Raw genomic sequence first — 121,896 nt, 5'->3', positions numbered from 1 at the left:
AGGACAGAAATTTGACGAACTGACTTGTTGGAAAGGTGACATCCTATTACAGTGCCACTTTGAAAGTCACTGAGCTCTTCAGTACGACCCATTCTCCTGCCAATGTTTGTATATGGAGATTGCATGGCTGTATGCTTGATTTTATGCACCTGTTAGCAATAGGTGTGGCTGAAATAACCGAAACTACTAATTATAAGTTTATATTAGTTTATAAATATTTAATGTGACATTTATATAAACTAAAAAATATCGGGCTCCAAGTTGTGCCATGTGGAACTTTTATTCCAGTTGTAAAACTATCAGACAAATCGTTGTTTATTTTCATTTTATTTTCCCTGTTTTTAATTACATTTACTTGTACATCTTACAAATTAATATGGAAGGTTAAAATCATAAATTAATTTACGTAATAATCTATTATATCGTATTTTATTAAAAGTTTTTCAATATCTAACACTAGATCTTCTGTAATTAAAACCATCTTACATTTATAGACTTAGTAAGCCTAAGTGATCTGTTGTTTGGTGATTTTTTCCTAGAACTTATTATTTTGTCCCCCCAGTGGTTCAGCGGTATGTCTGCGAACTTCCAACGCTAAAATCCGGATTTCGATACCCGTCGTGGGCAGAACACAGGTAGCCCATTGTGTAGTTTTGTGCTTAATTCAAAACAACAACAACTTATTATTTTTTTAAATGTTTTAAACATACAACTTGTCAGACGTAAGGGTCTGTAGCTATGAGAAAAACTTCCACTTTTATTAGGTTTTATTATCGTTGTAACAACACTTGATTTCCATAGTTTGTTTATATAACCAGACTTATAAGTTGAGGATTAGCCATTTTATTATAAATTTCTTTATTTACAGTTTTTTAAACATTGTATCTTGCATGTTGTCACATCCTGGAATAGTGTTATTTTTCGTATTTTTAACAATCTTTATTATTTCATCACTTATGGTTTTACAGTTATTAAATTCCATTGGATTATCTTTAAAAATATCTTTTCCGTATCTTTAACATTTATTGGAAAAATCAGTTTTAATCTTTATTATTATTTATTCTTTCATTATCACTTTCAAACCATTTATTATTAATTTCAGGATTTTTTTATCAACAGTAATATCTTGAATTACCTTTTTAAATAAATTATCCTTGTTGTTATTAGTACTAACCATTTCATTACGTTATATAATATCATAATATTTACTTTTATCAGAACCATTATTTACATAATTATGAATTTATTTCCAAAAGCAATTCGAAATTTCTCAAAGTCTCTAATTTTCTGTTTTTAATTAACTCTTTAACATATCTTTGTTGTATAAATGTTTAGAATGTGGATTATGATTCTTCATCATTATCCTTCTTGCTCTACTTCTTCAATTACTTTACTTAATTTTCATTTTATCTATTTAAGATAATATTTAGGCATATTTAAATTAACTACACGTATAAAGCCTTTACAAATAATCTCATTAACTTCTTGTAATTCGTTCTTACTATTCGCAGCCTCAAGTTTATATTTTTACATAGGATTTTGTTAAACTTTACCCAGTTACCTTTCTCCAAGTTGTATTTTTTCCAACTCTTAGATTACTTCTTCTCTTACTTGTTTTACCAATATAAATAGTTATAGGAAGATGGTCGTCGTAAGCATAATATCCAACATCAAAATCACGTGTGTGTGGATAAAATTTAGTAGTCGTCAAAATGAAATCTAAAATATTTGTTTTTTCCCATGGTATGTTGTACATCATCAAAAATAATTAAGTTCAGTAAGTTTATAATATCAAACATATGTCCTTCATTTTTTCATGTGCAAAGGCACTGTGTTTGCTGTTCAAAATCACCCATAATTATTAAGTTTTTTATTATAATTTTTCAATTTTACAAAAACATTTTGGCCAAGGTGAATTTGGGATAAAACATAAATCTTAGCAATTGTAATTTTAATATTATAAATCCATACATCAATAAATAAAACATCATTAACACTGGAATATATCTCTCTCATTATTTCTCATTTTATACAATATTTGACTAAAACTGCTAACCCTAATGAATGGTTACAAAGATCTCTGTCCTTCCTATGAATATTAAATCTTTTAGGATACAATTTTTTATTATTATTAAGCAATCTGGTTTAAGGTATACCTATAATATAAATACAATTAGAGCACAAGTAATAAGACAGTTCTTCTCCCTTATCCTGTAAATCAACAGTTATACAACTATATTCTTAAGTTCAACTCCCTTCAGATAAAGGGTCAAAACTTATACTTAAAAATGATACTACGTTTTGATAAATAGTTTTTGGATCCAGGTTTAAATCAATATATGTATTTGACACTTTATATAAGTGCTTAAATATATCACTGCTATTATTTTTAGAGTATTTTTATCTTATCAAAGTTTTAGTCATAATCACAGCAATTAAACGTAATATCTCATTTCTATAGACTTTAACTATTCCATCTATGTTATTTCCAGGTAATGTAGAACTCGAATATTTTAAAAGTCTATCATACGTTTTTTCACCTTTATTTCTAGGGGTAATATATACTTCTATTTTTTTTTCCTCTTTATATACCTTAAAATGTTTAGAATTGTCGTGATGGCTACCATCACATTTTGTTAATTGTCTTCTCACCATAAAATTCTTAACCTCGTGTCCTCTTGCACGTCTTACACATTTAATTATATTGAAACAAGGTTCAGCCATTCACCTAAATTTTTGATAAAACTTCTTTTATGTTCCGCTACTTTAAAAAATAGATACTCAATTTTAAGCTCGTTTCAACTAGTTTTCTACAATCATCTTTATTTAATAAAATCACTTTAACATAAGTAGTAAATTTATTAGTTTATCTTCTGACAGCTTTTATTTATTCAACTCTTTCATTATATCATCAGGACTCTCAGAATAATTAACACCATTGATAACAGCAGCGTTTCTGGTTTTGCATGACGTAAGGTAATCTAACCAATGTCTTAGTACTATTAAACATGTTATCAGACCAATTCTCTAAAAGTTTTCCGTAGGTAAAATCATCTTCCCTTCAAAAAACACGTCTTAACTTTAGTCTTTTGATGTTAGACATTTTCACACGTAGAAAATTTTCTTTTATTTCTTTCCAACTTTTAACATCATTGTACTCATCTAGAATACTCCTAGCAATTTTAAATGGGAGATCCTTCTTTTATTCTATGTTATTATCATCTTTTTTATTGGGGTTCCTACTCCTATTTACATCTTGTTTTACATTCGTCATAGGCGACCTTTGTATCTTTGGATTCTGTCCAAAAATTTTCCAATTTCCAATTCCGTTGAAATATTTGAAACTACTTCTAACATCGTATTCGCATTATCTTTCTGGTCCGGCATGGCCAGGTGGTTATGGTACTCGACTCGTAATCTGAGGGTCGCGACTACGAATACCTATCACACTAAGCATGCTTGGGGGCGTTAAAATGTGATGGTCAATCCTACTATTTGTTGATAAAAGAGGAGCCCAAGAGTTGGCGGTGGGTGGTGATGACTAGCTGCATTTCCTCTAGTCTTACACTGCTAAATTAGGGACAACTAACGCAGATAGCACTCGTATAGCTTTGCGCGAAATTCAAACCAAACCAATATGTTAACATAATGCGAAACTTTCATTTACGGCCGGGTGATGAGCACTAGTCTATTGTAACACGATAAGAGTAACCAAGAGTTCAAAGGATACCATGGAAGTGCGAAATTCTCTGATAAGTCTGAGATAATAATAAAATAATATTTTAAAATATTACATTTTCTCTGTCTCTGTCCTGGTCCCGGAGTTTTGTTTTTGACTTAAACCTATGTCGCAGGATCGAATTCCGTCACCGTATATGCTTGTCCTTTCATCCGGGTGGGAATTCCAACGTTGCAATTAGTCTCAGTGTTCGTTGATAAAGAGTAGTCCAAGAGATGGCGCTGGGTGAAGTTGACTATCCGCCCTACTTCTGTTCTATCACTTCAAAATTAAAGGCTAAGCAAAATTCAACAAACAAATTCTATACTTCGTAGACAGCTGGTGACTAACATTGATGTCACGTAAGTAGGATGACGATAAGTGCTGTCTGCCTTACTAGTGTACTAGTGTGAACAGGTTTGCTACATAGCTTGTTTTTAAAACTACGTGTAGTTTCTCCGCAGAAAGTTAAAACGTAAATACTTCGTATTGAATTTATCTCCACAAGTATTGAATTATAATATAAAAATTATTATAATATATAAAGCCGATTTCTTTAAATGAAAAGTTGCTTTTACGTTACTTTGCTTTAGGGAAACGTACCCAGCGGCTCAGATATAAACCTGAAGGTTTATAACATTAAAACTTGTAAGGAAACTTTAAAATAACTTCAAACTTTGATCTATATATATTTTCACTTACAAAAAACTTATTTAATTGTAGAAATAAAGTGTCAAAAATATGATTAATTATTGATTCAAATTTCAGAGTTTCAAAACATCATAATAAATGTCAGCGATGTCGAGAAAACCCACTTGTAGAGAAACATATATGCAAAAACGGCTAGTATGGGTTCAGAAAATGTTTTATGTAGAGGACCGAAGAAGATCGAAACGTTGTTCGCTCTTCTATGTAAAATATTTTCTCAACCCAAACGAGCCGTTTTTGCATATATATCATAATAAATGTGTTTATTACACACATATGTTTTCCATTTCAGTTACGTTATCATTAAATTCGATCTAGTCTAACGCATAATATAACGTATGTGAAATTAACTTTATACGGAGGTTCAAACTTTACTAGATGCATTTACAGTGTGTTTCCTAATTTCTGATGGGCAATTGAGTTTTGAATAACGTATTTACTGTTGTTTTCTTAGTCGAAATTATGTCTAATGTTACAATTCTACAGTAAATATTTAAAAGAAAAAAACAACCTTCAGATATGGTAGATGCAGTTAATTCAAAGTCGTTTAAGTGAAAGTTTGGTGAATATTTTAGTGCTAAAGACTGGCTATTAATTTTTTAAGTTTCCTTTGGTTTAATTTAATGGATGGGCCTAAATGGACCAATTTGTTGTGCTTAAATTTGTGTTATTTTAGTACTGTAGATAGTATAATGGATTTACTGGTATACATTGATTTTAATATCTTTGTTTGTTCTAGTTTAATATATATATATATTTAGAAATGCGTGTAACATATATAGTTAAATATGCATTGCGAAAGTCTTGCCCGGTCTCTAAATTTGTAGAAGATTCTCGAGCATAAGATTTTATTTTTCTTATAGCAAAGCCACATCTGCTCAGCCCACCGCGGGGAATCGAACCCCTAATTTTAGCGTTGTAAATCCGGAGACATACCGCTGTACTAGCGATTGGCTCGAGCATAAGAATGAAAAATGTACGTGAAATATGTAAAATACTAATATTTTTGGATCAACTGAACTTTCGAGGACTTCACCTAAAGTTTGTAAATAGACACACCAAAAAACTGTTTGTTTTTTGAATTTCGCGCAAAGCTACACGAGGATTATTTGTCCTAACTGTCCGTAATTTAGCAGTGTAAGACTAGAGGGAAGGCAGCTTATTCATCACCATCCACCGCCAACTCTTGGGCTGCTCTTTTAACAACGAGTAATGGGATTGACCACCAAGAGAAGGTATACTGTTGGTCTGCTATAGTATAGTATAAGCCTCGGAAGCTGTAACTGTGACAAACGCTTGTTAGCCGGAAAACTACAGATACTTGACCAGGAACGTTTATAGGTTTCGAACGTTACAAAATATTCAACCTCAGACCATTAACTTCGAACATTAGTGTTTATATGCAGACATCGAATAATTTTAGTGGAAAAACTCACGAGTGAGCATCGAGAGATAACTTACCCGTTCAGTGAACTGTACCGATAACAACATTAGATTAGTCGTTCCTAGTGAACCGTCGATAAAATATTCAGTTCCAGACCAGAAAGAAAACTCGGTATTGTTTGTAAGTTTGTGAAACTTTTGTATATACATAAACCATTATTTGTAATAACCGTTATTATAAATTGTATTGTTATTTGTTTATTAATATATATTTGCATTATAAACAAAACTAGTTTATCGACCTTGTTATCAAATATCACAGATTTCATACCTTTCGACATTTGTTTAACTTCTAAATTAAAACTGAAATTACCGGTTATTTGAAATCGTAATAAATCGGAGACTCGTCTGAGATAAGCAATAAATAAATAAATCGTAACATAATAAACTGGGGGTTTGCCCGGGATCTAATTAAGAGACAAAATTCGATATAGATTAACATTTAAATCATAAATTAATTTATATTTATCAGTATCAACAAAATAAGATCAACTCTGATCATCAAGGTTTTCTTGAATTACCTTTCCTCGAACAACTAGAAAAAATATAACAAAAGTTAATTGCTCGAAATTGCCAAAATCTTAGAATTAGAGGTCAAAAAATAATAATTGGTTTGTTTATCTTTTAGAAACTCACCAACGTTCCGTAGAAAAGGGCTTTTTCAGGATGGCTACTGTTGAATTTAAATTTATAGCCTAGGATAAATTAACAGCCCTCACCGCCAACTTCTCTAGAACATAGCTAATTAAAGTTTAGTTTCTCAGTACACAAAGCCAAGCTTTTTTGTGTTCCTAAGCTGAAAAAACAATTAATTTTGGTGAATAATGTTGCAGCTTTCCTTTTCAATCTTACCTTTGACGAAAAAGAAAATAAACTTTCAACACACATATATAATAATTAAACAGCTGATGAATTAAACAGGATTCAAAACCCCGTAAATATTTTACATCCCTCACTATTATAAGAGAAATAACTGTATTTATTTCGTTTTCTGATTCAAACTGTTTTGGTGAGCCTTGAATAGGAAAATCTGCAGCCCACAGCAGAGGGTACGGCCAATCACCAAATGCATATGGAGTCTACGTCACAACTTCTATTTTATATTTTATCTTTAGTGAGAAAAAGAAAAGAAATCTGTAACACATATATATATATTCGTTAATTTTGAAAGTTTTAACTGTTTTTAAATGTGTATTATTGCTTATATCTTTTAATAAGAATACTTAAAATTCTGCGGTAGAACGAGCAGGAAGGTTGACTGACGTTTTGGCCAATTGACAAAAACTTCACTGAAATGTTAACAATATCTTAAAAACAGAGAGAGTGCCAATCTATTCCTGGTAAAAGGGCTGAGTTGGGGTCCATAAAAGGGACACTTCAAGGTGAATCTTAGACCAAACATTTTGACCAAATCTGCACTGCATGTGAAAGTTCATTACCAAGACAATGTGTAAGTAGATGAAAGGCACAAAAGTCCAGTGGATCAGCATGACAACTGGACAAGCATGCGATAGAACAGAATTGATCTAATTTCAGTTTCCTTGGCTGTATCATATTAAATTGCTCAAAGAAATTAAAGGAACATGTACGTTTTCTTATATAATTGATCTCAGTGTTCCAAATGTGATAATATTTTTATTTTTTAGGTCATTTGCCTCATTTCAGTTCCATCTGTATCCATTTTTTAATGTGTGATGAATGGTAAAATATGAAGAAATAATTTTTTTTAAATGACCAATATCATCAAAACTGATATCCCATATGAAACAATACTTTAAACAGTTTACATGCGTTTATTCAAGAAATGTTTGAAACATTTAATATCTGGTGTGACCTCCACGGGCTTTGACACACTCCTGACACCGATCTGGCACACTTAGAATCAGTTGATGTTATCTTGGAGTGTGGCAGCCTACTCGTCTACCAGGGCTTGTCGAAGTTCCTGTACATTCTGAGGAAGGTGCTGGTGTTCACTAACACGCCTCGACAGCATATCCAAACAATGTTTAATCGGATTAAAATCTGGAGATCTGGCGGGCCACTCAAAAATCTCTATTCCAAGGAAGTACATACACAGTCTGGCGACGTGAGCTCGCGCGTTAACCTGCATGAGAATGAGCCCATCGCCGACAGCAGCAGCAAAAGGCCTCACAATGGGTTTCAAAATTTTGTCTCTGTGTCGTCGTGCGTTCAGAGCACCCCTGTCGAGTATGAGTAAGTCCGTGCGGCCACTCAAGCATATGCCTGCCCAGACCATTACAGAACCTCCTCCATAAGCGTCGAGTTGCACAATGTTACAGGCGGAAAATCGTTCTCCTCGGCATCTTCACACTCTCGCATGTCCATCATCACGAGACACAGTGAACCTACTCTCGTCTGTCCACAGCACGATGGCCCATTGAAGAAGTTCCCAGTCCAGGTGCTAACGAGCAAACCCCAACCTGGCTACACGGTGTCGCGCTGTCAGAATAACGTCTCTTGCAGGCCGTCTGGCCCTAAGGCGTCCTTCGTGCAGACGATTGCGAACTGTTTGGGTCGACACATGGGTTCCAGTGGAATGCTGAAGGTCATTTCGCAGTGACCGAGCCATGGCTAACCTGTACCGCAGAGCCATTAGAGTTCGTCTCCTAGTAGCATCGCCAACGTCCATTGATGACGCTTGGTGACAAACCAATGTGTTGTGCCACCCTCCTTTGGGTCTGACCATCTTCAAGCATCTGGACAGCTCTGGCCACTTCGTTCTCTGTCAGATGATGCCTGACTGCTTGGATACACAAGATGAAGGTGCACACTGACAAAACGAGCCGCAAAAGATCCATGTCGGTGTTTGTTTCGAGAATTAATGAGGAATGGATAGTTTCATGTAACAGCCTTATATAGGGTACCTTGAGTTGTATTCTCCTTGAGTGAGGTGAGTTTCATTTGAGTTGCTTCAAACTTCTCTCGCAAGCTTAAAAAATACACTTGCAGACGAACGGATATGTTTTCCATACATAAATTTAGTTATGACAAAAATATACTGAAATGTGTACTTGTTTCTTTAATTTTCTTGAACAGTATATAATACAACTCCTGCTTACATGATACTGGAAAACTTTTTTAGTATGCGATATGAAATCCCCAACTTGGCAAAATTTCTATCCTGTGTACATGTGGATTTGCAATAGGAGTCACATTTTCTCATTTCTCCTCCATTTCCCGCCAAGGAGAACTTAATTTTTCTCTATTCTCAGGGTGCAGATATGACGTCATGAATACGTCTCATGCTGATCTAATTCACTGTTGCCATCTATATAAATACAATAGTACTGTCTGTTCTATGTGTATGTAAATACTTCGCAGGAGGTAGATATGTGAATGTTTTTGCGGTTTTTTTGGGTTTTTTTACCACTACTTCGCCCCTGTTGATGAATCTTCACCAAATTTGGCATGAAGATTTCTTGGGTCCATGAGGAGATATATATATAAATATATAAAGGAAATAACTTTTCATATCCTAAGATAACCTTTCATAAATCATGAATTTATGTAACTTCCGCACAGGGTACCGGTACCCCCACTAGTCTATATAAATATAATAATACTGTCTGTCGTATGTCCATGCAACTACTTCGCAAAGTGTTAATGAATCTTCACCAAATTTGGTATGAAGGTTCACAAGATCCATTCGGGATACATCAAATGTTTCAGTTTTGAATTTTGCTGTTTCTTGGTCGTTTTTGCGTTTTAGCTTTTTTAATCATTAATTTGTCCCCTGCAGATAGATCTTCACCACATTTGGTATGAAGGTTCATTGTGATCATGGAAAGATACATCTTCAGTTTTGCAGTTTTTATGGACGTTCTATTTTACCACTGCTTTGGCCCCTGTAAGGATCTTCAACAAATTTGGCACGAAGGTTCGTTGATTCCTTGCGGAAATACATGGAAACTTACGGCTTCACATTTTGAGTTTTACAGTTTTTATGAGCGTTTTTGCGTTTTTTTTACAATAACGTATAAGGGAGAAACTTTTCTTGTCCTGAAGTAACCTTTTATTAAACATAGAATTTACATAGCTTCCGTCCAAGGAATGGGTACTCCAGTTAGTTTCTTATTAAAACAGTTGTTGATGTCGAAATGTTTCTGGAATATTGAGAGCTTTTGTGAATATTCGTCCTTGTGTATTATAATTACCAGTTATACACAAATGGCGTTTTAGGTTGGAGGGTTTTATCTTTAATATCCATAGTCTTCACTTTGCGGAAGAGGGCGTTTGCTCTGGATTGGCTTTCGTAGGACGTTTCTATAGTAAACGTTCTGCTTTGCGGTGTTTCCTAATTTCATGATGATTATTGACGGTTGTATTATTCCAGATATCTGATCCGAAATATGTTAACTGTTTCGATGTATGATTTTTTTTATCAGAAAAGGTATTTATATATCTCTCCAGTCATAACCTATCTGTGACAACGTTCTTCTGTGGAATATATTCATAAAATGTTGTGAACTTAATATAGAAACAATGTTGATTAGCATGTTATTCATAGAATCAGAGTCGTTTATCTGTAATAACATCTGAACCACTGAACTAACATGTATAAAACGTTCAGCAGTGTTGATGCTGTTACTTTATGTAGTTATTTTACAATAGTGTAACTATATTAAAATTCAGTGTTACTTTTTAAACACGTCGTAAGTTCAAATGAACCGGGTCAAGACATATACTATTAGTATTGTTTTTATTTTTAGTTTATCTATTCTCTTTGATTTAGTCATATTTGAGAATGTTATTAAAAAAGAACAGACACAGAAAATGTTAACGATGTGTGTTAGCATCTCCGAAAAACATGGGTAACAAAAAAAACACAAAAAGACAGATGAAAATATCTAGAATTAGTATAAAAATTTAATAAAAATAGGGATATATTGTATCAGTAAAAGTGACAGAACGCAAAACAGGTTAGAAATCAATTATTTTAGAAAATGAAAGACGTTACTGCTATTATTTTATTTTTTATCACTTCACAGTTTATGATGGTATGTGACAGTGTTGAATTTTGGTCTTTAGTTCAAATGCGGAATGGATTTTAAAAAAAATAACTGATTGTAAGATGGAGTAGAAAAGATGAGTGTTTGGTTTGGGAATTAAGATGTAGAATAAATTAATCCTTTGGAAGTATCTTGAATAATGTGGCTAAACTGGGAGAAAAAGAGACGTTACAGATGGTCAAAGGAGATATTTGGAGAAGACAAATATAGATATTAAGTTGGGGGAAAATGTTTATTTCGGATTTTCACGCAAAACTACACAAATGCTATCCATTCCCAGTTTTGAAATGATAAACCAGAAAGAAGACAGTTGGTCTAGAAAGAAGACAGGTAGCTTAGAAAGAAGACAATTAGTGTAGAAAAAAGACAGTAAATCTAAAAAGAAGACAGTAAATCTTGAAAGAACACAGTAAGTCTGCAAAGAAGACAGACAACTTAGAAAGAACACAGTAAGTCTACAAAGAAGACAGATTTTCAGCAGTAACTACTATCAACTCTTGGTCCACTCCAATTGAACAGTGGGATCTATCTACCATTTTACATCGAGACTTTTCGAACCTACGAGTTCTTCTAACTATCATACTAATAACATATTCATGGTCTCACAGTGCATGCCGAGAGCAATATTGCAACATCAAGATGGAATCCATAATTATCCAAATTCACAGTCCCGCACGCTAACTACTAGGCCTCGCCCGCCAAAGAAAAATATGGTGATACGCTAATACAGGCACAAAAAATAAAAAAGTGGCTTAGAAAAAGCAGCCCAAAATAGGTGAGAAGACATGAAATGTGTATACAGATTTCAAAAAAAGCAAAATAAAAAAAGATGACTAGACACATAATGATTATAAAACGATTAATTAAAATAGACACAAAGAAAATTTAAACTAATTATTTGCATTAAGCAAGGGGAATTGGTGGACTCACTGAACTTTCTTAACACTCCTACGAAAAGACGTTTCTAGTCCTGATTTCTCCAAGCCCGTTCCCCTGGATGTGGTTTCGCTAGATAGTAGATAGGGACAGTGGGAATCTCGTTAATCCATTTATTAATGGATTTAAATGACAATTTCATTTAAGTACAAAATTATTAGCCTAATATTAATAACCTTTCAAGTTGCTCTGGGGCCTATTAGGCCCCACTTTTCGTAGGAGTGTTAAGTTGTCAGTATACGGAGAGGTAATCCTCGCTCCCTTCCCCCCAAAAATAGAGTTAGATTTTACACTCTATGGTAGCATATTTTCCCAAAGTTTTGTAAGCGAATTACGTGGTGTGACACTATTATGCACCTTCACAGTTTATTGAATCTCGAGATTCTTTTGTGTTAGGCTTGGCATGGCCAGGTGGTTAAGGCACCTGACTCGTAATCCGAGGGTTGCGGGTTCAAATCCCCATCACACCAAACACGTTCATCTTTTCAGCCGTGGGGACTTTATAAGGTGACGGTCAATCCCACTATTCATTGGTAAAAGAGTAGCCCAAGAGTTGGCGGTGGGTAGTGATAACTAGTTGCCTCGCCTCTAGTCTTACACTGCTAAATTATGGACGGCTAGCGCAGATAGCCTTCGTGGAGCTTTTCGCGAAATTGAAAAACAAACAAACAAACAAGAACACTACATTTCAGATGAATACAAGAGATGTCCGAAATTAGCCCGATTTTCGTAGCGGTTAAAATCGCTGCTTTAAAACATTAATATCTTTCATTTGTTAGAGAATAGTCTTCTAAACTATGATAATACTGGGCTTGATACGGTTTACTACAAATGAGAAACTAATTTATAATTATATACCTATGTTTTAAGCACCTTGTGAATCCAACCTTTTGAGACAATCAAGGACGGACTACATGGATCCTATCGACCCCATAGCTCCAATATTTTGAGCCATTCAATGGAACGAATTACACGGACAACAATTCCAAGCAAGTGTTTTATAAAACTGCTGAGCACAGTTGATTCATTATATCACACGCAAATTTCAACAAACGCATGTGATGAAATCCATAGAACAATACTGGAAATACGTCTACTAAACAAAGTAAGAAGCGATGTCTACTTGCCCACATTCGCGACACCATTAGTAAACATATGTCGATGGTTAACACGAAGGGTATAAAATGACGTGTTTTTTGTGTGTTTTTTCACATACCACATTGATTGCATACTTCCTACCGAATAACCACCGAATTCACTGAATTATTTAATTTTTTATTACTTGTAGATATATATAGATCCACGTATGTGCTTCTACGTGTATGTGTGAAAGACAAGAAAGTTGTACGTTCTATGAAAATGTGAGTGGCTGACATTTCTTGAGACGCCTTCACCAATACCAGATTACGCGAACAACATTAAAGGTTGAACATGACGAAACTTACTGCCTCTATATATAGATATATATACATCCACGTGATCATATCAGAATTTCGCCTGATGCAACTAAGTATGTAGTACTACGGTGACGTAACCCCGACGGCGCCAAGGTTGTTTATGGTTGCACTATCAAGATTTTCGCTTTCAAACTTGAGCTCACAAAGTCCATCGTTGTTGATTTTTGTTTATAGCTGGAAAAGCTTTGCAGTAAGAGATGATATAAATATACGAGTGTAATATTTCATATTTACCCACCTCTTATTTGTTAGTTTGTTTGTTTGTTTTTTGAATTCCGCGCAAACCTACACGAGAACTGTCTGCGCTAGCCGTACCTACTTTAGCAGTGAAATACGAGATGAAAGGCAGTTACTCATCACTACCTATCGCCAAATCTTAGGCTACTCTTTTACCAACTAATAACGTGATTGACCGTCACATTATAATGCCTCCACGGCTTAAAGGGAGAGCATATTTGGTGTGACCCTTGAATTGCAAGTCGAGCGCTCTAACCACTGGGCCTTCCCACACTTTTGAGTATGAATATGTTGTAAGATGGTCAGAAAATCTCTTAACGGGGGCTGTAGATAAGAGGATGGTGTTAACTGGTACCTTCTCTCTTGTCAGTAGTTCAAAATCAAGTAATGGCGACAGACAGCAGTACTAACTTTGCGGTAAATACAAAATATAAGTGCATGCCATTTGACATACATTTCTACAGGGTGTTCGGAAAGTCACTGTGTTTTGTAATCATATGTTATTCAGTTTATTTCAAGCTAGCAACTGATAGCGGTGTTTAGAAACAAAATAAGAAGGATCCAGGCCTGTATTGATGCCAACGGGGGTCACTTTCAACATTGTTTATAATTGTCATTCATATTTACCTCCTGTATTCTATATTGAAACATGTCTGTTAATAAATATATAAGTGCACAGTGACTTTCCAAACACCCTGTATAAGACTTTATTGTAATATTATTTTCCCGTCAATTTTTAATTAATGACATGTTGTAAAATGGATTCAGAAGCGTTTGTCTTACCTTATAAGTTAAATTGTATGTACAGAGTAATTTCTATGAATCTAAAAATCTACATTCTTTCAGGAGTTTTGCGAATCTCATTTCAAACCATTACAGTCACACTTGTTTCAACTCCCATTTTGACTGCAATATCAGAATATATGTAAAGGAATACTTGTTAAAACCCTGGAAAACAGAACTTGTTGATGAAGATAACTTAAGCCTAACTCTTGCACACACAAAAATGGTTATGAGACATTAAAAGTATTTTGATTAATTCTGGACACTTTGACGTCATTGAAAGGTTCGATCGCTTATCAAAAACTTGTACGACAGGTCACATAAGTTTATTGGAGCAGTCGAGTGCCTGGACTGTTCTTCGTAGAAAATGGAATAAACACCAGTTCCTTTCTCCAACGGCCCGGCATGGCCAGGTGTTAAGGTACTCGAAAGTAGTCATCACCACCCACCACCAGCTCTTGGGCTATTCTTTTACCAACGAATAGTGGGATAGACCGTCACATTATAACACCTCCACAGCTGAAAGGGCAAGCATGTTGGGTGTGACGAGGATTCGAACCCGCGACCCTCAGATAACGAGTCGAGTGCCTTAACCATCTGGCCATGCTGTGTATATATATTATATATATATATATACACATGCTAGGTACAGATTAAATAAAATCTCCAAGTATGTTTAATTTCTCTGTTAACCTTATATTTTCTGTCTATGTACATTAACTGATATCAACTTCTGAGCCCTGCATGGCCAATTGGTTAAGGCGCTCGATTCATAATCTCTGTTTGTCAAGAAGACCCAGACTCGAATCCTGGCCACTATCAACAGGGAAGTAGCCTTTTTTGGAACTTCACTGAAGATGGTGGCAAATTAGAAGCCGACACGTGGAATAGAAAGCTTGATAGTAATGATTATTATGTGATATTAAAGAAAACATGTCTATTTAATAACTAAACTTAATATAGGCATCAAACCACGCAAAATTCATATTCTATCAACATGACCTAAGACTGAAGCTTGTCGTTCGAAGACTATTGTGAAGATTGTATAGTAGTAAGTCAAGTGGGTTTCTCGTCATTAAAAATAAAGTCAATGGTCGTTCTTTTAACTGGAATAGGAAGTTAGTTCCACTAAACGTCGTATCGTAGAACAGTCGTTTGCTTGGAAGCCCCATTGAATTATTCGGTAAAATAAATTATAACAATAATGCAAACTGCAGTCCACTTATTCACAAGAAACTTGTTTTATTCCTTGAATTTCGAGTTCTAAAAAGCACATGGTTTTAGGACTTAGAGTTAAGCCTAAGATCAAAATTAAATAATGAATCAATAGAAATTACATTTACTAAGTAATTTTCTTGTACGAAGGCACTTCTCTCTTGTATCTCTATTTCTTCATTGAAAACACAAACTAAAAAGCTACAACGCTCAACCAACTGGCTGACTCAATCAATAGTCTCATTGTATCTCGCTTTTGAATTTTGTATCGTTCAAATGATTCCTTACACTGCCATCAAATAATGGAACGTCCTAGCCTAAAAAAAATGTTCTCACCAAAGACAAAAGAAATATACAAATAAAAAAAATCATAGTCTGTGTGGTAACGAACATTCAGTTTCATATCGTAGGATAGTGTTATTAAATAACTAACTCTGTAACTTACATATGATAGGATAGTGTTATTAAATAACTAACTCTGTAACTTACATATGATAGGATAGTGTTATTTAAATAACATATGATAGGATAGTGTTATTAAATAACTCTGTAACTTACATATGATAGAATAGTGTTATTAAATAACTAACTCTGTAACTTACATATGATAGGATAGTGTTATTAAATAACTCTGTAACTTACATATGATAGAATAGTGTTATTAAATAACTGACTCTGTAACTTACATATGATAGGATAGTGTTATTAAATAACTAACTCTGTAACTTACATATGATAGGATAGTGTTATTAAATAACTAACTCTGTAACTTACATATGATAGGATAGTGTTATTAAATAACTCTGTAACTTACATATGATAGAATAGTGTTATTAAATAACTAACTCTGTAATTTACTTAACAACCATACACGTTTTCTAGCAATAATTGACGCCCTTCAATCTGTTTTTGTTTGTCATTAAACACAAAGTCACACAAAGAGCAATTTGTGCTTTGCTCGCCACAGATATCGAAACCCGGTTTTCAGCGTTATAAGTCTACTTTTGATTCAGTGAGTGTTTTCGCGAAGTTTCAATATTCTTCAAGGAAAATTACAGTGTTACAATATAAATGAAAGTAATCCAGAAATAATGTCTCGTTTTTCTACTTATTGAATATAGGTACACACATAATTAAATTATTAATTTTTGAAAATCACTGTATCATAATACCTAGGAAAGATAAAGCGATTCAAGATTTACGTCTTTTGATCTTTCATCTTTTCCTCTTTTAGTAAAACTAAGCCTTCTACTAGCTGAGTGTAGTGAACACGTTGACTTAATTAAGCTATCATAACACCGTAACCTTGAGCAAGGAAGGTCTTTCAGAATACATCTGTGTGCACGAACATGCAAAGTAGTATGTAATAAATTTTAACTATTGGATCTGACTTTCGAACTTTTATCTAAAGATCACTAAGGTCACTTCCAAAACAAAACGTGAGTACTTTTATCACAAAGTGCTTCAGAACGATAACGTCAGCAGTTTCACATAGAGACGGATATAACAAATACACTCGACGAAAAATTAATTATAAAATACGTTTAACACCATGTGAAACATATAATTATATGTTTTAATTCCAGGACATTGGTTCGCGAGTTCTGGGTGAAGCTTTCCGAAGAACCAAACAAAATCTCACAGATTTAAAAATAATTAGCTTATCAAGTGATTTTGCTTCCAACTTCTGTGTGCGTTGAGTTCAAGGTTATAAAACACGTACCCATCTATGTAATCAGGTGCTAGCGAGTGAGGTAATGCTTGAGAAAGTTCCAAATTCTATTACGACATTGTGACTCGTTTCTTCTTTAAAAGAATTGGCTGAATCGATTTTTAACTTTTGTCAAAAGCCGTTGCTGCTTCTCTCCAGTAATCAATTACATGGAAAATGCAACATTAGTAATGGAATACGAAAAACACATTAAACATATAAAATGATATACACTTTGTTCACTACATACCAAGGGAGATTGAAAAATTAGAAACGGTCCAGGATAATTATTTTTCTACCAACCTTCCAAGGAGGCTGGGAGAAAGGAATTCCTAAAAAATCCGAGTGGAGTGCTGCATGGTTAATGTTGCTGTTTTTGTTTTTTTTTTAATTTCGCACAAAGCTAACTCGAGGGCTATCTGTGCTAGCCGTCCATAATTTAGCAGTGGAAGACTAGAGGGAAGACAGCTAGTCATCACCACCCACCGCCAACTCTTGAGTTACTCTTTTTACCAACGAATAGTGGGATTCACCTTCACATTATAACGCCCCCACGGCTAAAAGGGCGAGCATGTTTGGCGCGACGGGGATGCGAACGCGCGACCCTCGGATTACGAGTCGCAAGCCTTAGCCCATCTGGCCATGCCGGATCGATTAATGTTGCATGGCTTGTAATAAGAACTCATTTATATTCGTGCAATTCACAAGTTAAATTTTTTTTTTGCAAAAATATTCATTTATAAGCCAAAGTTTATTATGTTTAGTCTCCGTCTTAGTACCAGCATGACCACAAACTTTACATAAACTGGAATTAACTAAATTGATCCTGAGGGTGTGCACCTGGGTATTATTACTTACACATGTGCGTGCACGCATGCGAGAGCATATCTTTTTCTGAGGCAAGCTAACGAAAAACTACTTAAGAAAAAACAATTATGGAATACATTGGTAACTAACAGTTTACTAATCCACGCTGAAATCCGTTCTGGACATTCGATCAAAACAGCGTTGTTTTTTTATCTTAATTTTCTTCGATGTAACGCAAGTCCGTCGAAAATTTTCCAGAGGTCCCAGCAGCCAAACCGCATTAAAACAATAGCGTCACATCAAACATGCTCACCTTTTCAGCTGTGGGGGCGTTATAATGTGACAATAAATTTCATTATTCGTAAAAAAAGAGTAGCCCAAGAGTTGGCGGTGAGTGGTGATGACTAGCTGCCTTCTCTTTAGTCTTGCACTACCAAATCTTTTTCATTTGTAGAAATGATTATTGAAATTGTGAAATTCATTTTTAACTGACTTGTGAATCAAACACTTAACTACTATACAATTGTAATTATATCATATATTAATTAAGCTTGGAGCTTTGCATGTATGAATGCAAGTACAGCTAATTCCTCCCCCACACACACCCCAAGTGGCTCAGCATTAAGCTTTAGATAACTATGATAGGTACACACAGATAGCCCGTTCTAAAGCTTTGTGCTAAAACATAAACAAAGAGACTCCTCCCACATTGCTGAAGAGGCCTGGAATGGCCAGGTGGTTAAGGAGCTCGACTTGTTATCCGAGGTTCGCGGGTTCAAATCCCCGTCATACCAAACATGCTCGCCCTTTCAGTCGTGGGGGCGTTATAAAGTGATGGTCAATCACACTTTCGTTGGTAAAAGAGTAACCCAAGAGTTGTCGATGGGTGGTGATGACTAGCTGCCTTCCCTCTAGTCTTACACTGCTAAATTAGGGACGGCTAGTGCAGATAGCCCACGAGTAGCTTTGCGTGAAATTCAAAACAAAGCGTTATGATCTGAGTCAATATATTTTTATTACAGAAATTGAAAAGAAATACAGTTTTTATTATTTAAAAAAAATACTATTTTGGGGGATTCTAAAACTCTAACGTAAAAATGTCACATGCTTTCCTTTGCCGTTATGCAGTCATGTTAAAGTAGAAATATAACTCAGTAACTATTTTTAATCACCAAAATTTAACAAAAACAAAACGTTATCGACAGTTGACATCTACAAAAGTTTACCGTCCATTTCTGATATTGTTTAAAATGTTTAACACTCTCGGAACCCCTGCAACATAGTGAAGCAAAGAAACATACTAAACTAAAGGGTAAAATGGAATGATTCACTAAATAACGCCCATCCTATTGTCTGCGGAGTTGCAACACTATAAACCGGGTTTTGATACCCATGGTGGACATAGCACAAACAGCCCATTGTGTTGCTTTGTTTTTAACTTTCAAACAAACAGTCAGTAACTAATTACATCTAGTTATTTCACAGATGTAAAAATACTTGACCATTTTGGATTTTTTTTTTGTCTTCCATCACGACCTAATTCTACTCGATAGATGGATTTTTGTTGTAGTTGTTTTTGTAATTTACCATAAACAATTCACTAAGTCGTATATCTTCTAACTATACCAAGTTATTAGATAACCAATAGTCTGGTGAATTTATTTTCTACTTCAACTAAGTTATTAGATATCCAATGGCCTGAAATGTTCGCATCTAACTCAACCAATGGTTTGAACTGTTTACTTACTACAATTGAATTATTAACTAGCCAGTGGTCTGAATTGTGCGTTGTTTACCTCATCAAAGCGATGAGATAACCAATACTCGAAACCGTACTAGTTATAATAACCCACTATAGCATTTAAAATACATCAAAATATTCTCGAGGGGCGTAACCGAGGAGAGCTTGAGGGTTAGGGAAAATCGAACGACCACCCCAATGTTCTAAATAAATGTGCAGTATCTTGTGGTTTAAAATAATATTTCTTTTTATAATACTATCAATCATACGTAAAATAAAACTATTTAAGGTTTTTATTGTTCTTAAACCATCCTCAGCCCCAGGGGCTCAGCGATATGTCTGTGGACTTACAATGCTAAAAACCGGGTTTCGATACCCGTGGTGGGCAGAACGCAGATAGCCCATTATGTAGCTTTGTGCTTAATTCAAAACAACAACTATTCTCAGACAACAACGAAATCATTGTCCTATAAGGAAATATAAAGATGGTTAGTTTACTCACATTATGTAATCCACAAACTTCCTTTAGTACAAAACATTTTGTTATTGGCCGCACTTCCTGAGATATTAACATCATTGGTTATAATTATATAGACCCCCAGTGGCTCAGCGGTATGTCTGTGGACTTACAACGCTAAAAACCGGGTTTAAATACCTGTGATGGGCAGAGCACAGATTGCCCATTGTGTAGCTTTGTGCCTATTTCGAAACAACAATTATAATTTCACAGTCTTGGAAACGGTGGCAAAAAAGAGCAAATCATTTATATGGAGTATTCTACGCATACTCTTTACTTTGTTAGCTAAAATAACGAATTGTATAGCCCACATAGCCATGGATATACATTGGAGATGACGTAAGAGCAATTCGCTTTAGGAATCCTGTCTTTAAATTTACATTAGTTACATATACTCTATATAATAGGGTTGGCCAAACCGCGGCTGGCGGAAATATGTTGACTGAGCTCCTTTTTGTATCACAAGTAATAGAAAAGATAAATAAAAAAATTTCAAGCTTTATAATTATTTACTGGGTATAAACAGAGATCCCACTGGATTAAAACGTAAGTTTTAATGTTAATGGATAATGTTAATGTTGGATTAAAATGTGGATTAAAACCTAAGTTTTAATGTTAATGGATAATGTTCATGGTGAGTACATATAATTAAGAATTTAAATCCTAATTTTAATGTTAGATTTTGAATCAGGGATTAAAGAAATTTCGGATCAACAAGGATTAGAGAGGAATTGAGCTAGAGAATCAGTAATCGTTCAAGCTGGTGCTGACAATCAGTGGTGACGAGAAAACCCGCTTGTAGAGAAATATATATGTAAAAGCGGCTGGTATGGGTTGAGAAAATTTTTACGTAGAGGAGCGAACATCGTTTCGACCTTCTTCAGTCATCGTCAGGTTCGCGATAAAAATTTGCTCAACCCAAGCCAGCCGTTTTTACATATAAGTGATGCTGACAATGTTAGTTTTAGTGGGCGTAGCTTGCGATCGCGTTATTGTGGCTTGTGTGGCTGTATTGCGGACAGTGAATTTAGCGGAGTGTTAGTGTGATACTGGGCGTTATAGAGTTTGGTTGCGTTGCGCGTGTTGGAGCTTATTGTTTCTTTTCACTTTAATTTTTTAGAGGTGTCTGTGTAAATTATTTTGAAGGAAGATGGCGTCGACAAATTGTAAGAAGCGAAAGTATGAAGATGAAAACAGAAATTTTAAGCCAGATCGGGAGGAAGATTTTGCATTCACCGTTGAAGGAGGTAAACCTTTGTGTCTCATCTGCAATGTGTTACTCGGGTCATTACAAAACCGGTAACTTGAAATGCCACTAAGAAACACATTATTATCCACCTAAATCAAAAATACGGAAAAACAAGTTAACTGTGTTAAAATTATCACTAAATAGCTAGTAGACACTGTTGACAAGGTTCAGTAAGAAAGTTGATACAATGACTGAAGGTAGTTTTGTTATATGATGGAATATTGCTCGTGCTAAATGCACATATTCTGATGGTGAATTTGTTAAGCAGAATATAGCTGAATATGTTGCAGTGTTAGATCCAAATAACACAAAACTTCAGCGACTAATAGTACAAACACTAACTTCACGCCACACTATAGAGAGACGTATCTCCCAGATCAGTGTTGACGTTGCAGGCAAAATGCAAAATTATTTAAAGAAATTCCTTGCATTCAGCTTAACCCTTGATGAATCTATAGACAAAAAAGACAATCCACAACTGACGGTACTTGTTCGTTATGTTTCCTCTGATGTTACTGTGAAAGAAGGGATGTTGGACTTAGTGGCACTAAAATAAACAACTCGTGGTATTGACATTAAAAATGCACTTGACAGAGCCTTAACAAATGCTGATATTTCACTGGATAAACACGTCAGTGTTGCAACAGAGAGAGCACCTGCAATAATAGTGAAAAATGTAGGATTAATTGCATCTATGAAAAGTGATCCCAACTTTCCGGAGTTTCTCCCTATTTACTGCATTATTCATCGTGAACACCTGGCAGCCAGATACTTGATGTATGGATATGTTATGAAGTTTGTTCTTAAAATTGTCAATTTCATGCGCTTGAATGGGAAGACCCGCCGACAGTTCAAAAATTGTATTGAAGAACTGGAGCTTGAAGATAAACCCAGTGATGTCTCTTTCTACTTCATTATGAGGTGGCTGTCAACCAGCAATGTCTTAAATAGGTTTGTGGATCTGTTGGAACATATTATTACTTTTCTTGAAGAAAAGAAAATATTCTATCTTCAACTGGGAAATGATGAATGGATACAAGATTTAATGTTCTTTACTGATATAATGAGTCATCTACAAACTTTCAACTTAGCACTCCAGGAAAAGGATAAGATTGTTTCTCATCTTACTCAGACATTTTTCAGCTTTCAGAATAAAATAAGACTTTTTCAAAGAGACATATTGTCAAGAAACTTCAGTTACTTTTCCAGTCTCAAAAGGAGAGTAAATACATCCCCTGATATTGAAATAAAAGACAACAAACTGGAAGAATACAAAGATAAGTTACAAGAATTGCTCGATAATTTCCCAGATAGGTTTGAGGACTTGCAGAAGCTGAAGATCTGCTTCACCTTTCTTGTAAATCCATTCATGGTTGATGTGATCAATGATGGTTGTCCAATTCTCGAACCTCTGGTTACAGAATCATCTAGTGTGGAAATGTAACTAATTTAACTATAGGAGGACCTGAGTCTGAAGATGATTCATAAATCCCATTCTACAATTGAGTTCTGGAAGCAAGTTCCAGAAATAACATATCCTGAACTGAAGAAAACCAATGTGCTACTCATCTCAATTTTCAGCACAACATACTGCTGGGAATCACTGTACTCTGTAATGAAGTTTTTGAAGTCGAAGCATCGTGCAATCCTTACAAATCAACGACACACAAGACCTCTACTAGCAATGAATAGCCTGATAATTGTATCAATGTCTGTTTGTGTAACAAAAGTATTATGATAAGACTAAAATTTTGTAAGGTGCTATCTGATTAAAATATCTCTAATTTTATTGTTTTACATATATTTCTCCATGTTTTGACCAGATATTTACTAAAACAAATAAATATCATTAAAAATATCTGTTTTTACCCTTTTCACTTTTATTTTTGGCAGTCTCATTTAATGTTAATGAAATGCAAATTTCATTAGTTCATTACCGTATTAAGTGCGCTCAATATAGTTAAAACAATAATCAGCCAGGATTTTGAAAACAGTTGGTCGATATATATATATATATACTCTTCAAAAAAAAAAACACGCAAAAGGCAAAATATGAGACAAATTGTTAACAAGTTTATTCCGGGTAGTTCTGTATGACATGTGTGAAACTTTGCACATTCACTGCTGAACATCCAAAGTCTGCAAAGGCGAAGACCACGCTTACTAGGTGAAGTTTAACGTCACTCAACGTCAATAACGAATATCCCCCCCGTGAGCATCAATAACTGCTTGGCATCTCCTGCCCATGGAAGCGATGAGATGACGAATCACATCCTGTGGAATGGCTGTCCACTCAGCCTGCAAAGCTGCTGCAAGCTGAGGTAGAGTCTGCGGTTGAGGTTGTCGCCGTCGCAGACGTCGGTCCAACTCGTCCCAAAGATGTTCGATGGGGTTTAAATCTGGTGATCTGGAGGGCCAGGGAAGAACGTTGATGTTGTGGTGTCTCAAGAAGACAGTGGTGAGTCGGGCTGTGTGAGGACGGGCGTTGTCATGTTGAAAAACGTCGTTGACGTTCACCATGATGGGTTGCACATGGGACCTAAGAATCTCGTCGACGTATCATTGAGCCGTAACATTCCCTCGAATGTGCAAAAGGTCTGTTCTGGCATTGTAGGCGATGGCAGCCCACATCATGACGCTGCCACCACCAAATATGTCAACATCCTGCACACAGTTTGCTGCAAAACGTTCACCTTGGCGACGGTAAACACGGGTCCTTCCATCCTGCTTACGAAGCATAAAACGTGATTTATCGCTGAACCAAGCATGCCTCCATCGTCGATGAGGCTATACCCGATGTGCCCGAGTCCACTGCAGCCGTACTTGACGATGTTGCTGGGTGAGGATGACGCCTCTGACTGGACGACAAGGTCGGATTCCTGCATCTCGTAGACGGTTGCGTACGGTCTGATCGGAAATCCTACGCAGCCCTGGTATGGTTGAGGCAGTAGACGTCGCAGTGGTGATCCTATCCCGAAGGTGACGTAACCGGATGTAACGATCTTGTGCGGGCGTGGTCACACGAGGTCTGCCAGATCGTGGACGGTCGCGAGTTGATCCATGTTGTTGGTGACGATTCCATAGCCTTGTGATGGTGCTTGGGTGGACATTCACAGCTCTGGCAACATCTGATCGAGATTCGCCTGCTTCCATCGACCAATGGCGTTGTTGCGTTGTGCTTCAGTCAGTCTTGGCGTAACTGTATTGCGTGTCGGTGGCTTAACACTGAGCTATAGAAACCGAGAACCCGTCACTTTTATAGGGAATTTGCACATGTTTCACTTGCAGAACATGCAGATCTCTCAAACAAATTTATTGGACACGAATGCGTTTTGGCGAAAAATCCGATGTTTTCCTCCTTTTTCAAAGTGCACAACTTTTATTGTCATTTTGGTCTGACAATCAGTGCCTTAACATGTGTAACATCACATACTCTGAGCTTGTAACGTTATTACATATATTTCTCTTTAAAATAACAAAAATATCCCTTTTGCGTTTCTCGTTTTAAAGAGTATATATATATGCATACTTTGTGATTATTAAAACTAATACAAATTAACAGTTGAAAAACTACATATATGAATAAATATTATTACATACATGTATTTTTTAATATTTATGTAAAATTTATGTAACAAAATGTACATGTAACAACAAAAACGTGTGTGTAATATTTGTTTATGTTCTCAAACATCTGAAGTTTATCGTACGTGGCTTTTACATTAAGCAAGTTTGGCCATCCCTAATATATAATTATTCGACCATTATTTGTTACCGTTTGCGAGACTGTGACATTAGAATTACTTCTGATAAATTCAGCATATTAGTATGTGTGGCCAATGAAATAATGCTCTGTAATAAAAAAATCTTGTGGACATACGAAGTTTGTATTGAGATGAACGTAAACCAACCAACTTCATGTTAGCTTTTGGAGCTGATTTGATCGTTGTCTTTTATCTTCTGAATTTTTAACGAACGCTTCACTTTTATTCTAGTCCCTTAAATTCTCTGTGTAGAGAAAAAGAAAAAACATCCCATTTTTGAAGACGGGTGGGAAGACCCCACAAATTTACCCTGTTATGCTGATATATGTATAAGAATATCTTCTGTAGCGCCACTACAGAATATCCACTGTTCTTTCTAACTGAATTTTTCAAACAACCGCACAACGTCGTAACTACTTTCAGTTCTCTTCATGTTTTTTTATTCGGAAACAAAAACACACCCAAACTTTCCAGTCATATAGTACTGTTGTTCCTGTGCTAACATATATCTTTTACACTAAAGATGGTAAAAGAAAATGGCGTTAATCCATTTACGGATTTTTCTATGACCTCTTGGTTCATTGATGGTACTGACCATTGTGTATTGCAGGTAATTTTAGTTTATCCAACCAATCAGAATTTTGTAAGACGTTAAAACAACTTTCTCATCACTTGAATAGGTAACTATATTGATATTTAAGCTGACCTTGACTGCCTGTCGGTTTTATTATTGTTTTTTTTAATGAATATTGGTAATTACTTCCTCCAGTAAAACAAGTTTCTGTGTTCTTTCATCATGAAAAACATCAGTAACATCTAGTAACAACATGGAGTAGCGGTCCTGTTAGAAAGCTTTAAGGAAAAAAAAAATAACCTTTCTCAGAATTTTACAGTACTGCTCGGAGAGTGATTTCTGAAATCAAAAATTCAATCAATGTTTTTGCCTCCTATGGAATTCTAGTAGTAACGTTAGAAAGATGTCATATGACTGAAATTTCCATCATATAAATTATGATTTTACGACATGTCTCTCTTATCTTTCTTTGTTGGTTCATTAACTATATCGTAATTGACCAACTACATGTAGATAGTTTTAATTTATACAGTTAATCAGAATTGTATGTTAAACAACGTTCAAATTGCTTGAATCTTATGTATATCAACCACTCTTACTCTGAAATTTCCAACATGAATCTCACAACGCATCCCTAACATGTATACTGAAAGAACTCGGTAGAAGATCCTGTTTGTTATTAATTATAGAACTGTCTTCTGCTCATCGCGGGTATCAAAACCTCATTTTTTTAGTACTATAAGCTTTCAAACTTGCCGCTGAACCACTAGGAGCTACAAAAAGAGATCCTACATAACTTATACTGGACCAAAAATCTTCTTTCTCCACATAGAAGGAGCTCGTTAATCAAATGATTCTATGATTTATTTATTTGTAGTTACACTGAGTGAGTTTATGAAACAATGGAACAGTATTTACTCGAAATTATATATTTTATTTGTATTGTTAGGCTATTGTTGGAGATCAACAATATTTTTCAAAGTAAAAAAAAAAAAAAATTATATGTCTTATAAATACCATGAAAGAACTATCGTTAAAATTATTTAAACCAGCACAGAAGATAATGATTCTTATATTGTTGTACAATATACATTATTATGTTTTTGTTTGTTTGCTTGTTTACTTTGTTTCTAAAAGAAGAGGAAATAAAGTTTTATTGTTTTTATGGTAACAACCGCTATTACTTCAAAATTTCTAATATGAATCTGTACCCCCACAACGCAACTCTAACATGAATTTGTACCCCCACAGAAAAAACAACAACTATGGTATGTGCAACAACTATTTATTTATCATAAACACAATTTTAAATAAAAGCACTCTCCTACGCAACAATAATACAATTTTTATTGGAACTTGTACGTTAGGGTTTGATTGCATCCTTATTGATGTAATTTTTAAATATTGTACTCAGAAACTGGAGTCTTAATTTTTTTTTTACTATAAACGGTGCAACTTTTAATGTAAGAAAGAGTTATAATTTATATAAGTAAAATTTATGACAATTTTGAGCTCTGTACATTGAACCATTTTGACGCAATGAGTTACGTTTCACTATGGAGGACAATTCGAACACTTTTCTCGTACAATACCTACCAAAAAAATTATTTTTAAGAAAATGTTCTCTTTCTCAACATTTTGTTTTCAGTGAGATATGAATGTTATGATTGGCAAATACTAACAGAAAACCTGCACGTGGAGAAGCGTTTCTGCTAGCAGAATTAAGTCGTGCACTTTTAAACATGAAGCCCAGAGATGGGGGGTTAAGTACCCTTGGGATCTAAATCAAAACTCTATGCCTGTTATGGCACTCCTTAGATCAGTTTTACTATCGTAGCCGATTTTTTGTTGATGCTCAAATAAAATCGTGAAATTAAACAGCAGGCAGGCAAAAGAGATAAAATATCGTGCATTATAATAACATCTTTTTTACTATATTACTTTGGCGAAGGAGGCAAAAGTTAACCGGAGCGGGGTGTAAAGAAAGTAGGTGTCGTAAACACGTTAATTCTATGCGGATCATGCGGAAAATATAGTGTTTACAGGGTGGAAAAGGAGCAATCCTTAAAATATACGATAAAATTTAGCCACGTAACTATTGGTAGATTTGAAAAAAACAAAACATGTTTTACGTACAGTTTTCTTACTCTCATCACTATGCTTCTTCTTCGTTTATGGTTTACATTTCTTTGTAAAAGTTACGTCTTTGTAAAGTACCTTGTGCACAGATAATCATTATATGTGCAACGTGTCACTTTCTGAGTAGGAATGTGTGTATGTGTTTTTCTTATAGCAAAGCCATATCGGGCTATATGCTGAGCCCACCGAAGGGAATTGAACCCTGATTTTAGTGTTGTAAGACCGTAGACTTACCGCTGTACTAGCGGGGGTCATTGTGAGTAGGGTGTGAGGACTTCTTAGATGACCAGATAATTTTAGCAATGATGGATTTTATTTAAGAGTTTATATCTCTTTATGTGCATGCTGATCTTTCCTTACTAATATGGTTCACTGTCTTAGAAATAACTACCTTTCAGATTGGTGTTCTGGGCTTTGCATCTATTGCCTGTGTTTATATACGAAAGACAAGGATATACACATTTATCAGTCTATCTAGTAATATCTTTAGGTAGCTGTATTTACTTGCCGAATAATCGGGAATCCACCATGAATCACACAAAGGTACTAAACACGTCCCCGTGTTGTCGAGGGCCTGATTTCTGACTACATGCTTCTAAGTTAATACATGCCAGTATTATGTGACGTCATCAGCATAGCTCTCAACTTAATCCTCAGCTCTAACTACATAGTAGAAACACAGTGTGATAACGTTCTGTCTAATACTGAGAAATAACTGTGGCAACGTTCTGTCAAATCTTCAATTATTGCGAGCTTGACCGTAAAATTCATCATCAAATATCTCCAATCAATCGTTACGGCAGTCTTGTTTTTTACTAAAGAAACAAACACATGGCAGACCCCCAGTGACACAACTGTATATCTACGTACTTACAGTGTTAGAACCCGAGTTTCGATACCCATGGTGGGAAGAGGTAGCCCATTGCGTAGCTTTGTACTTAATTTCAGTCAACCAACCAATCAAAACTGGTGAAAATGTAACAACAAATACCGACATGGTTTTCGAGTGACTTTTTTCTTGTCCAAAAATGAAGTTATTTTAGCGCTTCGTCAAAAAATGGTAAATATTTCCAACATGTTTTTTTTCACTAAAACAATGAATCAGTTAGAGGTGGCAATTGATTACCAGTCCATCTCTGTTAATATTGCTACTATTTTGAGTTTGGATAGAATAGTTTCCCTGAAAGAAGGCCGTTTCAGCCACTTAAATGGCATACGAACTTTTAAAACCAATAAATAAAATAGTTGTTACTTTTAATTTTGGTTTTGTTTACTCTTTAAACAGAAGTTTTGGTGACCCCGCGGAAGTATATTTAATATTAAATATAAGTATTGATACATGAAGTCAACAGAAGGAATAAGAAAAGATCACCTTTCTTAAAAGACTGAACACTGGTGTATTTCGGTATTCAATATACACATGTTGCTCCATAAAGTTCATTGTGATGTTATTTATCATACTGGTAGGTAAGCCACGTTACCTTACTTTGTGACTCACCCACGTAATTACTGATATGCTCTTTATAGCCATTAACAGTGGCTTAAATATCATAGTAGTAACCACAACCTTGCTACGAACACCCAGAAGCAAGGTACAAATTAGTTTATAATGTTATTACTGTCTCTTCTTACCACATCACACATGTATACATATTTAAACCATGGCCTCAAATCTGAATTAAGTGATTGGTCAGAAGTGTCAATAAAAAGCAGTAAACATGGATAAAAGTGCTATTTTCTTGTTATCGGTTACAACTAATAAATATGTAATATTTTCATCAGATCTCGTCGGTGTATAGAGTAATGCTATTCTCATCAGATATCATTGGCATGAAAGCAATGTTATTTCGTTAGGAACCATTGGTGTACAGAGTGGTGCCCTATTCACCATTTACCACCGGTGTATATGTAATGCTACTTCAAACAGTGTGGTTGACATATTATTGTATTCTTCTTGTCTTAAGTTATTATAATTGCCATTTAGCATATATATAACTGTCTTACTATAAATAAATGTGAAATTCAAGTCACGTCTGTGAATAAATAACATTATTCCCCGAGTCTAGACGCATATAAACAAATATGCATGTGCCGTACAAACAGCTCTCTCTTAGAAGCCACGATCAGTTTGTTCTTTGTCAGTATTGTAATTTTCATTGCTTCTTGCAAAGATTGTTTGGTAGAATACTTCATTAATACTCCTGTATCCAAGACATACATCTTGCATATCCACCCAACATTACTTAGTTATAAAAGCCCCTCTTTAATAGTTATTATAAGGCACTGAACGAACAGGTGTTAATGTTATTGATAGAAAAACTAGAGTTACATAATGTAGCAGTAACACAAAGGGTTAAATGTTGTCTTAATTATAGGTAAATGGATCAAGAAACGGTTCGTTTCGAGTATAAGAAATACTATAAAGAAACAATTGTATCGGTTAAAATTTTCAACAGAACACGTTTTACAGTAGTATAAGTTTGCCTATGTATAACGCCTCTTTTACGGGCCATTTTAAATATCACATGTTAAAACTGCGGTTAGCACTTATAACCGTTAAATAAAACTTTAATGTAATTCTATTTCACATGCCTCGTCTTTCCGAGTTATTCGAGTATTCTTGTTTCGTCAACTAATGTGGTTCTTCAATCGCACAAATTATCCTAGTTTTCTAACTAATAAAAGACAAAATAAAAACATCCTTTTTTTAACCCTTGACAAATTTTTATTGAATGTTTACGCAGAGGCGACATGATATTTAAGTACAAGATGGGAAGCGCGAAATCAAAATATGCAACACACGAAAATGAATTTTTTTACCTTATTAACACACTGGCGTTTTTAAGGTAATTATTTTAAAGAGGTGAAATATATATATATCTATACACAAACACTTAGAGAACGTATTTGAAGCTTTACTTTTTAAGAAATTTAACCTCAGAATGAACTGTAATACTGATGAAACATTGAATTAGAGCTAGGGTTCTCTACTGTATAAATTAACTTAAAAACAAAACGATATATTTAAAAAAAATTCTTTCTCGGATTATGTACACGTTATTTACTTTATTTCCGAATACATTTTCGATCTTACTAAACAATAGGTTTATAAACTGATTAAACGATAACGTTGACTTGAATCTTAATGTCCCAGTTCACCTTCAACCATTTGAGATCTTTTTTCTTTTTTTTGCACATTTAGTTATATTTTGTACTTCCGCTGTTTTTCCCCTTATTTGTTTATTATTGTTTCTTCTACTTAATATAATAATTTACAGTGTTATTATATTAATAACGCTAACTATTCCGTATATTTACATTCAAAAATATACACTAACTTATCACAATTCTTTCAATGATAACACTTAGTTCCTTAACATGATTTGGAGGTCTCACTTCATCCAGCACTTCAAACAATGAAAAGCAGGGCTCACCTTTGGCACACTGCCAGATTTCTGTGACAACATACCTTAACTTTAAATTCGTTCACAAAGCTCAAATTTTGAAATTACGAGTGCATTCTCAATACTGTGGATTGCAAAATCGGGGATTTCTTGGACAAATTCAGCGGAGTTTCCATTAACTGCCCAGAGTTAAAAAACACTGCAGGGTCCAGTGTCGTCGGCGTATCGTTACGCGGAATGGGTGAGATGACTAGCGGAGGAGAAACCTCGGGTTCAACGAACATACGATGATTGGAATGCACACATGATGTTACGGGGTACTGATGTGAGGCGGCAACTCCTGTGATAGGTGTCTGGATTAGTGCAGAGGACAAGATGCCAGGCCTGTTTTCTTCTTCTGCTTTATCATTGCTCGATGCAGCTGGTACTGTGGTAAAATAGCCAGGTGAGCAGACTACCATGTTTTTGTCTGAATGAACAAAATTATTGGGTAGAGTAACAGCATGGCTGCTACGGTCGATACCATATGGAAATACCACTTTTACTGCCTGTCGTGAAGAATCAGAGGTGTTATCTGCTAGTGACCAGGTACCAGTTGGTGAGGTCACACTGGTCACCGCTGGAACGTTTTCCGTTCTCATTATGATATTGTGAATTAAATCTGTTCTTTTAACTTGTTGTGGGTCTAGGTACCGTGGGGCTTGTTCCAATGTTTTTACTAACACACTATGGGAGCTAGCAAGTGAGACATTTGGGTGGCCTCCTATTATCCTGGTGGATGGTGGGCTGACTGAACATTCTGATTCTCTTCTCGCGGCTCTGAACTTCTTATGATGTCGATAGGCATCTTCCATCATCATACTAGAGTTGACTAATGGTGGAGCTTGAAGAGCTCTCTTCAGAACAGACATTTCTTCAACCGTTTCATTTTTTTGTTCACATTCAGTGATTTCTTTCATCTTCTCCTCCAAACACCTGGGACTAGAACACACAGAATTACTGGGAGTGTTGTTGGGACAGTGTTCTCTGCCACTCTCGATACCAGAATCAGTTGGGGAGTCAACCCTCTTAATTTTAGCGTATGGCCCCTTTATCTGATTTTCTCCAACGTAGCTGTCGTCTCCTAAGGTACAACACAAATCTCCCTGATGGTCTCGTGGTCTCTTCAAATGCAATTCACCCAAAGTATTGTTGTGATCAGTGGATATTAAACTGTCGTAACTGCGGGTGCTAGAAAAGGATGCAGACCTAACAGGACTTTTAGCTTCTGAAGATGCAGTGTAGCTGACTTCTGAATGTAATTTACTCACAAAATGGCGATCGGGTTCGTTCCATTCACACGTGTTGGGATGATCTCTCTGCTGGCTAGGTAAACCACAATGATTGTTTCCGCCACTGTTTACAGGATATTGTGCCGGTGTAAGTATGGATTCATATCGAGGACAATGGTCACTAGCAGCAGGTGGAGATGATAGAGATGTTGTAATACTTGATGATTCTACGGACTTATTATTCTGGTTTTGAGGTTCCATTTTGTATGCCAAAAGCTTTTCAGAGTGAAGTGTGTTAAGAGTTCGCAAGTCTGGAATCTTTTTCATTAGTTCGCGAAAAATGTGTGGGTTCTCTGGATGACCTGAGGTAACCACTTTCTGTAACAACTCAGTCAATTTGCCCTGGATTTTCTGCACAAGTTCCACATTTCTGAGACCTGGCCGATCTGGAAAAGAACAAAATCGAGAAAGATTAGCAATTAACAAACCTCTTATATAACCATACCGGCAAACAGTTTAAAATTTTATGTACAAGTTATTTAAAGGTTAAATATAAAATATTCAGTGTGTGATGCAAATCTCAGCCACGTACACTGACAGAAGAAAAATAAACATTTATTTATACGGTGCGTAATTCACTCTTCACTAGCACTTCAGGAAAATAATGATAAATTAATCCCTACATATCTAGGTCAACTTATCAACCTTCAAATAATCTAAACAAAAGTAGGTCAGTAAATTCCTTCACGTTTACCTAAAAGTTGCGTCCAGCATTTACCTGATGTTTCTTTATCCGCGTGATCCAACAACGGTTTCTAAGATAATTTATTTTCATTATGTGTGACTTTATTCGCCACACTCTTGCAATTATAAAAGGAAATACCCCCTCACCTGCAGCTATGACTACAACAGCACTAAACAGGCCAAGTTCACAGTCAGACAACCGAAGGGCGTTAAGACGCTCATTAAAATCGAACATAGAGTCTAGGAGAAAGCGGGCGTTGTTGCTGGAGTGCAGAGCTTCTTTATGGACAATCTGGCCGTTCAAACAGATCATGCTGTTGCTCTGAGAGTCAAACATACGAGCTAACCTAACAAGTAGAACTTCAAACACACCAGCCTGGAGTAAAAAAAAAAAAATTGTTACTTAGAAATCTTTCTTTACACACATATAAGATTGGAAAGTGACGTATTCCGATTATATTTAGAATTTAAAATTAATTTTATTTACCAACTAATTGTTTAAATATCTTTGAAAATGTTAATACCTAACACATTAAACTGAAAGTAAAAATTATATTATTATTATGACGATGTGTCGAAATGTGATAGTGTTTTTGCGTACTCAACTGCAGTCTGCCAAAATGTCTATCTTATTAATAAGCATAATAAAGACCACTTCAACAGCTCCAAACGGTGAATTTGATGCATTATAAAAAGGTAAAAAATTCAGGATTCAATCCCTGCTTGTTCTGCACCTTTGCACCAAGAAACTGGAGGTTTTTGTTTGTTGTTTTTTTACATAATAAGATAAACATTAAATATTGGGAAAAAAACAGAAGTAAGAGACTTACTTTGAGCAAGGTCACGTGATCTTCTTGGGTCAGCAGTCTAAAACCTGGGATTCGTTTCGCAAATTCAACTACCCCTCGAATAGCTGGAGAAAACTTTTCTGAAAAATTCTTTACCATCTGGCTATCTCCACACGGTTCCATGGGTGCCGGATTAAGTGGACAGGCCTATGGAAGAAATATATATATATATATATATGTATATCAATTTCTCATGATAAATGTTTCTTAAGTTCACCTCTACTGCAAATATATATATGTAATAATATACATATATAACACAGACAAACACAAATAAAACAGTGGTGATGACGTCATGAAACTTGTAGCAGTTTAACAAAACTGTGCAGATGTTTTCGACTCTTGTGAATAATGAGTTAAAGGTCAAAAGATCGTTTAATATATTGATATAATAAACAGTATGCAGGTGTAACTGAATAATTAGTACACACCCATTATTAGAACCTTTATGCTTTATAACGAATTAACGTAATTTACCGCGGTGAACGTTTCATGTTTCCCATATATGGCTTCGTCAGTTATTTGGATGCCGTTCTTAACTAACAGAAATGGATCAGCTGCAATAAGCCGAACACGTGTTTAACTTCTTCCTTGAGACGACTTTCAATGACACAAACTACGTATGGAGGAGGAAGGGGGTTATTATTCCAAAGTTCTGGCTGAAATAACTTCGCGAGCTCAGCTTATCTCCTCAGTAAATGATGCGCGCGACCTTGACCAATCTACCATGATAGGCATGTTGAAATGTCGATGCCGAGCGGCTGATCCACGTGACCTTGGATCCGCTCTTAAGTTGGATAACTTTCACTGCAGAGCTGACGCAATGGCCAAGGCCAGAAAGTTTTCCTGAAACGTAAGGCCCACAGTGTGGGTTTCCAAGCCACCCACCAATCGCTGGTCAGATTAGATACGACTTTACAAAGTAATCAATCGGGAGTTAACTTAAAGTTATTTATCGTTCTGTGACGTGTAATAATTTATTCTGAAATAGTTGTTCTAAAGATCAGAGAAATAAGGTATTGTTGCTGAGGTCTTACGTATTATTTAAAATTCTGAAAAGTAAACAAAATGAAAGCAACAAAACACCAACTTTAACCTTCACTTTAGTTTGTTATTCAGTTTTCCCCTAAACATTGTCAAGTTTAGATTCAAGGTACGTTAATATATTGGCCTTTTGCCAAGTTTTGTTGCCTTCACGGTGACGCAGTTTTTCCTCACAAGTTCAATTTAAAAAAATATATTGCGAAATAAAAACCAAGGAAACGTTCTATTTTGAATGCATATAATATTTTGATTTTCAACCATAAAGTCTAAGTTTATTATTACTATTAAACTACATCTCAAAAGTATTCCGTTCCAAATACTTTAGTGACCTCTACTATCAACAAAATATTTTTTATTACATTCATATAAAAGACGTATTAAACCTGTCCTACTGTCAACAATCTAGTACACACCATTACGAAAATAAATAATACATTATATTCGTGGATCATTTTTTAGCCACTCGCATCTAACTAGGTGCAGAACATAATACAAATACCAGCACTTTCTGTCCAAATAATTTTTCACAAAAACTTACCAACTGTGGGAAGCTCTGAGTATGATGTGGCTGTGTACGAGCACGTTCCAGCAATGCGGCGACTTTGTCCCTGGTATAATCACAGGTCTCCATGTGAGAAGTCATTATGATGTTCAAGAGTCGACCTTCATCCTCGAGCTCCGAACTCAGAGCCTTTTCATACGAACTGGCATTCACTTTCTGCATAGCGGCCAGGATCTTGGCTTTCTCTCGCTTCGGAACTCGCCCAAATCGAACGGCTGACGAAAAGAAATACTCTTTTATAGCATTGTTTAATAAATAATAAGCTGAACATACGATAACCACCTCGATCTTTGTGAATTAAATGCAAGCAGTCATTTTAAATCCAATAAATTCGATTCCTAGTAAAAATTATTATAAACGCAAGTCAACAATACGCATCACTTATCACATTCGTGATACGATGACATCACAGGAAGGAAGAACTAATAGCGCGAGCGCTTTCGGAAGTGAAACTTTTCATCTTTAAAAATTCGCCCTTGAAGAAGGAAGATTCACTGTAATTTCATTTTATGCCACTACTCAACACTTAAGCAATAACATATTATTCATAAACTTACAGGACTCTTGGGGCGTCAGGAAACCTCGCACTCTACGGTTAATTTGTTCCGTGCACAGGTAATAGTTGGGCGTCCATTTCTTATTTCCGGTCAATACCGCGCTGAGCATGCTCGCAGGCATTATATTTTGGGTTCAGATTGTTTCAATGCGTTTTTTTTAATGTGTCAAAAATTACCTTATAAAAACTTTCTCTAAAAGTAAAAGTAAACCCTACAGGCTGTCGCGATGCTCAAAAGTTAGGTTACACGAATTCTTCAAGCAACGACGAGAGCGGAACGGAAATTGTGAAACACATCTCGACCCTGCCCTCCTGTATCACATGATATTAGAAGCTTGACGCAAGTATTAGTTGCACGCGGTTTGTCATCACTTGCCTCATCCTACCACCACCAGTACTTTTAACGCATGCTCACATCACAGAGATGAAATGGACTAGTGTGGCCTTGAACTTGTTTCACGTATTTGATTTACTTCGTAAACTTTTCTAATCTGACCTTCAGACACTGGTAAGTGCTGCCATCTGGTAATACATAGACGAAAGCGTCTGAAGACGAGAAAAATGTTAACACGCGCCAACAGATGAAAAACAAACAAACCAGGAAGCCAATTGCTTTTCTTCTTTTCATGTTTTCATTATTGTTATTGAATAAGTCAATTCCGGAAGAGAAATTATGAAACTATTTAACCGATGAGAGATAGAAATCTTCAAAATAAGTTATCTTGTAATCGAAACTCATAAACGCAATGAGTCTCGTATAAGATGACTAATTTATTTATTTATGAAATTATGGAGCAAGTGGATGTTGAAATGCTTTAAAAAGATCACAACAGAATGGTAAACACAGTGGTTATGTTATGAAACCTTCGGTTGAACATTTTGATTCTAGTTAATGTTAACATTAAAATAAAAGAATAATAGATATTCTCTGCTTTACGGTGACAAAACTTTAATCGAATAAAATTGAATTCCAGATACAAATTTGGTTTGTCATATTTGCGCTTATTAGAAACTATAGTAGCAATATATAATTACTTTTGGTCTGACTGATGAATTATTTACAACACATAATTTTACTAATTATGTTGTATTGCCACCAACTAGAGTACTGGGTTGGAATTACTTATTGTTTGTTAAATGAAACCTGAATGCACAACAGTGTACATTGAAGCTAGGTTTCATATGATGCTATTTGTTAATACACTTCTGTGTATGCTAAGAAGAATAACATTTTCTTTTATTCGTACACAAAACAACTCGTAATTCATAAGATCTATGACGTGTTTTATTAATAATGTGATATGATTTGACAGAACGTTTACAAAACACTAAAATTCGGTATATAACATACTCGTACATTACGACAGCCTTGAATTAACTTGTAAACATCCAAGTGTTAACACGTGACATATCCGATAGTGCTGTCATCTGTTGTTTTTAAAATAATGTTTGCCCCATTTTTAACGACATGTTTACATTTTTTACACTTTCTCTAAATGCAAAGAGCTTAAAGGATAACAATAAATCTTAAATCCGGTAAATATGCATGATTTTCTTCTTCTTTATCAATGTAAGGTTCAACTCAGGAACATTTAATTTTAACTTAAAACAATTCTCACATTTATTAAGACTTGAAAAAAAGTTGCATATGCAGTTTAAGGAGTTTTATTTCTCCAATAAAGTGGTAACTGTGTGTAACAAATTATCATTTAAAAAGACATATAATACAACATCACAACTGTTTACGAAAGGTACGGATAAATATTTAAAGGATCAGAGCTATGTATATTGATTTGGTTTTTTGTTTATCATCTGGTAATGGGCGATGATGGATATAGTGCGGTTGAAATACATTTTACATAACCTCTTTCTCAGAAAAAAGTTTGTGATCGATCGAATAAAGAATTTAGTTTTTACAAAGAGACAAAAGAAATTAACACTCTTGTCTGATGCAAATATAATTTATTGTAATCACACTTCGCCAGCAAAAGAACATTCTTAATGTTCGTTAATTAACACTTCATGGGAGTGACCAAGTACTTACCATCACGTGACATGCCGACAGCAATGCACTTCTTCAACCGACAGTACTGACACCTATTTCGGTTAATCCGCAGGATGGAGCACTGCTGGTTTTTGGTGCAGGGTCTGTATTGGATCTTCTGTTGAATACTCCTTCTGAAGAAACCCTGTTTGGCAGAAGAACGACGACGAATGAGTTTTAGAGTTCTGCCACTCTTAATCAAAGAATACACGACCGCCATTTTAGAGAGCGATTCTATTTCTTACTGTTAAATGTAAATCAATTACTTTGTTCCAACAGACCAGGATAAGCAAACCACCCCAATCTAAACAGCAACAGCAACTTAAGTTTATTATATTAGGGCTTTTGAGTCTCGTTAATTTTAACAAAAGAAATGTCTTCTACTTCTGTTAGCACTGGTTTTTTGCGTCCTCTCTTGGTAATACTTTCACCTAGAATGAGACCTGAAAGTGATAAACAAGCAGAGAGTAGGCCATAATTGAGGTCACCTCATTTAGCCTGTTTAATACATATTTACCCTATCATTATTAAAGTTTTGCGTAAGAAAGCTCATAGCGCATGCTCATTTCTCTTGTTTACAGCGAAACCCAGTAATGGGTCGATGACCGGTCTCTGTGACACATTTTCAATGAAAGTAAAAGTATTTCCTGACGTAACAAACTGAAAGAAAGCGAAAGTGCATTCAAGTTCACATGCTGACGCATGCGCACTACTTGTGCAAGATATTACTGGTCTAGGAGAGACACGAGGAACACGAACGGCCATTCACCCTTACGTATAGTTTAGGCTACGCGAAAATCGTGGTCCTCAACCATGAATCCATGTTGCAGCTGCTGGCTGCATGTTGCCTTTTCTAGTCAAAAGGGTCAGAAGGAAACAGTCATTAATAGATCAACGTTTAATGTTGACAAAAGCTCTCAAACGAAATAGAAGAACTGAGTACTCTGATATACGGATGAGGGAAATTAGGAACCCATTTTTATAACATTATGCCAAGTCATATTATTAGGTGACATAACGTTGATAATAATTAAACCCCTAACACTAATTTTAGCGTTACTCAAGTTCACTGCTGAGTTATACAGACCGGTCTGCTAACACCAAACCGAAAAGTTTTATGTTAATTTGTATCATAAACGTTGATTTATATTTTAGTGTTTTATTGTCACCGCTCACTTACAAATCGTTTTTACAGTAACTGTAAGATGCTACCCATAGTTTGCCATGTAATTATGTTTACTTTTCACAAAAAAAAGGCCTTTTTTTTATTTGATATGTACTTCATATATCCACAGTTTTTCACTCGCAAACTATGAGCACTAAATTAATGGGTGTAGACAGATTTCGAATGTATTTTTTCAACATATCTATTAAAATTATATTGGGCCCGGCATGACCAGGTGGTAAAGGCGTTCGACTCGTAATCTGAGAGTCACATTTTCGAATCCCCGTCGTACCAAACATGCTTGCTCTTTCAGCCGTGGGGGCGTTATAATGTTACGATCAATCCCACTATTCGTTGGTAAAAGAGTAGCCCAAGAGTTGGCGATGGGTGGTGATGACAAGCTGCCTTCTCTTTAGTCTTACACTACTAAATTAGGGACGGCTAGAGCAGATAGCCCTCGAGTAGCTTTGCGCGAAATCCAAAAACAAACAAGATAAAAGTGATATTTGATATTTTAGGAGAATTAGCTAAAAATTCGAGAACGAAATAAAAAACCGTAAATATTTGGTTTCAAGTACTTTGTTTTGCATAAATACCGTAGTATTTAATGTTTGACAGATTAAAATAAAAGCGAAAGGACTGACATGATAACCAAGCGAATTACAAAGACGAATAAATGAAAGCATATCAGTAGTACAACAAGGTAAATGATATGACTGACATAGCTATGGAAGATACGTGAAAAAATATCTGAATGTACAGACTTGGAACGATTAAGAGTTAACACACACCCTTAAATAATAAAACAAATGAACTCATTCCACCTGACCGAACACCCCCTTATATATATATTACTTTGTATCGCCAAAAGCAAGCCGAACACAAAAATAAAAATAAATTAAAAAACGCTGCAACAATTGAAAGGATCCCAGGGTATGAGCTATAATGTGAGATATAAAATGTAACCTAAGTGTTGGAGGTGGCTAAGGGTCCACATTGCGGTCGGGATACACCGTCTATCAGTCTTATCCTCCATTCGCCAGTCTCACATAAAGAAATAAAATAAAATAGAGGAATAGAAATTGAAATTAAAATAATAGATATAGAAATTGGGAGACCGAGTTGTGGGGGCTCAAGCCCACAATGTCCCACATCTGTATCATACTTTACTGCCTGCAGACAGTTATGGGAAGGTGACTGCTCTCCAAATTAAAGAAGAAAGAAATAATAATAAGGTACTACCATTTGGTGATAACAAATTAATATGATTAATCAGAAGTTTGGGTTTGCTGTTTTTAACGCAGTCCTTACTTTTGATTTTGTTTTAATTCACTTACCTCTATCAGTATTAATATTCTCTAAATATACAGATTTGACCCGTCAAATATATATATTTACCTTTTAAGTCCTACAACTGTATTTTAACGTACAGAAACTACGAGACTAAAAATTGGTGTTTGTTTTATATTGAATACCACAATGTGTTACGTAAATATAGGCTTTCACAAGCAGCTTCGCTCTATAACTAACAATTAATTATTAGAACGTCCATGATTTCAACAAGAGCTCTGCTCGTTGTACCTACTCTTCATGGTCATTATTTTATCGCGTAAAATCTCCAGATAGACGTTGTAGCGGGTAATGACGGGGGAGATTGCACTTGCTAATTCATGTTTATCTTTATAGATACCTAATATCATTAAATAATGGATGATAATTAATCTCCTTCAATAAATATAAGTACGATCATACAAAAATGTGTTATTGGCAGTTGTGCTATCGCAATTTTTTTAAGTTTTTAATTTTCGTTCATACAACAGAAAACAATTCTTAACACTTACCACAAGCTCGTTATACTGAGGTTTTTAGTCAAACAGATTTTCACACAATCCTAACAGATATTGGTTTTACTGAAATGGCGTCTGACTCCTAACCCTTTCTTCCGTATTTGTACGACCAGTTAACACTTGTGTGGTTCAGTCTCCTTAGCTGACCATGACCCACTGCTGTAAGTTTATTCTTCCCAGAACACGAGCTCAAGGGCGGAAGGAAACGACCGGTTATTCACCTCAATTCGCATACCCACCCTGAACTTGAAATTTAAGAGCCAATAACTTTCAAAGACGCCGAGACATTGGCCAATGACAGCAGGTCTTTATTTCATTAATTTTGTTTATGTATCCAGTCGTGGTTTCTTCTTAAAGAACATAAGTGTCCATTAAATAAAGAAATGAAGGTTATGTTCTTTTTTAAGTGAGGAGATAACGCTTACAGGCCAACGAACCCACACTTAAAAGTAACATGTAATGTTTGGAAGGGAAACTGATTAGCTTGTTGCAGGTGCTTGCTGTGCGACCGCTCTGTACAGAGTATGGTCAACGACCTCCTAGCCCAGAGAGAGCGAGTTTCAAGGTTAACAATGACTAACATGCCGCAGCCATGTTACCATGGAAACAAACCATAACACAGCTCAAGGTGCCATTCACCTACGATGGCAGCTGCAGTCTTCTTTGTTTTAGTCTAGCAGTTTTCAAAATAGGTCCATCACATTTTTTTTTTCCGTTTACAAAAGCTAAAGAAATATATGGAACATGACGAACCCCTGATAAAACAAAATATTCTTTCTTCCGAAGTGCATAAACTTAGCTAATGAAATTCTTACAAATCTCTACAATGCGCTAATCTGGACTGTTATTAAAAGAGAACAGTAACAAACCAGCTCATCAGTACAGTTTGTCCTACTGGATTTTGTTTGGTTTTAATTCGTAAATCAGAATGTGACGCATATTTTAGCATCTTCTAAATTTGCATACATACTTGTATGTTATACACCGTATAGTAGGTTATATCGATATTCTAAATGGCATATTAATATTCGTTTAAAAGAAATGCTATTTAATATTTTACACTGTTTGGTCAAGTGGTCAGTAGCCAGTCATTTCAACATCAGATATGTGTCTCAGACAAAGAACTTTCGCATATTTCCTTTGAAGCATGGTGTTTACAAACAGAAGCTTAGCTTTGTTACCTAGTATTTTATTTAGACAAAATAAATATAAGAATCGTTAAATACGCCATTACATCAAGATGATGGAATTCGTGTTCTCTTCGTGTCTATTTCAGTTTTACAATGGTGCCCGAGGTATCATGCGAACAGAAAGGGAAAAGAAAAAAAGAAATCAAATCTGTTTAACTAGAACTAAAGAAAAAACAGTCAAAAGGAGTAAAACAGTCTGTAATCATCATTTAATCAAGAATCATACCAGTTCATTTTCAACAAAAAGTAGTCTTATGCTAGCTAATTCCTTATACACATACAAAAGTAATATTTTAAAACGTTTAATATGTAACAGAATTACCGTAACTCTTAAAACCATATTTATTGTAATTCCAAGTGTTAATAATTTAACAAATTTCTTACCTTGCATCCTTCGCAGGAATGAACGCCATAATGAAAACCACTTGCTTTGTCCCCACAGACACGACAAAGAACAGTTGTACCGTCAAATTCTACAAAAAAAAATGTATTTTTAGAGGACAAGTTGGTCGATCCATATCATACATATATATTTTTTTAAAAGCTGACGTTTCTTATTTCGTCTACAGACGTTTCAAAGACAATTGTAATGTAAATTACACTTGCAGAATCTAAGGACATTACAATTCATCGGGTTCTCTTGGAAGCTTATAAAAGTTTTAAAACATTTAAAATAAACTTTTTGTCTTCATGTTTATTAGATAACACAAAAAGCATTCGTTAGTTATATTTCAATTTAAAGTGAAAGGAAATACGTAAATAGAATGACCAAATCTTAAGGTGTCCATATCTACTGCAACGTCGAATTATATGTTTCATTAATTGTGTGCACCTAAAGTTTATTTCACAAAATACAATAGCCAAGTGAATGGTTGTCAGGACAGATGTATGTACTGAAATTACGATGAACAATCTCGAGCTGAGATTCACAATTACCTTTATTGACTGCCTTGCGATGTGAATATTTTATTTCATCGAAAAAGAAACTCACGAATATTCTTCTACTAGTGGTCACTAACCTTGGATTCAAGATAGAAAACAAAATTAGACTGGGTCGTTGCTCTCTATTCCTATTTTCCGACAACAACAATCAAGATGAACTTTTGAACTAGTAAGGTCAACGCTTTTGCATTCTCGAGAAAACAAAGCGAGAATACGTTATGTTTTCGTGTTTTCTCACTTAGCATGTTATCTACGCAATTTCGTTGTTATCCTCTAGGTAGCGCTCCTTACAAATCGCTTCTGTCTCTTGCAATTTTCGATAACCTCCACGCGCGTGCTCGGTCAATGACCTTGACTTGACTAAACTCAGACGTCTGTCGCGGTCGCTAAATCGACCACTTGACTGCGGTTAAAGATGTGGATGTTAATATTATTCTGTGATATACCGAAATCAACAGATATCATTGAAAACAGCAGATTAACTATGTCTGAGACTAAGGGTTGGAGTATCCTCAATATTATCCTCCTGATGATCATACCTTGTTTCCGAGTCAGTAAATATAATTAGAAATCAGCTAGTTGATTACAGTAAACAAAAAAAACGACTCAAATATGCCCAGTATAAAATAAAATATACTTCTTAAATCGAGCAGTATTATTTTTAGTCTAAAAAACTACACACTAGAGTTAATGTAATTCCTTAGCCAGTTAAAAGATATTTTCAAATTACTCCAATTGAAACTAGAGAAGTTAGCCGTAATACTCAGTTTGACCACTTAAGTTAAACTTAATGTATCTCTTCAGCGAGCCAACAAATATTTTTTTCACAAAGAAGTTAATCCATGTAACACAGATATGTGTAAAATTACATTATGCCTTAGTTTAAATATACTACAAAAGCGACTAAAACGGATTCGAATCCCCATCGCACCAAACATGCTCGCCCTTTCAGCTGTGGGAGCGTTATAACGCTACAGTCAGTCCCACTATTCGTTGATTAAAAAGTAGCCCAAGAGTTGGTGGTGGGTGGTGATGACTAGCTGCTTTCTCTATAGTCTTACACTGTGAAATTAGGGACGGCTAACGCAGATAGCCTTCTTGTAGCTTTGCGCGAAAATTAAAAAACAAACAAACAAAGAGAGTGGATAAATAACTTACTAATGTCTGACATCAACGATCTTCGTCAGTGGCTAGTAGTACTTACATAAATAACTTTGAATAAACCCAAATCCCCTGAATTCGGTTTAACTACCAAAATATTGTCCAGCTGCATCTATTAAGTGCACATACTAAGAAAGCTAAATGTGATATGTAATATAACACATCATCTAATTTCAATCTTAAGGAACAAATAGAATATCAATACAATTCACTGAACAAAGTGTGTACTTGTAACAAACATCTCTTTATATTCTAAGTAAGTTTTTAAAAGCAAAATAGTTAAGAAGCGTTTGTCACCTATTTTCAAGTCGATTCCAGGATCTTTTTTGTCAGTCTGATGATCAGGGGCGGGAAGGGTTCTCAGGAGTTGCAAGTCTTTCTCACTGATTATCATAGTTGCCCTTGTTACTTCTACTAATTAGAAGAATATAAAGTGAACAAACCGTCCGCCAACAGTGTTAAGGACTATTCAGTATTATATATCACATTAGAGTTAGCACGGTCACACACCCAAGTACAATGTAGTAAGGTCTAGTGGAGCTAAGTTCCCGCTTGTGTTTCAAGGTTCCGAATGCTAGTGAAAGTGGTCCAACACGAAGTTAAGAGGACGTCGCTAACCACGCAGCCAGAGGCGGAGAGCCGTGTTACGCTTTACAGAAAGAAACTGGTACTGCTGGTTGCAATGCACGTGAATGATAAGTTATGGGAGAAAGCTGAGCGCTTGCATCGAACTGAAGTACAAGTTCAACATTAATACTTAGATGTTTTTTGGGTTTTTTTTTTCTAATTGTGACTGAAGGCTGAAGGGCCAGTCACATTTGCCTGAGTAGCACAATGCCCTTTGTAAGGTCTTTGCTCATTGGCTGTTTGCCAAATAAACTCCGCCCCATTTGCGTTTCCAGACTTAGACCTAGGAGTTCAGTGACCGATAAACCAGAGGGCGCAGAAGTTGCTATACTTAAAATATGTGCACTAAACACTCTAATAAACCTCTGGTGGCTGGTTCGCATGTCAAGGAGAGTACATGGAATCTTATGGCAACATACTTGAACAAACTATTGATTGAGATACGTCTGGTGTGTTACAGTTCAACGTACTGTCTTCTAACATAACACACGTATTCGCATCCAATCCGAAACGCTCTAGCTTTGTCACGTCGCTCAAGCAAGTAATTTATTGTTTCTCTGCCACCTGCATCAAAAATAAGCAGTTTAATCACTGCACTCGTATAACTGTACGCTTGTTTAAAACCGATTATTTGTCACAGATGCATTTTGATACTGGTGTCGTGAAAGACGACCTTGGTATTAACGTGTGCGAGTCGGGCTTGCCTCAAACTAACTACCCTATTTCAACAATGTATCCTTTATAGTTCCACTCTTCCAAGGTCAAGGCAATCAGGTCGTTGCGCCGTGTCCTGCATCTTAACACGAATCCTTTCTCTTTTTAAGTACTTAACTGCATCAACAGCAGGGCGTCAGGAATGGGGGTACACGCTCGTTTATCTCCGAATCTCAGGAAATTCTCCAGACAAACATCTAACGAATGCTAGACCTATTTCTCCCCGTAAATGTAACAACGTACTTACGTTTTTTAGTGTTAAGAGGTCTCGCGAAGGAATCAACTTTGGTCGACTCGTGCAGAGTATGTAATATAGGGTGCAACATAAATATTTGCTCTTACGATAACACAAAAGCCATACTGAATCACGAGAAATTTGTTTGACTTCCATAAGACCTATCTATCAGAAGGGTTTATTCACACCTTCTACAGTTTCACACAAACAAGGACGGTTAGAATACCCTACTTAAGAATGATGAGTCAGTTCTATGCTTTCCAAGGTTGGAGAAGTCAGAGAGCTTTTACATAAGAAGATTACAACATCTATGACCCTGAGACATCGTGATAAGAAACGTAGTCACCTTATAGTCACCTTCACATGTTTAGTCACTCTTAAGGTTTGTCAAAACAGGTCCTTCAATCATTAACAGTTAGACCTCCGTTGCTTTCGAAAATTAAAGCAGATAGCTTTAAAAGATATTATCAAAATATTCCTTTAAAACAGAGAACCAATAAATTTTTAGTTTTTTTTTTTTTTGTTTTGCAAATATTGTATAGGTAATTAACATTAATCTGTTCACAAATATTTCCAAAAGAAAGGAAAATATATAATTAGATAGTTTTTATTTTGTTATAAACGTCGCAACAAGCCGTTCGTCTTTATTAAACTGTTTTTCATATTTATATGATATTTAGGGTGTTTTATAGAAATGCCACATCAGGCTATCTGCTGTGAGGGGGATCGAACTCGTGATTTTAGTGTTGTAAATTCATAAACTTGCCCTTGTCCCAGCGGGGTACAGATATTTTGGGAAAACTACTGTCAACTAACCTGTAATTGTCAGATATTAAGGAACTTATGACACCATATACACGTTTATTATTGTCATTTGTTTTTCAATTTTAAAACTTTACAAAACTTTGCTGTTTTGGTACCCGTAGGAATTTCTCTGCGTTAGAGTGTCTGCTCCCGCTCCACACAAATCTGCTCCTCACCCTCAGAGAATCAGCAATAAGTTTATGGACTTACAACACTAAAATCCAGGGTTAAATTCTTCGTATAACTTAACTTTGGGCTACAACAATATCTATACATAGTTGTTCCTACGCCACTGACGATTCTGGTGGTGACTTATTTTTTTAGATTTGCTTTGTCACATCATATGGGGGGAGCAAGGGGAAAACTGCATTCGAAATTTTGGGAGTGTCCCTCAAATATAATTTATAGTTCTAGATGCCTTTCAAACTTAAAACAACCTCAACAGTTATGGTAAAAAAACGATCATTCTCTTTCCTTGACCTAGATTTCCAATCAGCCAAGTTAGCACAACGTTATCATGGCCTGAGGCATTCTAAAGACAATTAACAGAAAGCCTTAGAAAGTGAGTTTCGAGCTCTCAACTATTTATTCTAAACAAAATATTCTTAATCTCAGATGATTACAGATCTTTGGAAAATGGCAAATAATGTAAAACTTAGACATATTTAAATAACTGTTTTGTTTTGTTGGTTTTTACCTGATATGCCTTCGTTTTGCTAGTGGGGCGATATTTGCTATTTTCAAACCTAAACATCACCTTATGTAACATGTACGATATAGACCAATTCAGAACTACTGACAGAGCAACTAGTCAGAAGCACCCGCCGCCTAAGTGACAACTTTTTAACCAAATTGCGGAACTGTCACGATTATAACGACCTCACATCCGAAAGTGTAGTTGATTGCATCTCGAACCGTGGACCCTCCTATTCAAAACCCTAAACGACACATTCGATGCACCTTTTAACTTAATGCTTTGTTCTATAAATTATTTTCTATCAAACTTCTTTCTACAAGCCCCCCGCTAGTACAGCGGTAAGTCTACGGATTTACAATGCTAAAATCAGGGTGTTCGATTCCCCTCGGTGGGCTCAGCAGATGTGACTTTGCTATAAGAAAACACACACTCTTTCCACATATCCGTTATGTAGTTTCTTATTCCATTAATTACTTTCTACGACATTTCATACGACGTATTTATTATTCAGCATATCAGTACAATAAATATTCATTAAACCCTTTATTCTTATGTTTTTCAATGTAAACTTCATTCCATTAGTAGCCTATTACAGCTTTAAAAAATCATTACTTTGAATGTTGCTTCTACAGTAAATTACGTTTTTTAAAGCCAGACTTCATTGGTATAAAGCTGTGAAAAGTCAAACGAACGTTCACACTGTACATAGATCTTTGTTTTTGTTGCCATAGTAACATAGCTTGTTGCTGATTCTAGCGATCTGAGAAGCAGGGCATTGCACTATAAGCAGGAATGATAAACAGTTGCGATCAAATTGCACCACAATCTAATCTAAAGGTTGATATATACATACACACACATATAAAAGATATATATGTATCGTGATATTATCCGTTCTTGCTGAATGTTGTGTTTTTGTGGACATCTTTATTTACTGTTTGCTATGATAACCCACAATGGTTTTATCAAGAGTTCAATTAACTTAAGAATCATTAATGGAGGTGGTGATCAACCGATTTTTTTATAGAAGTTTTTTTTCTTAACTATTAACACATCAAGTTTATTACGACTCTGCGTTGTTGTTTTTTGTTATGTAAGTCACAAAATAATTGAAATAAAAACACCATCAGTATTACAATTAATCCTACTAATTATGGCCCGGCATGGCCAAGCGTGTTAAGGCGTTCGACTCGTTGTCTGAGGGTCGCGAGTTTCAATCCCCGTCACGTCAAACATGCTCGTCCTTTCAGCCGTGGGGGCGTTATAATGTGTCATTCAATCCCACTATTCATTTGTAAAAGAATAGCCCAAGAGTTGGCGGTGGGTGGTGATGACTAGCTGCCTTCCCTCTGGTCTTACACTGCTAAATTAGGGACGGTTAACGCAGATAGCCCTCGAGTAGCTTTGCGCAAAATTCAAAATAACAATAACCTACTAATTATTGCTGGAGGGTTCTTCTACATATATATATATATAATTTTTCCACATAGAATTAACAATTTAATTCATTATTTTGGCCAGTTTTTGACTTTGCCTGTTTTAACACACACACAAGTGCTCTTAACACACAAAAGTGATTTCCAGCGGCATGTCTAATGGCTTATAACGCTAAAAATTGGGTTCCAGTGGCCGTGTTGAGCAAAGCAAAGATAACCTATTGTGTAGATTCGCGCTTAACAACAAAGAAACAGAGATTAGTCTAAAAGTATTCAACGTGATTCAGGCAATTTGAGAGAAAGACAATAATTCAGCACTTTCTGAAAAAACTGGTTCTAAAGAAACCGACGACAGAAAGCACTCTCTTAAGTTATTTGAATGATAAGGGAACGAAATTCTATGTTCGGCAAAATACTGTATTTTGTTTTAGGCTCAGAACTTGTTAATAACCTTCTCCAAAAGTTTTTTTTTTTTTGTAGAGATTTGAAAGTTATACTTCAACTGAAGTGTCTTGGTTTATAAGTAAAATTGTATTTAAGAATGACTTTCCTTCAGACCATCACTTCCCTAATGAAAAACAAAGAAAATATTCATGGAAAATGAAAGAGTTACGTAGTTACACTTACAGGTTTCTATTCGACTTCTGCCAAAAGCAAATGCTTGGTAACTAGTTGACGTACCAGCTCATTTTGTAGGAAAAATATAGGGTTCCCAATGGTGACATGGAGAAGGAGGAATTCAGATCCTAATGCTGACTCTTCATTCATTCCTTGAAAGCCCTAAGGGTATATGTTAGGTTTGCTGGCAATCGGTTTAGCGGTTCTCCTGTTTAAAGCACAGGAAAAACATAGGGTCTCGAGGAGTGAATGACATAAGAGTCAGACCCAAACGTTGATCCCAGCCGAGACATTGGGTTTATATATCCCTGCCAACCCGTGACCCTGGTTATGAGCCGTTAGTCTTTGTCGAAATACAGGATGTTAACTTCGATCTCCGATTTGTCATCTCTGCCTTTACCAATACTCCCTGAAAATTTTCACTTTAGACTGATGTCCAGAATTAATAATCCCAATCCACTAACTATTAATAGGAAGCTCCCCCTTGTTAATACTGTTACCTTTACGAGAGGAGTTGTGGAGGATACTAATATCCCTGAACACCCCAGTTGAACAAAGTTTCTTTCCTTTAAAATTAAGCATCTGCCATATATATAAAGAAAGGAGAACCTTTAATTCGTTGTCTGGTAGCCATAAAGGTACGTGTCAGGTTTGGCAACAATTTTACTGGCTACTCGTAGGTTATGAGCAGACAAACACACAGAGACTTTGCCAAATAATAGTTTACAAATTTAATTCTGAACAAAATTTCATTCGTACTAATATCACAGATACAGATAGACTAACAAAAATGAGAGTAAACCTCTATCATAATCTCGTTTCTGACATTTGAGTAAAACACAACTTGTTCTTCGCTCTCCCTCTCTCTTTATTTTGTAATTTATGTACATCTTACTCTAGATACACTATAGCAAATTCTTAGGAATAGAAATTTAAACGTTAACGAAAACTTAATCGTATTTTTTTCTCGAGTGCACGGAGAGAGAACTGGACTAGTTCTCCTGTTCAGCTTGACGAGGACTTGAAGAATGATTCATGGAAAATGAAAGAGTTAGAATTTCACAAGCACGTGTGTATTATTTTCTTTTGAAAATATTATTTATCTGCTTTAGTTAACTGTAGTTGTCATGTATTAAACGAATTAGCTCTAGCCAATACTTCTACCATAACCTCTTGTCTGACCTTCAGTGACCCAGTGATGTACAAATTATTATTCTCGCTTCTGTTTTTTTTTTCTTCTTTTTCGTTTCGCGTTCTTCCAAGAAGCCCTCGTGTGAACTCTATGGGTACCGCGAAATTTCTAAATAAAAGCAATAACATCCTGCATGTGGCATTCGATAAACTTTACGAGAAGGTAGGAGTTGAAACATAAACCAATACTTATACATGCATAGCAGTGTTATAACTTATAACCGTTCTGCAAGCAACTTTCGTAACTCTGTTAAAATTACGACGAACAACAACGAAGTCACACAAAAGACCAATGTGGTACTGAGCTTGCAGAACGTTTCTATATTTTTCTCCATGCACGTGCTGACATACAAACATTCATACTTTTATTAACTGTATACGTTTATTTCTTCCATGATACATTATATACTTGTCCTGTGAACATATGCCCTAAAGGAAAATACAAGTATCTTTATGTGGAAGTTTGTATCGAATAGGTTTCTATTGTGTTAATGAGTATTTTCATCAACTGTCTTTCTATCGTTTGGACACTTGTTTTTCAACAATTATCGCTCATCGGATGAATGTTTGTCCAAAGTTATCATTTAATATCTTGGCATTTGCTCTAAAACAGTTTTATTTTTATTGTGTGAGCATTTCTAATACACTAACTTTCATTTGTGTGAGCATTTCTAATACACTAACTTTCATTTATGTGAGCATTTCTAATACACTAACTTTCATTTGTGTGAGCATTTTTAATACACTAACTTTCATTTGTGTGAGCATTTCTAATACACTAACTTTCATGTGTGTGAGCATTTCTAATACACTAACTTTCATTTGTGTGAGCATTTCTAATACACTAACTTTCATTTATGTGAGCATTTCTAATACACTAACTTTCATTTGTGTGAGCATTTTTAATACACTAACTTTCATTTGTGTGAGCATTTCTAATACACTAACTTTCATTTGTGTGAGCACTTCTTATACACTAACTTTCATTTGTGTGAGCATTTCTAATACACTAACTTTCATTTGTGTCAGCATTTCTAATACACTAACTTTCATTTGTGTGAGCATTTTTCTTCAAACAGTTATTCTGCTATACTGTTAAACTTTGTCGTAAGATACTTATCTCTCTATTGCGAGTGTTTGTTTTTTATACGACTATCTTTCTATTCTGTGGACATTTTTCCTAAACTTTCTTTCGTGAAAGCTTGCTCTAAATCAATTATATTTTTATTGTGTGGACTTGTATTCTTACTCGACTAAATAATTATAAACGTATTTGTTATTTTATCGGATGCTTATTTTGTTGTATGGACTTTTGTTCTTACCCAATTGTACCAGTCTATTTGTATTTTTGGTCGGTTTTTATCCTTATAAATTTACAGTATTTTGTATGCAATATTTTGTCGGGTAATTCTCATTTTGTTGTGTCTATCATTGTTCTTACACAATTGTACTAAGCTGTGTATAATATTTTCTCGTATAACATATTTTTATTGTGTGAACTTTTACTTGTACCTAACTATATTATTCTGTGTGCATTTTTTCTCTTAAAATTAGGTTTTTAGTGTGTTTCTAAGATCCTTCTTTTGTGTGAATGGTTGTCCTAGACAACTCAGCATGGTATGGAGACTGTGTTAAAATGGTTATTTTTCTTCTGTGTGAGACGTTTGTTTTAAAGCATAAAATAACACAAAATCGTGTGTAGAAAAACGAAAGACAAAGAAAACGTGAAAATGAAAACGGTGAAATGTTATTAAATAACATATTTTCAAAAATCTGACATAATTTTTGAGAACAATATAGAAAGAGGTTGTTAATTGCAAAGTAACAAGCCTTCAACTTCGTTCCTCTTATAATAATATCTATAAAGATGCTCAGCTGAATGTATATATTTGTTATTGGACGACTGGTTCGTGTGTTCGTGGATAATCGTCCTTAAACAGGGCCTCTTCGTCTGTTGCAGTTAAATACAAGACACATACATTTCAGTGTTAATTGTCTCTAGTTTTACAGGGCGTGTTCCAACCTTCTTATATCACTTCAAAAAAAGGGTTAATAAAATTATTCTGACATTAACTTTCCAAGCGCAGCTCCAATGATCTTGCTAATTTTTTTTCGATGGTGTTTAAAATCTGACTTATGGTTAATTACAAGTTTAATATGACAGTAGCATACACATCGAGAATTATGGCCGAAAATTTCTCTGAGATCAAGTGTAGTGAACTGAGGAAGCAATGCATTATTATAACCATTACTAGTGAGAACGGTATATTACATTTACTATGTTAATTACTGGGTTCATTTGTGGTTCTGGTCTCTGAAGGTATATTGTTTATATCAGAAGTGAATGTTAATCGCATATATGTCATTCAAAATATAATACAAATATATATAAGTGATACTTACGTTAACAGAACAATTACCTTCTTTTATGTACACACATATAAGAGAAAATATTTACATGTATGCTTTAAAAGGTGTGACCATACTATCACAGACATTGAGCTACTTTTGTATATGATGTGGAATATTTCTCACTTAGCTACAAGTCTGTATGAAAGTTATAATATATCAACAATTACAGTATTGAAATTATTTTGTATATACCACAAAAACTGATTTAAACGGTGCGACATCTATAATTCTGTTGTAACACTTGGTACTTAGGATCGTTAAACCGTAAACGCTAGAAACTTTAGCACAAAGTTTTGTGGCATGCTACCGATTTCGGGATGTCAACGAACGGACAGACCTCTTCTGTTCAACGACAGTGAAAGTGTTACAGCTAACTAACCAGGTTTTTAAAGCTCTGACCGCTAGGCCATCGCTCTCGTAGCTACGCAGGCAAGCTTCCTTCGGTCTCACGAAATAATTTCATGCGAAACACTTGGGAGTAAAAAGAAACTGAAATTCATGTTAATATATGACATTCAATATTAAATTGATGTGTTTTGTATTTTTCAGTTTGTAATAGTAAACATTTAATATCTGACATTCAATATTAAATAATTTGTTTTTTTATTTTTCAGCTTATAATAGTAAATAGTTAATATTTCACATCTCTGCCTACGTGTCTTTCTGATCTCTATATTTAAGTTTCCCCAGACATCTATTATTTGCAGAAATAAATGCATTTCATCAATTTGTCGTATATAGAGGCTCCCTGGAACAGAAATATTCGATTGGAGATAGTTATCGATCATAGAATATAAAAAAAGTAGTAAATTGATTCTTGTACGTAGATTGAAAATATTTAAACTAATTTCCATGTCATCGCATCTAAAACATATTATCTTCCATTTTTAATATGATGTACCTGCGTAAAATGCTCGTAATCATGTTCAATCTAATTTTATACTTTGAGTATCATTATATACTTAGTTTTACCATTTCAACGGTAGAGGACTGCTTTGAAGACATGAAGTTTCATGTTTTTTATTTCTGCCCACTTGACAAATTTGTTTGCAAATTATAACCAATTACGTGATTATTACTGGTATAGAAATTATCTTTCAAAATAGAAGAATTGTATAATATACTCCTGAAAGAAAATTGGAGGGTTATTAACAAATAGCTAATCTTTTACGAAGGATTACATTGCCTCTTATAATGAGGGTAACAGTAAATAAAACATGCTGAACTCATGAGACAGGAAATCAAAACGGCGGAACTTATACTTTTAACCTCTTTCTCAGTAATGAAGAAAGAAAGTGTTGTGTGATAATTTAGCTCTAGTAACACTAGTGTAAAACCAAATATTTATTTGTTTGTTTTAATATTTCTTGCAAAGCAAGGCCTAGCCGTTTCTAATTTTAAACTGATAGACCACAGGTGAGAAAGCTAATCGACATCACGTATTCTTGAATTAATTTTGTCTGTCAGATAGAAGGATTTGACAGTCGCTCATATTGTGCAGTCACGGTGCTAAGAATGGGGTGCGTTTTAGACAACGGTTCGTGAACTTGGAATCTTCGAACTCACAGTCCTGGCCCACTAACCACTACGTCAGGAATGTTTCCATTTAGAATTCATGGAATTCACTAAAATAATACTGCCATTTTCTTCTGATGAACTTAATACAGAAAGAGTATGTGTTAAACACAATGAAATATTTACTGGCTAACAACCCTCTAGACATCTCAACGGAAAGTCTGGGAGTAATAACGCTAAAAGTTCCAGTTTCGATACTCGTGGTGAGTAGAGCACAAATATTTTTTGTGTAACTTTGCACTTAATAAGAAACAATCCTTACAATGCTGATACTGAGATATTTATGCTCTTACAATAGAGAAAGAGAAATGTGACGATGTTATTCTAATGTATGAAAAATTGGTAGACGCAAATGGATGCAGAGATATATACAGAAATAGTGAAAAACAAGGCCATGGACAGATATATATATATATATATATATATTAGTTTGTTATAACCAAAAACAAGCCGAAACAAAAATAAACGCTGCACTAATTGAAGAGTTTGGTTTGGATTTCGCGCAAAGCCACACGAGGGCTATCTGCGCTAGCCGTCCTTAATTTAGCAGTGTAAGACTAGAGAGAAGGCAGCTAGTCATCACCACCCACCGCCAACTCTCGAGCTACTCTTTTACCAACGAATAGTGGGATTTATCGTCACATTATAGCAATCCCACGGCTGAAAGCCGGAGCATGTTTAGTGTGACGGGGGTTCAAACCCGCGACCCTCAGATTACGAGTCGATTGCCTTAACCACCGGCCATGTCGGTCCTGTAATTGAAAATGATTCAGACTAATATAATTAGTCAGAGGTTTGGATGTGTTGTTATTAACGAGGTATTTCCTTTCGATTTTGTTTACTTAACTTTATCAGTGTTAATTTTCTCTAAATATATATACATATAAATAGAGAGAGAGATAAGGAAAGATAAAAACATATATTACCAAGTCGTGCGCAGACTCGATGTTAGTTATGTGATGCGCAAATACGCAGAATGTTGGCTTTCCTGTCAGATACTGTTGCAGTAACAGAAGTTCACTCACCTCGCGGGCGACGAAGAGATTCACGATCACGGTGTCAAGTAGAAAAAAAAAAATCCGAGAGAAACGACCTTTTAAATCGATACACCTTGTTTTGTGTATGACGACAGGTTGAGCGAAACGCGAGATGGAGTGAGATTTCAGCGGCGATCAATAATTTGCACGCTTCAGATAATTTTTGTCGTGATTATTGGTACAAACATATGCCGCTAGGTTTACGACTTGAATGTCCGTAGGTCTAATGACATTGTATGTTTTGATTAGGTTTCGTAACACCTACAATGTGATCAAGATATGAAAAGGTTAACTAAAAAGGAAAAGGAAGCCGAAAAGAAACATCTCATTCACCTGATCTAACTTATACTCTGATACGTATAAATACTGAAAAAATGACGTATTCGTGGAAATATCAGTGCATTTTTAGTTTATCTTAATGATTTTTATAACACATATTTGGATACAAGTTTGTAATACGAGCATACTTTGGAGTGGGTTTAAAATTTCCTGCAATCCAAATTAGTTCTCATATAAACAACAACAAAATTTGTTTGATAGATGAATGAGCAGGATAGTTAATTACAACAGCACATCATATATATACAACTGTACATCATATATATATATACACAACAGTACATCATATATATATATACACACACAACAGTACATCATATACATAACAGCACATCATATATAGATATATATATATATACACAACAGCACATCACATATATATATATATATATATATACATAATAGAACAGCACATCATATATATATACGAGGGCTGTTCAAAAAATACGCGGACTGACGTCATAAAACAAAATGTACTTTATTTAGAAGTTACAGGTCTGGGACCCCTTCAAAGTACTCTCCTCCCCAACGCACACACTTATCCCAACGGTGTTTCCACTTGTTGAAACAGTCCTGGTACGCTTCTTTTGTAATGTTCTCCAGCTCATTCGTCGCATTTGCCTTAATCTCGGGAATCGTCTCAAATCTTCTTCCTTTCAAGGGTCTTTTGAGTTTGGGGAACAAAAAAAAATCGCAAGGAGCAAGGTCAGGTGAGTAGGGGGGTGGGGAAGAACAGTGATCGAGTGTTTGGCCAAAAACTCACGAGTTCTGAGGGCTGAATAGGCACAAATTTCGCATCAACGCGGTGCATCTTCAATTTTTCGGTCAAAATCTCGTAACAAGATCCAACTGATATCCCACACTCTTTAGTAAGCTCCCTGACAGTCAGACGTCGATTTGCCCGCACCAGGGTGTTGATTTTGTCGACGTGTGGGTCGTCAGATGACGTGGAAGGACGTCCAGGACGCTCATCATCTTCAATGGACTGTCGACCATCCTTAAAACGTTCATGCCACTTGAAACATGCCGTACGATCCATAGCAACATCACCGTAAGCCGTGTTAAGCATAGCAAAAGTTTCAGTCGCAGATTTTCCAAATTTAACACAAAGTTTCACAGCAAGTCCTTCAGGTCATTCATTCTGAAATCCGCCAAACGAAAAAATCGCACTTCACTTAAAACCACGTAGCTAATACACAAGTGAAGATATCTGCAATCGGGAAATGGCGTCGTAATCAGCTGATCTGTGCGAACCTAGCGACACCAAGCGGATTCCCCTGGAACCAACTGGAGCCGCGCAATTCAAACAGTCCGCGTATTTTTGAACAGACCTCGTATAACAGCACATCATCATCATATGCATCATTGTTCAAACTCTTGTAGTTAACTTAAAACAATTAAAAAGAAAAGTACAGTAGTTGACTATCTCGTTATTAAAGACAGGCGTATCAACGGCTCTGCACTTTCTACTTTAACTTTTCTAGGGTTATTGCCACACTTTCATTCTAATATAGGAGTATCAAGGTTATTGCACCAGCACGAGCCAACGTGGCATTGGGTCGCACGGTTCCAGCGTTCAGCCGGTTTCACTGCTTGTTTAATATACATGAATTCATGGGTAATCTCGAACTCAACGTGGAGGTCAACAAGTGAAAGCTTCCATTAATACCAGATCCACATTAATGTCAGTTACGTTACACCCGGATGCAAACGTTATATAACCTGAAGTTAGGTCAGGTGGTAAATTGAGAAAATCGTGAACTTCAAGTGTTTTATAAAAGTTGCCAGGCCTCATTCATATACGATTGGTTTTGGTTTGTTTGAATTTCTCACAAAGCTACACGAAGACTATCACCACTAGCCGTCCCTAATTTAGTAGTAATGAACTAGAAGGAAGGAAATTAGTCATCACCACCCACCCCAACTCTTGCGCTATTCTTTTACTAATAGTGAGAAGGACTGACCGTCCTGTAATAACGCCAATACGGCTGAAGGGCGAGAACGTTTCGTGGGACGGGTATTCGAACTCACGACCCTAAGACTGTGAGTCGAGCGCTCTAACTACCTGGCTATACCGAACCTCTTATACAACCAAGTGTGGTGGGTCAGCGATAACTTCACAGACTTTAACCACACTGGACAAATCACAGATAGCGCATGCGTAGCTTTACGTTAATCAACCAAATTAAAGCGATGATTCTTATACAGAACTGAAGAAAAAATAATAACTACAGGTGAATTACCTTCATACTCTAAATGTTGAACTGAAGACCTTATTATTTAAAAACAAAAAACACTTTAATGGTCGTCGTAAGGATTGATATATTGAAAATGTGTGGAGAATTGGCACTTATTTAAATTAAAGTTTTATCAAAAATTAACGTGACAGCTCTTAAAGAGAACAAATGCTCCAAAAAACATAAATAAAACCTATGCTTTTCTGGCATTATGTTGGTTTTTATACGAGCACAGGTTTCATTACTGCTCACACTGAGGGTTGACAAATAGGGAAGAAGTAATAAAAAATCATACTGTAAATGTAAAGTGATGTAGGGATGACAGTGCTTAAATATATGGATAATACAGCTATACATTTTTCATATGCTCTTAATCTGCGTATTTCTGTATTTTTGGTGTTTTCGTTCCTACATTAGACTTGATTAAAAATTACTCGTTTCCTCTCTTTTTCTTTACAACATTTTAATTAAAACAGGTTGAAAACTGAACATTGTTTTATTTTTACAATTCAACAGTAATATACGTTGTTCGTATCATCAGTTTTCTCATGTTCTACATTGTACTTATACAATAACCTTAGATATTGGTATTATATCATAAAACTGGCTACAATAGATTTTTAGTCACTAGCTGAAACACCGGTCCGTTGAATGAGAAATAAAGACTTGTTTACTGCAAAGGATAGGAGACTGTGCTTCTATTTTGTTTCGTAACATAATACGAATTAAAAATATAATAAAAATACATAAAGCTACCAATACTGAAAAGAAATACTGTACATACTGTTTTCAATAATTCTATCAATATAAAATTAGATAGGGGTCCACTCCACCTCTTCATAACCTTTCTGATGTCGTTCTGTGTCACTAGTTTAAGTTGTGGTGTTTTGGTAGTTTTTCGGAGTTTAGATACGTCTTATCACACCTTCATGACCATCCTCATGTCATCATGTATCGCTGTGTCAAGTTTGGTACTGATTGATCAAGAAATGTGCAAACGTATATGAAACATACACACACACATACACAGATTGACGTTTATTTATATAGATTAATAGTCATAATCGTGACTTCTTGAGACTCAGTGTTGAGGAACCACAGTAAGAAAATAACATTTAGTACTGTGCAAAATTGTTAGGACAAGAGAATATTTTATCTTTCTTTCTATTTTATGAGGCTGATTGTTCCTTTCCATTACAGAATGTAAATTTTAACATTATGGTAATGTTTCACTGATCCCTGTTGACAACTGAATGAGCCAGAGTGAGAATATTTATCATTCTTTAGAATTCCCATATACTTGTACCAAGGGCATGTCATAAGAATTCTTCTTGAATGAACATACTGATCAAATTTAGGGTTTGAAAAAACTGTGTTGGTACACCATGCAGTGTTTTAACTATATAAATAGAAGCTAGCAAGAAGCTAACATATGGTACTGGTATACACTAGAAGAAATCTATTTAATAGTGCTCTATAAATAAGCCTTGATAAAAACAGTGTTTAACACAATATATTGTTTTCTATTTATGCCATGGCCCCATAAACGTGGGGAGTTGTTAGTAGAGCAGAGAGGTCGCATAAAAGATTTATGTGATACTAGTTGGACTCTTCAACAAACTGTTGCAGACTTGAAATGCTTCTCAAACACTATCATGTACATCTTAAGTAGTGAGATCGAAACAGGTAAATGTTAAAAAAGGAAACAAAGAGACAGAAAACATAAACTCAATGATATTAATACGAAATATCTTGTACAGCCAGAAGAAAGACTGCCACTGATCTCAAGCATAAGATAAAGACCATGTACCAAATAACAGAAAAGTGTCCAGATCTAGAGTATTGAGTAGATTAAATGAAAATGGAATATTTGGTTATTTGATGTACAAATATTGTCAAGAGAATGAGATTTGCTAAGAAGAACAAAATCTGGACAGTTGATGATTGGGAAATGGTCTTATGGACAGATGAGTTCAAGTTTGAAATATTTGATTCAAAATGTAGATTATACATCTGGCAGAAGAAAGGTGAAAGATACCTCAATGCACAGCACCTACCATGAAGAATGGAGAAGATAGTGTAATGGTTTGGAGATGGGTTTTTTTTCTGCTGAGACGACAGGAATACTTGCAAAATAATGGAATAATGAATCAGCGCAAGAACCATCAGATACTTATCCGTCATGGGTAAACCAAGTGTTTTGCGTATTATTACTAAAGAATTCTATTACCAAGAAGATAATGACTCCAAACAATCATCCAACCTGTAAAGAAATTATTTAGCTAAGAAAGAAGTTGCTGGAGTCATTCAAATGATACAATAGGGTCCTTACAGAACCCTAATCTCAGCTCAGTTGAGCTGATCTGGGATTTCATACATCAAAAACTTGAAAAATCAAAAGTTAGTTTAAAAAAAAACTTTATGAGAGTGTATTAGAGACATTTAAAGAAGAATACCAAAGCATACTTTGATTAAATATGTTACAATAAGGCCTGAAATAGTGTCTGCACTTATTAAAGAAAAAGGGGATACACATTATATTAACTGTTTGCTGAACTCAAGCGCTTCCATTGAGTTTCTGATGTATTAAAGATGAAGGTTAATAAACTGTGATGTTTCACCTGTGATTTACCTTCCATTGTTCTTTAAAAGTAGCCTGAAATATAATTTTGATTTTTTCCTCATAGTACTATACGATTGGCCCGGCATGGCCAGGTGGGTTAAGGTGTTCGACTCGTAATCTGAGAGTCGCGGGTTCAAATCCCCATCACACCAAACATGATCGCCCCTTCAACCGTAGGGGTGTTATAAAGTGACGGTCAATCCCACAATTCGTTGATAAAAGAGCAGCCCAAGAGTTGGCGGAGGGTGGTGGTGATTAGCTGCCTTCCCTCTAGTTTTACTTATACTACTAAATTATGGACGACTAGTGCAAATAGCCCTCGTGTAGATGTGCATGAAAATCAAAAAACAAACAAACAAGTACTGTATGAAAAACGTATGGATGTATCCTTCCTGACTCGTAATCTGAGGGTCGCGGGTTCGCATCCCCTTCGCGCCAAACATGCTCGCCCTTTCAGTCGTGGGGGTGTTATAATGTGACAGTCAATCTCACTATTCGTTGGTAAAAGAGTAGCCCAAGAGTTGGCGGTGGGTGGTGATGACTAGCTGCCTTCCCTCTAGTCTTACACTGCTAAATTAGGGACGGCTAGCACAGATAGCCCTCGAGTAGCTTTGTGCGAAATTCAAAAATACAAAAAATACAAATACGTATCCTTCCTATATACAAGTTTGCATTCTTTGTGGCACTGCCATCCCTACATCATTTTACGTTTACAAAATTTTCTTATTACTTGTTTTGTAACGTTTTTCCCCTGACTGAAAGTATGTGTGTAATAAAATTTAATATATAATATTAAATAATAAAATTTACTTCTTCACTCCATGCATAATACAGACATTGGCTCCCTAAAGATATTGGTTGTACAGTGTACAAAGCATTGAGCACTCTACACGTTATAGTCCTTCTAATGTTCATCTACTATTAGTTGGTAATTCCTGTTTCACACTGTTCTTATGTTTTTAAAGGAATACCAGGCTTTTGTAAGAAAGTTCACTTCAAGGTTTAATGATAATGGAATGAATGCAGCAGCCATTTTTCGGCCCACCTCTAAATAAGAAGCACTTGGTGATGAGTAATTTTACCGTTGAAAAAACTGAAAGGCAATCCAAGTGACTTTAATGGTGAAGAAACTGGAAGTGAAGAAATAATAAAGGTGCTAAATATATGGCTTCAATACTGGCAAACGTGACGAGTAATTACAACAATGAATATCTTTAGCAGATGACTAAACATTGGTGTACACAACTATTAATCTAATGTCTTCAACAGCGCACAATTATTTGTCGATGTTGCCAATGAATAGTTAACCTCAGTAATAAAGACGGTGAGTGTGTAGCTTCAATGGTTAAAATGCTCAGTGTGTCGCCTAAACAATTGAGGAAATAAGCATGAAATCTTAATAATAAATATTCAGAATTAGTTACCCAATCAATAAAAAATGATGAAAGTGTAGCATTTACAATTGAGGTAACTATTTAATAATCAAAATACTGAGATACGAAGTGAGCAACGTCAATAATAGAAGGGAACTAAAGTCACGGACCTTAACAGTTAAGTCACTTGAACTTTACAATATAGTTTACGAAAGAGAAAATTTAATTGTAAAATTACTGAATGGATTATTTTAACAATCAAAATACTGACTAGGTAAACTGAAACATGGGTTACCAAGTGGTAGAATTTAGCAGTGTTCCTATTAACTAGTGATCTAATTAATGAAACTACTTAGAGACTGACTAACTCAATGGTGAAAATATTAGTTGGTTCTTTTAACAAATAAGTACTATGTGGTGGCATTAACAGTAAAGATGATTAGTGATTGACTTGAACAGTGAAGATAGTGAGACCTTTACAGGGAAATTACTTAGCGGTTTTAACAATGAAGGTACTAAGCGGAGACCTTAACAGTAAAAATGCTTAAAGGAAGTATTTAATGGTGGACATAATACATGGTGTGTAGAAATAGTACTGTGTAATTATGTATGTACTGGAGAAATAAATACGAAAGTTGGTTAAGTTAGGATAGGAAACTGTCAGATATTTATTATCATCATATGTATTATAGTTTGTTTTTGAATTTTGCACAAAGCTACACGAGAGCTACCTGCGCTAGCTGTCCCTAATTTAGTAGTGTAAGACTAAAGGAAGGCAGCTAGTCATCACCACTCACCGCCAAATGTTGGGTTACTCTTTTACCAATGCACTGATCGTCACATTATAACGCCCCCACGGCTGAAAAGGCGAACACATTTGGTGTGACTGGGATTCGAACTTACGACCCTCGGATTGCGAATCTAGTGCCTTATCCACCTGACCATTAGTTAGAATTAACTAATTATATCGAATAAATCTCTTTAATCATAATACGTGTGTGCTATTAAGCCTGACGGATGCTTTCTCAGAATATTTGAGAAGAAACGACGGTGCAATCGTAGAAGGAACTAGTCCGGACATATAGGAGGGAGAGGACTGTAATTAATTTGGACTTAAATCATAGCTTACATTTGAATTTCAAGACCACTAAATTTCAAAAACCGGCTTACTAACCCACGAACGTTTTCATTAACTCCTCTCTTGGGAAAACAGGCAAAAACCATCAAGGTGCATGATGACATGTTGATGAATTACGAAATTTTCTCAACCCAGCCCATACCACACACTCCTTGTTTGTCGTCTTATTGTCAGGTACCTTATTTGTCACTCACTTCCTGAATGCTTGCCTTGTACTGCGGCTTAGCTGAAATTGGTTCTAACTGTTGGTATTCCCCACCACTTTCTCAAAATAACACGACAAAACACCAATTACTCTGCTATAAAAATTAAGGACGGTACTTTTTTTAAATCAAAATAGATGATCTGTGATACCAGGTGTTGTAACTTACAAACAAATAAGGAAGTAAGTTGTTTACACTTGTTTTTTTTTCTCTTTGGAGGGTGGACGTTAATGTAAAAAATAATACTAAAAGAAAACTATGCGCTTTTGTAGCTGTGAAACAGACTATGCAAATTACTAGGCCTAACGCTTATATATATATCTTTGTAAAATACTGTAAAACTATTATATGCTTACATGTGTATATATACAATAGACTATAAAACTACCAGACCTGGCGCTGATATATACTATAAAACTGCTAGGCCTAACGTTTGTATATTTGTAAAACATACTATAAAACTACTAGGCTTAAGGCTTGTGTGTATGTGGGAAATACTATAAAACTAATAGACCTAATAGTGTTATCAAAACCTTTTTATTATGCATTTAAATTGAAAATGAAGCGATGAGAGCGACAACACAAAATTAGCTCAAAGAATGGCAAAAATACGACCTTCATGTCAGCTCTATACCACTAAGTGATGTTAAAAACAGGAATGAACAGAAACACTAATATCAACAAAATACTGTCAACTTTAACTATCAGCTAATTTTCAGCGTTTTTATGAATAATGGTCAGTGACTAAAAACACAAAATGATTAACTAGTAAAATGCAAACAACAGAAACTGGTTAGTTTTATACTCTGTATAAAGGTAGACAACTCAACTGGATGAAGTAGTTAATTGTAAGTAGCTTAGTTTTATAGGTAATACGAAGGTAAGTAACATCTCCTGGTTAACTGTAAGCCATACAGGAAAGTCAGCTACTAGTCAATGTAAACATAAAAAAATAAAAATGTTAAAAATAGTTGACTGACTAACCAATTTACCAATAAAACTGAAAAAAAACCCATTAAGAATAATAGAGAGCTGGCCGTATGTAAATAACAGTAAATGTTAAAGCCAGCAACACAAGTCGCTTACACCAGATGATCTCAAATGAAATGTAAAATGTAAGCCGAATGGCTATTTGCTATTTTCGCGAAACTAGATTAAAGTTGATACACGCATACAATATTTCAAATTTCCTAGTTTATTTTTATCCATAGCACTTAGAAAGTTTATGCATAAAATACGCTGTCTATTTAACATCTCTTATTTGAATGTCAGTGACTGAAAAACAGATTTATATTTTAGACGTTCAACAGTTTAATAATTGGTGAACAAAACTTCCAACAATGCATCAGTAAAAGCTCAATCACTCCCTCCCAAATTATATTCTAAGGATTCATGGTTGGAAATCCACGTAGTACACTTTAACACTAAATATTAAAAGAGAGAGTTTGGCTTGGGGAAAAAAAATGTGTATCGCGAATTTGAAATTCAAATTCACAAATTAAAATAGAGCGTGTTTTAAGTAGTGAAGTTTGTTTGTCATGAATTTCGCGCAAGACTACATGAGGGCTATCTGCACTAGTCGTTCCTAATTTAGCAGTGTAAGACTAGAAGAAAGGCACTTAGCCATCACTTTCTACCGCCAACCTTTAGGCTACTATTTTACCAACGAAGAGTGGGATTGATTGAAAATTATAACACCACTACAGCTTAAAAGCCGAGATTGTTTGGTGGGATAGAGATTCGATCTCACGACCCTCAGATTGCAAGTCAAGCGCCCTAACCACCTGATCATGCCGAACCAAAGTGATGAAGAATTTACAGTTTCAGTCCAATGACTGGGTACTATAAGAATATCAAAACAAGACAAGAAATTCATTGGATATAACAAGAGCCTGGTGGTTAGGACACTCGAACTCTCAATCTGTGAGTTGCTGGTTCAGATTCTTACCCCTTTCAGCTGTGTGAGCGTTATAATGTCAAGGCCAATCTTACTATTCCTTAGTAAAAAGAGTAGCACAAGGTTTGGCGGTAGGTGATATTGACTAGCTGCCATTCTTCTAGTCTATTATTGCTACATTAGGGACGACTAGCGAAGATGATCCTCGTGTAATTTTGCACGAAACTCAAACACAAACAATTTATATAACATAAATAAGGAACAGGTAAACAGATATATTTGAGTGTAGCTTTTTTGAAAATTCTAGTTTAACATGTAACCATATAATGCCAATAGTGATGATTCAAATAGATAAATAATGTAAGGTAAAGAATAACCACATGTAACGATTATTCTACTGGAATCGATAAATCTGTAAAGTTATGGGGAAAAAAGTAATTTTAGTGGAAAAAAATAAGAGAAATTCATTACTAATGGGACTTCTTTACACTATATAATTCGAGATTGTGGACGGCGAGGCCAGAATCCTTAACGAGCATGGGTTCGAAATACCCACATGACTGACTCTTTCTTCAAGCTATACTACCCGTTTATTAATGACATCTTGCTAATGCCACTGCTCTTGTCTCTACCCAGGAATGAAGAGTCTGTAGACTGTACCAGTCATTTTTTTTTTACTATAACATCATCGTGAGAATCATTTTTATGACCAAAGTAACGTGCCCTTGAATCCGCGATTCCCTCTAAACGGCATGAGCTAAATCCACGCACACGCGCATAGTCACACATACCGGCCACGCATGAGAACTTAGAACTGTTACTCGTCTATCTGGTTTTTCAGGTTAAAACGCCAATTCGCTAGTTTTGTCCCCTAGGAACATTTTCTCCACCCTCCTGTGACGAAGGTCAACTCAGGCTGATGACATTGTAGATTATATGAACAGCATACGATAGTTAAATAGCAGTAATCTTTTTGGTTAATAGCTCGTAATGTATTTCATTAGGGTTTTCTCAATCATCTGTCTCTTTCCGTTTTCAGTCATCTACAAGTAACAATATTTTATTTACGTGAGTAATCAATATCGATTGATGAAGAAAGTGATTATTTTATCACCAAATCCTAGAATAAAGTGTAGAAAAAACACGCAAAGTTAAAAAGTAATTGATGTAAAATTGAATATCTTTAAAAAATGACCAGTTTAGAAGTTCTGGTGTCAAGTTAAAAATTAAAGTATTGAGAAATGGATATAAGAGTTTAGGAATCAGTTTGTAAACTAACGTATATTAGTTGGATATTAGAGTTTAGGAATCAGTTTCAAAACCAACGTACGGAAAGATAGATTAATATTAGAGTTCAAGAGTCAGTTTGTGACCCAATGTGCAGAAAGATGAATGCAGTTATTCGAGAATCACTTTGTGTATGTATGTATTTTTCTTATAGCAAAGCCACATTGGGTTATCTGCTGAGTCCACCGAGGGGAATCGAACCTCTGATTTTGGCGTTGTAAATCTGTAGACTTACCAGCGGGGAACAGATCACTTTGTAAGCCACGTACGTAAGGATGGATATAGGAAAATAGATGTTAGTTTGTAAACCAAGATATAGAAGATTTCAGGAGTCAGTTTGTAAACCAGCATATAAACTAACGGATGTAGGATTTCAAGAGTCAAATTCGAAGTCACCGTATGAGTACGGACCTAACAGCTTTGGGGAACCTTTTAAAGCACCATAGTCGAAAGATGGGACAGTATGAAACACACCAGTGGCACGAGCACCGAAAGCCGATCCCCTGGTTATATGATCTGTAAAGGTTCTTACCAATAATTTCATTTCAGTATCCGTATTTTACATCACTTTAAATTAAACTGGAAATACTATTAAATGGAGAGCAAAAAACCAATAAAATAAATAGATAAAATCAGGGTTTCATAAAGATAACCTGACGTTGGGTTTGTTGCCCCTACTAAGCTATTTACACCCTACAACAACTGTCTGACGTCATCAGTTCAAAAGCGGTCACAGAACTCTGGCGCTACGCTTAATGCACGTGCATTCCCCAACTATGCAAGCACGTTCACCTACTTTCTTGTGGAGATATCATATGGTCATTCACCCTGGTGGTCGACTTTCTCTTTTACCCGTAACGTTTCACCTTGGTCGTCCGTCTGCAGCTTTAGTAGAGACTGTGAACATGTTAATGTTAACTCTCAAATTATCTGTTCTATGTTTTTACCTGTTATTACACCCGATCTAAATAACTAGCCATACAAATTAGGTGAAACCATCCTTTTTCTATGTAATGTACACGGGAGATCCCAAGAAGTAATTAATGGATCTCAGTGCAATAGCGATGGTACCTTTGTTCTTTCTTCTTTTTTTTTTTTCTTACGTCTGTTTGATTCATACTTTATTATGGATCATGTTCAACAAATATATGGATCCACAAGCAGTTTGGGTTAATAGCTAGTGAAAAAATGGGTTTGAAAAGTCGATACTAATACATATGCGAATTATGATTTTAGGGTTAAACATTAAAGCCAACTTTCTGAATCAAAGCGAAGCCTACCATGCCACTGATTTACATTTGGCATGCAAGTCATAAGGTTATACTCAGTATAATCTTGGCTCTACTGTCGTGTTAAAAGCAATTTAATGATTTCTGTTATAAGTTTGCAAAATAGGGAATTCAGTAAAAAATGGCGGCTTTCGTGGATTTCAAAATGACCACTCATTTGTAATATTGTCAATATCTTGGGTTTATACGCACTTAGAAACACGATTATTGTGTCGATACCATCCTAATCAACATCTGAATAAGCATACAAATCTAGAAGAGGGCTGAAGTTTATCAGGCTTAATGTTCGATAATGCTTTTCAATATTAATAAGTCTGTGAGACTTCCCTCTGCCAGCATGCATAATCAACTTTGAAGTCGCCAAAGGTGCGTGCCTATCAGTGTAAACTGAATGTATGTTGACAGTGCACTTACAGGCATAGTCTTTGTTGTACCCAAACAATAGAATACAATGAAAGTATCTGCAATTTCTAGATCGAATTATTTGTTTGTAATTTTGCGCAAATTACACAAGAGCTATCTGCGCTAGCCTTCCCTAATTTAGTACTGTAAGACTAGAAGGAAGGTATCTGGTCATCACCTCCCACCAACAACTCTTGGGCTACTCTTTTATCAACATATAGTGGTATTGGCCCTCACATAATTCCCCTACAGCTGAAAGGGCAAACCTGTTTGGTGTGACGTGGTTTCGAACTCGCGACCCTCAAATGGCGAGTCGAGCACCCTAACCACCGGCTATGCAGGTCAGATCGAATTGTCTCTCATTTTCCATTATTCTATTTTAAATAGAATGATGAGTAGTTTCATGTCGTTGTGTAATGTTCTAGTGGCGGTTTTCTGAGTATTCATAGATTCTGTTATATGGAATTTGACTCACATTATTACTGTCTTTGTCCTTTTACCACGTTTTGTTCGTCAAGCAAAATGGACCAATCCTGTATTGGATAAGTAACATTATTTATAATTTCGAACTTACGAAGTGTGTCTTTACGAACTGTAACAAATTCTTAACAAACGATACAAATTTGTTGTGAAAAAACACAGGTAAAGTTGTTATGCTGAAGATATGTCTGTGAAATGGATAAGTCAGAGCGTAAAATGAGGTTCACACGAAGCCTAAAGATACTTTTGTTCATCGTACATTTTACAAATTGCATTTGATTAACCTTCATAACCTTCTAAGCGAATATCTAAAGATTATTCAGTATCTCTGTGTATTGTATCTGATACTTTTTCTCTATTCTAAAGAATAACTTTTTCAAAATCAATAATGTAGGTTGAATAAAGAGAGGTGGATAATTCTTATATCAAATGCATAACACCAATGGCATTATAGAATGACAGAACATGCACTCTTTGACCACCGCTCGTGCACATAGGGTTAAGAGACACTTCGACATAGCGACCAAACAAAAGTCGCTCCTAATTAACATTTACTAGCTTTCCCTCAATAATGGAAATAAATATCCTAACATTGCACAATTCTTTACTGTATTATCCTTCTTGATGATATAGACGTCAATTATGGCGTCTATGTTTGTTATTTATGATTGACTAAGTTTGAGCCATTATCTCAGACTTATCAGTGGGAATTTCAAGCAACTCATCTTGTACAAACATATATCGTGGGACCTCATTGAATTTATTGCATCTGATCTGATCTAACAGAAGTTGCGTAAAAAATGACCTCTCTTCCCCAAAATTAATAATCTGGATTTCCAACTTGCACCTGGTTTTTGCTGCTCTGTAAGGGAACTTACGCAGTTTCAAAGATTGCATGGAAAAACAACACTTTATGATAAAATATACCCTTGTCATTCTGATGATATACCCGATCTGCATAAAGTGCAAGAGAGCTTATTGGGATATAAGTTGTTTAATATTTTAACTAAGTTCAACAAATGAGGAGTGTCAGGGGATTGTAACCTGTTTGATGGAACCTTTTGATGCCCACGCATATGATTCTCAATATCATACAGGCCGTGGAAAGCAGTAAGGCCAACAGGCTCTTATGGCCTTTCCACTTTTTCATGGCATCTTACGTATTTAAACTTGCTTTTTTCAATTCAATAAATTACGTTATGCGTTATGGAGTATTTGTATTTAAAATGGCTTAATGTTCAATCTCGTAGCATTACATTTTCAAAAGTTGTCTGGAGATTGTGTCCCCAGACCCTCGTAGAAATGGTATGATTGGAGTGCCGGTAGTGTGCTTCTCACACAGCGTGAATCACATTGTTTAGGTGTGTCAATGGCCTGACCACACCAAAATTGCTTCCAACGACGATGCACTGTCTCGGAAAAAAGGAAAGAAGTGTGTGTTTTCTTATAGCAAAGCCACATCAGACTATCTGCTGTGACAAGTGAAATCGAACCCCTGATTTTAGAGTTGTAAATCAGTAGACTTACCGCTGTTCCAGGGCGGAACAAGAAGAAAGGAAAGCATATAAATATTCCTAATACAGATAATCTTAGTCGACTAAATGTTAATATTAAAAAAACTAGACGTTCTTTAAAACAAGATGATATTCTTAAAATGAATTACGTAGTAGATAAAGCATACAAAATATTGTACAAACCAAATCAATCTTTGAGAATTAAAAACGAAGATACCCAGAGCTTTTAATTATGAAGTCTAAGGATGTTATACATTGATTTCTTCATAGGTGCACAATAACGTGAAATACAATATTAAATACTCAAGAAAATATATTAGTTAAACGTTAACATTGTGTATTCCTCCATTCCAAATATAAAATACTTTCAAGACCCTTTCAGTATTAATATATTGCGTGAATTATGAAATATAGTATTTTGATCAATATATTTATTTTAAAGAGCCCTGTCACGCTGAGTTTCGTTTTTGGATTATTTGCTCTACAAGATGGTAGAATAAACACAGGAATGTTGTTTTCACGTATCTTGGAACTGAAGATATACGAAATGTATGTGTTTGTGTTTTTCTTATACCAAAGCCACATTGGGCTATCTGCTAAGCCCACCGAGGGGAATCGAACCCCTGATATTAGCGTTGTAAATCCGTAGATTTTTCGCTGTACTAGCGGGGGACCATATACGAAATAAATGGATAATACATAGCTGCCATTTGGAAATCCAACATCTCCATTACATGCCTTAAACTTATGAAATGAATTGTCAAACTACGTTTAACACGAAAATAGAGACAGTTCCTATTCTAATAATTAATATTAAGTTCAGATCAGAACAACTTGTGAGCTTGGAGTAAAACTAAAAATCAACCTAGCTATTAGCTTATCTAATTAAATATACTTTCTTACGTTTCTGCTATAAAGATTAAAATGCATTGTTTCATCAGTTGGATACACTTGCTTTTAACAATATATTCGACAGTAATTTCAATAATATCTCGTAATGTTCGGTCAATCCTACTGTTCGTTGGTAAGTTGGCGATAGGTGATAATGACTAGCTGCCCTCCTTCTTGAAATAATTCTTAAATTATGAAAATGCAAAATACTATTTTTGCTACACATTTTTGATCGACATATTAGTCGAATTTTTTTTCTACATAAAGTTTTATTTAAAATATTAACTTTATAACAAAATCCCCTAACTCCACACATATATTTTGAAAACATTTTTTAAATACAAATCAACAAACATTTCAATACAATCATTTCCGCCAATAATATGAATTCTAATGCTTTTATGCCTGTTTTAAAAAACAAAAACTGTAATTTCGAAACTGTTATTTTTTATTACATTACTGACGGAAATAATAATACGACTTGTAACACTTTTATGTTGGTTGCTTTTCAACAAAATATAAAACAAAGCAGTTTTATATCAACATTTTTATGCGTGGTTTATTTTTAAAAGTATAGAACAATAACAGTTTTGTAACAACCGATTTTTAAAAATCCATTGTTCAGAATAAAACCTGAAATCTTGTTAGCCCTTGATTAACAGTCACGTTCTCAGATAACTAAACTGTTCAACTCACTTTGTAAATTAATTTAAAAGACAGTATTTAGAAACTTACACAAAAACAGCATTTATGTGGTTTCGATGTAAAAGTAAACTTTTAATTTTATAATGTGTTGTTTGAAGAATGAAATATTTATTTGTTTTTGTTTTTAGGCAATTATCAAGTACAAGTAAAGAACGTTTTAATATTTAAATCAATATTAATATTGATCAATGTATTTAAATTCTACAACTGATTGAAGCTACTTAAGAAAGTTATTTTTCTTCAGCCCCACCTCACCTTCATGAGTTGAAATTTATATGAGTGGCTCATTGAAATAATAATAACATTTAACAATGATATGTGATAAAGGGGTGTAAAACAGTAAGCAAAAACATATCAGAACTACATAGCTTACAGGCAACCTGAATCTCTATTTGAATTTCTTACCTGAGAGTTAAGCACAAAACTTAGGTGGTGATCAAGAAAGTCAAACTTGGGTGTGGGAAAGAAACACGAGAAAAAAAAACCACTTTCACTACCCAGACATTGAATAATCTATGAGGATAGTGCCTGGGCTATGGGTCTAACACGTGTATGGATTAATACACACAAACATTATATTCGTGAGATATTAATTAAACATCAGGAGAAACACGTGGGTGCGCCATGCTTCTGCAGTGATAGAAAGGTTCGAAAATTCTTTTGTAGGTGGGTTGCAATTAACTACATTATTATAACATTATTTAGCTAGCTTGAATATTCTATTTTTAATCAATGAAAACTGTGTTAAGATAGATGGAGTGTAAGTTGGTAAACTGTTACCTGCATTGGACTTATGATTTTTAACTCTTTTATGTTTCAAATAAAATTGTAAGTTCATACCAGTGTAACTCATTGTCTAGTTTAAATAAAAACGGTGCTTATGGAACATTGTTTTAAATGAATGCTTTTTGCTATGCCACTCTTCATTAGTTAAACTATTATACATTTCGATTCAAAGGCGTGTAAAATTACCATTTGGAATATTTATTTCATTTTCCAAACGTTAGTTTTCAAATCCATAAAAGACTAATTTGCATTACAATATTGCGGATTGTTTTACCGCAGTGGAAGGAGACGCATGAGTCACATATCAATTAATTTTATGTTTTTGCTTCTTACAGCATTCGTGTGAAGGACTGAATAAAAACATTGGATGACTTCACTTATCTTTTAGGTAAGTTACACAAATGATTCCTACCATACTTTCAAAATATATTTATGAGATTTTTTAAAAGTACTATCATATACTATTAGGGAACTCGTAAACAATCAAATATGCTTAAAAACAAACGTAATAATCCTATTCCTAAGTGTCTGGTTAAGAATAATGTATATCAAAAACGTAAAACCATCTACGGTCCTGTATGAGTTTCATTACGAATACTAGTCCAATTTATTTGGCTCCATGATGGATTATAACGTTCAAAAATTGGATCTTCATAACTGCAGTGAGCAGAGCACAGATAGTCCATTGTATAGTGTTGCTTTGTTCCCCTTTGGGTGAGCAGTAAGTTTAAAGGCCTACATTGCTAAAATTTGTGTCCGATTCCCCTCAATGGTCAGAATACAAATGTTTTTGTTCGTTTGTTTTGAATTTCGCGCAAAACTACTCGAGGGTTATCTGCGCTAGCCATCCCTAATTTAGCAGTGTAAGATTAGAGGAAAGGCAACTAGCCATCACCACCCACCGCCAACTCTTGTGCAACTCTTTCACCAACGAATAGTGGGATTGACCGTCACATTATAACGCACCCATGGCTGAAAGTGCGAGTATGTTTGGTGTGACGGGGATTCGAATCCTCGAACCTCGGATTATTAATCGAGTGCCTTAACCACCTGGCCATGCCGGGTCCAAAATGCAAGTAGCCTATTTTTGTAGTTTTGCACTAAGAAAAACAAAAACGACTTATTTATTTCATTTATTTGTCAACTTTTGGTGTTTAGTTCCTGTAACATTGATTGAAATGTTACATAAGTCGTAAAAAATAACCAAATATGTGATAGTGATATAAATTACTGAGTATTCATTACGTCAGTTATATCACACAAACATGTCCGACACTATCACAAAATATGACCACTGAATCCAGACACTTACACACATCGAATTTTTTTTGCAGTGACATTTCGCATGTAATGTCATAGTCGAAAAATTGTTCCTAGTGCATTTTTATTGTCAGTACGGAATTATTTATTAGTAGCTATTGTTGAACTATTTCTCACCCAACGAACGTTTTAACAATGGTTATTGGAAACCTATACCAGCGAACAAAATACAACCGAAAAGGAAGTTGGGAAAGTGAACAGACCGGGGTGTAGTTGTGAACGAAAGAGCAGAAGAAAAGCTAGACAGGTAAACATCAAAACAGTGAACAGGAAATTCAGAAAGTGGAATGAAAGTAAAGAGGGATCAAAGGTTACAAAATAATCTTCCCTAAATGTTATAACAATATCGTAACACTAATGTGCTTAATGTTTTTTGTTTTCTTTTCAAATTAAGTTACCAATCAATCTGACGTATGTAACCAGCGATGAATATAAGCAGCAATAAAACTAAGCCTTTTTTTCTATGCAACAGTTTAAACTACCTGACGAAGAGTTTCTGACCGAAACTTTCCAAATAATAATAAAGTTTTGTTATAGATGTGCGTTTCACAATTTTTAAGAGTTTTTTATCGTTATTTTTCCCTGTTTTTCCGACTCTGTGTCTTTAAACTGACTACACCTCTATTGTTCCAACAACGCTGAACAAGAACGTTTTACTAAGTACTTCTAAATCGTAATCTTTTACTGTCCTTTTCACAACTGATTGATGGTGAGCATTAAGCCTTATGTCTGATAGCTTGTAACGATAAAATTCATGGTTCTGTCCCTGCAATGGCTACAACGCGGGCACTATATAGCTTTGCGGTTAATAGTAAACATAAGCGTTGTATGATAATTTGCTTCCCTTTGCGTATAACAAAATACTTCATACAATCCACACCTTTGGCAGATCATCTGAAATTCATCTAACCGTTTCAACTAAATTTAGAGTTTTAAACACTAGATAAACTACTTATGGCATTAAATCTATACACACACATATACATAGCTTTTACTTTGCTTTGACGTTTAAATGTGATTATAATTTATTATATATATGAATCTCTCGCACTCAGAATAACAACACTTTGAGTATCTATCCAAAGCGTTGATAATTAAGTGTCCGTAAGACAAATAGTGAACAGGAATTGTGCATGAAGTATCTTAACCAAAGTTAAATGTTTGAACGTAGTAGTGTAGTTTTGCTCATTACTACAACTGTCCACAAACGAGTTCAATTTTATTTCAACTTGCATCTTCTAAAGCAGAATTACACGATCCTTAAACATCGATTCTCAAAACGTATATTTGAACCATCGGACTCTCTGCAGGGAACAATGAGTTAGCATTTTTTGTGTCGATACACCGCTTTGGTTAAAAAATGTAAAACAAAACGAGATTTCAACGTATTGTAAAATGAAGAACTGATCTGACAGAATTTTACAGAAAACAGACAGAGTCTTAGGTCACAAGAGACTTCGAATCTTGTATCAAAACCCATTTCACTTTCACTATCATATGACCCAGAGACGGATCTTCCTGGTCTATTCTAGCAAATGAACAATTCACGTCCTACCCCTTAGGTTCGACACTTCCTCGTGCGTGCGGGTATTGTTCCTTCATCAGCCAATCAGTAAAGGTTTTCACTCAGTGGAATTCACGCTCCAGCAGCCAGGTAAGAACGAATGTTCAAAGGAAAGTTCAACGAACCTGGGCTGCTTACAGAAAATAAACAAACCCTTTAATCCGGTAAACAACAAGACCTTGAGACTCTTTACGATTAGTCGAGATTGTGCGAGGGTTAAAGATTGTATAGTAAACAGCAGAGGATTGAAAGAGGTCGGGCCAATGTTCCCAGTTCATTAACATTGTCTGATCTCGGACTTACTGCTAGTTGATATACTTTAATTTTATACAGTTTGGTTTATTTAAAATCATACTGTGAGATACAATAACATTGGTCATGTAGCGCACTCTGTCAATAATATAATTTTAGTGGAAGGAACGAATTTGAATCTCAAAGGTTCTACGTAGATGTAATTCCGTACATTAACAAGACATGTTACAATTTTTGAGTCTCTCAAGTTGTTCTTGTTGTTATTGCATGTCTGAATATTTAGATTGTGCGTGGATACATAAGTTGATGTTTAACATATATCTTTGTGTTAAAGTAGATATACTGGGATGTGTATGTGTGTGTGTATTGTTGTCAATTACTGAAACAAATTGAGATTTTGAACTAATTTCAAATTTTACATAGGTCTTTCATAACAGGTCCTTCCTGGTGGATGAGCGATAAGTTTGAGAGCATATCACACTAAAATTCAGTGTTTGATTCCTTGTGTTTGGTATAGCCCTTGTACATCTTTGTGCTCAAAACCAAAAACACGAACAAGCGTAAATTGAAAGTTTTTTATTGTACCAACAATATAACTGACGAGGAAACTTAAACACTTCTTTAAACTTCTGACAACCAGTTATACGAAAATTTATAACACTGACAGGTAAAACTATCCAGATAAGTATTATTTTAACCACAATTCGCGTGCCAGTAACAACAGCATTTCATCATATACGCTAAAGATAAACGTGGACGCCTTCAAAGTTGAGATCCTTCCCCCAGTACCCCTCATGTTTTTAATGTCTTTTAACTTTGTGTTACAAAAATAGAGTATCGTGACCTTCGAACGATAGGCTGGAAATAAACAAGCGCACTTAATGATGACAGCCATTCGAGGAAATTCTCTTTTCTATTACTTTTTTTCAATACATGTGAAACACCAGCACTTTGTTTAATGGTACATTTACAAGGTTGCCACAGTTGTTCTATTGGACCTTTAATATTTGACTTTGGAAACTTTACTTTTGACCTTGAGCATGTACTGGAACAACTTATATTTCAAGGATATTTCTAACCACTACATTGCTTAGACATCAGGCCAGATGGGTAGGACTCTTAACTCTTAATCTGAAGGTCACAGGTTCGAACCCCTGTCACACCAAAGATGCTCCCCCCTTTTTGCTATAATGTGACGATTGGTCCCTGACGTTTGGTCCCACTATTCATTGATAAAAGAATAACCCAAGAGTTGGCGGTGGGTGGTGCTTATCAGTGCCTTTTCCATAGTTTTACACTATTGAATTAGAAACGATTTGCCCAGATAATACTCATGCAGTTTTGCACTAAATTCAAAGCAAACGCTATGTTGTATTATAATAAGATTAATTGGTAAAACAGTATTAAATAAACTTTCTTAAAAGATATCTACCGCTAAAATATTTTGAAATTTTCGCACTATGAAATATGTGTTAAAATATGTACAAGTAACCCTATCCTACCTATCTACTTTTTGTCCAAAGGGTTTGTAACCAGCTCGCAGAATAGAGATATATGATACCCAAAACACAATTTTTATGACCCAGTGGCCCAGGACAACAGATGAACAGACACGGATTAGAACGTCTTGTTTCTCGCCACGCGACTTCCTTTGGCCACACTGACATGCTCAGGAAAGCATTTGGGTAACCTGCGTTCCACCTGACCCCACTCTCTCTCTGTTTTTGCAAACAGAGGGCGCTGAAGAAGAGGAAGAAACTTCTCACTAGGTCAACGACCGTACGTCCCACGGAGGCTCTTCAAAGCTGTCATGCGCAATGTGTAAACGTGAAACATTTATTTTTATCAAAAAGGTCATAAGTCATAAATTAAAGACAAAACTAACTAATGTCGCCAGTTCAATCTGTGTGTGTGTGATGTAAAATATATTTTTTGATATTGAGGAAGAGGAACATAAAAATAATTTCATATATCAAATGCCTCACAAATATCTATTTTTCAGCTCATATAAACCAGAACTGTTGTATTTCCCTTACTAATCGTTGAGATAGATAACTTGAGATAAAACTGTTTTCACCATAATAGTATATAACAGTTAATCAGGGCTTCGACAACTGCGTGGATCCAAATCATGTAATATTATGAGCACTCAAGCCGACCACAGGGGAACAATAAAAAAATTAAAATACCACAATTTAATTTCGTTCTTCTTTATTTGAAATTTAAATAAGCAGTAGCAGTAAATTGGTTTGTTTTGAATTTCGCGCAAAGCTATTCGAGGGCTATCTGTCCCTAATTTAGCAGTGTAAGACTAGAGGGAAAGCAGCTAGTCGCTACCACCCACCGCCAACTCTTGGGCTACTCTTATTACCAACAAACAGTGTGATTGATCATAACATTATAACGCCCCACGGCTGAAAGGGCGAGCGTGTTTGGTGTGACGGGGATTCTAACCCTCGACCCTCAGATTACGAGTCGAGTGCCACTCTGGCCCAAACCACGACTTTGATTTTCTAACGAGGAAGTGTTGTTCAGAGGATTTGCAACCAATTCGTAGACTTGAAATAGCTAATCAAGAAACACAACTTCTTATAGTTGGTTAAGGTATTTAATAGAGTATTTGACCCTATTCACATTACATCAGTCTTTTAAACACATAAACGCCCTCTATCGCTAATGAATTCTCTTTAAACGATTTAAAGGCCAACGTACAATTTTTTTATCTTTTACCAACTGATAAAGTTTCACTCAGGAAGGGAAATGTGTTGAGCAGCAGGTCCAAGGTTCGAGCGCGCGACACGTTTCTAAATGCTCCTCGCACTTTTAGTTGCGTGCGCATTATAAAAATGTAATAGTCAATCCCGCTATGACTGATTTCCATACTTTAAAACTGGCAGCAAGAAAGAGAGATAGTTATGCCTGGACTTTGTTATCCCTAGCTTGGTCATGTCTCATAAACTGTTGTTCAGGTTGTAAAAACGAAACAAGAGATGATGATCAGGATAAAGGGTTAAACTCTCACTAAAAGTTGATTGCTTGCTTTTGTTATACAATTATAAATAATTATAGAAATTAAAAAAATCTTCAAAACGAGACTATAATGAAGTTTTGATTACGTTTTACTGTTACACAGTCAACGTTTATAAAACGTCTTGTTAAAAATTTGAAACGTTGGTTGAAAGGTACTAAACCCACGAATTGTCAAATAGTATAAGAACAATGTTTTAGATCAAAGGTGAATAAACATACGCATTCGCTGGAAATGTGATTACTCATAACAGCATTAAGAGCGCCCTCGATGACGACAGTGTTTCCAATACGTGCCCTTGAATTAGAACTTAAACAAGGTAATAAAACATTTGGTATCTTCGAAACAAACACGTAGCGGGTCAAATAAATCAAGAACGTAGTAGTAAAAAATATTAATAGCTTGTAAACAAAACATCGTGAGTCAAATCAGTCTTTATAACTTCTAAACAAGAACTTAGACGTTAAAATAAAATATTGACAACTTAAAAAAAACTGGATAAAACAGAATCTCAACAGTTTGAAACCCTTAATAATATCCTGTATAAATTATTGAGAAAGTTTCAAACAAAGCAACTTGACCAGAATTATTCCGTGTATTTTAGCAATCTAACAATGAACTTGCGATTGGTATGGATATAAACAAATAACTCCTATAAATAGCGTTTCTAGTAAAAATTTGTTCTTAAGTCCCAGCTATGTAATGAGCGAAGCACGTTTTCAGAAATGGATATGCAGAACATATTGTGTTTGAAATATACTATTACGATATTTTACTTCTTCCCCAGTGGCACAGCGGTACGTCTGCGAACTCTCACTACTAGAAACCGAGTTTCGATGCTTGCTCGTGGTTAGTAAAGCACAGATAACCCATCGTGTAACTTTCTGCTTCATTCTAGACACATGAATAAAAGTACTGGTTTCTTATGACAAATACAATATGGCTCCGCCAGCTGATAACAGTTGATCTAGATGTAGTTGTAGCTTTCGACTTACAGCGTAGAATGTGTATATGTACACCGATAACTAAATAAACAAAAGTACCTGTATTAAGTTATTGTTACTACAGTCTTACAACAAAACGTTTCCGAGAAGAAACTATTGTTTTAGCTAGAGAACCATAGTGTTACAACTTCATATGTTTGTTTTTGAATTTCGCGCAAAGCTACTCGAGGGCTATCTAGGGAGTTAGCCGTCCCTAATTTAGCAGTGTAAGACCAGAGGGAAGGCAGCTAGTCATCACTACCCACCGCCAACTCTTGGGCTACTCTTTTACCAACGAATAGTGGGATTGACCGTCACATTATAACGCCCCCACGGCTGAAAGGGCGAGCATGTTTGGCGCGACCGGGATACGAACCCGCGACCCTCGGATTACGAGTCGCACGCCTTAACCCACCTGGCCATGCCGGGCATCCACATCGGTCTATCTGCTGAGCCCACCGAGGGGAATCGAACCCCTCATTTTAGCGATGTAAATCCGTAGACTTACAGCTGTACTATTGGTGGGCAACTTTATGTAATAATATATATTTAATGTAAACACTGGCCATCATATTTCAGTCGTTGTCACGGTAATAGTAGCCTCTACAATTATTTAATTAAAGAACTGGTTCCCAACCGTTCAATCATCGTACACATGCACGAATGTACTTCACTGGAATACATATATATTATTTCAACGATTTCAAAATATTGTTCATTAGTCATGATATTAGTGAAGTAATTTTTAATTTATATTTAAGATAGATTCAGTTTGCCAGTTTATGTTTAGAAACCATAGCTACAATAATATTGTTCATTCATTTTGAATTACCAGTTGTTAGCAACCAGACAACGAGTGAAATTCTGCAACAAAGAGTTAATTCCAAAAGTAAACACCAACACCATCCTCTAGTCTATACTTTGAGAACGTAAATATTTTCGATCAACGTTTTACAATCAGCGACGTCGTTTAAAAACGCCAACCAAGCGTTATTTAACCCGAAAACCAAACCTTGAACGCAAATTGGTGCAACCTGCCTATTTTCTCAGATTTTGGGGCACATTCGAATTCAGACAAATGATTTGAACCGTAAAGAGGCTAAAAACTCAGAGAAAAGTGAAACTAACACAAGGTTGTCGTAATTTCTCAAAAGTAAAATTATAAATGTAGCGAATGTTGATGTATAAACTACGTTTAGAGCACCTACACATTTTACACTTTTTTATCACTTTTCCTTTACAACACTGTTTGAAAAATAAATCGCAATACAACTGAATAAATAGAGACGTTTTTGTTTTTTCTCTCTCTCTTCTTTTTCTCGAAGCAGGCAGTTGTCAAGTGGTATTAGTACAAAAATGTGAATCTAATGGCTCATGGTTCGCGTCCTATTGCTTCGGCCCGGCATGGCCAGGTGGTTAAGGCACACGACTCGTAATCTGAGGGTCGAGGGTTCGAATCCCCGTCACACCAAACATGCTTGCCCTTTCAGCCGTGGGGGCGTTATGATTTGTCGTTCAATCCCATTATTCGTTGATAAAAGAGTAGCCCAAGAGTTGGCAGTGGGTGGTGATGACTAACTGTCTTTCTTCTAGTCTTACACTGCTAAATTAGGGACGGCTAGCGCAGATAGCCCTCGTGTAGCTTTCAGCGAAGTTTAAAAAACAAACCCATTGCTTCAAAATCGCGATCTGCACTTTGGGGCTTTCGGTATGCTATAAGAGTAGCGGTCAAATCCCATTGTTCTATTAGAGTAACCTAATAGATGGCGGTAGTTGCTGTACTCTACCCGTCTGGTATATCAACTCAAAAAAACAACTGCTAATGTATATATCCTTCGTATTATTTTGCACGAGCCATCAAAACAACAAATCTTTATTCGATTGCATTTTAAAAAAAGAAAAACTTTATGATTGATAGAACAGAGTTACTGTAGAATCTTAGCGCAAGATATGTCAGTGAAAAGCCGACCATTTTATCTACTTTTAACTAAGACAACTACAAATACCCAGCGAAACGGACTGTTGGTAACGTATGGTCCGACTACCTTCAATTTAAGTATTTTTGTTGTTTTTTTTCGGCGGCCTTGAAAGTGCATAGCAAGAATGATGGCGTCAGACAAACTTTGCAAGAAACATATCGACGTTTTTCCATCTCTACAAAGCACACACGGAAACAACGGTAGTCTTGACAGCAACATCAATATACTTGACCATGAAGAAATTCTAAACCGTTAAGGTCAAGGTCTGTTCTCTCTTCGTTTACATAGAGAAATATGATCGTAGCGCCACCAGGTGACGGAGTCTCTATTTAGGAATAGTTTATTCATGATAAACGTGGAAGCGATCTTTATATAAATATTGTTTTAAATAAAAGAAACAAGATTACTGAATTTCAACAAACGCAAGGGCTTATTTGTTGTACGATCCATTAAAAAGTGACAACCACAAAGCAGTCGTACAATAGACAAAGTTTTAATGTATTCTAAAGATGGTTGGTATGGATGTTAAAACCTTAATTAATATAAAGTTCAGAACAACGTTTCGACTTTCTTAGGTCATCTTCAAGTTAACCACATTTTCACTTCAAGTGGGTTTCTGATCACCATGAGACAAAGTTTTAATTTGTATTTCGGGCATAAATACAGCAAGGCTATCTGCGCAGATCGTCCTTAATTTAGCAATGAAAGACTAGAGGGAAGGCAGGTAGTCATCACCACTCAACGCTAACTCTTGGACTTCTCTTTTATCAACGAGTAATGGGACTGACCGTACCATTATAATCCCCTCACGGCTGAAGGGGCAAGGATGTTTGTTTGGAAGGGGATTCGAAAACATAATCCTTTGATTGGAAACCAAGTGCCGTAACCAATTGGCTACGAATAGAAATAGAGAGATTAGCCAATGCCTATACTTTTGTAATAAACCATTTTTTTAATCTTTCGAGCACAAACCCTAAATCTTACGCATGTCAACTGAGCTCCCCTACTGTTGAAACTAAAGTATTAACTATATTAACCTCCTTTGCCATAGCAGGACATTTAACTCTCTAATTATCTGGCTATTACACTATTAATAATGAACAAGAAACCAGAATATACAATTAAGCATTCGAGCGTTGGTGAAATCGTCCTCTTCATTTATTTCTAAACGTCGTTTAGGTCTGAAACTGAACATCATTAGGTGTACAGCACTATTGTGGCAAATAAAAAAATTATCAGTATATAAAGATGGAAATATAAGGATATGGCAAAAATCGCTAAGACCATTGTTTCTGTTGAAGGATCCTTATTTGGACTTAGAGGAAAGAGAGATATGTATCTTGTTAAAATGTTAGAAACACAGCTTAAGTACGCCTCGAATAACGTGATTATAAAAAGTAAGATTAAACCGTTTCTGGTCTGTCGTACTTATTTAAGTTAAACATGCTCCGAACATTTTTTTTTTCTTCAGTTGAAACGACGAAGCTGATCCTAACTCAATGCTCTATTTACTGTGTTGAAACTGTTGGGTTCATATTTTTCGACTTCTGTGAGATACTAGTATACATCAAAATAAGCTGACCTGCCTCCAGTAACTATGTTTATGTTCACTCTTCTTTAAAAGTAGAATGCAAAACTTAAATTACATCAGCGATGAAGGATCCCTTAACGTCACAGTAATAAAGGTAAAAGCCTGATTCCTGTGGTAAATAACATGTTCGTGCGAGCAAGTAAAAAACAAAGTGACAGTCAATGTTTGTTAGAAAGTTAGCGTTTGCCCTTGGCCTTCAAACCAAGTGAGCCAGAATAAAAATAACTTGATCTTTCCAGATTTCTCAGGACTAAACAAACCTGCTTATTGCAGTTGGCTTTGTGCCAAGACTCGGTGATGAAACTAATACAGGCATTTTTTTTTTTTTATTACTGAATTGTTAGTTTCGAAATGACCATGTACTCTGTAGATCACAAAAATGCACAACCATCATGCCGCAGCTGTCAACAGCAACAACCGACAAACTACACAGGATGCCAAAAGTACAAGAATATTAAAACAGGTATAACAAACATACAATTGAAACACACACAGAACCAAAAATAAATGAAACACAAAGAAAAATACCATTGTTTCCAACACCAAAACCTAAACAGATTATCAAAACAAATCAACAAGATACAACACACGCATAAGAGGTAAAAACACATACCCTAACTCAAGACACAAAAAAACACACAACACCGTAACGATATAACACAACAAAATGAAACATTCAGTAAAATAACCGAAGCAGCTAAAAATATACTTTACGAATTTTTATCACAATACACAAACCCCCAAAACCAAGACGATAATATCACCCTAATTATCTAAATAGCTATCAAACACCAAACACCCTTATCACTACAGATCATATAATTACTTGTTACCCCATAAATATTACGACTATAAAGCAAACACAAATTATAAACAAATACATAACCCGACGCAATAAACGGATGAAGGAAAGTTGTAACAGTAATCAATAGATACTCAAACCAACTTATCAAACTCCAACTACTGAACACCAAATAACAACAGTTCAGGAGAAATAATAATCAGTGATGTCGAGAAACCCACTTGTTGAGAAATTTATATGCAAAAAACGGCTCGTTTGGGTTGAGAAAATATTTTACATAGAAGAGCGAACAACGTTTCGACCTTCTTCGGTCATAAGAAGGTCGAAACGTTGTTCGCTTCTATCCAAATAACAACAGTTCAGGAGAAAGAAAGAGGTCAACCTGAACCTGACCCTTCCAAGTTTTCAAAATATAAGTTCTGATAAAATTGATAGATTGATTTCGATGTCACGTACCCATATTAAATACTCACCACTCACGGATGGTTTCAATATCATATATACATATAGAATACTCACAACTTCCTTAACTAAGACATACAGTGCAAGAAAGAAAGAAAAAAAAGAAAACCAAATAACTAAACTATAAAATAAACAAGATAAAAATATTTATTTAAGTTAAAACAAATCCCGCTTTTTGTTAATGTTTTATATATTAATTTTGAACGAAAAAGTTTCAAAATAAAATCCGTGTTTCAGTTTTTTATATAACGAACCAAAAACCGGTTTAATTTACGATAAACAAACCTCTCTCTCATTTTTTTTTCCTTTTAACATATTAATGTAGTTAAATGTTGATAATAAAGTTTCTCATTCTTGATCAGAAATTTTCAACGTCCCACATCTCATCCTTCCCTTAGCGATCCCAGGCTCTTCCAAATCCTCCCTATCCTTAAATTATCATGAAATAATAAATTATTTGCATCGTTATACTTTATTTTTACAATAGTAATTAAAGAAAGTATTGTATAATAATTAATTAAAGGTAATTATCTGACTAAAATTAAAGAAAAAATTTGATTTCAAAATTGTAACTTATTATCACATTTTCATTCGAATTGTACAACTTTAACGAGAACCTTCAGCTTCGTGCTGAGAAACTAAATGATAAAACTGAGAAACAAGACTAGTGAATTTTGCTCAGACCCGGCATGATCTGGTAGGTTAAAGCGTTCGACTTGTAATCTTGGGGTCGCGGGTTCGAATCCCCCATCACACCAAACATGCTCGCCCTTTCAGCCATAGGGTCGTTATAACGTGACGATCAGTCCCACTGTTCGTTGGTAAAAGTAACCCAAGAGTTGTCGGTGGGTGGTAATGACATCCCTCTAGTTTTACACTGCTAAATTAGGGACGGCTAGCGCAGATAGCCTTTCCGTAGATTTGCGTGAAATTCAAAAACAACAATTTTGTTCGAAGATCGCCACGCTCGGAAATGGTGATGTCCTCTTTTTTTTTTTTTTTTGGTCAAAATATTTAAAAATGAACCGAAGACACATTCAACGAAGTTCATGGTCGGAAATGGCACTACTTGCTGGGCCTCCGTAACTAATTTGTTATATTTGACACTGACTTGGGGAATTCAGGCACATCAGCTGATTTTTTGAGTCATGGATCGGTTTCACGCTGTTATCGTTTTGCAAATCCGCCATGACACTCGTCGATCTGTTTGTTTGTTTTTTAATTTCGCGCAAAGGGCTATCTGCGCTAGCTAAATTTAGCAGTGTAAGACTAAAGGGAAGGCAGCTAGTCATCATCACCCACCGCCAACTCTTGGGCTACTCTTGTACCAACATAGAGTGGGATTGAGCGTGACGTTTTAACGCCCCACGGGAGAAAGGGCTAACATGGTTGATGTGACGGGGATTTGAATCCGCGACCCTCAGATTACGAATCGAGTGCCTTAACCACCTGGCCATGTGGGGCTGTCGTCAATCTGATCAGAGTCCATAGCCAGACACTCATTATTTTCGCAGTTAGAAAGAAATAGCTAAGTAATCCATGAGTGAAAGTTCAATTGTTGGACATCAGTAAACCATTCCAAATTTCTCTCCTGGGCAAAATTGCTCCCTTTGGACTTGAAATTCAAGTGGACCACGTTGAGAACCACTACCATAGATGAATTTTGATAGCCCAGTTTGAAATTATATTTTAATTATCCTGTCATAAAAAATAGATAAACAACGCGATTCACAAGAACATATTTTTATCCCGTAATAATTTAGTACACAACTGTTTTCGTATCAGTATTAATAGTTAATGACTTTAGGTTCACAAGAATACAAACTTCATAACAAACGAATTTGTCCTGTCTAACACAAACGTTAGCTTATTGTAATATTCTCAGGGAAAATAAATATATAAATTTACAGACACTAAAACATTTGTGCCGCTTAAAAATACGGTGGAAAGGATAAGTTTTCCTTGATACGATCGTGGCAGTTTGACCAGCTTCTTTTTGGGAATATGCCTATCAGAAGCTGGAATTAGGTATTATCAACGTGGCAGATTTGGAGCTCACGAGCTCTGCTGCTTTTTATCTATAAGAATAACGTTAATTGTTTCGCGTTAACAGGAATAACATTTGGCTTAATTACAAGGAAACTAACTTCCAACTTAAACAGTAAGTTCTCACGTAATACGTCCTATGAGGTTGAAAGCATGAACAAAAAATTTTGCAGAACCTTCCACGGTCTCTGTTGTAAAGCCTGGTTCGTTTTGATGGATGGACATTACGTAATTAGTAGACTGCAGGAGAGTTGAAATCCTTGTAAGCCTAATATGTATTAAATTACTGCTACCGTTGGTACGAGATAAATGTGCTCATTGTGTAATTATTATCTAGATGAATTGTGAAACGCATACACTTACACGTAATGTGATATGTACGTAAATACAGGTGAACATCTGATGACCTTGAATATTTCCGTCAATATACTCTTGACCTCGCGCATAACGCACCATCATGCCCCTGCTTCTAGTTATGAATAATAATCAAAACTCTTTTGTGGCCTGAATGACACGAGCAACCCCCACTTTTGTTCTTAAGAGGTTATCAGTCTTTGGTAATTTATTGGGTTTGTATTGAATTTCGCGCAAAGCTACACGAGAGCCACCTGCACTGTCTTTGGTAGTATTAACATTGCAGACACCTCATCCCCTCAATGATTAATAGCAGCCACAATTTACATAACATTTAAAGACAACAAGGGACCTGTTGGTTCATCTTGGCTGCACCATCCTCTTCTTAAACCAAATTAAAAATATTAAATAAAAAACTTAAAGTCAGTCATTATCAATATTTTTAATGCACTCAAATTTACTGCCTCCACAACATCTGAGGATAACCAGTGCCAAACACTCCATTTGAAAAATATAATTACCACAGCTGAAGGTGGCTTCTACTTTGCCTAAATCTATATTTATGTCCCCTTCTTTATAATTCTCGCTGTTAAATATGAAAAATGTTGATGAATCAACAATATCAATTCCTTTTACAATCTTAAACACTTCAATCAGATCCCCGATAACTCTTCTTTTGTCAAGACAAAACAGTTTTAAGGATCTTAATCACTCCTCACATGACAACCCTTTACAACAATTAAATATCTTTTCTAAGGTAATGAACTCAAGCCTGAACACAATATTCAAAATTTGACCTAACCAGTGACATTATAACCTCTTTGCTGATCAAGCACGTTTGTTTACCGCTATCTTGTGGGAGGGGTTATGAAGACAAACTCAAACATGGCGTTCTTTAGATAATAGGGGGGGAGAGCAAGAATAAAAATTTCGATAGAATATTCAGGTTCAGCGACCCTGTAAACCTGTTTTAGAAACCTTCCGCGGTCGTGCCTGGGTTATCCTCGTGACCGCCCGCCAAATTTGGTCCTGCTAACTCCAAAACTGTCGGATGAACAAATTTATCCACAAACACACATCGTGAATTGATATGACGTGCATTACGTTTTTGGAAAAAGTTTAATAAGCTCGTCAACTATTTCCCACAAAATTGTTGCATTATAATCAGTTGTTTGATTGCTTGCTTGCTTAGAACAGAACTGCAGTGGACTATCTGCATTTTGGTTGTTTGTTTTTGAATTTCGTGCAAAGCTACACTAGTGCTATCTGCGCTAGCCGTCTCTAATTTAGCAATGTGAGACTAGAGGGAAAGTAGCTAGTCATCACCACTCACCGATAATTCTTGGACTACTTTTTTTACCAACGAATAGCAGGGTTGACCGTCACTTTATAACGCGCCCACGACTGAAAGGGTGAGCATATTTGGAGTGACAGGGATTCGAACCCGTGACCCTCAGATTACGAGTCGACTACCTTAACCACTTGGCCATGCCGGGCCATCTGTACATTCCACTACATGGAATCGAGTCCTGCATGTGTAGCTCTGTAAATTCGTGGACTTACCGCTATCCCACCGAGTAACATAATGTAACCAAATCATGCAACACGAAATATCACTTGTATTAACCTAATCCTATAAAACGTCTTGCATGTATTCCTGCGATACAAGTTTCTTTATGGAAATGAAATCCACTTAAAATATTATTTACGAATAATTTTTCACAAAACACAATAATAAATTTTATTTCTTAGATTCGAAGTAGTTTAAAAATGACTTGTTTCTACAGAAGATTAAGCGGCGTAGTCAATCAGCACTACTGGGTGTGTGTGGTAGGGAAAGAGGTATCTCCCCTCAAATGTGAGCTTTTTGTTTTGTTCTACACAAACAATTTGAATGACTTACTCTAACCTAAATTAAACTTGTAAAACGAAAGCATTCAAAACTTAGGAGAGTAAAATAAAAAAACTTAGTTTACCTCACAGTAATAAGTTGTAAACACCCTGGGTAAGTTGTTTTTTGTTTTTTTTTCAAATAAAACAAACCTGAAGAGAGTAGAATTTTTTTTTTCAAGAATATTGCGGTGTAATTTTGCGCTTATTGTCATATGTATTAAATAACAATTGTCTTTAATATGTAGATCAGTAAGTCACGAGACAACCACAGCCAATATAAAGTTGAAATAGATCAAAATGTGTAAGAAGTACAGTTTGATGTTATGTAGGTAGTGTGACAGCACCGAATCTTGATCATTTTTGCGAAAAAATATGCAACGGCCCTTTCTAACGCAAAATGTTTATACGTTTAGATTAGAGAGATATGTACATATCGGGGATTTAGAATTTATATGGCGGGAATATTCCCTTGTACTTAATAACATTTGAAAGCAAAGTAACACAAACTTGAAGCACCAAGGCCGTCCAGAAAGACACCTAATGCAAGTCTTACAACAGCCGCAATAAACGGATGCGACGTCTTGTCACAGGTACGAACACAAGGTCAGAGGCAAAAGCCGTTCACGTGATACAAGTACGAAACGTAATCAAGAAGAGGCTTCTCTGAAAAAAAACAACAAGAGACACTGGTTATGTGCACAGAAATTACTTCAGTAAAGACGATCTACACACTGTCGAAGATAGTATAAGCGGTACGTATGTAGCAGGAATAGTTTTAATATTCATGGTCGTGAGACAGAGGGCGTGGCGATCTTGTCTGTAACGATGTTGTGAGGTTTCAAGCTCATAAAGCACTTAACCTCTTTTTTATTTATTTTAAAGTAGTAGGCTGTTCCTTTAGTTTCATCCAATAAAAGCACAGCTGCATTTCATAATGGGAGAAATAACGTACATTTAGAGATGAACTAATAACTGGAGCCAAGAAAACTTTGAAATGACAAATACATAGGACGGACGAGGCCAGTTCAACATACCTAACATCTGTCACGTCTATGTTTTGCTACTTTTTGTTTTGTCTTTCACATTCATGTTATTTTGAATTGCTAAGCTTTGTTTTGCTTTTTTCACATAATAAATAAAGGGTAGACCGATTTCCACCTCATTGAGAAAAGGATCTGAACTAGAACTACATGGTTCTTTACATACATTCCTGTAGGAATGCAGATTAATATCTATTCCTATGTAAAGTATGAATCTGAACTAGAGCTACATAGTTTGGTAGAGATTCCATAAAAAAAAGGTATATTAATATCCCTTCCTATGTGTAATGTAAATCTGAACGAGGAATTCGTGGTTTTTGGAATACACTCCTTCAAAAGGATTGATTAATATTTACCTCTAAAATTAAATAAAAAATCTAGAATTGTACCCTTTCTGTCATCTGTTTCCTCGGGAAGTTTAATATCCACTTCCATGTAAATCCAAACGGGAACTATATGGTTCTTGGTATACGAGTACATTCCCTGGAAGGATGAGTGAATTTTCATTTCTTGTGAGATATAACATTATAATTGTTGTTAAGTGATCGATTTCATTTTGTTTTCTTATTTAGTCACAACAACGACACTAAGTTACTGAATTTGGTCACTGATCTTCAAATGGAAAACAACAACAAAAGCAACGGCATCAACCAGATGGTTAAGGCGCTCGACTCCTAATCTGAGGGTCGCGGGTTCGAATCCCCGTTACGCCAAACATGCTCGCCCTTTCAACGGGGGGCGTTATAATGTTATGATCAATCCCACTATTCGTTGGTAAAAGAGTAGCCCATGAGTTGGCGGTGAGTGGTGATGACTAGCTGCCTTCCCTCTAGTCTTACACTGCTAAATTAAGGACGGCTAGCGCAGATAGCCTTCCTGTAGATTTGCGTGAAATCTACAAATCTTAGCAATTCAAAAAACAAACAAACAACACGACGTCACCCATAATTTCATCATAAACAAGAAAATGAGGGTTAAGCTGCTTATTTTAAATTGCTACAGTTTCTAAAACTACTGATTATTCTTTACATTAAGTAATATTAAGGATATGTTTTACCTGTCAAGTCAAACAATGATTTGGAAGTACGACTGGCACGTTAGAATGCAAAGACGACTGAACCTTAAGAAACAGAAACGTTCCCTTTCATCTTCTACTAAAGCACGTGTTAACCATGTTGTTTCCATCAGAAATTCTGTCATCTGGACATAGGCAATAACTCTATTCTCGAGATTGTACTTTGTCTTAGCTAGTTAACAGGACGACACAGAAGCCAATTAATCAGTGTTTGAGTGACAAAAATTCGCTAAGATGTCCATTTTCTGATTTATGAGAACTTTGAGATGTGCTTATCTCTAGAATTATTAAACGAAAAGACATTTTACATGTTAAAGTTTTGATTAATAAGTTGAGAAAAGCTAACTTAAACACTCAGTTTTTTTCTACAGTTGTTTCAAAATCGGGCTGTTCGATAATTTATTTTTTTTTCCAAATCGAAAAGGAGGTTTTTTCAAGCGAACCACGATTATTAGGGAATGCTCTTTAATAACGCGCAACGTTTGTTTTTGATAATTCATTCGAAAGTTGTTCCTCGGTTGCATACAGCGTGTTTCCACGTGGTTTTTTTAGACTCGCTTCAAATTTCAAGTAATAAACTCGCGCAAGTTTCATGTTACCAGGACAAAGCCATGCTGACGTCAAGAGTTCCTAGTTGCCATGTGGTATATTTTATTTAGAATAATTTCCCGCACACTCAGGTAACATCAATTTAGTCTCGGATTTCGCGTTCAATCTAAAAATATTATATGTAGTCGTACACTTTCGGTCCCAAGGAAATCATTTAATTTCGTATAATGTTAACAGTTTTCATCAAACCTAGGGAAGGTGCACAAAGACTTGTTTTTATTATTATTAATTTATTTTTATAGCATTTTATTATGATGTTCTCAAATTCAGTCACGTGCTTCGTAATACTTCAAATTTACACCAAAAACACGCTTGATCTTTAAGTCCTGCTTTAGATCTGATAAAGCGAAACAAGAAAGGAACAATAACAATAAAAAATATTAAAGGAATATTGCATCTTCATGAACTTCAACTCAGTAAGGATCAACCCGTAGCTGTGACATGTCGAAAAGAGCCATATTAAAAGTCTCGAAACGGCTTGAGGAATAAGAAGTAAACCACGAGCATCATTATCACCACGTTAGCATGACAAGTTTTCTCATGAAATTGGGAATCAAGTGAATGGAATGAAACAGGCAGGCACTTGCACGTGTGCGCTACAGCACGTGATCTGTGACTTGGGTATATATAACTGGTATTCTATCCTGCAACAACTTCACGCAGATCTCTGCTTCTTTAATGAGACCACGTTTTGCTATTATATTTCAAGAATCTCTTGATCGCATCCTATTACTAAAGTCATAGGTAAAATAATTTATACAAAATAACTCCCACACAAAAAATACTGATACAAGAAAATATAATTGTTTGTGGAATTAAAGTATTATTTATTAAAATACACACGTGCGCGCACGCAAAAACTGCATGACCTTAAGCACTTTATTTTCAAGTTTATGTAGTGGCATATTTAGGTAGGGGCTTCAGGGGTCTTAAATCAGCCACTGGGTATATATCTGTGTTTTTAGCTTGAGCTTCCTACTGGCTTCTGAAGATTGTTTTAGGGTCGTTGTAAACTGTATTTAAAGATTCGATAAAAGATATGTGGTCATTACAGTTAGGATTCACGTCTTGATGGAAGAACTGTAAAAGCTGGAAATGCATCACCTGAGTCGTAGCCATTGTGTTTCTGTGTCTTCTATATAAACATCTATGTCAATATCTCTAGAAATGTATAACTCTGCCATATTGAATGTGTACTAGAATAATTTGGTTTTCTTAGAATCACCTTTAAGATTAAAACATTTGCTCAATTTAATTTTTGTTTAATTCTCGAATAAGTTAATCGTCTACATTCATCTACTACTAGAGGGCGCCTAAACGCAGATAACAATATTATGTCAAACTGGCACGAATATGTTTCATTTTCACTATTCATAGGGTGAACGGACTATTGTCCTGGTAATGATCTACTTAAGTTTCACGTGACTTGGCCTAAAAACTCGTCACCTTTACGACTAAATAAAAGTTTGCACGGAGGGGGAGTTACTAGTAGGTATATTTATTTGTTCGTAAAAGGTACAGGTCCAACGTAAGGCGTTTTTTTTCCTCAAAAAGTACGTGTATGCTCAAGGTACAAAGACAAGTAATGGGTAAATTATATAAGTATGAACAAAAAAGCGAAAAAAACAACTTTGTTATGGTGTTTCTAGGTTACTTTCATACTATTATTTACGTGTTCTCACAAAGATATTCCCCGTCCGCTGTAAAAATGATAAATACCTGTTTGAAAGTTCAACCTTTCTACAAACTCACCACAGAAACGTAACAAGCAGAGACTACAAATCCGGAACAACAAAGTGTTCACGAAAGAAACACGTTAGCATATTTTGTAAACCGAGGCACGCTGCTGCTACTTCCGTTAATATTAGTGGAAAAATTTATTCCAGGACGGAAATGAAGTGTGATTTTGATTTCCCGTTTACACAACAAGTGAACCTACAGTTGATGTTAAATGAAAGATAACGTCGGTAAACAAGTATAAGGTTAAACTTCTATTATTCCACATTTCAGAAAGCTGCTGTGGTTTTCTATTTCAAGCAATAGAGGTTACGTCAAGATGCAGGAGATTAATTTAAATTAAAAACCGTATTTTCATTATAATTAATGGAGGTTGACGTTTTTCTTGCCCTAAAAATTCTATATTTAAAACGTCGATTGTTTATTCTTCAAGCACTAGAGTTCGATCAACGACCAAAAATTATAAGAAAAAATGAAAAGAAAAACAAATTTACACATTATAAAGTCGCTAATGTTTTGCTTACGTAACAATGCTAAAAGTACGTTATTTTTAATGTATATCTTATGGTGAGCTAAATGACTTATCTACAGTATAATTAATGCGGTAAGGCACGAGTCAGTGTGGTCAGTAAGTGTAGCGAAATGACGCAGTGCGATTTCCTCGTCTTACGAAGTTCTATTTATTTAATTAATTATTTTTACATTCGTTTTTCTGATTGGCAGAGAGCAGTTGCTACCCCAACAAAATAAATCACCATAAGGTGATTGTTCTTCTCATTGTTTATTAAGTTACATCAGCAATAAGGTATAAAAACTTAAACCTATAAACGCCATAATTACTTTAAAAAACAAAAGCTACATATTTATATGATATTCGGTTTCTATTGAGTTTCGGTTTTGTTTTAGAAAAACTGAAAGGGAAACGCGCGTTTAATAAATAAGCTACCCGATGTTATGAAATACTTTTAAAAGGACCAGAAAGCGTTAAGAGCCACTCCTCCATTTGTCAATGCGATAAGCTTACCCGTGTTTTGTGGCCATATTAACGGTCATCACTCCCTGACCCAGAAAAATATATTTGACCTACAAACAGAGTGAAAGAGAAATAGTAAGCTTCTTGTGTTTAGTGTTTCGTAAAGTCATTACACGAAGAAAGTGAACCGGGCTAAATGTCTATTCACTTTTCCATAAAACTCTATTCGTAAATAATAAACATCGATTTAGGAGCTTAATTAAATTATATATGTGTAAAAACGGCACGTTTGGGTTGAGAAAATTGTTTACCTAGAGGAGTGAACAACGTTTCGACCTTCTTCGGTCATCGTCAGGTTCACAACCCAAACGAGCCGTTTTTACATATATATTTCTCTACAAGTGGGTTTTCTCGACATCACTGATTAATTAGATTGAACGCATAAACGTTCTTACTGGCAAACGGTTAAAACACATGAAAGCCCACGAAGACTGTGGTCTTTACTTTCCATGCCTTAGATAACATTAAAAATACCATCCAAGTAACAAGCATTCATCACGTTCAATAAGAAACCGAGTGATAAATTTAAATTAACACAGTAGTTAGAGAATATGACGAGTTTCCTTCACTGATGGCATGTATATACGTAAAAGTTTCATGAGACTCGAAGTTTTATTTTACTAGAGTAAGGTACGAAAGCAGAGATTGAAATTTAATAAAGTGAATAAAAATAAACCTCGGACACATGACACGAATATAAAAATAATTAAACCTGTTATCTTCAGACAATTTGAATGTGACGCTCACACTTTTGGTGAGATAGGAGATATAAATATCGCCTATGGTCAAACTGATAGGCTGTGACTCACATCGCACGTATGTATGTCGGGGACACTTAGAACGTGTCACAAGCGTGTCACTTAGGCGGTGGTTAAGGCACTTGACTCGTAATTCGAGGGTCGCGGGTTTGAATCCCTTCACAGCGAACATGCTCGCCCTTTCAGTCACGGGGCGTTATAATGTAACAGTCAATCCCACTACGTGTTGGCGGTGGGTAGTAAAGAGTAGCTGCCTTCCCTCTAGTCTTACACTGCTAAAGTATTGACAGCTAGCTCAGATAGCCCTCTTGTAGCTTTGAGCGAAATTCAAAACAAATCAAACCAAACCACTTAGGCAATAAGTATAGGTCCCAAGATCAAAACGATAGGATGTAACTCACATCACACGTGTGTATGGGGGGTACACTTAGAATGTGTCTCACACCACAAGTGTTTGTCACTTGTGCGATCGTTATATCTCCTACGATCCAAACAATAGGATGTGACTCACATCACACGTGTGTATGGAGGTACACTTAAAATGTGTCTCACACCACAAGTGTTTGTCACTTATGCGATCGTTATATCTCCTACGATCCAAACAATAGGATGTGACTCGCATCACACATGCGTATTTGTGGAACACTTAGAATGTGTCTCACACCAGAGGTGTATATCTTAGAGGAGACATTTACAATATGTTATGTCAGACACTTCTTACACGACTCAACGTTCTGGAATCTGGATTATTGGAATATTTTTCATATTACTATTCAATAAGAGATTTCTCCGTTTTATGGAAGAATTTTTTAAGATAAACTTATCTATTTGTCTTAAAAACAGGATCCTTTTGAAATTATAATTGAAAGCAATAAGGGCGGTGCATTGTGACGTAATGAGACTCGTGAACCTCACGCGCCCTGTATGTTCCACTTTGCTGTCACTGCCCTCAAGTTTTTGTTGTTGTTTTTCTCTTTGTATGCTTATTAGTGGGCGAGGTGGATAGAAAGAGTAAAGATAACTTCTGTTATTATTTCGATATCTGGGAGCTAAAAAGATACTAGTCTGTAAACAATCATCGTAAAATATGTAATACTGACATGTAGTAGTTACTTGTAACATTAGCATACATCATATAGTAGTTACTTGTATCATTGACATCACATGTTAGATACTTGTATTAACAAGTATTAACCTCATACAATTCATAAGGTAGTTACCCGTAATATTAACATACACCATGTAGTATTAAGTGGTATTACTGATATACATCATGCGATATTTACTTATGTTACTGACTTACATCTTGAAGTATGTAATAGAGATTAACAGTTAGTTAATAACTTACGTGATGTAAATACCGCATTACATCATGAAATAAAGCAATAATGACCTACATAATGAAGTAGGGTAATAATAGGTAATAGTGTCTTACCCCTTGAAGTAAGTAATACCTAACTTACATCATGAAATATGAGATGCATATAGACAATATAGTAGTTACGTGGAATGCTGACTTACATCATGAAATATGTAATACTGATATATATCACGTCGCCAAGAAATAAACCCTTTTAAAAGAATCATTTTCGTTTACAATTTCCACCATTTTCTCAGTTAGAGATATTAGACTGCGACGCTAATTGCTTGTCACGTGCCAGATTGTTTCTTCTAATACATACTCCAAGATACCAGGAGAAACACCTCGTTTCGTCACTGAAGTAGATCAGCCTTTCACAGTACTTATTTGCTCTGTTGTTGTTCGGAGCTTCCAATAAAAATTCCAAGAATATTTTTAAAAAAGCAAAATTTCTTGAGAACATGAAAGAGGGTCAAACAACGAAATTGACGAGACTTGTATGCGGTGCAAATAACACATACAAGTAATGGCTCTACCGATAGAGGTCTTACATGAGGCCAATTTCAAGCAGTATTTTTATGCTTTAATCAATAATGTTGTTATTCTCTTTAAGCTTGGACTGAGCAGTGAGCTGGTTGGCACAGAAAGTATGCCATTCTTCATTTTCTGTTTGAACGGCCATTGACATCATTTTGATTTGTACTCATTACACATACATACGTGTACGTGTATAAAAAAGAAGAAAATAACTCATAAAGTGAAGGCCTTACTAGCTGAAATGTGGGTCAGTTGGAACAGATCTTGTTTTTCATTTGTTGACAATTAGATGAAATAGAAGTGTAAATTTTTCAAACACGTCATCACGGACTGGCTGAGCCATTCATGCTTCTTTCGGAGGTAGTTTCATTGGAGCGTCATGCTAGTAATTAAAAAAAAATTAATTATTTCATTCAAAATCTATGATATATTTGAATTGAAGAAGCGAAACGCTGTATGTTTTGTTATTCAACGAAACAGATTGGACTGGGGGGGGTAAAATGAAACAATTAATTAAGAATTCTGATGAAATGTAAGAACTAAAAATTGATAAATTAACGAAATGAGTTCTATATAACAAACGGACTTGTAAACTGAAACCTACAAAGATCAGACAGCGTGGATTTATCACTTAGGTATCCTTAGATTCATATAGCAATATTTTCAAACTTAAGTCATCTATCATCTCACGGGGTTTCAGTTCGATCAAGAGATTTAAGTCTGTTGTAAACCAATAAACGACGCCATTAAAGGAAAATTATTTTCAAAAGTTTAAAAATATGTTGAAACGAGAACTCACATGAATTTCAAACATTATGTCTATGAACAAAAAAAATTGAACGAAACCTTCAGTTATACACACAAAACACTAGTTGGCTGCATGGTCGTCTGCGGGCAAGCAAGGAGGCATTTTGGAAAATAAGAAACATAATTCCTTATTTATTCATTCATTCAGCTTATGTACAAGTTATTTATTTACTTCACAATTTCATACTATATTACCCCCTTCCCCATTCATGAAAAAAGTTCTGTAGATGTCCATGGTTGTTTTAACCTCAGATTCGAATAGCTTATCAGTTTCGAGAAGTGAATGTTCTTATAAGAATTAATGTACTTCGAAAAGAGCACATTAAACTGTGACATCTCTAAACTGTTTTGAGGTTCTGTTTTAGTGTACTGTTTTTAAATGTGTTTGTTTACAGTGTAGAGAATTAAGCACCTTAGAGAAAAGGCAGTTAAATAATTTATATGAAACAACTATTTAAAAATTAAAAGGAAGAGAACTCTGGATAACCGAAAAATGTTTGGCTGACACATTTGAGTTTAGATATGACTGAAGTGGTAAGGTTGTACACTTCGATTTCTTCTAACCTGTTATATATTTGATGTAGTATAAAACAGATAATGTTTCCAACGTGTAGCATATCTACCACACTGTGAAAACATTTATTTTCCTTAACTGCAGAAGGCCGGCATGGCCAGGTGGTTAAGGCATTAGATTCTCAATTTGAGAGTGGCGGGTTCGAATCTCTGTTACACTAAACAAGTTCGCCCTTTCCGCCATGGGGACGCTATAATGTGACTATCAATCCCACTATTCGTTGGTAAAAGAGTAGCCCAAGAGTTGGCTAAATTAGGAGCAGCTAGCGCAGATAGCTCTCATGTAGTGAAATACAAAGAACAAACAAACCTTAACTGTAGAATAAAAATAACAAAAAACACAACAAATATTCTCTCAAAATGTTCGTTTTATTTTTAGTACACCTCTAGGAACAAGTATGTGTTTAAAGTGAATATTTCTTATCAACAGTAAAATACCATATTATTTAGGCAAATATGCTCACCTTTGGTGGCTCAGTGGCAAGTTTGCATGCTTATAATACTAAAAATCTAGTTTCATTTCGATACCTGCAGTGTACAGAGAACATATAGCCAATGCTTTGCGCTTAACAATACAAACAAACGAACTAAACATTCCTAATACGTTGGCTTTAGTTTGCCTTCGTATTCTGGAATAGGGTATTTATTTATTTTTTCATCATAAAGGATAAAGTTCCTTTTAACAACTGATAAAAAACAAGCTGATTTGAGCCAGATGCAGCTCACCCATACAAGAAAATGAATAAAGAACACATTTGATTTGTCAATAGGACCTTTTAGAACTGGGACCCTTGGTCCAATAGATAATCCGAACATGTTCATCAGATCATGTAAGAAGAGAAATATCATTAATGCAAACTGAAACATTATTATTGTTAAAACATTATATTTTAAAATAAAATATTTCTTTTATTTAGTGCAACTTTGACTTAATTTTTTATTCAGTAATTGCGAGATCCTAGTGGCACAGCAGCATGTCTGCCGACTCGCACCGTTAGAAACCGGGTTTCATTCAATACCAGTGCTGAGTAGAGCACAGACAGTCCATTGCGCAACTTTATGGTTGATTCCAAACAAACAGTAGCTACGATTTTACAGTTTAACATAATATTTTGCAACAACATGGGACCTACTGGTCCATCTCGGCTGTTCCATGCTCTAAACTAAGTAAAAATAATTACAAAAAATAACATAGAAAATCTCAAAGATAGCCCTTATCATTAATATACTTATCAAGATTTTTCTTAAACTACCTTAAATTTATTGCCTGTACGACATCTGAAGGCAACCCATTCTATGGGCCAACCACCCTGTTAGAAAAACGAAACTGTCTTAGCTGCCAGAATTTATATTTGTGTCATTTTAGTCCTGCTTTTCTCATCGTTGAATATGAGAAAAATATGATGCATCAACACTATAAATTCCTTTTACAATCCTGAATATCTCAATCAGATCCCCAAGCTCTTCTTTTTTATCAAGAGAAAACAATTTGAAAAATTTCAACCTTTCCTTGCATTACAACCCCTCTATCCCTTTCCAATAATTTAATGCTTTTCCTAAGGTAAGGAGTCCAAGATTAAACATAATGTACCAAACGTGGCCTAACCAGTGACCCATACAATGAAATTATAACCTCCTTAAACTTATATTCAATTATATTGAATATAAGTTTAAGGAGGTTATAACTTATCCCCCACACCTATAGAGACAATTTTTTACAAGTATTTTATGTACCACTTTGTAAAATATTTTTAGAAATTCCAGATATACAAAATCTACATCATTACCCTCATCTACACAAGCAGTAACATTTTCAAAGAATGCCATAAGATTTATAAAGCAAGATTTTTCCTTAAGTGAAACCGTATTGCCTATTTAATGAAAGTTAAACTTTGTTAAATGACTTTTCAAAGCATCTTTTAATAGAATTTTTTAAATTTTCCCACAACTGATATAAGACTAATGGATCTTGGCCCGGTATGGCCAGGTGGATTAAGGCGTTCGACTCGCAATCTGATAGTCGCAAGTTCGAATCCCCGTTACACCAAACATGCTCGCCCTTTCAGCCGAGGAAGCGTTATAATGTGATGGTCAATCCCACTATTCGTTGGTAAAAGAGTAGCCCAAGAGTTGGCGGTGGGTGGTGATGACTAGCTGCCTTCCCTCTAGTCTTACACTGCTAAATTAGGGACGGCAAGCACAGATAGCCCTGGAGTAGCTTTGTGCGAAATTCCAAAAAACAAAACAAACAAATTCTTTTACGCATGACAAGCGTACAAAACAAGTTGCCACAATGTCTACAAAATGCATGAAATAAATCTATTTTAATGCTTCAGTGTTTCATTATTGTGTTTGTCTGCAATAGCATTTTTTCAGTGTATATTAGCTTTTCCAACTTTGATACGAAATGTAAATATAGCTTTCTTTGTTTACTTGGTTAGTGTAAACCTCTGTTTTTCAAACTGTGAGTGACGAAGAAGTCGTGAAAGAAATATTAAAAATATCCTAAATTCTGTGAAAAATACTTTCTCAAAAATGAGAAAAAACATGGAGCAATAATACCTTAAATGGAGGAAGGTGGAATTTGGAAATCACTGGTATAAATCTTCATCCATATAGTATTAATAAATATATAAAAAAGAAAACTTTTTATGTCATCTAGCAACTACTAATAAACTCGGTTTCCATGCACACATTATCACTGTCTGAAACGTAAGCTTTATTGATTTTCAATTAATTAACTACATAATGCTGAAGACTTGTTTTGATTTCCATCTGTGATGTGATAATAAATATCGAATTACACAGTATTTGTTAGCTGCAGGCACAGTATGACCTAGAAAAGACTCGGGTACGTTCACCTCCACTCGTGTTTCAGGCCGACAGCTTGGTTGTTCTCTCTACTGCAATCCCTCCCTAAGCCCGCTGCCTTTTCTTTTTGGTGCCAGTGTATCGGACTACCATTCGACTAATAAACGTTAGGGAGTAAATATAACAACTAAACAGCTTAGTGACGCAAACTTAGTGCTATATTAAAAAAAAATTAAATAAATAAAGCGAAAGGGAACAACGACCGTAAACTGACACACTTTTATTTGTTGAAGGTGCCCCCAAATCTTAACGTTCCACGCGCGCTGGAGAACACAACAGTACTGGATAGAGAAAACGCGAGAATATGAGCGGGTCAGACGTTAAGACTAAGCAAGCCCTTGGGCGTTTTATGGAGAAAACTGTGTTACAAGGTCAGATATTCATAGATATCTGCAGTGAAAGTTTAACCTGTCTTCTTCTCTTGGGCTTGATCCAATTTTCTATGCAGAAATTTGGGAGTTGACGCTGGATAAGTTTAAATATGAAGACCACAGTAGTCTACAGACATGATACACTCAAGGAAAACACATCATTTTTGTCTGTTTTTTTTTTTTTTTTTGGGGGAGGGGACATAAACAAATACGTAAATTTAATTTTGAACTATTTTTGCTTCACAGTGAAATCCTCACTGATGTTTAATTATTAGTTAAGACAATGCGTAAATTTATTTTGATTTCCTTTACTTGTGCCCCCAGAGACTCAGCGGTAAGCCCACATACGTAAGAAATTAAAACTTGAGTTTAGATACGTGCGCTGGGCAGAGCAGACATAGCATTTTGCTCTTAACAATCAAGTCATTCCTCGTATAAAGGGTGTGTGTCCGTGTGTTTCTTATACTAAAGCCACATCAGGTTATCAGCTGTGTCCACCGAGGGGTACTAAACCTTTTATTAAAAAAAAAGACGACTTTAGAATTTCCCTTGCTGGCAAAAGGGACAATATTCCAATTTATTTTCAAATATTTCACTTGTAATACATATGTATAAAACTAAATGCTAGCACAGATGTTTTAATGCCCTCATCAGGACTATTTTATCAAGTGGTGATAATGTTTCAGTTAAGAAAGTTAACTAAATGCACTTCTTTTTTAACGTGTTATGAATAAGTCCAATGAATAAATATAGTCTCGAAACTGTTTACTAATCTGAGTTTAACGATAAATGTAATATATAAACGCTTCACTTACTTTAAAGCAAATTTCAATGACACTTTATCATTTAAACGGTAAGACACGTGTCTACTATCTTGTTAGTATTATAACATATGTGAATGTTTACAGTTAATAAATGAAGTCACAGTTTTGGCACTTCCACGTGTTAAGAAATAACAACTCTATTTTCTGGAAGTAAAATTGTTTAATGTTTAATTAATTTAGAGATCAAATTCTAATACAGTGGAGCCCCTCACTACGACCCCCTTACTAACGACTTCCCCTGTCATACGACCGGAAAATTTTTGACGGTACCCTGTTTGCATTGAATTGACCCCTCGTGGACGACTTCCCCTCAAACGCGACTAACGACCTACCAAATTGAACAATTTTGATTATTTTACCTCTCACTAACGACTAAGTGACATTATTATGTGGCATATTCTGTGAAGTTACATAGCGGTCTGCCTTCTCATTTATGGCATATTACAAATGAGTTTAATTATTCCGTAGTTAAACAGTATTACGTAATCTACTTCAACAATAAATCGTTTTACTTCCTACTAATGCAACTTCTAAGCTACAGCCTTGTGACGCTGGAGTTATACAGACCGTCAAACTGCTGTATCGCAAAACATTCTTGAGACAACTTTTGTTTCACATGGATAACGACCAGACGGCTACAGGTCCCGAGTTGTGCAAAAAAAATCACTCTTCTGAACGCAATTGTGTGGTTACGCGTCGCTTGGCTTCGAGTTAAGACTTCCACAATTCAAAAGTGTTTCTTGAAATGCGGCTTTAACTTCTGTTTAGGCGAAGTGTCAAACGAAAGTGAAGACAATGTTTCAGAAAACCAATCTGACCCCGACTTAAGGCCTGTCTTGAATGGTGTAACTCTTGGCGAATATGTCAACTTCGACAACGAAACTCCAGTTTGTGATGATTCAGTTTCTGACAATATTATCGCGTGTCCTGAAGAAATCGAGAGTGATGATGGTGAAGAATGTGACGACACAACTGTAGAGTCTTTCGAGCCAATTGACTGTGCCACTGCAATGTCATATGCAGAAAAACGTTTACAGTTTGGTCTCAAACACGGCAAAATGGACATTGTAGATTGCCTGGTAGCAGTGAGCAAAGACATTGAAACTGTACAATTTTCGAAGAAAAAAACAAACAAAAATTAGTGATTTCTTTAAGAAAATGTAGTTTCTTATCGTATTTTAAGTCTGTATTTGATCATTTTTGTGCGTGTGTAGCATTTCTCCTACAGTGATTTCTATATAAAAATGTATTTTATCATCGCGTTTTAAGTCTGCATGACCATTAGTGATTTAAGAAAATGTCTTTTATGATCGTATTTTAAGTCTGCATGAACACTAGTGATTTCTTTAGTTTACGATCGTATATCCAGTCAGTATTTGAACACTTTTGCGTGTAACATTTTAGTGATTTTTTTAAGAAATGTATTTTAGGATCGTATTTTAAACCTGCATTTCAACATTTTTTGTGCACAGAATGGTGAATAGACTTGTGTTTAAACATTTAATAGCCTCATAAAATCAAGGTAAAGTAGTGAGAACTAGTGAAAATATATTTTGCATTACATATTACCGCATTTTTTATTTCGTTTTTAAATACTCCATACCCTTAAAATGAACAGAGACCGATTGCCTATTATAAAAACGTACATAATTTAAATCTTGGTAACGAATTGGGTATCCACCCCTCACTAACGACTCCCCCTCATTAACGACCTTTTTGTCGAGGCATTTTTGAAGTCGTTAGTGAGGGGCTCTACTGTAGTACATTTTACTTGTCCTGCCATCTATAGGTTCTGCGAATGCTACAGACAATTTTTTATTTTAATTTTTTTATTTTTACATTTAAAAATCTAGGGAAGTATCCAATACATGTGTGTGTTTTCTTATAGCAAAGACACATCGGGCTATATGCTGAGTCCACCGAGGGAAATCGAACCCTTGATTTTATCGTTGTAAATCCATAGACTTACCGCTGTATCAGTGGGGAAATATCCACTGTGACTGCTTTGCATGTACTAATTAGCAAAAATAAGTTCCACAACTTTGATAAAAAAAACTATATTTTTTATCTCTTTCTCTTTCATTTTATTTTATTTTTGTAATATAACAGAAATATCGTGACTTTGAGAAATTTCACTAACATCAGTTTATGAATAAATACAGGCACATTGATCACATATTATATTTTAGTTTTATACACACTATTATATTTTATCTGTTTTAATGACAATTTTATTTAATATTTAGATCAATTTAAGATTTTTTAATCTATTGCCACCTCTTAAAGTCCCCCGCCAGTACAGCGGTATGTCTCCGGATTTACAACGCTAAAATCAGGGGTTCAATACCCCTCGGTGGGCTGACCAGATAGCCCGATGTGGCTTTGCTATAATAAAACACACACACACACACACCTCTTAAAATGTTCTACCCTCCCCAGTGGAAAACCAGGCTACGCCAATGACGACAACAAAGCCTAATGGATTCGATAAGTTTGACAATGGGGTGAAGGGAAATGAACTTTTATTTTAAGTATATTTTTAAGTTAAAATACGCTCTTCTGAACAGACGGTGATTGAAAACGAAGAATGTAGAGCAACCATACACTCATTATCTTGTCCCCATAGCTGAAAACAATTCCATATAACAAGACAATATTGCCTTGTTTTTGAGAGGAAGACAGGATATTTACTAACCGGAAAGATATTTCGCAGCTGTATCTGGAACAAAACTATGTTTTTGTAGGAAGTTTTATACCCTACGGTTAACAAGACTGTCGCGTATACAGATGTTTTATTTGTGTGCGTTTTTTAATAACTGAAGATTTTAAAGTTTTGTTACATTACAAAAGCTCCATATAGATGTTTAAATCTGAATCATTAGCAGACATTTACGTAACAAACACGTAAATCAAATATCAGTCCTCCAATGAGTCAGCGGTAAGTTTACGGACTTACAACGCTAAATCCACCGTTCAATCCCTGTAGTAGCCAGATAACCTATTATTTTGTTTTGTAATAAAAACAAGTAAAAGATAGAAACCTTCAAAAACAAACAAAAATATTTTTCATCTTTACTTATACTATAACAGCATTTCATTTTAACTCTTAAAATGGCCCGGCACTCGATTCGTAATCTGAGGGTCGCGGGTTCGAATCCCCGTTACACCAAACATGTTCGCTCTCTCAACCGTGGGGCGTTATAATTTGACGGTCAATCCCACTATTCGTTGGTAGAAGAGTAGCCCAAAGGTTAGCGATGGGTAGTGATGACTAGCTGCCTTCCCTCTAGTCTTACATTGCTAAATTAAGGACAGCTAACGCAGATAGCCATCGTGTAGCTTTGCGCGAAATTAAAAAAAACAACAACTTAAAATATCGTGTTCCTATCTATAATATTCACCTAATTTTGTTTGAAGTGCCTTCTAATGGCTAACGCGCAAGCAATACTTGTTGACTGGAGAATGAATGGAGGAGAAAAAAACAATCACTGCAACCTATTTCTTTAATTAGATTAATACCGTAGGCTATGCGTTTTGGTCAACTATTCTTTACATGTAAAGTAATTAGGAATAAAAATAACAATAAAAATTGTCGCATTTTTTCCCACCTATTTTTACAAGATAGGAAGTGTCAGAACTTGAAAACAAATATTTTTTAAAAGAGACAGTAAATAAAACCCGGAAGCTTACATAGGAAAATTACAAGATTATTGACAGTGCTAAGGCTTCCAAATGACCCCTATTCCAGCAAACGTTTTGTTACTTTCTGTTACTTATTTCACTTAAAAGTCGGGTTGTATCGGGCTGGGCGTGACTAGGCTTCGCATGCTCAGACTGTGAATCCGAGGGTTCATGGTTTGCTGCTCATTACTACCAAAATGCGCTCCGCACGTTTGGCCACGGGTACTCTATAAAAGTGACATTAATATCTCACTATTTGGTCATAAAAAGAAAGTAGCCCAAGAGTTGGTGATGGGTGCTGTTGATTAGCTGTCTTCTCTCCATTCCATGAGTTTAAATTATGGACTGTTATGCGCAAATAGTCTCCAAGTTGCTTTGCGCGAAAATTTTGAAACAGAGAAATAATCATTCTGTCATATTCCTAATGAATATTTCAGTTTTGTGCTTTTAGAATATTTTAAGTCTCTATGCAACTAAAGTAATTGGTTACTATTAATGCAAGAAATACAGTTGTTTTAGTTTCAATTATTCATTTGTGTCATTGATATGGCTTATTTAACAAGTAATCTTTCAAATATTTCCTAGTTACGCATGTTTTCTTAGAGCATTAGGCTATTAGGACTGTCGAACGACTTTTCAGCTTTCTATTCAGTGATATATTTATACATAATCGGTTATATTTGTATAATTCTAATTTGGATTTAATCATGTTATTTCCCCCTGAGTGGTGTGTTGTTGATGTTTGAAACTAAGCACAAATCTACACAATTAGCTTTCCGTGCTTTGCCTACTATGGGTATCGAAACTCGGCTTCTAGCACTATAAGTCCGTAAACTGTGCCACTGAGGAACCACCTGGTGGGATTACCTGTTTTAACACTCGCACCACGATATGCCTTAACTCACCTGGCCATGGCGAGCAATTCAACTTTTGTAAATATGGCTCCTAACCAAGAGCAATAACCACATGAAACTCTTTTAGATATATATATATATGTATGTATACATAAGCAATATTTGTTACTTAGACTTTCTATAATAATAAGAGCAATTGTTAACTAAGACCGGATAAAAGAAACTGTGGGGAAGGGCTTAAACTGAATTTCATAAATAAGTCAAGCACAGTTTACTACCATTTATTAACTACAGTTTGGGCAATATACAAGCACGAGCGATGAATAGATAAAATAAATTATTTTAATTATGATATAATAGGTTCAGATGAAACGACTAAAATCGCTGTTGTCGTAGTGACACAACTGCAAACATACGTTTCTCGACGAGATATCCAATTTTTGCTTATAATTTTATTTTTCTCTTTGACGGGAGTGAGCTCCTCGATAGAGGGAACTTAGGACAACTGTACCTATTTGTCCCTTCTCCTCTTCTTTATCTTGTCTCAAAGTTGAGCCCATAACTATCTCGTGTACTAAGGTATAACTAGATTAACATTGCTCGGTAACAGATTTACTTAAAGTGCGCAAAAGCTGCCATATTATTTTTCTGCCCAAGGGAAGAAGCTGTTGGAGAGGGAGAGGTAGGCGTGATACCTTTGGCAATTGTTATGTTATTAAGCCTCACAACTGCTATCATCCTACGCATGTGAAATGAAAAACGCTTCCTCTTGGCATAAAATTTACGCAGGATACGAATCCCAACCGGTAGTTCCACGTGCAGAACCCACGTGACACTGTTGTTTATTAAAAGAATACATGCATATATAGTGATTTTTATCAATTATTCTGTCTTGAAATTTTATAACGGTAGAACTAAATCGCCAAAGAATAAACAGTGAACAATACTTACGGCTAAGGCAACAGTAATCATTTCGAAGATTATAACAAATGCAGTCAAACTTAAATTACTATGGACTGTTGAGTTTTCAGCCGCGGCTTAACGGTTCATAGAATGGATTTGAGTGTTGTTTTTTAATGTACAAATTTTTAGCTCCCACTCTTGACCGGTTGTTACAGTCGAGCATTTCCTCTTTTTTAAGCTTTTTAACCACAATAACCAAGTTAATTAAAAACTATCTTACGAACATTTGACGAATGGCTAACAGCGGTCTTTTAGAACATAAAGGTAGCCTGGAGCAATTCCTAGAGATAGTCTATTATGTAACATCGTCTAGAGGTATTATAGAGAATAAATAGCGTGGGAAAGTTTCTAAAGACAAAAAAGAATCGCTCTGAGGCAGGACTGTGAAGGAGCACAGATGCAATCAGAACTAGCGCAGATAGCCCTCGTGTAGCTTTGCGCGAAATAAAACAAACAAACAAACAATACAATCAGAAGTAGGTAGTGTCATACACTTAAACTAAGGGAGGACTAAATAGATCCTCTGATGCAGCATTATTAATGTAATTTGGGGTACAGTGTAGACTCAGCTGATAGGCTTAGTCCAAGGCAGGACTAAATCGATATTTTGGAGTAGCATGACTGAGACAAATGGAAGAATATTTTAGGTTTAGCCTGAAATAAAGACTAAGATTCAATTCAAGGCAGTAAGTACTATAATCTGAGACGGAATAGAAACAATGTTTATTTTATGAAGTTAAGACAAAGCTACACAACAGACTACCTGCACTGTGCCCACCAGGAGCCTCGAAACCCGGTTTCTCGCATTATAAGTCCACAGAGAATATGTTTTAAGCGTATTTTTGTGTTTTTATTACAGCAAAGCCACGTGGGGTTATTTGCTGTGTCCATTGAGAGGAATCGAATGCTCTATTTTAGCGTTGTAAATCCACACACTTACCGCTGTCCCAGAAAAAGACATATTTTCTTGAGAAGGCATTTTAAAAGCCTATCTAAGGCCTTAGGCTGAAATACATTTAATCTGTTTTACACACTAATCGCTCTCATAACGAAATATAAAAATGAATGAAATTACTAGCTAGAGAAGAGTGGATTTAACAAATCTCTACCTAAAATAATAAAAAAGTAGTGTATGTTTGGCCAAAATCGAATGGCTGAAAAATTCAAAAATAAAACAATCTGAGTGTGTTAAATAGATGTTTGTTGTCAGTTTAAGCACAAAGTTACACGATGGATTGACTATCTTTGATCTGCCTACCAAGGGTATCAAAATATGATTTCTAGTGTTGCAAGTCCACCGACGAACCACTGTGCCACTGGAAAGTATTAAAAGGATACGAACAAGATATGAGTTTTAATTTTTTTATTTAATAAAAATACACACATAAAAAGTTACTTTTGAATGGAAAAGCGTTCTATAATAAAATGAAACAATATTCAGTTTACCTCTGTTTTATATTGTATGCGATGTCGTAAGTCAGTATACGGGACTATAATATTTTGGAATGATAGATCAGTCATATAATAACTGTTAATTTACTTTCAAAATGATCTTACCTACAAAGTGCCGAACTTCTTGAGCAAGCGGAGGAACATGCTGGCGGTTCAAAATCCCCAACTCCCCCATTTCTAATATGTTATCTCGTTTACAGAGTACGGTACTGATGAATGTTGTAAGTAGGTGAGTAAAATAATTCCGAGTTTTTTAGGAACTTGGAAAATACCAATTCATGTGCCGGCGGAACGAGACCATCAGACGCTAGCTGTGCTCGAAAACCTTTAGCTAAAATAATCCAATATTTTCTACTTAGTCAACTGTATTGTTCATGTACATGGCTGCAACAGGGTATTGAAGTGCACGAGGACCAGAAGCAGCTGACACTTTCTCCCTGCTAACGCTGTTCACTGGCCGCACGGTCAGTGAACCTCGTGCTGTGACGTCACGACCTCCTGACACAGTTTTCACTCTATGCTGGCGAATTTTATAACTTCGGGGAATCTAGAAATGGTTTCTCTTCCAAAACTAGAAAACTGGGGTTAAGGACGACGGTTAAATAAATACACTAATATTCTACGGATTAGATTCTTAATACAGATGTCTGTGCCAGTTAACCATCCTCGCATAACGGTGCTTAAAACGGTTACACCTAGCATAAGAGACGTAAGCATCACTGGTCAAGTCAGTGAGCAACCTCGGAAATATCACTTGAGTGACACTCAAGTGAATAAATAACTCGCTGTATGAAGTGTTCACTGATGTTTTAAGATAGAAAATGTCACGGAGAACTAGTTTCAACCGTGTTTATTTCATAAACACAATATACGATAATTCTTCATATAATTTGCCTATAAGGCATCTACGGACCCATTATATTTTGTACACAAAAGTTATGATGAACAGTTTTTAATTCAAGTGTGATTGAATGCTAATACCTTGGAAGTAACATTAATTGTTCCGGTAATTTCGGATTGGTTTTTGCTCTAAATATGTATTTGATGGTTCAAACTGATTTAATTTAGAGACATCATCAGTTGTCTGGATTAGTGTGTATGTAATGTAGTGCAAAGCTATAAGACGGCTATCTGTGGTATCCGCACCTAACGTATAATTTAACATTGATAGACTAGACTGAAGGAAGCTAGTCAACCACCGCCAACTCCTGACCTACTCTTTATCCAAAGATCAATGGGATTGACTGTCACATTGTAACGTCCCCGCGGCTGAAAGGGCGAGCATGTTCGGTGACAGGGATTCAAACCCTTGATCCTCAGATTGCGAATCGATTGCGTTATCACCAGGCCCACCAGTTGTTATTAAAACCTGGCGACATAAGAGAAACGACGTTAAAACAAACTAATGCTGTGGGTTAAGAACACATTTGTGTTATATGCCTTCGTAAAGTCATCTTCTGTGGTTTGTGTTTGACTCTTTTCTTCTGGAAAATTATGATAAATTCGTATGTGGGCAATAGCAAGTCCGATTCGTTCTTGTTGTGATGCGTATTTGGACAATAGGAAGTCAGCTTTACTCTTGTTGTGATATGTGTGTTTGGGCAACAGCAAGTTCAGTTCGATCCTGTTGGGATGTATATTTGGGCAGTAGTAGGTCAGATTTGTTCCTATTGTGATGTGTATTTGGACAATAGGAAGTCAGATTTGATAAACGTATGAAATTACTTCACTATTAATAGTTCATTTCTTGGCCTGGCATGGCTATGTGTTTTGGGCAATCGACTCGTAATCTGAGGGTGGGGGGTTCGAAACCCCGTCACAACAAACATGCTCACCCTTTCAACCATAGAGGCTTTATATTGTGATGGTCAATCCCACTATTCGTTGGTAAAAAAGTAGCCCAAGATTTGGCGGTGGGTGGTGATGACTAGCTGTTTTCCTTCTAGTTTTATACTGCTAAATTATGGACGGCTAGCGCAGATATCCCTCGTGTAGCTTTGCGCGAAATTCAAACCAAACCATAATTCATTTCTACCTTGTTATGAATTTTACCTAGTCGGTTATAAACACCAAACTATTTTATTTCCTGCTATAACAGTCATTGTTAATATAATGTGATAATATGAATAGCGTCTCAGCCACTACAGTATCTGTCGTATTCCTACGGGCTTGATGAGCCCTAGTATTGGTCAAAAGGAGTGGACATAACAGATATAATGTGATTGGTGGAAAGGACTGAATACATCAGATATGATGTGTATGACATATTGATATACAATATTCTTTACTTTCACTTTTAAGTTCTTAGAAGTAAGTAACAGAAGGTGTACTGCATTAATTATTACTAGAACTCTCGTGTAAGAACAGGTGTAACATTCTGCTTACTTTTTACGGAGCAAGGGACTCACTCGTTCACATCAAGCCTCGTGACGTCGAATTTTCACACACAAAAGATTGTGAAATTGATATTCTTCCAAAAAATCTGATAACCTGTCTCGGGATACAGCTCAGTAACCATTTAGGTTAACTGCTTCAGACTATAATATCAACAGGCAGGGGTGTTTCAAAATATAGATTAAAGGTAAAGGGAAAAGAAACAGTTGAATAACTCTATTTAATACTTATGCAAATCTAAGCTGACAACCTGTCTGTGGTTACGTCCTAACTCACATCGAGTGTTTTCTAATGAGACATGATTGTCAACTAGTTTAGGTAGTAATGGTTTATGATGAACACATTTCAAGGAAGTGGTTCCATTTCCAGCAATTGGTGTTAAAAAAATTTCAACTTTTTAATAGTTTTGTAACTTTTAATAATTAAAAAACAACAATAACAATTCTGGTAGATACAGGAATTCCAATTTCTAATCGAAAAAAGCTCATAAAAACACTTCTTGGCCGTTAGGCATTATAAGTTTGATTCTTGAACAATCACAGGCAATGTTAGTGAAGCAATCAGCAATGTGGAAATCATTAACACTGTAAAAGAATTTAGTATTTCTGAATCTTAACTAAACGGAAACTTACGTCACACATGAAATATCACAAAAAGAACAATTGAGCTAGTTGTTGTATTTTTAACAACTTTACGTTTTTATCTTCGTCTTCAACAAATGATGACATGGTTTCCGTAGTTTATTATTTTATCCAACCAATATTAAGATGACCTAGTCTCTTACTAACTTAACAAACCTTTCTCTGAGAATGATATCTTAGCAGTTGTATGGCTGGCGAGAAAACTTTAACTGTCGTAGTTTCATGCTTAGCAGTAATACGGTTGTGAAGTTACATTATAAAGAGACGAATAACCGTTCAAATAATACCATACTTTACCAGAACGCTTGTTTGTTTGTTTTTTTCTTTTTTTAATTTCGCGCAAAGTTACTCGAGGGCTATCTGAGCTAGCCGTCCCTAATTTAGCAGTGTAAGACTAGAGGGAAGGCAACTAGTCATCACCACCCACCGCCAACTCTTGGACTACTCTTTTACTAACAAACAGTGGGATTGATCGTTACATTGTAGCGCCCCTACGGCTGAAAGGACAAGCATGTTTGGTGCGACGGGGGATTCGAACCCGCGACCCTCAGATTACGAGTCGAACGCCTTAACCCACCTAGTCATGCCGGGCCGACCAGAACGCTACCCAACGGTTAGCCTACCAGAGCTGAGTTTCCATGGTTCGTGTCCCATTAGCACTCAATCTTCCCAAAAAACAAAAGTTAAACAACAACGAAGTAAAAGTAAACAACGTACAGAAAAAGTAAAAAGAACAACAATTTAACAAAAACAAAAGTTAAACAACAACGAAATAAAAGTAAACAACGTACAGAAAAAAGTAAAAGAACAACAATTTAACAAAACAAAAGTTAAACAACAACGAAATAAAAGTAAACAACGTACAGAAAAAAGTAAAAGAACAACAATTTAACAAAACAAAAGTTAAACAACAACGAAGTAAAAGTAAACAACGTACAGAAAAGTAAAAGAACAACAATTTAACAAAACAAAATTAAACAACAACGAAGTAAAAGTAAACAACGTAAAGTTAAACAACAACGAAATAAAAGTAAACAACGTACAGAAAAAAGTAAAAGAACAACAATTTAACAAAAACAAAAGTTAAACAACAACGAAATAAAAGTAAACAACGTACAGAAAAAGTAAAAAGAACAACAATTTAACAAAAACAAAAGTTAAACAACAACGAAATAAAAGTAAACAACGTACAGAAAAAGTAAAAAGAACAACAATTTAACAAAAACAAAAGTTAAACAACAACGAAGTAAAAGTAAACAACGTACAGAAAAAGTAAAAAGAACAACAATTTAACAAAAACAAAATTAAACAACAACGAAGTAAAAGTAAACAACGTACAGAAAAAGTAAAAATAACAACAATTTAACAAAAACAAAAGTTAAACAACAACGAAATAAAAGTAAACAACGTACAGAAAAAGTAAAAAGAACAACAATTTAACAAAAACAAAAGTTAAACAACAACGAAATATTAACAAAAAACAAAAGTTAAACAACAACGAAGAGTAAAATTAGACAACAAACAGAAAAAGTAAAAAGAACAACAAATTAACAAAAAACAAACGTTAAACAACAACGAAGTAAAATTAAACGACGTACAGAAAAAGTAAAAAAGAACAAATTAACAAAACAAAAAACAAAATTTAAACAATAACGAAGTAAAATTAAACAACATATAGAAAAAGTAAAAATAAGAAAAAGTCAAACTAGGGTCACTTAAATTAAACAACGTACAGCAAAAGTAAAAAGAAGAACAATTTAACAAAAACAAAAGTTAAACAATAACGAAGTAAAATTAAACAATTGTTATACAAAGAGTTAAAAAACATGAACAAGAAAGAAAGTGGAACAAATGTAAATAAGAGTTAAACAAAAGTGAAATGAAGTTCAATATAAATGAATAAAAAGCAAAACTTTACATAAGCAGTAGTTAAATTTGCAGTTTGGAAGATATGGAATTTCCGTTTTGACCCTCTCTTTTGTATGTTGTAGCAATGTGGATCACAGCGTAGTGCCACGGAAGGCTTACACACTCCCTTCAAACTTATCCAAATGCAAAATGGTGACATCTAGTATATTCCAATTGGAATTAGAATCGTCATTCGGAATAGTTTCGCCTCAGTTTAACTACTTATAAGAGGATAAAAAGTCAAATAATTATTAAAAGAAGTTAAACAGGTGTAAAGAAAATGTAAAAATGTTAAACAAGTGGCTGAAAATGTATAAATGTCATCTGTTTGTTGTCGAATTTTGTGCAAAACTACTCCAGAGTTATCTGCGCTAACTGTCCCTAATCTTGGAGTAACAGAGTAAAGTTAGAGCAGCTGGTCAACACCATCTTACGTCAACTCTTGAACTACTCTTTACTGACAAATAGTAGGATTTATCATAGAATATACAACCCCTAGCAACTAAAAAGGCGAGTATATTCGGCGACAGATGAATAAGGAAAATAAAAATCAAACAACAGTAACGAAAGCTCAACAAGAATAGGTGAGTTAGAAAGAAAATAAAATCATTTTTCGTTCAGATATTCTGTTATTTCAACTAATTATGCTTGCACTCTTTAACTCTGAACTGATAATCTGGGAAAATTCAAGTTGTCAACATTGCCAGCTATCATCCTCTGTCTGAATATTAGGGTGCACTCACAGCTTCGAAATGCGAAGCGCAAAACACATATATTTTCCATAACAAGTTATTGCGTTTGAAGTTAAGCAAAAAGCTACACAATGGTCTAAGTGTGCTCTGCCCACCACGGATATCGAAACCTGGATTCTAGCTTCTTATAAGTCCGCACACATACCTCTGCGCCGTTGAAGGGTAGGGTGGATAAGGAAGAGAAAAAATAAAAGGCAGATGTGGAGGCTATTTTTTTTTATTATAAATTAGGCCTATTTTCTCGTGTAGCATCGCCAAGATAAGATAGAAACCAAAAACACTAGTAAAATTAATCTAAAATTAAGAAATTGAACAACCAATTTAATTGGCATTCTGTTCTTGTGCCTTAAATTTCTAAAATCTCTTCATAATATCTATTTCCAGCTACAAAATTCATTATAAGTTCTTTATCTGTTTATAATAACTTATCATTTTAGGACAGGTCAATTAAAGTTGAGAAAATTGTATACCTTTCAGAATATAATGAAAGACAGTCAAAATGGGAGCTTACCCGTTTTATTGGACTGTTATGACACCTATACTTTAAGTTTGACAGACGATATTGTATAAGCAAGCCACACAAGTAAGTTTCGAAAATATTCAACATATAACATGCTATCATCTTTGGAAAAATGATTCTGAAAAAAGAAAGGGTATTTGATAATTATATATTTATATATACGTTCTTCATACAACGCACGCAAAACAGTATAATTATCATACTATAATGCAGGTCTTTCTTGAATGATACCAGAAAACAATTTTTATTACACGATGCGCAACCTCCCACTTCGCGAAATTTTTATCCTGTGTGCATGTAGTTTTGCAATAGGGGTAACGATTTTCCCGTTTTCCCTTCGTTTACTATCACGGAGAACTTTATTTTTCTCCATTCTCAGGGTACATATATGACGTCATGAATACATCACACGCAGATTTAATGCATGCACGCCACCTATACAAATGTAATATTACTGTTTGTTGTATGCCCATGTAAGTACTTCGCAGGCTGTGGATGAATCTTCACCAAAATTGGTATGGAGGCTCATTAGGTTTATAGGAAAATACACACAAATTTTCAGTTTTTAATTTTACGGTTTTTACGGGAGTTTTTGAGTTTTTTTGTTTTGTTTTTTCCAGTATTTGGCCCCTGTTGATGGAGCTTCACCAAATTTTGGCATGCAAGGTTTGTTGAGTCCATGAGGAGATACATTCAAATTTACGGTTTCATATTTTGTGTTTTGCTGTTTCTATTGGTATTCTGGTGGTGGTGATTTTTAAATTATATATAAAAGAAACAATTTTTCATGTCCTAAGATGAACTTTCATTAATCATGAATTTACATAACTTCTGTCCAGGGTACAAGTACCCAGCTAGCTCATATTAACGATTTTTCTAATATAAGCAATGTATTTTCATTTTCTCGCACAAATTACGTTTTTTTTATTATTAAAAATTTTTGGTTAACGAAATGAGAAAATATAACATGAGGTTAAGTGACTTTTGAAGAAGGTGTTTCTGAATGAGGTCCGTAAACAATATGTATCGTAATTGTAAACATGTGCTTATTAGCGAAAAAAACTTTTCGAATATAGTTTATAAACAGCACGTGGTATGATTGTGAAAATAGTTTTAATTGCAAGGCATTTCCAGATGAAGTCCTTTAGCGATGTATGGCATGACAAGGACATCTCCTTCTGAGAAGAATTCTGTTTGTTTGTTTAGAATTAAGCACAAAGCTACACGGTGGACTGGTTATCTGTACTCTGTCCAACACGGGAATCGAAACCCGATTTTTAGCGGTGTGAGTCCGCAAGCATACCGCCGTTCCACTGCGGGGCGCTCTGAGAAGCCAGTTAATGATATGTGTGACATGATCGAGGACGTATTTTTCTGATAAGAAGGCATTTCTGATGAAGTCATTTAACAATGTATGTGACATGATCGAGGACATATTCTTCATACCAACAAGATATTTCTGCGTAAAGTCCGTACAAAATGTGTGTATTATGGTGTACGTATTTTTTACGACAAAACTGAGAAGAAGTTAGCTCACAGAAAAACATACAAAAGTTGTAATGTTTTTCAAACAAGACCCAAAACTCGATCGCTTTCGAATAGCTCACTATTCTTCATGAGAATAATGACAAAAATGAATTTCTAATGAAGTTAATATCTTACACAATTTATATTATGATAATAAACATAAATATCTATGACTTGGTAGTTGAAATGTGTATTTAAAGCTGCGAAACATGTGCAAAGTAGGACTTACAGTTTAACAAGATTAACCAAGAACATTTACTGATCCTCTTTAAGTGATTGGACTGTACTGTTCTTGGTATAAGTTCTCTCTTTTTTATTAAGGTTTGATCAGTATTTTGAGCGGAATAACTATTACTTGGTCCCTTGCCTAGTTTTGTTCGTCACAATAATAGTAAAACTAGCACCACTTGAACAGTAAACAACCACGTATTACGATTTTGAAAGGCGAGGCTTATCTTGTGTTCACTGATTCGTACGTGTATTAACAACCTATAGCTTAGTTTTATTTTTCATAACATATATTATGCTTTGCTTACTGATACGTGCGAGTTTTAACAAGCTAATCTCAGTTTTAGTTTTCATAATATATTATTTTAGGCAATAGTGTTGTCATAAAATATTTGCGGAAATAAGCGAATTTCAAAAATCATCAACACCACAGCACACATACGTATTATATTCGAGTTGATTTAATGAAATACCAGATGATCGACAATCTGTGTTTTCCAACCGGAAATTGTCCCAGCTCGAGTACCAGAGCGCGTTGACTTATTTTTGGCCTATTTTTTATTATTTTAATTATATCCAACAAAAATGATCAAACTCTCATTGCTAAGAAATTTTTAATACTTAGATACTCAATGTACTTAACTCATTATAGGTATTGAATAGGCTCTCAATGACTGGTCTTATGCAGAGGTATGTAACTCTTGTGGTTAGGGCGCTCGACTTGTGATCTGAGGGTAGCGGGTTCGAATCTCTGCCACACCAAAAACATGCTCATTTTTTCAGCTGTGGGGATGTTATAATGTGACGAGCAATCCCACTATTCTTTAGTAAAAAAGTAACCCAAATGTTGGCGGTGGGTGGTGATGACTAGCTGCTTCCCTATAGCTTTGCGCAAAATTCAAAAACAAGCCACCACACAAATGACCTCTTGCAACTAAGGTTTTCACAGAATTCAATAAGAATGACATAACAAATGTATTCAGATCTAGGTCAAATCACAAATGACACAGCTACACTAGAACGTCTTGCATAAGTCAGTAACGTAAATAATGCTGAACTGGATATCTTTACTCTAACCTCTCTCTAACACTTAAAAACAAGAACATACACCAGCTAATAAGAATCTATAGACACACGTAAGCTAGTTACAACAAACAGAGTGAATTCAGAGCGATATAATGTAGCCTTTCTTGTTAAACCTCTTCTATCTCAGTGTGTGAATGAATACTATGGTTAAATGTTTGATTTTTTTTTTCAACACAACACCTTTAAATATGCGGAAGAAAGCGGTTTAGGCTGTTTTTATTAAATACATATTTTTTATCTGATTAGAGAGATCCATGTAATTGTGCGAAGATAACACTTTAACTTTATTTAAACGTTATTGTTGTTATTATTCATATTTCGTTAGCAAACAAGTCTAGAAAGATAAAAAAAAATATTATTTGTATATTCTGACGTTTCGGTTTTACACCTTTATCGAGTGTAAAACTCTTCACAGGACATCAGCTAGTTTGTTTGTTTTTGAATTTCGCACAAAGCTATTCGAGGGCTATCTGTGCTAGCCGTCCCTAATTTAGCAGTGTAAGACTAAAGGGAAGGCAGCTAGTCATCACCACCCACCGCCTTGGACTACTCTTTTACCAACGAATAGTGGGATTGACAGTCACATTATAACGCCCCCACGGCTGAAAGGGCGAGCATGTTTGGTGCGACGGGGATGCGAACCCGCGACCCTCAGATTACGAGATCGCACGCCTTAACACGCTTGGCCATGCCGGGCCCACATCAGCCAGTAACAAGTTATAATACTCTTATTTTAGATAATAGACGGATATCAGTTGATAAATACTTATAGACAGATATTATTTAGTAATAACCTAAAGACGGATATCAGTTAGTAACAATTTACAGACGAACATTAGCTGGTAAATAACCCAGAGACAAAAATCAGCTACCAAAAACCTAGAGATGAATATCAGCTACTAACAACCTAGAGATGGATATCAGTAAGTAAGAACCTATAGACAGAAATAAGCCAGCAACAACCTAGAAACGAATAGCACCTACTAAGAACCTAGAGAAGTAAATTAGCTGGTAGCTAGAGATGAACTTTAGCTAGTAATAACAACCTAGAGACTTATAACAGCTAGAAACAGTCTGAACATAGAAAACAACTTTTAAAATCTTAAGAAACGAATAACAGGTATTTAAAGCCTATAGAGGCATATATCAACTAGTTACAACCTACAGAGCCTAATATCAGCAAGTAATAGATACCTTGGAGATATACATCGACTAGTAAAATCTGAGAGGGGTACATCAGCGATTTACAGCCTAGAGATGAATGCCAGCTAATACAGAGACGGAAATCAAGTTTGTTTGTTTTATCGGGGGAAGGGGGACTTAAATCGTTGGTGAAGTATAGAAAATAGGAAATGAATAACCGTATTAAAATTGGACAACGAAGACCACATTTCTTAATTAAAGTGCAATGTGCATTTAAGCGTTCCTTAAATACAAAGCATTAAGACCCCCCAGTGGCTCAGCGGTATGTCTGTGGACTTACAACGCTAAAAACCGGGTTTCGATACCCGTGGTGGGTAGAGTACAGATAGCCCATTGTGTAGCTTTGTGCTTGATTCAAAACAACAACAAATCATTAATGTTAGTATCAATAATTTCCTTTTTAAAGCCTTGTATGTTACTTCCTTCACACTTGCAAAGGTGTAACAGAACCCGAATATTCGAGTATTGTGACATGATGAAAACACAAACCTCTGAATTCGGAATGTTGACACTGATACGACAACCTTGCAGACCACTTATTTGCTAATCCAAGTTGCCATATATGTTTGTTTGTCTTTTATTCTCCCCCGGAAAAAAAATTAACGTTGCCTGTTTTTCCAGATACAAATAAAAGTTTATTGGATTAATTGCAACCTGTTTCAGTAAGCCTTCAATAAACATCGCCTACAAAGCCTTAAAAAATGCAATAACCTGACTATGAACAACACAGGAAATTCATGTTATGATTGGTTGGTGATAAACGTCTCGGCCCATGTCACTTTATATTTGCCAAACGGCGGTAGGGATAAACCGTATATTTCGACATATTGCTCCAGGCTTCATTGTGACTTCTTTATCTGCGATATGTAAAAATACAAGAAAGATAAGAAATGAGGTAAAGATATAAAACAAGACAGTTGTAAAACGTTTTTATAAACATATCTCAATTAAATGTACAATATTCAATTTTAAGCAAGTTATACATGCAAATACTTTCCACTGCGGAAAGGAAAAGGAGCTTATTTAGTAAAAAGTAGTGCAAAGGAAGTGAAGGATACTGTGTAAGTAAACTGAGAGTCTGAAAGGGTACTACTTTCTCGATCGGAAAAAAACACGTTCCACAATGGGTCAGCGGTGAGTTTATGGACTCAGTCAGTTAAAATTAGGTGTTCGATTATCTAGAAAGCCATTGTGTAGATTTAGGGAAGAAAAACATCAACAGAAAGAAATCGTCCAAAACAGTTGGAACTAACTTTTCAAAACTACATACAGAAACTAATTATAAGTAAATAATGATTTTATCTTTTATTCATCGTATTATATTTTATAGAAAGTATAGTCGAAAGTGTTATAGTTTACAAAATCTCACTCTAACGATAAGAGAACGAAACTAAACATATCTTTACAATGAAAACATATAATTAAGAATTAAAATTATTTAGTTAGGTTGTTTGTTTTTGAATTTCGCGCAAAGCTACTCGAGGGCTATCTGCGCTAGCTG

The 121,896-nt window shown here is 35.4% G+C and overlaps 2 protein-coding genes across 6 annotated transcripts; one reads left to right on the top strand and one right to left on the bottom strand.

The window, feature by feature from the left end:
- Positions 1-3,537: 3,537 nt before the first annotated feature.
- Positions 3,538-23,367, top strand: LOC143228996 (general transcription factor II-I repeat domain-containing protein 2A-like). Of its 3 annotated transcripts, none has more exons than XR_013015597.1 (2): positions 3,538-4,080; positions 7,110-11,719. XR_013015597.1 is itself a non-coding variant. In XM_076460595.1 (2 exons), the coding sequence occupies exon 2, from the start codon at positions 22,247-22,249 to the stop codon at positions 22,994-22,996; it is 750 nt and encodes a 249-aa protein (XP_076316710.1). In that variant the 5' UTR covers positions 3,538-4,080; positions 21,424-22,246; the 3' UTR covers positions 22,997-23,367. The 3 variants fall into 3 exon arrangements, 1 of the variants encoding a protein (XP_076316710.1); XR_013015598.1 differs by having other exon boundaries at positions 3,538-4,193; XM_076460595.1 differs by lacking the exon at positions 7,110-11,719 and adding an exon at positions 21,424-23,367.
- Positions 23,368-30,731: 7,364 nt separating this feature from the next.
- On the bottom strand, positions 30,732-110,326 carry LOC143228995 (nuclear hormone receptor E75-like). Of its 3 annotated transcripts, none has more exons than XM_076460593.1 (7): positions 110,242-110,326; positions 43,089-43,177; positions 38,503-38,647; positions 35,879-36,117; positions 34,279-34,443; positions 33,596-33,824; positions 30,732-33,150 (listed from the first exon to the last, which is right to left on the bottom strand). In XM_076460593.1, the coding sequence occupies exons 1-7, from the start codon at positions 110,309-110,311 to the stop codon at positions 31,538-31,540; spliced, it is 2,550 nt and encodes an 849-aa protein (XP_076316708.1). In that variant the 5' UTR covers positions 110,312-110,326; the 3' UTR covers positions 30,732-31,537. The 3 variants fall into 3 exon arrangements, with proteins under 3 accessions (XP_076316708.1, XP_076316707.1, XP_076316709.1); XM_076460592.1 differs by lacking the exon at positions 110,242-110,326 and adding an exon at positions 45,105-45,502; XM_076460594.1 differs by lacking the exons at positions 38,503-38,647; positions 43,089-43,177; positions 110,242-110,326 and adding an exon at positions 36,460-36,919.
- Between the last annotated feature and the right edge of the window lie 11,570 nt (positions 110,327-121,896).

This window comes from Tachypleus tridentatus, chromosome 10 (assembly GCF_004210375.1).
Source record: "Tachypleus tridentatus isolate NWPU-2018 chromosome 10, ASM421037v1, whole genome shotgun sequence".
Taxonomy (NCBI): domain Eukaryota; kingdom Metazoa; phylum Arthropoda; class Merostomata; order Xiphosura; family Limulidae; genus Tachypleus; species Tachypleus tridentatus.
Note: the sequence above shows the minus strand (reverse complement) of the source record. Positions and strands in the feature narration are given on the sequence as shown.

Bases quoted from the DNA above. Each gene is read 5' to 3' on its own strand.
- LOC143228996 (XM_076460595.1), top strand. From the start codon at position 22,247: ATGAAAAGTGATCCCAACTTTCCGGAGTTTCTCCCTATTTACTGCATT.
- LOC143228995 (XM_076460592.1), bottom strand. From the start codon at position 45,201: ATGATAATCAGTGAGAAAGACTTGCAACTCCTGAGAACCCTTCCCGCC. The intron at 43,178-45,104 runs GTGACAAACGCT...TTTTTTTTGTAG, and splicing joins TGGAATCGACTTGAAAATAG to AATTTGACGGTACAACTGTT. The intron at 33,151-33,595 runs GTGAGGGGGTAT...GTTCTTTTCCAG, and splicing joins TGTTGTAGTCATAGCTGCAG to ATCGGCCAGGTCTCAGAAAT.